Here is a 144,179-nt window from a genome sequence, read left to right as displayed (position 1 = left end):
AAAAGCGACACACCGTCCACGGGTGGACTGGAAACTCCAACCTTTCGGTTAACAGCCGATCGCGCTAGCCAATTGCGCCACGGAGACAGTCGTGCTTCACTCTCACCACCATCAGAACATATCTTCAACGCCATCAGCGCAAAGCAAAAAAAAGCGACACACCGTCCACGGGTGGGCTCGAAACTCCAACCTTTCGGTTAACAGCCCATCGCGCTAGCCAATGGCGCAACGGAGATAGTCGTGCTCCACTTTCACCACCGTCAGAACATTTCTCCAAAGCTTTCAGCGCCAAGAAGAAAAAAGCGACACACCGCTCCTGGGAGGGCTCGAACCTCCAGCCTTTCGGTTAACAGTCGAACGCGCTAGCCAAATGTGCCACGAAGACAGTAGTTCAGCGCTCTCACCACCGTCTGTACATTTCTCAAAAGCTATCAGCGCAATAAAAAAAGCGACACACTGCTCCCGGAAGGGCTCGAACCTCCAACCTTTCAATTACCATACGAACGCGCTAGCCAATTGCGCCACGGAGACAGTCGTGCTCCACTCTCACCACCGTCAGAACATTTCTTGACAGCTATCAGCGCAAAAAAAAAAAAGCGACACACCACTCCCGGGAGGGCTCGAACCTCCAACATTTCGATTAACAGCCGAACGCGCTAGCCAAATGCGCCACGGAGACTGTCGTGCTCCATTCTCACCACTGTCAGAACATAACTTTAAAGCTATCAGCGCAAAGAAAAAAGCAACACACCACTTCCGGGAGGGCACGAACCTCCAACCTTTCGGTTAACAGCCGATTGCGCTAGCCAAATGCGCCACGGAGACAGTCCTGCTCCACTCTTACCCCCATCAGAACATATCTTCAAAGCTATCAGCCCAAAGAAAAAAAAAGCGCCGCACCACCACCGGGTGGACTCGAACCTCCAACCTTTCGGTTAACAGCCGATCACGCTAGCCGATTGCGCCACGGAGATATTCGTGCTCCACTCCCACCACCATCAGAACATATCTTCAAAGCTATCAGCGCAAAGAAAAAGCAACACACCACTCCCTGGAGGGCTCGAACCTCCAAATTTTCGGTTAACAGCCGAACGTGGTAGCCAATTGCGCCACGGAGACAGTCGTGCTCCAATCTCACCAACGTCAGAACATTTCTCCAAAGCTATCAGCACAAAGAAAAGAGCATCACACCACTCCCGGGAGGGCTCGGAACTCCAACCTTTTGGTTAACAGCCGATCGCGCTAGCCAATTGCGCAGCGGAGACAGTCATGCGCAACTCTCACCACCGTGAAAACATTTCTCCAAAGCTATCGGCGCAAAGATAAAAAAAGTGACACACCGCTTCCGGGAGGGCTCGAACCTCCAAACTTTCGGTTAAAAGCCGAACGCGCTAGCCAAATGCGCCACGGAGACAGTCGTGCTCCATTCTCACCACTGTCAGAACATAACTGTAAAGCTATCAGCGCAAATAAAAAAGCAACACACCACTTCCGGGAGGGCACGAACCTCCAACCTTTCGGTTAACAGCCGATCGCGCTAGCCAATTGCGCCACGGAGACAGTCCTGCTCCACTCTCACCACCATCAGAACATATCTTCAAATCTATGAGCCCAAAGAAAAAAAAGCGCCGCACCACCACCGGGTGGGCTCGAACTTCCAACCTTTTGGTTAACAGCTGATCGCGCTAGCCAATTGCGCCACGGAGACAGTCCTGCTCCACTCTCACCACCTTGAGAACATATCTTCAAAGCTATCAGCCCAAAGAAAAAAAGCAACAAACCACTCCCGGGAGGGCTCGAACCTCCAACCTTTCAGTTAACAGCCGATCGCGCTAGCCAATTGCGCCACAGAGACAGTCGTGCTCCACTCTCAACACCATCAGAACATTTCTTCAGAGCTATCAGGCCAAAAGAAAAAAAGCGCCGCACCACCACCGGGTGGGCTCGAACCTCCAACCTTTCGGTTAACAGCCCATCGCGCTAGCCAATAGCGCCACGGAGACAGTCGTGCTCCTCTCTCACCACCGTCAGAACATTTCTTCAGACTATCAGCCCAAAGAAAAAAAAAGCGCCGCACCACCACCGGGTGGGCGCGAACCTCCAACCTTTCGTTTAACAGCCGTTCACGCTAGCCGATTGCGCCCCGGAGACAGTCGTGCTCCACTCTCACCACCATCAGAACATATCTTCAAAGCTATCAGCGCAAAGAAAGAGCAACACACCACTCCCGGGAGGGCTCGAACCTCCAAATTTTCGGTTAACAGCCGAACGTGCTAGCCAATTGCGCCACGGGGACAGTCGTGCTCCAATCTCACCAACGTCAGAACATTTCTCCAAATCTATCAGCACAAAGAAAAGAGCATCACACCACTCCCGGGAGGGCTCGGAACTCAAACCTTTTGGTTAACAGCCGATCGCGCTAGCCAATTGCGCAGCGGAGACAGTCATGCGCAACTCTCACCACCGTGAAAACATTTCTCCAAAGCTATCAGCGCAAAGATAAAAAAAACTGACACATTGCTTCCGGGAGGGCTCGAACCTCCAAATTTCGGTTAACAGCCGAACGCGCTAGCCAGTTGCGCCACGGAGACAGTCCTGCTCTACTCTCACCACCATCAGAACATATCTTCAAAGCTATCAGCCCAAAGAAAAAAGAGCAACACACCACTCTCGGGAGGGCTCGAACCTCCAACCTTTCAGTTAAAAGCCGATCGCGCTAGCCAATTGCGACACGGAGACAGTCGCGCTACACTTTCACCACCGTCAGAACATTTCCTCAGAGCTATCAGCCCAAAGGAAAAAAAGCGCAGCACCACAACCGGGTGGGCTAGAACCTCCAAGCTTTCGGTTAACAGCCCAACGCGCTAGCCAATTGCGCCACGGAGACAGTCGTGGTCCACTCTCACAACCATCAGAACATACCTTCAAAGCTATCAGCGCAAAGAAAAAAGCAACACACCACTCCCGGGAGGGCTCGAACCTCCAACCTCTCGGTCAACAGCCGATCGCGCTAGCCAATTGCGACAGCCACGGAGACAGTCGTTCTCCGCTCTCACCACCATAAGAACATATCTTCAAAGCTATCAGCGCAAAGAAAAAAGCGACACACCGTCCCCTGGTGGGCTCAAACCTCCAACCTTTTGGTTAACAGCCAATCGCGCTAGCCAATTGCGCTACGGAGACAGTCCTGCACCACTCTCACCACCATCAAACATATCTTCAAAGCTATCAGCCCAAAGAAAAAAAAAGCGCCGTACCGCCCCCGGGTGGGCTCGAACCTCCAAACTTTCGGTTAACAGCCGATCGCGCTAGCCAATTGCGCCACGGAGACAGTCGTGCTTCACTCTCACCACCATCAGAACATATTTTCAACGCCATCAGCGCAAAGCAAAAAAAGCGACACACCGTCCACGGGTGGACTGGAAACTCCAACCTTTCGGTTAACAGCCAATCGCGCTAGCCAATTGCGCCACGGAGACAGTCGTGCTTCACTCTCACCACCATCAGAACATATCTTCAACGCCATCAGCGCAAAGCAAAAAAAAGCGACACACCGTCCACGGGTGGGCTCGAAACTCCAACCTTTCGGTTAACAGCCCATCGCGCTAGCCAATGGCGCAACGGAGATAGTCGTGCTCCACTTTCACCACCGTCAGAACATTTCTCCAAAGCTTTCAGCGCCAAGAAGAAAAAAGCGACACACCGCTCCTGGGAGGGCTCGAACCTCCAGCCTTTCGGTTAACAGTCGAACGCGCTAGCCAAATGTGCCACGAAGACAGTAGTTCAGCGCTCTCACCACCGTCTGTACATTTCTCAAAAGCTATCAGCGCAATAAAAAAAGCGACACACTGCTCCCGGAAGGGCTCGAACCTCCAACCTTTCAATTACCATACGAACGCGCTAGCCAATTGCGCCACGGAGACAGTCGTGCTCCACTCTCACCACCGTCAGAACATTTCTTGACAGCTATCAGCGCAAAAAAAAAAAGCGACACACCACTCCCGGGAGGGCTCGAACCTCCAACATTTCGATTAACAGCCGAACGCGCTAGCCAAATGCGCCACGGAGACTGTCGTGCTCCATTCTCACCACTGTCAGAACATAACTTTAAAGCTATCAGCGCAAAGAAAAAAGCAACACACCACTTCCGGGAGGGCACGAACCTCCAACCTTTCGGTTAACAGCCGATTGCGCTAGCCAAATGCGCCACGGAGACAGTCCTGCTCCACTCTTACCCCCATCAGAACATATCTTCAAAGCTATCAGCCCAAAGAAAAAAAAAGCGCCGCACCACCACCGGGTGGACTCGAACCTCCAACCTTTCGGTTAACAGCCGATCACGCTAGCCGATTGCGCCACGGAGATATTCGTGCTCCACTCCCACCACCATCAGAACATATCTTCAAAGCTATCAGCGCAAAGAAAAAGCAACACACCACTCCCTGGAGGGCTCGAACCTCCAAATTTTCGGTTAACAGCCGAACGTGGTAGCCAATTGCGCCACGGAGACAGTCGTGCTCCAATCTCACCAACGTCAGAACATTTCTCCAAAGCTATCAGCACAAAGAAAAGAGCATCACACCACTCCCGGGAGGGCTCGGAACTCCAACCTTTTGGTTAACAGCCGATCGCGCTAGCCAATTGCGCAGCGGAGACAGTCATGCGCAACTCTCACCACCGTGAAAACATTTCTCCAAAGCTATCGGCGCAAAGATAAAAAAAGTGACACACCGCTTCCGGGAGGGCTCGAACCTCCAAACTTTCGGTTAAAAGCCGAACGCGCTAGCCAAATGCGCCACGGAGACAGTCGTGCTCCATTCTCACCACTGTCAGAACATAACTGTAAAGCTATCAGCGCAAATAAAAAAGCAACACACCACTTCCGGGAGGGCACGAACCTCCAACCTTTCGGTTAACAGCCGATCGCGCTAGCCAATTGCGCCACGGAGACAGTCCTGCTCCACTCTCACCACCATCAGAACATATCTTCAAATCTATGAGCCCAAAGAAAAAAAAGCGCCGCACCACCACCGGGTGGGCTCGAACCTCCAACCTTTTGGTTAACAGCTGATCGCGCTAGCCAATTGCGCCACGGAGACAGTCCTGCTCCACTCTCACCACCTTGAGAACATATCTTCAAAGCTATCAGCCCAAAGAAAAAAAGCAACAAACCACTCCCGGGAGGGCTCGAACCTCCAACCTTTCAGTTAACAGCCGATCGCGCTAGCCAATTGCGCCACAGAGACAGTCGTGCTCCACTCTCAACACCATCAGAACATTGCTTCAGAGCTATCAGGCCAAAAGAAAAAAAGCGCCGCACCACCACCGGGTGGGCTCGAACCTCCAACCTTTCGGTTAACAGCCCATCGCGATGGCCAATAGCGCCACGGAGACAGTCGTGCTCCTCTCTCACCACCGTCAGAACATTTCTTCAGACTATCAGCCCAAAGAAAAAAAAGCGCCGCACCACCACCGGGTGGGCGCGAACCTCCAACCTTTCGGTTAACAGCCATTCACGCTAGCCGATTGCGCCCCGGAGACAGTCGTGCTCCACTCTCACCACCATCAGAACATATCTTCAAAGCTATCAGCGCAAAGAAAGAGCAACACACCACTCCCGGGAGGGCTCGAACCTCCAAATTTTCGGTTAACAGCCGAACGTGCTAGCCAATTGCGCCACGGGGACAGTCGTGCTCCAATCTCACCAACGTCAGAACATTTCTCCAAATCTATCAGCACAAAGAAAAGAGCATCACACCACTCCCGGGAGGGCTCGGAACTCAAACCTTTTGGTTAACAGCCGATCGCGCTAGCCAATTGCGCAGCGGAGACAGTCGTTCTCCGCTCTCACCACCATAAGAACATATCTTCAAAGCTATCAGCGCAAAGAAAAAAGCGACACACCGTCCCCTGGTGGGCTCAAACCTCCAACCTTTTGGTTAACAGCCAATCGCGCTAGCCAATTGCGCTACGGAGACAGTCCTGCACCACTCTCACCACCATCAAACATATCTTCAAAGCTATCAGCCCAAAGAAAAAAAAAAGCGCCGTACCGCCCCCGGGTGGGCTCGAACCTCCAAACTTTCGGTTAACAGCTGATCGCGCTAGCCAATTGCGCCACGGAGACAGTCGTGCTTCACTCTCACCACCATCAGAACATATCTTCAACGCCATCAGCGCAAAGCAAAAAAAAGCGACACACCGTCCACGGGTGGGCTCGAAACTCCAACCTTTCGGTTAACAGCCCATCGCGCTAGCCAATGGCGCAACGGAGATAGTCGTGCTCCACTTTCACCACCGTCAGAACATTTCTCCAAAGCTTTCAGCGCCAAGAAGAAAAAAGCGACACACCGCTCCTGGGAGGGCTCGAACCTCCAGCCTTTCGGTTAACAGTCGAACGCGCTAGCCAAATGTGCCACGAAGACAGTAGTTCAGCGCTCTCACCACCGTCTGTACATTTCTCAAAAGCTATCAGCGCAATAAAAAAAGCGACACACTGCTCCCGGAAGGGCTCGAACCTCCAACCTTTCAATTACCATACGAACGCGCTAGCCAATTGCGCCACGGAGACAGTCGTGCTCCACTCTCACCACCGTCAGAACATTTCTTGAAAGCTATCAGCGCAAAGAAAAAAAAAGCGACACACCACTCTCGGGAGGGCTCGAACCTCCAACATTTCGATTAACAGCCGAACGCGCTAGCCAAATGCGCCACGGAGACTGTCGTGCTCCATTCTCACCACTGTCAGAACATAACTTTAAAGCTATCAGCGCAAAGAAAAAAGCAACACACCACTTCCGGGAGGGCACGAACCTCCAACCTTTCGGTTAACAGCCGATTGCGCTAGCCAAATGCGCCACGGAGACAGTCCTTTTCCACTCTCACCACCATGAGAACATAACTTCAAAGCTATCAGCCCACAGAAAAAAAAGCGCCGCAGCACCACCGGGTGGGCTCGAACCTCCAACCTTTCGGTTAACAGCCGGTCGCGCTAGCCAGTTGCGCCACGGAGACAGTCCTGCTCTACTCTCACCACCATCAGAACATATCTTCAAAGCTATCAGCCCAAAGAAAAAAGAGCAACACACCACTCTCGGGAGGGCTCGAACCTCCAACCTTTCAGTTAAAAGCCGATCGCGCTAGCCAATTGCGACACGGAGACAGTCGCGCTACACTTTCACCACCGTCAGAACATTTCCTCAGAGCTATCAGCCCAAAGGAAAAAAAGCGCAGCACCACAACCGGGTGGGCTCGAACCTCCAACCTTTCGGTTAACAGCCCAACGCGCTAGCCAATTGCGCCACGGAGACAGTCGTGGTCCACTCTCACCACCATCAGAACATATCTTCAAAGCTATCAGCGCAAAGAAAAAAGCAACACACCACTCCCGGGAGGGCTCGAACCTCCAACCTCTCGGTCAACAGCCGATCGCGCTAGACAATTGCGACAGCCACGGAGACAGTCGTTCTCCGCTCTCACCACCATCAGAACATATCTTCAAAGCTATCAGCGCAAAGAAAAAAGCGACACACCGTCCCCTGGTGGGCTCAAACCTCCAACCTTTTGGTTAACAGCCAATCGCGCTAGCCAATTGCGCTACGGAGACAGTCCTGCAATACTCTCACCACCATCAGAACATATCTTCAACGCCATCAGCGCAAAGCAAAAAAAGCGACACACCGTCCACGGGTGGGCTCGAAACTCCAACCTTTCGGTTAACAGCCGATCGCGCTAGCCAATTGCGCCACGGAGACAGTCGTGCTTGACTCTCACCACCATCAGAACATATCTTCAACGCCATCAGCGCAAAGCAAAAAAAGCGACACACCGGCCACGGGTGGGCTCGAACTCCAACCTTTCGGTTAACAGCCCATCATGCTAGCCAATGGCGCAACGGAGATAGTCGTGCTCAACTTTCACCACCGTCAGAACATTTCTCCAAAGCTTTCAGCGCCAAGAAGAAAAAAGCGACACACCGCTCCCGGGAGGGCTCGAACCTCCAGCCTTTCGGTTAACAGTCGAACGTGCTAGCCAAATGTGCCACGAAGACAATAGTGCAGCGCTCTCACCACCGTCTGTACATTTCTCCAAAGCTATCAGCGCAATAAAAAAAGCGACACACTGCTCCCGGAAGGGCTGGAACCTCCAACCTTTCGATTACCATACGAACGCGCTAGAATATTGCGCCACGGAGACTTTTTTTTTTCTTGAATGAATGAAATTATCAACAGTAATGTACACAGAGCATACTTCACCAGAAGTCCGGAAAACACGCAAAAGCGTCAAGAAGGAGAGGTGACTCCGGAACAGGGTCAAAAGTGTCGACAACACTGCGCACTTGAGCAGCTGCTTCTCGGAAGACAGATCTAGTCGACCATGGTTGCTCGGCATGCCTATCAATCGTGCGACTTTTCCATAATGAATACAGTCCCAACAAGACAAACAAGTCGTAAGGAGTATTATCAGTCAGACTCTTTTTGAACAGAAGGAACCTAATAACATTACCTGTGATTGGAAGTTCGTGCTGCACTCTCACCGCCATCAGAACATTTCTCCAAAGCCATCAGCGCAAAGAAAAAAAAGCAACACACATCTACCGGGAGGGCTCGAATCTCCAAACTTTCGGTTAACAGCCGAACGCGCTAGCCAATTGCTTCACGGAGACATTTTTGCTGCACTCTCACCACCGTCAGAACATTTCTTCAAAGCTATCAGCGCAAAGAAGAAAAAAGCGCCACACCACCACCGGGTGGGCTCGAACCTCCAACCTTTCGGTTAACAGCCGATCACGCTAGCCAATTGCGCCACGGAGAAAGTCATGCTCCGCTCTCACCACCGTCAGAACATTTCTTCATAGCTATCAGCCCAAAGAAAAAAAAGCGCCGCACCACCACCGGGTGGGCTCGAACCTCCAGCCTTTCGGTTAACGGCCGAACGCGCTAGGCAATAGCGCCACGGAGACTGTCGTGCTCCACTCTCACCACCGTCAGAACATTTCTTCAGAGCTATCAGCGCAAAGAAAAAGGCAACACACCACTCCCGGGAGGGCTCGAAATTCCAACCTTTCGGTTAACAGCCTATCGCGCTAGGCATTTGCGCAACGGAGACAGTACCCTATCGAGAAAAAACGTATGGTGGGCATGGTGGAAACAACCACCCACCATTATAGTGGATTAATGTAGTGGGTGAATGGTGGAAAACGCCCACCAATGTGCATGGTGCGTATGGTGGGTGCTGCAGTGCCGTCAACGCTTCAGCGCGAAATGACGTCAGAATCACCGTGACGAGCTGCCACAAAAAATAAAAAAGAATTCCATAGAAACGGTTTAAAAAACACCTGTCCTGTAAAAAAAAACAAGGCGCCCCGGGTGATCGAACGTGCAACCTGTGGATTTTGATTCGAAGACACTAACGACTGCGCCACACCAACATGACGTTGATGGTGTGTTGAATACTTAGTTGGCATACTAACGTACGGTTCAACTTATGTTTGTCGAGTACACAACATAGACAAGATATACACCTGCTACTAAAAATTGCACATTTAATAAACACAGGCAACTGCGGCCTGTAACGATTGCCACTGTGTTAATGGCACTAGTGCTATTTTTTTACAATTCACAACTTCAAGAAAAAAAAACAAGTGGACTGGGGAGCAGCAACAGTTTACCGGCGGGGTCTGCCAAGTTTAATATCCGTTTCGCGCTCGTTCTAAAGGGCGACATCTGCTCACGCTTTATGACGCTTCTAGGCTCATTCCATAGATTCGCCCGCCTAGTTTATTTGATTGAGTATTGGGATGCTTTTCGCGCAATGTAGAGGGCGGTCGTGCCAGCGCAATGCTGTAGCTCTTTCGCTAAAGCAACAACTACATAACAGCTTGGCCAAAACGAATTCAGTGTGCCGAAAACATTACGCTATCATATTGGTTCACCAAGCATACGAATTGCCACTTCTGAGTTCCCGTGCAAAAGCTAGAGAAGTGCCGGCGAGTGCGACCGGTGGCTGTCGGTGAGAAGACACTGACGTTCTCTGGGAGTGCTTTAATCGCGTCGCATCGATGTTTGTTGCTTCTTGAGCGGACACCATACACAATGAAAAATGCTTCAATTAGGTTAATTGATGCCATGGCTGCGCTGTATTGTCATACTTAATCGTCGAAATCGTGTATTCTGAAACCCGGAAGCACGGATAACACAATTGTACGGGCTCGGTCGGTAGGCCTAACATTTGGTGGAAATCATGGTGGTAGAACATGTAGTATACAGATCCCAGCTTGGTACACTATATAAATTGCCCGCCATTATGAGCCCACCCATCATCTGCTTACTGCTTCCCAGCATTATCGCGATGGTGGGCAGAGCTTCTCAGCTTGGTACACCATGTAGCCCACCATAATAAGCACCACCCAACATATGCTTAGGGCTTCCCAGCATTATCGCAATGGTGGGCCGAGTGTCCCATTATTGCCCACTATCTAGCCTCTGCTTTCCACCATCATTTCCACTTTACCCATCATCTGTACACCATACCACCCAGTATGTCCCGGCATATCCACAATATTTTCCACTACGTCCCACCATATCCATCATAATTTCCACCATGCCCACTATTATTTCCACTACGCCCACCATGTTTTCCAGTATCCACCATGGCAATTTTTCTGGTAGGGTAGTGCAGCACTCCCACCTCCGTCAGAACATTTCTCCAGAGCTATCAGCCCAAAGAAAAAAAAGCGCCCCACCTCCACCGGGTGGGCTCGAACCTCCAGCCTTTCGGTTAACAGCCCATCGCGCTAGCCAATAGCGCCACGGAGACAGTCGTGCTCCACTCTCACCACCATCAGAACATATCTTCAAAGCTATCAGCGCAAAGAAAAAAGCAACACACCACTCTCGGGAGGGCTCGAACCTCCAACTTTTTGGTTAACAGCCGATCGCGCTAGCCAATTGCGCCCCGGAGACTGTCCTTCTATACTCTCACCACCAGCAGAACATATCTTCTAAGCTATCAGCCCAAAGAAAAAAAAAGCGCCGCACCACCACCGGGTGGGCTCGAACCTCCAACCATTCAGTTAACAGCCGATCGCGCTAGCCAATTGGGACACGGAGGCTGTTGTATTTGTCGCATACTGGGAAGCAGCCCCCGCTTCGGGGGAGCGTTAATTGAAAGACTCCGCGGCGAAGAGGGGGAGGAGGGGCAACTCGGAGGGACTCGTTTTCGGGTGGTTCGCGTGACGGGCAATGCGAAAGGAGCGAAGGGCGTCCTTGACATCTGTTTTACCTACAATCCCAGCCGTGAAGGGAAAGGGGGGGTGAGGGCCACAATGACCCTTCTCGAACACGCGGAAAGCGTTTTGTCCATCTGTCCTTGAAGACCGTCGCACGTGCGGGGTGCGGAGGAAACTCTTTGACAATACTTGTACTTCTCTGTTTGCTTTTCCTTTTTTTCTTCCCCTCTCTACGACAGCGGTACATAGCGAACGAATAAAGCAGTCTTCGTGATGCGTTCAAACTGAAAGGACGTGTTTTTTCTCTGTCGTCGTCTCACTAGAAAAAGTCTGCCTCCCTGCTATTCCGCTACAACATTTTTTGGCGCCGAAACCCGGGAATTAGGGACCCAAAGATGGACATCGACAGGATGAAGCGCAAAAGGGCCGTGGTGCGAACGTCAACAACAAAGCTGCTCAATGACATCGCTACCATGGAGGACGACGCGTCACTCGGTGAGCTTGAAGAAAAGATCAACCTTCTCACCCTTAAGGAAGACTCACTCAAAGAGCTAGATCGGGAAATTGAGATTGGCGTAGAAGATGATGCATTAGAAGAGGAAATTGCATGCTCCGAGAACTACAAAGAAAAGATCAACGTAGCAAGGACTAAAGTACAGCTCATGCTACGTGAGCTTAGCTGCACTAACGCCGCATCAGTGAGCGCTTCGCTAGATCGCACCTCAAGTTCCTCAGATCAAAGAGAATCTAGCCGTAACATCCCGCAAGTAACCCCCACAGTAAAGCTGCCAAAACTAGAGATAGCAAAGTTCAACGGCGAGCTTCGACAGTGGCAAGGCTTTTGGAGTCAGTTCGACACGACAATAAACGCTAACCACCACCTGTCAAACGTGGACAAGTTCAAGTACCTGAACAGTTACTTAACAGGAAAAGCAGCGGCTGCCGTTGCGGGTCTTGATTTGTCCGACGGAAACTACGAAGTTGCTCTCTCGCTGTTAAAGGAAAGGTTCGGTCGTAAAGAAGCCATAATCGAGGATCACATGTCCAGACTGCTCAATATCAAGTCAGTGCGTGACTCGCGGAACCTCAGCCAACTTCGGAGCCTCGTTGACGAAGTAGAGAGAGGTGTACGGAGCCTCACTTCTCTTGGCGTCGGTGTCAGCACGTACGGAGCTCTGCTCCTGACAGTAGTAAAGAAGGCGGTGCCTGCGGACCTTCATCTCGAATACTGTCGACGAAAGGGCGCTACTACAGGAGGCAGTGAACTGGAGGCATTTGCGCATTTTTTGAGAGTCGAGGTAGAGGCACGGGAGATTATACAGCGGGCCGAAACACCAAGGGGCATGTGTGTAGAATCGTCTGTCGAAAACCGTAACAGCACCTTTAAAGCGGCGAGAATGTCTTCAGCCGCTGCACTGCATACCATGACCAAGGAGAGAAAAGGGTGTCTGTTTTGTTCGTCAGGGTGCCACGAAAGCGGTGACTGCGATGCAGAGATGTCGGCAGCTGATAAAAGAGAAATGCTGAAGCGTGAGAATAGATGTTTCCGCTGCACAGTAAAGGGGCACACGTCAAGAGAGTGCCGTAAGGCCAAATGGCTCAGGTGTGCCAACTGTAGCGGAAAACACCTCACGGCTATGTGTGATCCTGATTTCAGAGAATACCGTGGCAGTGGTGAACAGAATGCATCCTCTCCACCAGCGACAGGACAAGCCACAGTGCTAAAGTCTTCTCTAGGCTCAGAGGAGAAATTTATGTGCATGGAGGGGCATCAGTTTCTTCTGCAAACAGCACGAGCTTGGACAGTGGGACCGCACAAAAGTACGCTTGTCAGGCTTCTCCTAGATGGTGGCAGTCAAAGGACGTTCATCCATCGCAAGTTGTCTGAAAGACTGCAGTTGAACGTGCTTGGGGAAGAGGAACTTAAAATCTATGCCTTCGGCGACAAGTCCGCTATAACCCGCACTAAAGCGCGTCTGGTCGAGCTGTGGCTGCAAAGCCAGTACGACGGGAAAAGGGCGCGAGTGGAGGCCCTCGAAGTTCCCTGCATCTGCGCAGATATAATGGCTGCGCCTTTAAAGTCAGTTCTTCTGGAACTTTCGAAATTTGGCTTGCCAGTCGCGGACGTCGCGCAGGGTGACGGAAGTGAAAACATTGATCTTCTGATCGGCGCTGATCATTATTGGGAAATTGTCACGGGATCCACTAAGCGCCTAACCTCCAAGCTGATGGCAGTAGAAACTGCATTTGGGTGGACAGTCCAGGGCCAGGTAGGCGCAAAAAGGTCACCAGGAGTCTGTCCATCTGTTGCTGGCGTAATGCGAGTAGCAGTGAGCGAACAAACTAACAAAGAAATATCAGCACAGTTGAGGTCATTCTGGGAGCTCGAACACATTGGTATCAAGGAACACGAACCAGCTCGCCACCAAGACGCAATCCAACAGCACTACAAAGAAACCGTCAAATTTGAGCATGGGCGGTACACAGTGTCTTTCCCCTGGAAGCCTATGGTTGATGAGCTCGACGACAACTACGAGTGCGCCGCGAAGCGTCTTAGAGCCAACACGACGCGCCTTTTGAAGGGAGATTCCTTGATCGTGGAATATGACGCCTGCATCCGAGAATACATCGAAAAGGGCTATGCAGAGCCAGCCAACAAGCATTGCAGCGCTTCGGAAGGTCCGGTGTATTACATGCCACATCAAGCAGTTGTTCGACAAGAAAGCCTGACAACAAAAGTGAGGGTGGTGTTCGACGCATCATCAAGTGCCAAAGATCGCCTCTCACTGAATGATGTTTTGGAAAGTGGTCCAAAACTTAATCCAGAGCTCATTGATTTGTTGATCAACTTCCGCACTTACAACATCGGCATCGTCGCGGATATTGAAAAGGCATTCCTTCAAATATCTCTGTCAGAGGGTGACCGGAACGCTGTGCGGTTTCTCTGGTATGCTGCCACTCCGAAGAAAGGTGAAGAACTTCCAGCGGTGGCGGCCTACCGGATGACGCGCGTTCCGTTCGGTGTTACATCCAGCCCATTCCTATTAGCCGCAACATTACGACACCATCTTGAAGGACTCCCAGAGCAGTATGCTGAGACTGCGAACATCCTGCGCAGCCATCTCTATGTTGACGACCTTGTGACAGGGGTCGACACCCTCGAACAGGGTAAAGTGCTATGCCAGGAATCAAGCGATATATTATCTCAAGCAGGAATGCGGCTCCACAAGTGGATGTCTAACGACCACGATTTAGTCAACTTCATAGAGGATGGGAACGTGGCGAAGAGGAATGCAAATGCCGAACTTCCTGCAGCCACCAAGGTATTGGGAGTAGGTTGGAATGCTCATACAGATAACTTCGAGTACAATCTGACCTCACTTCTTGAATTCCTCACCACAAGAGCCGACAGCAAGAGATTCGTATTGCAAGTCTCAGCCAGAATTTTCGACCCCTTTGGGTTTATCGCTCCTACAACACTGTACGTAAAGACAATGTTCCAAAGGTTGTGGGAGTTGGGAGCGGGTTGGGACGACCCCTTGCCAGAATTGATGCAAGCGGAGTGGAAGTGCTGGTGTGAAGAGCTTCAATGCATCAAGGCGGTGTCCATTCCGAGGATCATCGCAAGGGATTTCCGAGATGAAAAGACAGAGAAGGTGTTGCACATTTTCTGCGATGCCAGCCCAAAGGCCTACGGTGCTGTCGGATACGTTGCATGCAAGTCTGCTCAAGGAATAATCAATATAAGCCTAATTATGGCCAAATCAAGAGTTGCCCCTTTGAAGCGCCTCTCGTTACCCCGACTAGAGCTGATGGGGGCCCTCATTGGTGCTCGACTGTGCCACTACGTTGCCAAGGCCTTGAACCTCCAGAATGCTGCTGCCATCCTTTGGACCGATTCCACAGTGGCTATGCACTGGATTAAAGGAAACGCTGCCAGATGGAAGCCCTTCGTGGCAAACCGAGTATCAGAGGTTCAGGCGCTGACTGATCCCGAGGATTGGAGGCACTGCCCAGGACTAGACAACCCCGCTGACCTAATCACTCGCGGTATCCTCCCATCAGCCTTGTTAGAAAGCGAATTGTGGTGGAGAGGACCACACTGGCTTCACAAGGATAAGACGCATTGGCCAACGACCGGTGAGCAGAGCCCAGGGGCAGTAGAATGTCACCTGGAAGAGCGAAAAGTGACGGTGATGCCCGTAATATCATCGCCGTTCGAGGCAGTGCTGAAAGTAGAGGAGTTCAGCTCATGCAGCAGAGTCGTGCGCTTAACTGCGTGGGTCCGCCGCTTTGTCAACAATTGCCGCCGCGGGAAAGAAAGGAAAGGTGGTCCGCTACGAGCTGAAGAGGTGATCGATGCTGAGAGGTACTGGTTGACAACAACTCAAGGAGAAGCATTCAGTGACGACATTTCCAACTTGAAAGCCCAAAGACCACTGCACAAAGGCTCTCCTGTTCTGCCACTCAGTCCGTACCTTGACGGGGAAGGTCTCATGCGAGTTGGTGGACGCTTGCAATTCACCGACAACCACGAAGAGACTAAACATCCCATCATTCTACCTAGCACTCATCCCTTCACGCTACTGCTCATAAGGAAAGAGCACGTGAGAATGCTACACTCAGGGGTGCGCGACACCTTGGCGTCATTGCGAGAGTCGTATTGGATCATCCGAGGGCGCCAGGCCGTAAAAAAGGTTATCAAGCAGTGCCTCATCTGTCGCAAACAAAGTTGCCCTCAAGCCACGGAACCAGTGGCACCACTTCCAGCTGACAGAGTAACAGAAGGAAATCCGTTCGACACTGTCGGCATCGATTTCGCAGGACCTTTGATTTGTCAAGAGTCGCGCGGTGCCCGAAAATGTTACATCGCAATTTTAACCTGCGCTGTGACACGTGCCGTCCATCTTGAGCTCGTTAGCGACATGTCGACTACAGCCTTTCTCCTGGCTTTCAAGCGCTTCGTGGCTCGCAGGGGAATCTGCTCGACTATTTATTCGGACAACGCGCTAACCTTCAAGAGAGCAGCAAAAGATCTGAATGCAATGTTCACGCTACTAAAATCAGAGGAAATGCAGTCATACTTCGCCGGAAACCAGATCAGGTGGAAGTTTATTGTTGAAAGGGCAGCTTGGTGGGGCGGATTCTGGGAACGGTTGGTGCGATCGGTGAAGGTAGCGTTGCGCAAGGTGTTAGGTCGGAGCAGTTTAAGCTTTGAAGAACTCACAACTGTCTTGTACGAAGTCGAGGCCGTAATAAACTCACGCCCATTGACTTTCACCTACGATGATGCTCAAGAGCCAGAACCACTGTCGCCGGCGCACTTCCTCGTCGGAAGAAAGCTGACAACCCTTCCTCCACACCACCTGCCAGCCGAAATTCCGGGCGGTGACGCGCATATCTCACGACGCTGGAAGTACCGGTCTGCCATGGCTGAAGGATTCTGGAGACGGTGGCGGAGAGAGTACTTATTGGAGCTTCGATCGGCGCATCTGTCCCGGCCAACGACATCGAGTGACCTAAAGATAGACGATTTAGTTCTTTTAAAGGAAGATCATCTCAAACGACACATGTGGAAGATCGCCAGAATCAAGGAAACGTTCAAGGGCAGGGACGGCAGGGTGCGGGCCTGCAGTTTGAAACTAAGCGGGGGAACGGTGGTGAAACGACCAATACAGCTGCTTTATCCGCTAGAAGTCGACCGACAATGAGCTCAAGAGTTCGCTCATCCGGGGGAGGTTGTTGTATTTGTCGCATACTGGGAAGCAGCCCCCGCTTCGGGGGAGCGTTAATTGAAAGACTCCGCGGCGAAGAGGGGGAGGAGGGGCAACTCGGAGGGACTCGTTTTCGGGTGGTTCGCGTGACGGGCAATGCGAAAGGAGCGAAGGGCGTCCTTGACATCTGTTTTACCTACAAGCCCAGCCGTGAAGGGAAAGGGGGGGTGAGGGCCACAATGACCCTTCTCGAACACGCGGAAAGCGTTTTGTCCATCTGTCCTTGAAGACCGTCGCACGTGCGGGGTGCGGAGGAAACTCTTTGACAATACTTGTACTTCTCTGTTTGCTTTTCCTTTTTTTCTTCCCCTCTCTACGACAGCGGTACATAGCGAACGAATAAAGCAGTCTTCGTGATGCGTTCAAACTGAAAGGACGTGTTTTTTCTCTGTCGTCGTCTCACTAGAAAAAGTCTGCCTCCCTGCTATTCCGCTACAACAGAGGCAGTCGTGGTCCACTCTCATCACTGTCAGAACATTACTTCAGAGCTTTCAGCCCAAAGAAAAACGCCGCACCACCCCCGGGTGGGCTCGAACCTCCAACTTCTCGGTCAACAGCCGATCGCGCTAGCCAATTGCGCCAGCCACGGAGACAGTCGTTCTCCCCTTTCACCACCATGAGAACATATCTTCAACGCCATCAGCGCAAAGCAAAAAAGCGACACACCGTCCACGAGTGGGCTCGAAACTCCAACCTTTCGGTTAACAGATGATCGCGCTAGCCAATTACGCCACGGAGACAGTCCTGCTCCACTTTCACCACCATCAGAACATATCTTCAAAGCTATCAGCCCAAAGAAAAAAAAAAGCGCCGCACCACCACCGGGTGGGCTCGAACCTCCAACCTTTCGGTTAACAGCCGATCGCGCTAGCCAATTGTGCCCCGGAGACAGTCCTGCTCCACTCTCACCACCATCAGAACATATCTTCAAAGCTATGAGCCCAAAGAAAAAAAGCGCCACACCACCACCGGGTGGTCTCGAACCTCCAATCTTTCGGTTAACAGCTGATCGCGCTAGCCAATTGCGCCAAGGAGACAGTCCTGCTCCACTCTCACCACCATCAGAACATATTTTCAAAGCTATTAGCCCAAAGAAAAAAAAGCAACAAACCACTCCCGGGAGGGCTCGAACCTCCAACCTTTCAGGTAACAGCCGATCGCGCTAGCAAATTTCGCCACGGAGACAGTAGTGCAGCACTCCCACCTCCGTCAGAACATTTCTTCAGAGCTATCAGCCCAAAGAAAAAAAGCGCCGCACCACTCCCGGGAGGGCTCGAACCTCCAACCTTTCGGTTAACAGCCTATCGCGCTAGCCAATTGCACCACGGAGACAGTCGTGCTCCCCTCTCACCACCATCAGAACATTTCTCCAGAGCTATCAGCCCAAAGAAAAACAGTCATGCCCTTTTGGTCTCTGTAATGAACCGGCCACATTCGAAAGAATGATGGACTCATTGCTTCAAGGGTTTAAACGGTCAACCTGCTTATGTTATTAAGACGATGTTATCGTTTCCTCGCCCACATTCGACTCCCATCTCAAGCGTTTATCGGCGATTCTTGAAGTTTTTCATCGAGCCGGACTTCAACTGAACTCGTCGAAATGCCACTTTGCTCGTCGTCAAATAACCGTACTTGGCCACATCGTCGATGCCGCAAAAGTCCGCCCAGATCCCGAGAAAATTCGCGCCGTCACGGACTTTCCTGTTCCGAAGTCAACAAAGGACGTTCGCAGTTTTGTGGGCTTGTGCTCCTACTTTCGACGGTTTGTTAAGAACTTCGCCATCATTGCACACCCACTCCCAAACCTCCTGAAGAAGGACACCCCGTTTTTCTGGGGCGTTGATCAAGCTTCATCTTTTTCCCAGCTCACGATGCTCCTCAAAACACCGCCGATTTTAGCCCATTTCAATCCATCAGCTCCAACCGAGGTTCGCACTGACGCTAGTGGGCATGGCATCGGGGCAATGCTAATGCAACATCAACGCGGACAAGACAGTGTTAAAGCGTATGCAAGCCGCCTGCTATCTACAGCCAAGCGCAACTATTCAATCACACAACGTGAGTGTCTCGCTCTTGTGTGGGCAGTCGCCAAGTTTCTCCCATACTTATACGGGCGTTCATTCCGGGTAGTCACCGACCACCACGCGCTCTCCTGGCTGGCCTCGCTCAAGAATCCCACAGGACGCCTCCCTCGTTGGTCCCTACAATTACAAGAATACACGTTCACCGTAACGTACAAAACAGGGCGGTCACATCAAGATGCGGATTGTTTATCACACTACCCTGTGGAAGAGGCTGCCCATACTGACACCTTTCCAGACCTCTTGCCTGTGACGCAGCTACTCAACCTTGGCCACGAACAACGCCTGGATGCTTCCCTGCGAACCATCATTGACAAGCTTGAGTCAATGCCTCGCGAGGCATCTCTACAAAGGTTCCTGGTAAAAGACGGCATCCTGTATCGCCGTAACCTCGATCCATATGGCCATGACTTGTTCCCCATCATACCAGCACATCTTCGTGCGACTGTTCTCAACCAGCTTCATGACGCTCCTTTGCCGGGACACTTGGGCGTCTCTCGGCAATACGACCGTGTACGTCGTCGTTTCCTTTGGCCTGGTCTTGCCCGCTCTGTTCGACGCTACGTCGCCGCTTGTGAGCCCTGCCAGCGCCGCAAAAAGCCATCTTCCCTACCAGCTGGATTCCTTCAGCCAATCGACATTCCCATTGAACCTTTTTTTCGAATTGGCCTCGACCTGCTTGGCCCATTCTCGATCTCCAGCTCAGGCAACAATTGGATCACTGTCGCCACTGACTATGCGACACGGTACGCTATCACACGAGCACTTCCAACGAGTTGCACAACCGATGTGGCGAACTTTCTGGTATATGATATTATTTTAGTACACGGAGCTCCACGTCAATTTCTCACTGACCGGGGCCGGACCTTCCTATCAGCTGTCGTTGATGAAATCCTGCGCTCTTGCTCTGCAAAGCACAAGTTTGCCACTTCGTACCATCCGCAAACGAACGGTCTTACGGAGCGCCTCGACCACACCATAACCGACATGCTTTCTAAATACGTAGCGGCCGACCACCAGGACTGGGACGTTCATTTGCCATTTGTGACGTTCGCATATAATTCGTCACGTCACGACACTGCCGGCTATTCACCATTCTATTTTCTATATTTTGAGCATTGCCAGTGGGATGATGCAATAAGTGCGCGTCGCCAGATCACGACGCTGTGGCGCGTGCTCTCGTCTTTCACGCGTACTTTGCCCTGCGAAAGGGGGAATGGACGCTCAGGCGTGTGCGCGCTTATCTTACGGTGGTGAGAATCGTATGCCTTGGTCTTCCACTTGAAATATTTTGTTGTATTTATTGGGTGCACAAAGGTCACTACACTCGCTGCACAGTCTCTACGAAAGCGCCATGCTTTTCAGACACTGGGAAGTAACAATTGAGGTGCTTATTTGCGTTCATCTGTACCTGCGCATACGTTTCGTGCGTCATTTGTATGTGAGCAACGTGGAACACCTTTCGATGTGCTTGCCTAGCGCCTTTTTTCAATGCCTGGGCGAAGGAGCAGATTTCAATGGGAAGCGGCCGTCTTAGTGTGGCATTTTGCTGCCAGGCACCACTACCGGAGTAGGCATATCACCGCGTCGTCTCTCGCGCAAACAACGCCGGGGGTGCGTTCGAAGCTGTATACGGTTCGGCCTTCGGCTGTATTGGCATTGTTTGAGGTATAATAGTTGAGATGTGAAACACTTGTTGTTCTAGACACCTAGCTCGTTTCCTAGGCATGTGTCGTTTTCGACTTCTTCATTGAGGCAATCGCTTGTCCTCTGCTAAGCCGATACCAGATAGCTCATGCCAGGGCAGCAATGCGCCGAAAATAATTTTTTCATTGTTTTGTTTGCTCTTCTGAGAGTTGCTTTTTTGACTTACTGAAAGTTGATTTTTGAGAGTATTAGCTTCTGTGCAAGAGGCCAATTCTAAAGCCTTGGGTGCTTTATGTTCTCTGATGCTTGCTACTGTACAGTGGTGTAGCACATTATATGCAACCACGGAGTTCATGCGCTAAATGGCATGAATTGCCACTGAACTGCTTCCAGGAATATAAGTGATCATCCATTTCCTTCGTAACGCTTTTGAGTATTACATGTGTTTACACTGAGAGAAAGCAAGTGCGAGAAAATGAGAAAATATGCCATTTGAATTCACCATTTGACAGAAAGGTGTTGGTACGAAAAACAAACAAAAACAGCTCCATGTACGGCACGATTCCTGCAACCGTGGCCGATGTTTTGAACAGGCGCGGTCGTTAGTATAAAGTCTGATGCCGATCCACATCTTGAGCCAAGGTGACAGGCGAGAAAAATGCTGGCTGTTGTCAATTCCTGGATTTCGTCTGTGTATTCCTGGACAGATTTATTTGGCTGCTCGGTTCTGTTTCTTTTTTCTTTTCTTCGGCCGTTCAATTCGGTAGCGAGCACAGTAGAGGTTGAATGGCTGTAGACACGGACGCTTTCACCACGGGGGGCACCCTGTTCAGCCTTAGAAGGACGCATTCATTACGACACAGTACATGATAACTGTCGCGTGTTTCGCGTGTAACTCATGTTTTGCCCTAGGGCTCCCATTCAGCTTCGGGGCGTAATGTAAGCGTTGCACTCTGGAGTGATCGCCAGGCAGCGTAGCAACTGATAAGACTCATTCGTTGACTGTTCGGACGTAGCGCAGTGCCGCTTAGTCATACCGATTGCCATGCTTCCAAATGTGAAGTGTAGTCTTGCGCCACCACTTCTTATAATCTGCAAAATATTTGAGTTGTGAATTACGGCTACATATTTGAGTGTAGCACAAATATTGTATTACAAGATCACTTACCTTGCCTGATTACTGCAAGCACCCTCCCTCGTACACCAGTGGCAGCTGCAATTTCGCGGAATGACAGCCATACATTGTATTAAGGCAGAAGCATAAATAACAATAGTATATCCTTTATTTTTCACCAAGACAATGATCGAGGGTGAGATAAAAAGCTGACAAGCAGCTTGACTAGCTCCGCCCTCCCTCCAATTGTACACTTTGGAGCGTTTGCAGTTGCGCTGCACTTATGAAGGAGCAAGAAAAAAAAACTCGCAGCGATATAACATGAGGAGGCAATAATTAACCATGTGAATAAACGGGGCAAATAAACAGCATAAAAAATTCTCACCAAAACAGATGCAAATGCAACAAATTCCTCATGAAAAGCGAAAATGGATCGTTGGCGGCATCCGGCATCTTCTCAAGCCAGCTGCGTTTACACGATATGATGCACCAAATCCTCGTTACATGAAGAAGACGTCATCTTATGACATCACAAATCATAATGTTTTGTGATGAACCCTCCTTTCGCATTCATTTCATTGGCAACACCTGTCTTTGAACGTTAAATTCTTTTAACATTCAGAAAGTTAAATGTTAGCAAGCACACATCGCATGCTTTCATTCTCAGACACACAAAGCTGCATGCTTAACATGTTTTGTGCTAGTGGAGCTCTTGAAAAAGGTCGTTATAGTTATAGTGCGGTACCACTTATAGTGGGGATATTCTTCACTCCCGCGACTTATCTTATAAGCGGTCTATACTGTACCTCCCTTTCTGTTACAATTATTTCTAAGTGGTTGGAGCTGGGATAATAAAAAGACAGAGTCACACATGTGGCGAAGACCATATAGCATCGTTTTGTTGCCACTACAGTCAGAGCCCAGTAGAAACAGCGCGCTGCTATGTTTGTGTTACTTTTCTTCCTCGCTGTACCCGGCGAGTAGCACAAATGCAAAGCCGGTGAGAAGCACAAATTCAAATTAACTCGCTCAAAAACACGAATCCAGGAGCTTCCTTGTACTCGTGGTTGTTCAGCGCCAGCTTCGCGTAGTCTCAGGGAGCTTTTATGCACACACACCTCCCGCCCAGTTTCAGGGTGATGAAATCTGCAACAGTGCAAGCACAAGTAGCCACCGAATTTGACGGGCAACCTAGTTACCATCCATAGCCGCCGCTAAATTGGGCAGGCCGCCATCTTTATTCTCACTTGCGGGTCGGCACCCGTGATATGCCAATAAAAATTTTGGCTAGCATGCAACGCTAGTGTACAGCACTATCGAAAACATGAAGGCTGGAATTTACAGCATCGTGAGCACAGTGCTGTGAGCCTTTGCGGTCTTTTCTCTGGTGATTTATTGCGTATACGTTGGTTATGCATTCGCACATGATGCAGTCGTGTTCTTCGTAAGCTGCTCGCCTTTGCTTTCATGCACGTCCTGCCCAAAAGGTTTGCAGATTTCTGGCTCACAACCATTCTGGGGGATTTATTAGGAAATGGGTAGCTCAGAAAAAAATTTATATATTTAAAGGTTAGCGAATAGAATAATTTCTCGTTTTGTACAATAAAAATATTGCTTTTTTTGTAAATTATTCTTGAGAAAAGGTTAGATGAATTTGTTCATACTGAAATAGAAATAAATGAATAATATAGAAATTTTTTTTCTGTAGCTTATGCACAAGTTAGCTAAGAACTTTTAGAATTGGGGTTATTGTGTTTGTTTTTTTGGTTGTTCAATGAAATTTTTTTCGTCAGCGTGCATCCACGTTACATGCATGATGTCATCGCAGAACGCTTCAGTTCTTCTAAGTGCTGCTATTTGACTGGTCGTGTAAGGAAATATTGCTTCTGTGAAATGCTCAGGATTCTATAGAGCAAAAAGTTTTGGGTAAGGGTTTCTCAATAAAAACCGTGGCTTTCGTTCTGCACAATCCAACTTCACAGATATTTTCAATGCATTGTTTCCACTTGCACAAGACATTTCCGCACGTGCCAGCCGGTGGCCAAATAGGCCAGAGTGTACACAGCCTTGATTACTATACATTATTTTCAACATTACATGTAAACTAAGCGAATGAACCGACTTGGAAATCCAAAGGCAAGTCATTTAATTCAAAAGTAATGAATGGATACATAAACATACATGACAGCTCTGAAATAGCATATTTACAATACCTGAATTCATTTGTGATGCTTTTTTGAAGATTAAGCTTACAAGAGTCATGCCTCATGCATAGGCGTATCTCCTGGGGGGGGGGCAAGGAGACTGCTGCCCCCTCCCACTAAGGAAAGTAAGGGAGGCTGAGCTCCCCCCCCCCCCCCACTTTCGGCAGTGGCCGCTGTCGACTGCACACTGAGAAACGAACTCAGACGAAATTTTCGTTCAGCGCAGCTATCACATAAATATATATAATGATATTTAAAGATACTTTTCGTAGAGTTTTGCTCATAGGGGTTCTTTCCGTGTCTTAATTGTGACCGTGCAATGTAAGCTTTTTGCATTGCAGGCCGCTTATGCAATACTTTCGTGCCTTACGCTCGAACATTGCAAGGGAAGCCACGGCTCAGTCGGAGCTCTGTCTCTTTGAACCACTCTGTCGTGCCTTTATTGGAGTTTGTCTGACCTGAAGTTTACATCGAAGGTGACGTAGGTTCAGGTGGAAAGCAAATAGGAAACACTGTCTGGACTTCCTCCCGCCTGAAAACAACATCATGTGTCTTAGAAAATGAATTCAATCGCTGCTGCTCTATATCGCAGCTGCTGTGAGTCGAAGAGGGCGTATAGAAGTGTGTTTGAAGGGGGCCGAGTCGGAAGAACTAAAAACAGTTCGTATTGTTGTCTCCAGTTTACCAGCCTCACCTATATAACATATTGCCACGTTCCATTTCCCAAGTTTTTGTTATCATCCCAAAACACCACACGATTCTCAGCGCAAACCGCGCCTGCAGTTTTCTAGAAGGTTCCGGACTGTAGTAGATCATTTCGATAAGATCACGCCCACTGTGCGAACGGTACAGATTGTTCTGGAACCTACGCCACCGCCAGCGATAACGCTAGAACATTCGACGGCAAGAGTATAAATGCCGACGCGCTTCGCCGCCTGTCAGTTGATGATCGAAGGCCGACGCTGCGTTCGCCGCTATCAGTCCGAGACTGCTATCTGTGCAAGACTGGTGCTGTAATTAGACTTTCCCTTTACCGGGCACAGGTTCGCCCAAATAAACAGTTAAATCACAACACGAAGTTTCCTGTCTTCGGCCACGTCACGACCTCGTGACATCTGGTGGAGGTGCTGCTTCGTTCATGTACCGGACGCCCCCGTCAAGCAGTGAACCTAGCCCCCGTCGCGGAGAAGACACCGACGCCAACCAAGAGCAGCGAACAAGCCGCCGGCAGCAAGGTCTCCCACCGGAGTACGGCCTTCTACAAGACAAGGTGCGGAAGACCAAGACCATGACCTCGACTGCAGCGACAATGACAACCGGAGCGTCCCAGCCCGCGATCGTCATTCATCAACCTAGGGAACCACCAACGTTCCATGGCTCATCGTTTGAAGACCCGGAAACCTGGCTAGAAACATACGACCACGTGGCCGCCCTCAACCACTGAGACAACGAAGAAAAGCTCCGTCGTGTGTACTTCTACCTGGAAGACACCGCAAAGACCTGGCTAGAGAACCGGGAGTCCACGCTCCGAACGTGGGATGTCTTCTGCGGCGCATTTCTGCAAACGTTCGCGAGCGTCGCTCGCAAAGAGAGGGCCGCTGCTCTACTCGAGACCCGGGTTCAGCTACCAAATGAAAAGGTTGGAATTTTCACAGAGGAGATGACCCGCCTATTCCGTCACGCTGACCCAGACATGCCTGAGGAAAAGAAAGTTCGTTTCCTCATGCGAGGGGTCAAACAGGAGCTCTTCGCAGAGCTAATGAGGAATCCACCGAACACCGTCCAAGAATTTGTACCCGAAGCGACCACCATCGAAAAAACCCTGGACATGCGAACCAGACAGTATATTCGTCGCCTGTCTCCAGAATGCGCTTCTGCTCGAGCCAGTGACTCCGACGACCTGCCTGAAACGATCCGAGCGATCGTGCTGGAAGAGCTGCGCGAACTGTTGCCTTCGGCGCAGCCTCAAGTGGATTCGATCGCAGACATTGTGCGAGAAGAAGTCCGGCAATCGCTTCAAATTCCCCACGCACCGCTGCCCGAGCCGGAAGCTATGAGCTACGCCGCTGCACTGCGCCACAACGCTCCTCCCCGTCCACGCCAAAACGCCGCCCCATCGCACTTCCGTCGACAGACGCCACCGCCGCCACTATCCCCACCGACGTCATACCGTACGCCAGCAGCCCAGCGCAGTGCACCGAGGAAGACTGACGTCTGGCGCACCCCTGACCATCGCCCACTCTGCTACCACTGCGGCGAGGCCGGACACACATACCGCCGTTGCCAGTACCGACAGATGGGACTGCGTGGCTTCGCCGTCAATGCACCGCGTCCACAGCCAGGAGAACGACCACGTGACATCGCCGACTACCTGACAGGAACTCGGTGGACACCACGAAGCCCTTCGCGTTCGCCGTCGCCCAGCCGCCGCACGTCACCGCACCACCAGCAGTACTCTGGCCCAACGCGGGGCCGGTCTCCTAGCCCGTATCCGGGAAACTAAGGGCAGCAACCGGTGGAGGTGCGGTTGCTGTGCGACGAACTACCGAAGATCCTCCTCCGACGACGACGCCGCGACGGAGCTTTCCGAACACAACGCCAAACAGGCAAAGCCCTGACGGCGAAAGCTCACTTACCGAAGATGGCCTGACGACGCAACATGGAAGCAGCGGAACAAGCCGACGCAGCCGTGACCCGACGCCACGCCCTAACTGTGATGCGAGACGGCGAACTAGCGACCTCGACGTTCTTATCGACGGCCACAGTGTGACCGCTCTCGTCGATACTGGAGCCGACTATTCTGTCATCAGTGGGTCGTTCGCCGCGAAGTTAAAGAAAGTTAGGGCAGCTTGGAAAGGCCCTGAAATCCGCACAGCCGGAGGCCATCTCGTAACGCCTGCAGGAATCTGCACAGCGAGAGTCACCATTAACGGCCGTATTTATCCTACAGACTTCGTAGTCCTACAGCGTTGCTCAAGAGATGTCATCCTTGGCATGGACTTCTTATGCCTCCATGGTGCTGTCATCAACCTAAAAACAAAGTCGATAACGTTATCCACAGAAGAAGCACTACCGCCGCGCACGCCGTCAGAACACCATGCCTTGAATGTGCTGGAAGAACAAGTCACCATTCCGCCTCACTCAAGAGTCATTATTTCAGTCGGCGCTCCTAAATCACCTGACTTGGAAGGCGTCGTTGAAGGCAGTCGGCATCTGTTGGTCACCCGAAATATTTGCGTCGCAAGAGGGATTGCAGAGCTGCGGGGAGGCAAAGCAACGGTTATGCTCACGAATTTCAGGAATGAGTACAAACATGTGAACAAAGGAACAACGGTCGCATACATCGAAGACATTGTCGAAGCCACAAGTGCTTTCGCCCTCGCCGATTCTGCGGAACCTGCTCTGAGGAACCAAGCCCCTCCCATAGCTTTCGACGTCAATCCCAGACTTCCGAACGATAAGCAAGAACAGCTCAAGGCCCTGCTCCTGCAATACGAAGATTGCTTTTCGTCGTCATCGAAAATTCGGCAGACCCCAATCACGAAACATCGCATCATAACCGAAGAAAATGCCAGACCACTCCGCCAGAGTCCGTACAGGGTTTCGACGCGAGAACGTGAGGCCATGAAGAGACAAGTTGATGAAATGCTGCGGGATGACATTATCCAGCCGTCCAAGAGTCCATGGGTATCCCCCGTGGTGTTAGTGAAGAAAAAGGATGGGACCCTACGTTTCTGTGTCGATTATCGCCGCCTGAACAAAATCACAAGAAAGGACGTGTATCCTCTCCCACGATAAGACGACGCACTTGATCGGCTCCATAACGCCAAGTACTTTTCGTCAATGGACCTCAAGACTGGCTATTGGCAAATCGAAGTCGACGAAAGAGACCGAGAGAAGACGGCGTTTATAACACCAGACGGCCTCTTCGAGTTTAAGGTGATGCCCTTCGGCCTTTGCTCAGCGCCTGCAACTTTTCAACGCGTTATGGATACAGTACTGGCAGGATTGAAGTGGCAGACTTGCCTTCTTTACTTGGACGACGTCGTTGTATTTTCCTCGAGTTTCGACGAGCATCTTCGGCGCCTTGAATTTGTACTTCAAGCCATCAAGACTTCGGGACTTGCACTGAAGCCAGAAAAGTGGAGATTTGCGTATGAGGAGCTCTTGTTTCTGGGGCACGTTATCAGCAAGTCTGGAGTTCGTCCCTATCCACGGAAAACAGCCGCCATCGCCTACTTCCCGCCGCCCACTGACAAGAAAGCCGTGCGCCGATTTCTGGGCCTGTGCGCCTATTATAGGCGGTTCGTGAAAAACTTCGCCCGCATCGCCCATCCTCTCACTAACCTTACCAAGGCCGACGTGGAGTTTAAGTGGGAAACGCCGCAGGAACACGCTTTCCAGGAGCTTAAACATCGCCTCCAGACGCCTCCGTTACTTGCCCATTTCGACGAATTAGCCGAGACAGAAATACATACTGACGCAAGCAGCGTAGCTCTTGGCGCCGTTCTTGTGCAGAGGACTGACGGACTTGAAAGGGTTATTAGTTACGCCAGCCGATCGCTATCCAAAGCAGAAGCAAATTATTCCACAACAGAAAAGGAGTGCCTCGCCATCATCTGGGCTACGTCGAAATTTCGTCCCTACCTCTACGGCAGACCCTTCAAAGTTGTGAGCGACCACCATGCATTGTGTTGGCTAGCCACCTTGAAGGACCCTTCAGGTCGCCTCGCACGATGGAGCCTGAGACTTCAAGAATATGACATTACTGTCATTTACAAGTCCGGCAAAAAACACTCCGACGCCGACTGTCTCTCTCGTGCGCCTGTCGACCAACCGCTACCCGACGACCCGGATGACGACTACTTCTTAGGAACGATAACTACCGACGACTTCGCTGAACGACAGAGGGCCGACCCGGAACTTAAGACCCTAATAGAATACCTCGAAGGCAGGACCGCCGAAGTCCCGAAGGTATTCAAGCGCGCACTTGCGTCGTTCTCTCTACGAAACGGTCTTCTACAAAAGAAAAACTTTTCTTCGAGCTAAGTACCTCCTTGTGGTGCCTTCAGCTCTGCGACCAGAACTCCTGCAGGCCCTGCATGACGATCCGACGGCAGGGCACCTCGGTGTTTCTCGCACGCTCGCGAGGATACAAGAAAGGTACTACTGGCCACGTCTTACCACCGACGTCACTTGTTATGTGAGAATATGCCGGGACTGTCAGCGACGCAAGACACCGCCGACAAGGCCAGCGGGACTTCTGCAGCCAATTGATCCACCTTGCCGACATTTCCAGCAGATTGGTATGGACCTACTGGGGCCGTTCCCGACGTCGGTTTTCGGAAACAAGTGGATCGTGGTAGCTACCGACTACCTCACCCGCTACGCCGAGACAAAAGCCTTGCCAAAAGGCAGTGCGTCCGAGGTAGCTAAGTTCTTCGTCGAAAATATCGTCCTACGTCACGGCGCCCCGGAGGTCCTTATCACCGACAGAGGAACGGCATTCACTGCCGACTTAACTCAAGCGATCTTGGCATACAGCCAAACAAACCACCGCCGGACGACAGCGTACCACCCACAGACCAACGGCCTCACCGAGCGCCTTAACAAGACGATCGCCGACATGCTGTCAATGTACGTCGATGTCAAACACAAAACGTGGGACGCCATTCTTCCGTATGTGACCTTCGCATACAACACGGCGGTGCAGGAGACGACGCAGATATCTCCATACAAATTGGTCTACGGAAGGAGCCCGGCAACGACGCTCGATGCCATGTTACCCAACGTCACCGACGAAGAAAACCTCGATGTGAGCGAGTACCTTCAACGCGCCGAAGAAGCCCGACAACTTGCGCGTCTCCGTATCAAGAATCAACAGACGACCGACAACCACCGTTACAACCTTCGACGACGCTTCGTGGAATACCAGCCCGGTGAACGTGTTTGGGTGTGGACGCCGATACGCCGACGTGGACTAAGTGAAAAGCTTCTGCGACGGTACTTCGGACCGTACAGGGTGGTTCGACGGCTCGGCCCACTTGATTACGAGGTTGTCCCCGACGGCGTCACGAACTCTCAACGACGCCGATCGCGACCTGAAGTCGTCCATGTCGCGCGCCTCAAGCCGTTTCATGCGCGTTAACAAACTGAACCAGTTTTTTTGTATTATTGTTGTATCGTAATTTATTCATTGTACTTTCTTGCATTATTATTGTACTTTCATCTTTAGTTAAAGCATCGGGACGATGCCTTTTTTTTGAGAGGGGGGCAATGCCACGTTCCATTTCCCAAGTTTTTGTTATCATCCCACAACACCACACGATTCTCAGCGCAAACCGCGCCTGCAGTTTTCTAGAAGGTTCCGGACTGTAGTAGATCATTTCGATAAGATCAGGCCCACTGTGCGAACGGTACAGATTGTTCTGGAACCTACGCCACCGCCAGCGATAACGCTAGAACATTCAACGGCAAGAGTATAAATGCCGACGCGCTTTGCCGCCTGTCAGTTGTTGATCGAAGGCCGACGCTGCGTTCGCCGCTATCAGTCCGAGACTGCTATCTGTGCAAGACTGGTGCTGTAATTAGACTTTCCCTTTACCGGGCACAGGTTCGCCCAAATAAACAGGTAAATCACAACACGAAGTTTCCTGTCTTCGGCACGTCACGACCTCGTGACAATATGTATAACTGTTGCACTCGCAGTCGTTTGCAACAGTACGATACGTAAGGCATTTGACTCGAGCACAGAGGGAAGCCCAGCTTAGAGGCTTGCCCCGCAACTTGATCAATCGACCTTAGCAGGGAGGTGGCTAGAGTACACACTTTTTTGGACTAAGAAGAGTGCCCGCCTGCAAATGCTCCCAACTTTTCTAATAAAGTTTATTTCTCCCCATCTGCAAATATTTCCCAGAGAACAGTAGAAGCGTATAAATGGCTCAGCATCGTTATATTACTGAAAATATTAATTAAACGCACATGAATTCATGTTGCCTACTGTTATAGAAGCTGCCGTCAAACTGACCAACGGTCATCTTTTTTAAATTATGCTCCAAAGGAGATACTGTCCGTCAATGCCGAGAAATATCACCTCAGCAATGCACTGGTTATTGTGCACACATAATTTTAACGCAATGAGTTTTCACAGATTTGCGATGTCGCATATCATGCAGGTGATTTTACGGAACGCAAACATTATTTGCAATCAGGGAAATATCATCTAAGTGAGGTGGTGTGCAAAACAACAACAAATGAGGAACTAACGTGAAATTGGCGCAAACTATCAACTCAGAATTTATTGAAAAGATAACCGAAACATACTAAAATAGATATGCCGGGTTAGATGAATGCAAAAAGACACGAGCAACCAAAGATGATTTGGATGGCGCGCTTCCGAGAAGTCCAAATGTGTGGCAAGTAGTGAGACCGTGGATCTCGCGACGAGAGAATCACCTGCTCTGTAAACGGGATACGCTTGTTCAGTTTCTTGCACTACAATATCCTTCATCCTAGATTGCAATGCCGTGTAAGCAGATAAGAATGAACAGCCGTATTCTCCTCAGTGCAAAGCTTGGAACACGGCTATTTTTTAGCAAAGCTAGAGGGTACTTGAACAGGAGAATAATGCTTGGAACGGCCGCAGCACTATTGTACAGAAAGTCAAGTCCAAACACGGCCAAGCCGCTTGAGGCGCCATGACTGGTAGTCTGCATTGTGTAATAGTTTTAAGAGTTACGCACGGCTCAATTGAAATAGTGGAGAGGTAGACAGGCCACTAAAGGCCCGGGTTCGAATATCCGCTGTGCATATTTAGTTTGAATTTTTTAGTGGAACTTCTTGAAGCTGTGTTTCTTTTATTTGTTTGTTAAGATCACTTTAAGTTGGTACGTGTGGCTACAAAATCTAACTTGAAATGTGATGTATAATTTAAGAAATCAGAAGTTTAGCTTATTTGAAGTGCCGTCGCATGGCCTTAAATGAAAAGGTAAAATATGGTTCCTGGAATTTTTCGTATTCCCAAATGGAGTTGTACTTTATGTTTGTCTCGCACGCCTTACTCACCCTTGCCTCGCTCATCTCCTTCGACCGTCTTCTTTTCAAAGTAACGCAGGCACAAAGAATTATCAAAACAGCGAAAACAAGGAAGCAAGCGCGAAACAGAAAAGAAGAGGTAGGCTATAAGTAGGAAGAAAAATGAGAGCAAGAAAGAGAAATACATAAAGAGGAGAAGAAATAAATAAAAATAGGTACAGAAAAACGGCAAAAAAAGGAGAAAAAGAAAGAATTAGAGAAGAAAAGATGCAAGGAAGGTTGTAGTTCGCACTTTTTTGAGGCTTTGCTCCCTAGTACAAGGCTACCTTTTATTTTTCTTGCATAAGAACACCGCAAAAGCCTCAATTTTCGTCATTTGGGACATCGTTCACTATGTGCATATGGCTCCCGATCTCCGTGAGTCAATCCAAAGTGTCCTCTGATCCAATACCTTGTTACTTACCGACAACGCTATTGTGGGTGGTGACTGCGCCTCTCCGAAAGTGTGCACTGATTTCGGCTGTGCCCGAATGACGTTTTCCTACCTTTGCGTCGTACATTTCGAGTGCATCATGCTTGGTGCCCTAAGAGGAATATAGTAACCGAGTTGTGGCCAAATTTCACGTAATCAATGCAGGTTTCGGTACCTTAAATAAGCTGGCTGGGTGAGAGAATAGGCCTGAATTATCCAATTTTTCGAAATAGCGGGGGTCGAATTAACAAGCTTTTGTTATATGAGAACTCTTATGCAGTTAAATATGAGTACACTGCCTATTATTAAGAGTCCTCCGAAATAGTTAGCTTTGTGAACTATCTGATTTATTTAGAAAGTGAAATTCAAGGTGATGGAGAAATAAGGCATTCTCCGTATACGGTCATCCTTTTTACAATGGTGAAATGAGACTCTAGTTTGCACATGGAATGGTCAGTCCAAAAAGAGCTTAAATCTGGCATACTTCGAGGAAGCATTTTGGCAGCCTTTTCTGATTGGAATTGGGGGAATCGAAACACTGATAAATTGGCTTAATTTACAATTATTTTAGATGATAACAACTTATCTTTTGTGGAAAAAGTTAATAAAAACTTGACAAGAAGAGCTCATGTAAACCAAATTGGTATAATTTGCGTGAATTAAAACCTCCTCAAGTACCATGCCAAAACTTGGGTGGTATTGTTTCAGCTTGAATTGACTTGTATAGGGCAAAGTACAACTCAGATAGCAAATGTGCATACAGCGGAGGCTCTCGACTAAGAGTGTATTGAGCACAATAATAATGTGCACGCTCACGCAATTGCAGTTATGTATGTCCCTCTGAATTATGATGACATCTTTATCAGACAAAGTAGAAGGTGCGTCGATGGGAGATTATGAAGGCGTAAAAAAACGAACGTAATGATCGATTATCGAACCTGGGAGCACACCAGATAAAGCATCAATTCAAGCAACAATTTCATAATTGTTCCAGTAACCCAGTTATAGAAAGCCAGTGCTCTACTCCTTTAAACAATTTTTTTTATAAACATGTTCTCGTCAACTACAAATGTTACTCTGCCTGTATGACGGAGTGTATATATATATATATATATATATATATATATATATATATATATACATAATATATTGTGAAGAAGAAGATGTGCCTGCAGCGAGCAGCATCGCCAACGGCCAGTCTCTCTCGGCTCGTGCTTCGATTCGCTGCTGTGCTGCTCTGTGCTGGACGGTTCATCACGCTGTCTTGCCGTTGTCGCTAATGACTAATAAACCTCATCACATTTGGTGGAGGGTGCTGTTTATCCCCGTCGCTACACCCTGGAGCTGCGAAGCAGCACGCTACCGCCAGTCATGACTGACAACGGCAACCCATCGGTGTCATCGCCCCAGTTCAACATTCCCGGCCATCCTAGGCTGCGGGACTCGAAGGTCTTCAGCAGTGCGGATGGGACCGACGTGAAAGACTGGCTCGAGCACTGCGAGCTGGTGAGCACCAATAACAAGTGGGATGAAGCCGACAAGCAGGGCAACGTCATCTTTTATCTCACTGGCGACGCAGAATTGTGGTTTACCAACCACAAACACAACATTCCCACATGGAGCGTCTTCAAGACGTCATGTGCCGAAGTGTTCGGTTGGCTGGCTGTCCGCAAGCAGCGGGCAGAACAGCGCTTGCGCGTCCGCTCTCAGCAGACTGGAGAAAATTTTACCAGCTATATTGAGGATGTCGTCGACCTTTGTCGAGGCGCGAATGACACCATGCCCGAGTCGAACAAGGTCAAACACACCGTGAAGGACATTGACGATGGCGCTTTTCAAATGCTCTTGGCTAGGAATCCAAGTACAGTTTCTGAAACCACCAGCTTGTGTCAGAGCTACGACGAGTTGAAGAAGCAACGCACTCTGACTCGGCAGCCTCAACCTGGTGGTGAGTCACTGTCCAGTTTCGACTCCATGCCTGACAATCTACCATTGCTTCAGCAAGTCCGAGCCTTCGTTCGTGAGGAAGTCGCCCGCCAACTTTCCCTAGTGCCCTTTACTCACGAGACCACCACCCGTCTACCTGCCCCGCTTCGCACCGCTATATCGGATGAGGTTGCACAAGCTGTTCCCCTTGTGCACTACGAGCCACCTCTATCTACCCGCGGTCACTGCCCGGGTGTCGCACAACCGGTAGGTGCTCCTGTCACCTATCCGCCAGCCGTTCAGCTTGTGGCCGCACCCCTAACCTATGCAGCGCAGCCTGTGGCTCTTCCTGTCGCCTTTTCGCAAGAGATGCAGCCCGTAGCCATGCCGCTCTCATATGCAGACGCTGTACGTAGGCTCCCGCAATCACCCTACACCACGCGCTCACAGCCTGCACACCCGGCTGCTTATACTGCACCTTGGGCGGCCGCACCAGTCGCCAATCCTTGGAGGACGCCCGATAACCGACCGACTTGCTACGCCTGCTTCATTCCGGACACGTTGCCACCTACTGCCGCCGTCGACCTCAGACGTTCGGCAACTATTCCCGGTTGTCGCGACCCGGCAGCCAACCCTTCGCCCGATACGGGCCGGTCTTGTCACCTCGCTATGCCCCTACTGACCACCTTGACTTCCAGCCGCAACGCGCACCCTCTTCTCGTCGGCGATCGCCCTCCCCGATGCGTCGCCAGCCCGGACCTTCCGACCAGGAAAACTAAGCACTGCAGTTCAAGAGGCAAGAACTGCGCCGTTTTCGAACTGTCTGAGCCCTCGCTCCTCTCCTGCTAACGCGGTTGCAGTAACTGTTGAAGGTTATTGTACTTTCGCCCTTGTGGACACCGGTGCCGCCGTTTCTGTCATTGCCGCTAATCTCTGCCGTTTATTCGCAAAGTGAAGATGCCGCTTTAGGGCTGGTCGCTTCACACCGCAAGCACGCAGCAAGTAACGCCTCTCGCAGCCGGCACTGCAAGAGTGTCCATCGAAGTCATTCTTTACATCAGGAAGTTTATTGTTCTCGCTGTCTGTTCGCATGACGTCATCCTCAGGTGGGACTTCCTATCCCGCTATTGTGACGTCCCCGCAAACACGGACTAAACCCCGCTCCTTTCAAGATGTTTTCGTTCGTTTCTCAAACTCACGCATAAAAAAAGGAAAAGAAAACCTTCGGTGTAACAAATGGGCATTCCGGAGTGAAGTACCAGAAGGATTATTTCTACTATTCTCACGGGCTCCCCCGCGCAAACACGAGGACCGGGCGGCGCCTTGTCGTCTACAGACCGTGTGACAGTGTACGGTGGAGATAATCGGCGCGCACCCTTCAGATTTGTGGCATGGGGGAGCAGCAGAGCACCTTTTGTTGGTTCGGGGAATGCGACGTTGCCGCGGCGCTTGTGCCGGGTTCAGTTTGACTTTCCGTCAGCCTCCGGGGCTCCAGGGCTCATTACTACGTTCTGCGCGGATGGCCGCCCGCGGCGGTGAATGACGAAGAAGCGGCGGCTACGGAGCATTTCGCGGGAGACAGCGAGCTACATGGAAACGTTGAGACTTGGTCTGGACATCGGCTCACCAAGTACCAGAAGCATCTGGATCATTGTTCGCCCGTAATTAAAGACTCTTAAGACGGCTCGCCCATCACTCTCCCTGAGGCTTGAGTTTGTACATTGTTACTTGCTCGGCTTTGTTTGGGAGAGGGTTGTCTACTGGTGCGGGCCGCGGGAGCGGCCGTCGGAGATGACACACACCGACTGACAGAGAACTATGCCGCGTGGATAGTGGCGATTGGTTTGGTGCCCCGGTAGGGCGGAGTCGGGTCCTATAAAAAGGGAGTCCGAGATACGATGTGAAGGGTCAGAGAGACGATGCAATGAGCTCGAGATGGTAGAGAAGTTAGGATGGAAATCACTGAGAGGCACGACGTAGGCGACGATGACGAAGACGACGAAGACGCTGACGAACTGGACAGATCAGACCTTGATGCCAAGAACCAACCTTCGGCCCCGACTCAAGCAGCCAACTCCGAGGCTCCGACTACATGGACATTCTGTGAGACGAACTTCACCTCCTTTACTTAAACGAGCTTTGCGGGAAGAGATGCGGCATATTGAGACATTGCGCGGTTTTATTAATTTATCACTTTATCATTTGTGTCGTCGTATGTTTACTCTGTATTGAGGCACCGTTGTATTGTCACCGTTACTCGCTTCTGTATCCTGTTTTGCGTGTCGCGAGTATTTGCTGATGTGTTACCATTTCGTGTAACAGAGTTGTCGTTCACGGACAACATGTGTGTACGCCATTTGCACTTGTTATTCAACTAAATGCGTCCATGATTAAGAAAAGATCGTGATGTCTCTTACTTCCCGGCCCCAGCACGAATCCCTGTATGTGACAAGTGTTTGAGACACGTATCCAAGAGGGAACCGGATAAAAAGGGGTTGAGTGGTCTTCCCTCTCTTTGGTAATCCGTGGCGTAGCGGGGGACGTCTCAAGTGGTGGCAGCGGTGGGATTACTGCTGGGGCAACGGTGGGAGATTTCACCCTCGTACAAGGGAAGGAGAGGCGGCAAAATGAACGAGCAGGCTACCAAGATGACCGACAGGGACGACCCACTAGAAATGAGTGCGTTAATGTGAGCGGACATGATTCCGTCGTTTACGGGAGGTGATACGGGTCCGGATGTTGGTGTCTTTAAAATTTTGGAGCAGGTTGGTCGCTTGGGTAGTTGGCGGGATAGTGAGCTGCTCTGCATAGCACGATGCAAGATGGTAGGCGCGGCGCACGATTTTGCGTGGTGGGATGATGGCGTCGCTGCGGCTACAACTTTTTCTGAGTTCAAATATTTGGCCCTCCAAAGGTTCGATATGGAGCGACTTATCTTCAAAATGGAAAGGTTTTTAAACGCGAGGCAGAAGGCAGATGAGGAAGTGCGGTCATTGGCAAGTCGCTTGCGCATCCTCGGGACCGCCACCCTTGCGAGCTCCGATAGTAAGGATCCGGTGAAAGCTTCACTGCGCCACGAAATTCTAGATGGACAATTGCTCTCCCAATTTTTATTAGGCCTGAGGGATCCGGTCCGCAGATTTGTTCTCAGTCAGGACTCGAAAATGTTTGACGAGGCCATTGCCATAGCGGCGAAGGAGGAACAGAATGAGAAAGTGTCCTGGAGCCCTTCGTTACCCGTTCGATGTGTAGAAGAGGACATGGATATTCATGAGATGCATTGCCGCCTTGACCGCCTCGAAAAACTTGTGGAGAGCTTGGCAGTACACAATAAGGTGAAACAAAATTGGCAGGAATTCCCTAAGCAGCTTCCTTATTCCGGCAGGTGCTATAACTGTGGCAGAGTTGGTCACTTTTGGCGAGAATGCTATCGGTAGCGGCGACGAAAGTGGAATTCGACGGGTGGCAGCCGCATTCACAAAGACAAGGAGATGGTGACAAAATCCGAATCGGGAAACCTAGACGCAACTCCTCCTCATGACGTTGACGCGCAGAGGTAAATCGCAGTCGTAAATATTCGCGAGGAAACAAGCTCCGTAAAAATGAGTCGCGGTTCACCGTGTGCGGAAGTGGTTAATGTAAGTTTCGTGATCGAGAAGGATGTTCCGCCATTGAGCGAGTGTGTGTTTGGGGGGAACGCTCCCACGCCGGTGCCACTGGGTGAAACAAAACCTGTTGAGGTTGCTGGAGCGGATACAGACGGTTTAGCTGCGGTTTCTACCACGAAGGTCCCACGAGACGATGAGGCATATCCAGTAGGAGTAGCAGATATGGAGTTGGATGAGAATGGGTTTTCTGAGCATGCAGCTGTTGGAGTCTTGGTCGACACGGTTGTAGACCGAACGTTAGAGGGAGAAGATGAGATTGAGAACTGCCTAGATCGAAACGGGGTGGTTTTGTGGGGCCAAAGTGGAACTGCAGCACACTCGATGTACACCGCACCAAACCCGGGCAAGCGCAGCAGTGGCTTTATAAGATAGCTTTGCACATGCCCCAGTCCGCGACTGAGTTGAGTAGGTTGAAGTTCGGACCATCTAATGAGGGTCCGGTACTCGGAGTCGGGGAAGAGGTCTGCATACGGGTAGACGCTGAGCGCTCGGGGATCGGCTAGGGTCATAGGAGTCCGCAATGTTATATGCCATTTTATGTTTTATAATTTCTACTTGGTCATTGTGCATGTTACTTTAGTAAGGACTTTCTGTCGAAGTTTAAGTTTTTTATGTTGTTTTGCTTTGGCTTGTACACTTGTTTTATATTGTTGATTGTGTTTTGAAATGAGGCCAGGCAGGAGATGGTACGCGAGGGTAATTCAGTGTTGCTGCCTGTATGACCTATGTTCTCCCGCCATCCCGCTTTTCGTTTGGTTGGAAATGTTCGATAAGATCTTAAAATTTTGTGCATGTGTGGAATGAAAGCGTAATGAAATGTGTGTATACTCTGCTTGTTTGTGCCGAGAGTGGACAGTGCAGGCGAAGTGTGTGTTGTGCTCGCATGGTAGTGAACCTTTTGCACTCATGACTGAACGCTGCGTGCTAAACCATCCGACGAGCAGCTGTGAGCAGTGTGCGTTTTGTTCACTCGTCATCCACGAGTTTCTGCAGTGATTCTGAAGGTTTCATGTGTGTTGTGCGCAGTAGAAATACGGAATCAAACTGCTTCGTGGTGGGTGATGATTCAGCGACAATCACAGATTGGTTCCTCTCAGCGACGCGCTACCGCCAGGGCTGAATCACAAGTGTGCTGTGTTCGCATATCGTATTCCTAAGACTGCCACAATGTCTCAAATTCGCTGCGCAACCCAAAGGCGTTATGCGCCCGGAATTCTCATGTTTGAATTTCCCCGCTGGGAAAATTATTCTGCAAGATGAAGGGATTGTGACGTCCCCGCAAACACGGACTGAACCCCGCTCCTTTCAAGATGTTTTCGTTCGTTTCTCAAATCCAAGCAAAAAAAGGAAAAGAAAACCTTCAGTGTAACAAATGAGCATTCCGGAGTGAGGTACCAGAAGGATTATTTCTATTATTCTCACGGGCTCCCCGGCGCAAACACGAGGACCGAGCGGCGCCTCGTCGTCTACAGACCGTGTGACAGTGTACGGTGGAGATAATCAGCGCGCACCCTTCAGATTTGTGGCATGGGGGAGCAGCAGAGCACCTTTTGTTGGTTCGGGGAATGCGACGTTGCCGCGGCGCTTGTGCCGGGTTCAGTTTGACTTTCCGTCAGCCTCCGGGGCTCCAGGGCTCATTACTACGTTCTGCGCGGATGGCCGCCCGCGGCGGTGAATGACGAAGAAGCGGCGGCTACGGAGCATTTCGCGGGAGACAGCGAGCTACATGGAAACGTTGAGACTTGGTCTGGACATCGGCTCACCAAGTACCAGAAGCATCTGGATCATTGTTCGCCCGTAATTAAAGAGTCTTAAGACGGCTCGCCCATCACTCTCCCTGAGGCTTGAGTTTGTACATTGTTACTTGCTCGGCTTTGTTTGGGAGAGGGTTGTCTACTGGTGCGGGCCGCGGGAGCGGCCATCGGAGATGACACACACCGACTGACAGAGAACTATGCCGCGTGGATAGTGGCGATTGGTTTGGTGCCCCGGTAGGGCGGAGTCGGGTCCTATAAAAGGGAGTCCGAGATACGATGTGAAGGGTCAGAGAGACGATGCAATGAGCTCGAGATGGTAGAGAAGTTAGGATGGAAATCACTGAGAGGCACGACGTAGGCGACGATGACGAAGACGACGAAGACGCTGACGAACTGGACAGATCAGACCTCGACGCCAAGAACCAACCTTCGGCCCCGACTCGAGCAGCCAACTCCGAGGCTCCGACTACATGGACATTTTGTGAGACGAACTTCACCTCCTTTACTTAAACGAGCTTTGCGGGAAGGGATGCGGCCAGGGATGCGGCATATTGAGACATTGCGTGGTTTTATTAATTTATCACTTTATCATTTGTGTCGTCGTATGTTTACTCCGTATTGAGGCACCGTTGTATTGTCACCGTTACTCGCTTCTGTATCCTGTTTTGCGTGTCGCGAGTATTTGCTGATGTGTTACCATTTCGTGTAACAGAGATGTCGTTCACGGACAATATGTGTGTACGCCATTTGCACTTGTTATTCAATTAAATGCGTCTATGATTAAGAAAAGATCGTGACGTCTCTTACTTCCCGGCCCCAGCATGAATCCCTGTATTTGACAAGTGTTTGAGACACGTATCCAAGAGGGAACCGGATAAAAAGGGGTTGAGTGTTGATGAACTCGGTAATCGAGTCCCAAAAGATCACTGTGCTTCATTACTGAATGAAACGTTCGCTTCTTCTTTCTCCGACTTCATCATTACCAATCGTCCATGCATGCAGAATCTAGGCGTTCTTCCTATGGATCCCATTACCTTTAAGACAACCGGCATTGCGACACTTATTGATAAGCTAAAGCGATCATCATCATGTGGAGATGACTCAATTAACTCTAAATTTCTTAAGAATACTAAGGAATACAGTTTAATTATCTTAGGCTGCCCCGCCGCGGTGGTCTAGTGGCTTAGGTACTCGGCTGCTGACCCGCAGGGCGCGGGTTAGAATCCCGGCGGCGGCGGCTGCATTTCCGATGGAGGCGGAAGTGTTGTAGGCCCGTGTACTCAGATTTGGGTGCACGTTAAAGAACCCCAGCTGGTCTAAATTTCTGGAGCCCTCCACTACGGCGTCTCTCATAATCATATAGTGGTTTTGGGACGTTAAACCCCACATATCAATCAATCCAAACTCTTAGGCTGCCTCTTTACTAAATTGCTCCAAGATAACTGTCTACCTAAAGACTGAAAAACCGCTAAGGTGATCCCACTCCATAAGTCTGGTGAAAGACATAACCCCCGTAATATCGTCCTATTTCTCTCACATCGGTCCCTTGCAAACTAATGGAGCACATAATTTACTCAAACCTCGTTGAACATTTAGAATCAAACAACCTGTTTCATAACTCTCAGCATCGTTTCCGCAAATTTTTCTCTTGCGAAACACAACTAATACTATTTACTAATGATCTCCACGCTGCACTTGAATCAGGTGCGACTAATAATTGTATTTTCCTTGATTTCGCCAAAGCTTTTGACAAGGTTAACCATGAACTGCTCCTACTAAAATTACATTGCTTGCGCATAGACCCTTTATTACTTGACTGGATAAAAGAATTTCTTTCTAACCACACACAGTTTGTTTGCACTAACAATATTAATTCCTCTGAAGTGCCCGTACGTTCAGGCATACCTCAAGGTTCTGTTTTAGACCCACTACTATTTTTAATTTATATTATTGACTTGCCTAATAACATATTCTCCCCTATTTGCCTCTTCGCTGACGATTGTGTTATTTACCGTACAATTACTGACCATAACGACAGCGAAACCTTACAAGCACACCTAAACAACATTTTACATTGGTGTAACTTTTGGAAAATGGAACTTAACATTTCTAAAAGTAAAGCAATGAGAGTTTCACGTAACCACACATCTATCGATAACTATTCCTACAGCCTGAACGCAACCCCTCTTGAATATATCCGGTCGTATAAGTATCTTGGTGTTCACATTACTAACTCGCTATCATGGACCACAATAATCACGTCACATCCAAGTCTAATCGCATGCTCGGTTACTTAAAACGAAACTTTCCTGTTGCGCCGACTTTTTTAAAGAAACAGCTGTACATCATTTACATCCGTCCTCTACTGGAGTACGCCGCATGTGTATGGGATCCCGGCCACATAACACTCGTTAACAAATCAGAGGCAATACAAAACCGGTCGTCACGTTTCATTCTTTGCAGCTATAATCGAACATCTAGTGTAACTGCCATGAAGGTCAGGCTTAATCTCTCTCTGCTTGTCATGCGTAGAAAAATCGCTCGCCTTTGCGCGTTTCAATAAATATACTATCACAATCACGTTCTAAAATCGCGCTTAATACAGCCTGCATCTTTCATATCATCCCACATAGATCACCCCCACAAAGTGCATATTACTCGAAGTAACACCGTCACCTTTTCCCGAACTTTCCTTCCTAACACATGTCGCGACTGGAATCTTCTGTCAGCATCAACCGCCAGTATTACTGAACCTGACGCGTTCCGTCAGGCCTTCACATGTTGAATTCATTGACGAATTAAATTTCATGTTGCGCACGCGATAATTCCTCATCGTTTTCGTAACTTGTATTTCACACCGCATTCTCTCTTTTTTTTCTTCTCGTTTTCTTATTATTGAATCTTTTGCATCTTTTTTGCGTTGCCTAGCTTATTACGTGTATGTTTTGCTTTTTGCCCATTTCGCTTTTGCCCGTTTCGCTTTTGCTCGTTTTCTTATTATTGAATGTTTTGTAGTTTTTGTGCGTTGGCTGACTTATTACGTGTATGTTTTGCTTTTTGCCCCTCCCTTTTACAATGCTGTAAATTCCTGAGGGTAAAATAAATAAATAAATAAATAAATAAAGACGAGTGGTCTTCCATCTCTTCGGTAATCGGTGGCGTAGCTGGGGACGTCTCACTCTAAGGCCGTCATAGACTGCGCACGTGCCGAAGTTGAGATTTCACCCTTGTGTGATGTCCCATTATTCGACACTCTTCATCAGCCGCCGAAGTTGCTAGTTCATTAAGATACCGATATTCAGTTTGAAAATTTTGCACTTGTTCCCGTTTCATGCAACGCCTTCGCTGACGCTACAGTCCTTTTTATGCCTTCCGATATCTTCAAATGTCGTCGAGCTTTGCCGCTGCCTTTCGCAACAATTGAGCTTGTCGCCGGAAGAAGCAACATGTTCGTAAGCAATCCGCTTTCCACACCTGTCACTTTGCTTGCGGGGGAATGTCTCGGCTGCGTGCAGGATCTTGACCCTTCGTCTTTGGTTGATGTCCCAGATAACTACTGCGACCACCCAAAAGCACTGTCCGCAATCGGGGAGTCGTCTAATGATACATTTTCCGGTGCCATCGCCGACACTCTCACTCCCACCGAACATGCCGACCTGCTGGATCTTCTGCATGAGTTTAGGAGTTCTTTCGATGTGTCGCAACCTTAACTGGGCCGGACGTCACAAGTCAAACATCATGTTGACACCGGCCTACACCAGCCACTGCGTCAAAGACCATACCGTGTCTCCGCTGAAAAGCCCCGCGTGATTAATGATCAAGTCGAAGATATGCTTTGTGGAGACGTCATTCTACTATCTCACAGTCCCTGGGCATCTCCAGTCGTCCTGGTGCGTAAGAAAGACGGATATATCTGATTTTGCGTGGACTATCGTCGTTTGAATAAGATAACCCGCAAGGACGTCTATCCTTTGCTGCGCATCGATGACGCCATTGACACCCTTCACGGAGCGGAATTCTTCTCGTCACTAGATTTGCGGTCTGGCTACTGGCAGGTCCCAATGGCTGAAGCTGATCGCCAAAAAAACGTCATTTATTACACTAGACGAACTATACGAATTTAACGTCATGCCCTAAGGGTTTTGTAACGCGCCTGCCACGTTTGAACGTCTTATGAATAATACGCTACGTGGCCTCAAATGGAATATGTGCCTCTGTTACCTCGACGATGTCGTGGTATTCTCCCATGACTTTCCTACCCACCTCCTTCGCCTCAGATACGTTTTGACTTGTCTGACCAACGCTGGCCTGCAGCTTAACCTGAAAAAATGCCGCTTTGCTGCACGCGAGCTCGTTATCCTAGGCTACATCGTGTCCAAGCACGGCGTGTACCTGACCCAGCAAAACTTCGAGTAGTCGGAGAATTTTCCAAGCCGACGACCATGAAAAAACTTCTCAGTTTTGTAGGCCTATGCTCCTATTTCTGGCCCTTTGTTCGCAATTTTGCATCTATCATGTCACCGTTAACCGAGCTTCTTCGCGGTGACGTGAACCTCTCCTCCTGGTCCCGTGCATGTGAGGCTGCCTTCACAACTCTGCGCCGTCTGCTCACCTCCGCACCTATTCTTCGCCACTTCGACCCGACAGCTCCTACCGAAGTGCACACCGACGCCAGCGGCGTCAGGCTAGGCGCTGTCCTCGCTAAACGAAAGCCCGGCTATTCAGAATACGTTGTAGCCTACGCTAGCCGCACTCTGACGAATGCCGAAACTAATTACAGCGTGACAGAAAGGGTGTTTGGCTCTGGTGTGGGCGCTTGGAAAGTTCCAGCCGTACTTATCAGCCGCCCGTTCGATCTAGTAACTGACCACCACGCACTTTGCTGGCTCTCCACGTTGAAAGACCATTCTGACCGCCTTGCGCGATGGGCATCCACATCCAGGAGTGCGACTTTCGCGTCGTGTATACCGCTGTGGACGCAAACACTCTGATGCTAATGCCCTGTCCCGCTCACCTTTACCACCAGATCCGACGTGCGGAAACACTTGCCTCCAGATCTTGTCATCGCTAAATCTCGACTCGAATGCCACCAAACAACATCCTGACCCATGGATCGCCTCTCTTATCGAATATTTATCTGGCACGCCCAACCTTCCAATATCTCGATCCCTTTGACAGTTTTCCATTTCGCCATCTGCGATCAACTTCTTCATCGACGCAACTACGCTCCCGATGGCCGCCGGTGGCTACTGGTCATTCCATGCACTTTACGATCACAAGTATGTGCCTCTCTTCACGAGGATCCGCAACGTGGTCACGCCGGGGTGTTCAAAACATATGAACGCTTTCGCCATCGCTATTACTGGCGCGGCATGTACAATTTTGTTCGCAAATACGTGCAGTGCTGTCCTGACTGCCAGCGACGCAAATCAACACCGCCACGTGTGACTGGCGCATTGCAGCCACTTCCATGCCCTGCCAAGCCATTTGATCGCTTCGGCGTTGACCTCTACGGCCCCCTTTCATTGACATAAGATGGTAATCGGTGGATTATAGTGGCGCTTGACCATCTGACACGCTACGCCGAAACAGCCGCTTTGCCGAGTGCTACAGCTCAGAATGTCGCCTCTTTCATTTTACAACGCTTTATCCTTCGACAGGGTGCACTTCGAAAACTCCTTAGTGACAGAGGCCACGCTTTCCTCTCCGAGGTCGTCGAAACTCTGATTTCGGAATGCCACATCATTCATCGGAAAACGACAGCATACCACCCGCAGACTAACGGGCTAACGGAACGGTCCAACCGCACGCTGGGTGATATGCTTTCAACGTACGTGGCATTTGATCATAGCAATTGGGACCATCTTCTCCCATACGTCACATTTGCATATAACACCGCAATACAAACCATCACGGGATTCTCACCTTTCTTTCTTCTTTACGGACGCGAGCCTTCCCATACAGTTGATACCCTACTTCCCTACCGTCCTGATGCTTCCGAGTGTCCACCTATCTCCGATGCTGCTCGACAAGCCGAAGAGTGCCGCCAGCTCGCCCGTGCGTTCACTTCGGAAGAGCAACAACGCCAGAAAGAAAACCGTAGCACCTCTCTTCCACATCCCAACTATGCCCCAGGGTCTCTGGTGTGGCTTGCCATCCCATACCAAACTCCCGGACTCTCCTCAAAACTTGTCCCCCGGCACGAGGGGCCTTACACCGTTTTGGAGAAAACCTCTCCGGTTAATTTTCTAATTGAACCAGGTTCCCGATCAAACGACATACGTCGGCATGCACGTGACATCGTTCTTGTTTCCTGACTGAAACCGTACTATGAGCGTCTGCCTGAAACTTCTTAAGTCGCCAGGATGGCTCCTTTTCAGCGGGGGCGATTGTGAAGAAGAAGATGTGCCTGCAGCGAGCAGCATCGCCAACGCCAGTCTCTCGGCTCGTGCTTTGGTTCGCTGCTGTGCCGGTCTCTGCTGGACGGTTCATCTCCGCTGGACGGTTGCCGGTTTCGTTAATGAATAATAAACCTCATCACAATATATAAATATATATATATATATATATACATATATATACATATATATATATATATATATAATTCGAAAAGTAGTTCTTTGGGTCACGTGCACATATAATTAAGAAATAAAGGAGTACACTTAAGAAAATTGGATACTTTTTTACTTTACGTTTTCGCCGTAGAGTAACAAATGGGGCAGCTGTGTCATTGCTCAATCTCCAAGATTATAAGACGAACTTTTCACATATCAAGTTACTACCTTCGCACCTCGTTCTACAGAATTACTCGGAGCAAGTTATAAAAAATCATGGCTATTTCAAGGCAACAGTCTCGCACAAAGGCAACTGTGCCACGATTCCCTTCTCTGTCACCGACAAAAGAAACTCGCTCCTGGGATTAGTTGCCATCCGAGCTCTAAAAATAATCATCAGAGGTGAGACCCTCACTTGTTCTCTCGTCGACTCCTCGGCGGTTCTGGCGAATGCGCCACCGAAGTATCACCACCTGTTTTCGTCGGACATGGGCACCGTTCGGAATTACGTTCATCGTGCGTAACGTCGACCTCGTGTGCAGCCAGTGGCAGCCAAACTGGGTCGTCTTCCCTTCTTGCTAAGGCAACAAGTTTTGGACTAGCTGTAACGACAAGAGTCAACTGGCATCATTGAGAGGGTAGATGCTTCAGACTGGGTGTCTCCCTTGCTCGGTGTCTGCAACAAGGACAATTACATCCGACTGTGTGTCGATCTCTGTGAGCTGATCTGCGTGAGCCGAACTTGGCCATTGTGGTGTACTGGTTCCCTCTACCTCACATCGAGGAACATTTACAACAGTTAACAGGTGCTAAAATTTTTTTCTAACTTGATCTTGCGTCCGCATACCACCAAGTTGAGTTAGCGGAGGACAGTCGTTATCTTACTGCTTTAGTAACACATCAAGGGCTTTACAGATTTCGCATAGTGTGCTTCGGGCTGGCATCTGCGCCAGGGATTTTCAAAAAAATTATGAGCGATGTACTGAAGGGGTGTCCAGGTGTTGTCTGTTACTTGAAGGACAATATAGTTTGGGGCCGTAATTGGGAAGAGCATGATGTGCACTTGAAAGGTGTCTTGTCTAAAGTAGATTCCTGTGGCATGAAGCTTAATGACAAGTGTGTATTTGCTACTACTGAAATTACATTCTTAGGTCATAACATAAGTGCTCACGGGTTATTGCCGGTTGAGTTTAAGGTCGCTGTCATACTTGATGTCCCTGCTCCCACTGATGTTAAAGCAATCCAATCCCTCTTGGGTTTGTTGGATATTATGCAAAGTTTCCACCGCATTATGATGACGTTATTGAGCCTCTGCGCCGCATCTCCGGCAAGGTCTAAGTTTTAACTGGTCCGCTGAGGCCAATGCCAGTTTCAACCAGGTTAAAAAACTCTTGCTGACCGCCCGGTCATAAATATTTTTGATAACAATCTTCCAATGGTGGTTACCACCGATGCAACCAATGTCGGCATTAAAGCAGTGCTCCAACAACAAAGAGGAGATCAGCTGCTAGCTGTTGCTTTTGCATCTAAAACATTGTCCCCGGCGGAATGCCGGTATTCAGCAGGAGAGCATGAAGCTCTTGTTTATTTGTTTGCGGTGAAAAAATGGCTTGTTTATCCTTGTGGTCGGCATTTTAGATTACAAACTGACCACTAGGCTTTAACTACTTTGCTGTCAGCTGGCGCGGTGGGGTGACGCCCCTTGCGAGTTTTTTGATGGTGCGCCCGGCTGTTATATTAAAACTTTTCTGTACAATATTACAAAGGTGCCGATAATGTTGTAGCAGACGCGTTATCTCGGCTGCCAGCCCACCTTTCGCCAGCACAGGCGCCAGAAGAAGAGACAATTGCTTCAGTTGCTGCATGCTTAAATAAGGACGAGTTACAGGCAGCCACTGCTAATGATGGTACTTTCCAGCAGCTTATTCAATACATTGCTGAGGATTGGCCTCGAAAGAAGCCTTTGACTTCAGTACTTGTACCTTACTTTGCAGTGAAAGGCGAACTGTCTTATGCCGATGGGCTCATTTTCTGCAGGGAACATGTTACAGTTCCAGAGTCTTGCAGGGGGCAATTGATTCAGTTAGCCCATGAGAATCATCCAGGCATAATTCGTACAAAGCAGCTGCTTCGTGACAGGTATTGGTGGCTGTGCCTTGACAAACAAGTAAAAAGTGCGGTTCGGAACTGTTGCATCTGTTAGGCTGCCAACGAATCGGCGAAACCTGTCTTTGCACCCCTACAACCAATTTCTTTTCCTGACAAACTGTTAGGCAGTTAGGCATGGACATTAATGGTCCTCTTTCAAATATTTCTTCAGATTGTCTCTTTGCAGTCAGTTTGACGATTACTCCAAATGGCCTGATGTTTGTTTTGTTCGAGACGATACGTCTGATGCAGTCATCACCTTCTTGACTTCAGTCTTTTGCCGTGAAGGCTTTCCAGCATACTTAGTGATAAACAACAGTCCCCAGTTTAGGTCTCGTCAGTTTGAAATCTTTCTTTGCGAAGGAGGTATTCAACACATCTGTTCTTCCAAGTACTATCTTTAAGCCAATGGGCAGGTTGTGCCGTTCAACAGGGTCCTGAAAGAGTACATTCAACTAGCCCAACTATAACAACATCCTCTAAAGAAGGCAATTACAGAGTACTTAGGCGCTTACCGTTTTTCTGCTCAGGCAACTACGGAATCGTCTGCCGCAATCTTGCTTCATAAGCGTCAACCTCGCACAGCGGTTGATGTGATTGATCTGCCGTTGCCTTCTACTTTGCAGTCAGTTTTGGACAATATCTTAAGGATGCGAGATTTTCATAAACGGGAGTACATAAACAACTGTGTGGATTAGAAGCGAGGAGCCAAACCTCCAGTCATTCAGGTTGGCCAAGAGTCAAAGTACGTGTTCCAGGTAAAAAACACAATATTGAGGTTCGTTTACCGTTACGTCGGGAGTGGGATCCCAGGCATTTATGCTCAGTGATGGATCGATTCGGAATGCTTCTAAACTTGTAATCGTCCGTTCCGAACGGGAACCATCTTTACACTTGCACTCTTCAACACCTTTGCAGAACCAGTCGCAATACTCTGCCTCGATTCCACCATTGGTTTCTATACCTATTCCTGCAGCATCACCATCTGTCCCTGGAAGAAACGGTATTCAGGCACCGGTTTCAAATCCAGCTGTGGTGCCCAGCCACCATATTTTACCGTGCACTGAGCACGCTTCAGAGCCCTCAGGTATTCAGGCACCGGTTTCAAATCCGGTTGTGGTGCCGAGCCACCATATTTTATTGTGTACTGAGCACGCTTCAGAGTCCTCGGGTATTCAGGCACCAATTTCAAATTCGGCTGTGGTGCCCAGTCACCATGAAGTTTTACCGTACACCGAGCATGCTTCAGAATCCTCGGACTCTTCGCAGGCTTCGTATCAATACTTGACTGACGAGCCTAGTTCCCATGCCAGTATCCTCCCTAAGACTGATGAACATGCTTCCGAACCTTCAGGTTCTCATGTTTTGCATCAGGGTTCTTCGTCCATAGCTACAGCTGAGGGAGGCTTAAGCGAATCATCAGACTCTTCAATGCTCTCAGAAGTGCCTGAGCAGCGCGTAAGCGAGCCAGTAGGCTCATCCTCACATACCGAACTTGCTGCTCGGCCAGGGAGTACTTCAGAGCGCAATGAGCTTCGGCGTTCGAAGCGTTCGCATAAGAAACCGTCCAGGTTTAAGGACTTCGTGTCCTAAATTCGTTCTTACTCGTATGTTGGAATCTCTACCATACGTGTGCATCGTTGTGTGTTGGCTGTAGATTTATTTATTGTATAAAGTTATAAGGGATACGCTGTTATGCCATGATTTTTTGTTGTATGTTGACTGTGTAAGTGCGTTCAGCTATGGTGGACTGTGTACATAGTTATGTTTTTTTCTCCTTCTCATGCCGCTTCTCTGTTTTTCAATTGGTTACTTTAGGACAAAAGGAGGGGGGATGTTGAGGTTTTAAATACAGTTCTATGTGTCAATACATTGTCCTAAAATTGTATAAGGTTATAAAAGTTACTCAGGTTTTGTTAATCATTGTATAAAGATCTTAGAGCCATATTTCCTGTTCTTTCTTGGGGGGATGGTGTGGTGTTTCAGTTCTGATTTCTTAGTTGCCAGATTCAGTTTCATGTGAAGTGTTTTCGCCCTCAGGGCGTGCTACCCTGTGTGTATATGTGCGGCATTGTACAGAATAAATCATTTCCTGTTTGGCTACCGGCTGCAGCGTACCTCGTGTCGGCCGGTGCTTCACTGTCGTGCCCTGTGTGTTCCGTGCGGCGAGTCGGCCTCACGGTACAACATATTCCAACATGAAAACTAGAGTTGAACAGAGGTAAAAGTTTCTTTCAAAATAGCATTGTAGGTCCGGTGAGTTGGAACTAGTCCACGTTATGATTGCACACGCAAAAGTCCACATTCGTGTTCACCCATGCTTGCGACAGCCCCCCCCCCCACCCCCCTCCAGCCCTTGTTTTTTTTTTATCCGTCTAATGGTAATCTACTTTGATTGATGCACAGCAGCTTGCAGTACGTCAATCGTATAGTGTACAAATCACATCCATATGTAACTGTGGCACAGACAGCATTGCAAAACACAGTACTCACCATGCATACATGTGACGATGGCGTCACCACCAACCAGTCTCGCTTGATTTGGGTCAGCCAACTTTTCTTTCGCGTTGAGCTCGACAGGAAGCGAAGCATTCTCACTCTGTTCTGAGTGTTGTTTGAAAATTGTGGAACACAACAGCCTGTTATGCTTTGTTCGCTGTGAGCAACCGTTGATGCAGTGCTAGCGAACATTGACGCGCACCACAAAGAACGTAGAATTTGCGGCATCAAGTTCCTATCAAATAAAACCTTGTTGAAACGCACAGGTAGGGCACGTGTAACCACTGTTTCCAATGTCGTCACAGTGCTACATAACTAACACCGTGTGCGTGGAGACAACCTGTAACCACCTGAACATTGACTGCACTGACGTTGACCACGTTGAACCGGTTGAGTTGAAAAACAAAATGGCAACAAAAGAAGTTGGCAACAACGGCGACCATCAAAACTTGGGGGCGTCGGCATGTACGCTTTGAAAGGCTGACATCACCCTAAAACCGGGTGGAAGGCGTGTGCGTAGTTTACTCGAGCAGCGCTTCCATGTGGCAACGGGGAGTGGAGGGAAAGCGTGCTGGACGGCCTGAAGAAAGCGTTTGCCCAGGCCTGAAAAAAATAGGCAGGGCGCTGGCTTGTCATTCACAGTGGGATATTCCAATTTGTTGCTATTGCATTCATTGCTTCACCTTTGTGACAAAAGTGTGACGTCTTTTTTATTTTTAAATTTAATGTCAAACTTAGGTTTTTGTGGTCCTCCTGAGACGACTATTACAAATGTTGACTAAAGAGTAGGAACGAGCAGGGGTACGCTATCTAGCGGCTGTTCAGACCCTTTCTTGCTCGGTTGCGGAAAGGCTCAAGTGGCTACTCTTTATGAAAGAATATTTCTCTATGACTGTATCACGTAAGAGCGGGAACACAGCGGGTGCAGAAGAAGGCGATACTCAACAGTGGAGCAAGCGAGTTCTAGCCGGGGCGTCATTTTGCCCCAACCAACGTTTTTAGGCCCCAACTGCCATGCCGCCAGTGGTCATTCTCGGAGCTATACTGTACATTATGTAGTGATGATAAGCATACGTACAATTGTTATATGCACAGATATGTATGTTGAACATTCGCACATGTTTTATATGACTACATGTTTGCAGTTGCATATTGATGCCAAGGGCGACATGTGTATCACCGACACCTGAAGCGGTAAGCTAAAATGCAGCGCTTGTGCTTGCGAGGATGGTAGCCCTTCATAGTGCTATGTAGACTAACTTCGGTGTTTGGTGCCTAAGTTCAATTGACACAAGCCCGACGTGACCCCTGTAAGATTGGAGACCATATGTATATGTTTTGAAAATTTGAAAATTAGGTGGGCAGCAGTGCAACCACGATTGATGTTTCCCAAACAATACGCCAGCATAGGGTCTTTTTTCACGACCTGCTATTGCTTGCCTCTCTATTAGAATACTGTGGTAGAACTCTTGGTCGCCATGGGTTCCATTGCTGCTGTGACCGTAACAAATATTATTTTTATTCGTCGCATCAGTGGTGCCAATGTCAGTTTTTTCTTAGCGCCATTGCATTTAAATTGCCAAGGTCTGTTCTTGCCATTCCTCAGTAGATATAAACTGCCAAACACCTGTGGTGCATACCCTCATAACATGACTCGTGATGTAAGCATATGGGTCTGGAGGAAGGGGTTTGACATCGTACATGACATAATTTTATCATTATTTTTGTTTTGACCATATATTTCATAATTGTCAAACCCTCTCACCCTAACATCATAATTTGGATCCACACCAAGTTAAGGGGGAAGAACAATGAGAGTACCCAGATGAAAACGGCTAAATATATAGACAGACACACATGCTTAGTGTCTAAAGTTCCCAGAGAAATGCTTTGCATTTAAAAGAAGTAATAATCATCTCCGATGAACCATACGTCACCCTTACAAAGCCTATATTTGAAGATCTTGGAATAACGTCATTGCCAATCTTGTTCAAAATACTTCTAATAAAATTATATCATGCCTACCGCAGATTGATTGACGGACTGTTTTTAAAAAGCTTGCCACTCCCCACATGCTAGAACATACACTACACAACGCAGTCACACGTGGAACTTTCTATACACTCGTACAAACAATGGCCACCGAGTGCTGATGTACTTGCAGCCACAGGCTCTCCATGCTTAGACTAATATGTTAATCTAAGCAACTAAATAGCCTTGAAGTAATAATGTATGCACTCAAATTAACAGAGAGGCCTCTTAAACTAAAGTAACTTCATTATAACCAGAAGTTTGTTGTAAAGGTCTATTCCTAACACGATTTCTATTGCAAGACTATTCTTCAGTTACTTCGTTATAACCGATATTTAGCGAAATTCAGGGCAATGAGATCTAGGTTTGAGTGTAAGTACGATTCTGCCTTTACCATTTTCAGTCTTGTCATCTAAATGGACTTCGATTCTTATTTAAAATTGTCACCAAATTTACAGGCCTTTTTTTGCAGTTATTTCTTGTCCGTTGCTGTTTTGATTGTATAGTATTGTGTGTGACATGCTGGCCCTTTTCATGCTGTTAGACGCTTTTTGCTAGCACCCTGTCGCATCACGAGCTTGGCATTCCTTCTTAGTGAAATTTGCTATGTTATTATTATTATAATCATTAATATTATTATTATTATTATTATTATTATTATTATTATTATTATTATTATTATTATGAATATTATTATTATTATTATTATTATTATTATTATTATTATTATTATTATTAGGAAATGTGCTTGCTTGGTACATTAACACTGGCAGAAAACAGACACACATTAAATTTCACAGTCAAGGTATCAGACTTCTTTTGTGACAATGCTACTAAGGGGGCGTTACACACATATCCTGAAACTTGGCTATCACCTGAGCCTCCTGTAAGTTGACGATGCTTGCCAGTCTCACTGCTATTTTAGTACATTGGTTCACAAGGTTCACAGACGCATGCGTATGCTCACTGTTGCGCAATGTGGCACACGCAGCCACTTGTAGCCGTGTGGCCTAACATTGTGACGCTGTAACAGGAGATATAAAGGAGGCACATGGGATATCGAAGTTGTCGGATATGTGTATAAGCTCACCCACAGTATCACTGCCCCCACTCTCCCCCACAAAATCAAATACCTTCACGGTGAAATATGATGCATATCTGTTTATTGCCAGCACTTATGTTACATCCAAGCATGTTTCTTGCATGTTTCTTCTGGCCGTCAGTGGTATAAAAAAGCTTGCTGCTGTCAAAATATCAGTTGTCATGCTTGTGTGTGCCAGGTTTTGAGTAAGCTAGGATTATCGGCAAAAGCAGGAACCAGACTGTAAGGGAACTGCTAGAGGAGTATTATACTTAAAGTAATGAGTGGGCTTGTGCCCACTCATTACTTCAGTCTGAGTTGTCTTCATTCATTCTATCAATCTGAGTTGTCCTTGTTTAATCGAATGCTCACGTGACGAGATGTTTGTGGTAACTATTTCACTCCAGTGTACGTGGGTGGAAATTTGCCCGTTTTTCAGCCTTTACCGGCAATAAGCAGTTGGTAGTTTGGTGCCTGTCTGTCTCTTTCCTCACCACTTTTTCTCATGTTCCTGGTATAGCGCCTGTCACGAAATGTTCAGCAAATCAGTTGTCACTCGGTGCTCCAGGTGTGTTGTGTGCCGTTTTTTTTCTGCTTTCGTCTCATGCTGTAATCATGGAAGTGGGCTAAACCTGTCTCGGTTTGCGTAAATTTCTCACTACATATGAATGTGTGCAGGTGTGCCTGCAAGACGCACTGTTTGCCTTCCTGCCACGCATGATTTTCGGCCTGTACTACAACTTGCTTTCGGTGAGTTTTCCTCAGCTACTGTGGCCCAAGTTGCCACCTTGTCAACTGTGATAAGCTTTCAATCATTAGCGAAAAATAGCACATATTTTATAAGTAGGCATAAGGCCATGTTGATGTTTCTATGCCATGTAACATTGTAAACAAGTCATGGGAAAATATGAATCTGTTTACCGCTGTATGGTCTGAGGGACATGCATCTATAATTAGGGGCCTAGGCTTACTCAAGAGATTAGAAGCCAAAAATATTTACAAGAAATGTTATTTGATGCTATCTTTATTTTACAAGCTACTGTTTATAAAGTAATTATGCAGATGTGTTTTCTATGCAATTTTTATGACCATTTCGCTTGACTTCATAGAACTAATGATTATATAAGGGATGAGAGCATGCTGAATGTGTTGAACAATCTTTTCTGATTTAAGTGCACGCTGTGCTGCATTCAAGATTTTCAGTGGTAGAGCTGCTGGGCATTGACATTTTCAATGATCACTGTTTTTACTGATGCTTTATAGTGACACACTAGCATGTTGCGCACTACTCTCGGTCCATTCTTTTTAGGTAGCAGTGTTGTGAACATGCAGGCATCTTCATAGAAGAGACTTGTGTGATTCTGGCAGCCATTAAACACTTCAAAGAATAGAAATTATCAGATACATCTTTATATAAAAGGACTCCTCAAGTGTCATAAACGTTTTAAAAGCTCCAAGGAACCACATAGATCATGTTATCGTGTTGCTGCACTCATTCCTATTCACTATTTATGCATTAAAGCATATGCTAATAAGGGTAAAGGAAACAACCGCCCTTTTATCGCATGGAGCCGGATTTCTCAGAAAGAAAAGCCTCTTAGCAAAAGTTTGTTCTAGTTTGGGGTTCGCACCCAGAATCAACACTTTTTTGGGGCGGTCCCTCTGCCAATTGAGCTAACCAGAAAACTAGCAATTGACAGGGCCAGGGCGAAGTCATTGAAAACTTGAAGCACAAGGACATAACTATCGTAAATCAGTTCTGTGGGAATCTACATGTGGCAGAAGGTTCAAGAAAGGGACAGACAACCACCATTTTGCAGCACGAAGCCACACAGAAATTCGTACGATTTCTCAGAAAGAAAAGCCTGTTAGGTGTTGAAAAATTCGTGCTGGATGTTCGAACCCGAGACCAACGCTTTTCCATGGTAGTTGCTCTGCCTTGAACGTTTCTCGGACGAAACAAGAAAACTTCTGGAGTACTTGCACGCGCCCAGTTCGCATCGAATACATGCTAAGTCGCAGTCGAAGCCTTCTGGCTTGCTGCGAATTCTTCGGGCCCTCTTTATTATATTATTAAAGAAAAGGCCACAGACTGTTCGTGGCTGAGAGAATTGACTGACGCGAAATGAAGATAACGCCCACTATTTGTGTCTTTCCTAGGAATTTTGAATACCAGACGTTGTTGGTCCCGCTGTACCACTACTTTAAAAAACGTAGACGTCCAGAGCTCTTCTCTTTCAAGGGGTTCTTATAGCTTTCTCAATGGTATTCAAGTGGTTGGTGAATGCGGCCAGGGTGCTTTTTAAGATGCAAAAGCGATCATCAACATATCGGAAGAATACTTTCAGAGAAGGGTCGAAGGAAGCCAGAGCCTGGCTTTCCACTGACTCCATAGCCAGGTTTGCCACCGTTACTGAGATCGAGGCGCCCAGAAAGGCTCCATGCAGCTGCTGTAAATCACATCACGTAAAGTAAAGTAGGTATTGTTCAAACAGAAATCCAGTTGTCTTAACATGGTGCGTTTGCCCAGTTTTTCATCAGCCTACAGGGCAGCTTTACAGGCACTTACAGCAAGTGGCACAGGAACACAGGTAAAAATGGAATTGACGTCGAATGTCATTATGATTTTATTATCGTCCACAGTGAGATGACGCACTTTGTCAATGATGTCTTGCGAGCCACGGATGATTGTGGGGCCACTTTTGAGCAGCGGAGCATGCATAGTGAAGGTGGCTCGAAAGCCTGCAGAGAGGCGAACGCGTGACAATCACGATGGGCCGTATTGGCGTGCCAAACATGAATTTCGAATAAGCTGTACAGTGCCGGCGCAGAGCCGTTGTGGCAAAGAAGCGAAAACTGAAAATCCTTGTGTTCCGGATTCACGTATCAGAAAAAGTCTACCAGAAGATCCTGCAGTTCCTATTTGAACTTGAGTGTGGGATCACGTTCAAAGACGGCATAGGTGCTGCTATCCCAGACGATGTCTGACGTCTTACTGATGTGGTCAGTTGTGTTCATAATAACAGTGATATTCCGTTTGTCAGCTGGCAGTATCACTATACCATAATTCTTGGGAAGATTCCTCATTGAGTTGGGCGGTTCGGGCAATAGGGCAGTGTGCTTTTTATGCGCGAACTTGGTGAGAATTCTGATCGCACAAGTACAGGCCTTGTCTCGTTCGACGTCATCCATCTGATCAATGGCATGCTCTACGGTGCATATCAGTTTCTTTGGTTCAAGTGGGCCACTCATGCTAAAGTTCAGTCCAAATTCGAGCACACTCATCTTGAGCTGACTAGGAGCTTACGAGGACAAATTTCATACCACTAACCTTGCTTGGTATAACGTGTTATTTTTACGACAAGGCTGTAGGTGATTCAGTTTGTTCTGATGCGTGTGTTCACAGAGAAATAACTGTAGCTGAGCCTTGCAGTTTGCGTAAAGCTCAATACTGGTGAAAACAAACGGGCACTTGTATTTAAGGTAATGGTGAGCAAAGGAGAGCTGTAATTAAGGTGACGGTGAGCAAAGGAGAGCTGATTCTGGAAGTCCAGAACTGCTCTGCAGTTCATGACTCAAGTTTTAAGTAACTGCCACTTAGCTTTCGATACTACCAGGTGTCCGAAAGCCATGTGCACCAGTCTCAGCATGCACAATGACTTCAGAATCAAGCCTTGGCCTTTGCAGAACAGGTTGAAGTTCAGGTGACCTTTGAACAAAGAGGTTCGAAATAAACTGGGAGACTTGGGTAATCTTTGGTTGGCCATATACGCCTGGCGTAGATAAACGAAGTCAAGAATTGGACGAAATTTCATGCTTCGGCCTCCCAGCATAGTGAACAAGGATACCGTCTGGAAGTACAAACATCTTTTTTGTTATATTTTCGACACCCTCTTGATTGGCGTCCTTTTTTTTTCTGCAGTGTCATTACATCTCGACCGGACGAGATTGACAAGGATATTTTAACAACACTCGTTGATGAGTTGGTTGGTGCTTTGCTTTAAAAAAGATTCCAGCCAATAAAATGATGAACACAGAAAACGAAGCAGGAGACAGGAAAGCAGCTCGACTACCAACTGTTTATTCAAGTACGCGTGGCTCAAGTATATGTACCCATGTGGTCCCGTGGTGATGCTACAAGCTTCTAACAGAAATCGCATAATACAATAAACTGACGCCCAATCACTCTATGCCTTCTTCGTCCTACTAATCACTCAAGATTACAAAAAAGATTCCAGGAAAGTTTTTTCCTTCCTGTGCAACGCAATGCAGCTATCACTACAAGATGCTTCGCCAAGAATTCTTTGGAATGTGAAAAGATTAAAGTACAGTCGAATCTCGATAATTTGAACTCGAAGGGGCCCGCAAATTTGTTCAAATTAAAAGAAGTTCAAACTAATGAAAGCTAAATAAACCGAGGGCTCTCCATGCAGTGGTGCATGTGCATTGAGCTAACACACGTGGGGGAAGTTTCAGAAGACTTACATTTATTTACAAATCACAGGACATCCATTATTATTTCAAGTATTCGGTGATGCGCGTCTGCATGCGTTTGCCTTGCAGCAAGTCAATCAATTCCGCACGCAGCTTGCAAAGCATTTCTACTTCGGCTTCAGCATTCTCCTGGCAAGAGAAGTTGCACGCGGAAATGTCCAGCACCGACACTTTCTAAAGACGACGACAACAACGGCTGCGTAGTCTCTCCGCTGCGCAGCCGTAGCATGGCTAGCACATGACGAGAAAGGAGGAGCATCTCCGTCCAGGCGGAGAGAAGCAGACGGCATTTGAGAGAAAACCATCACTCCACGGCAGCTTTTTTTTTCACTCTTTTCGCGCGCGTCGTTGAAAGGAGAAGGGTTATGTGGCAGGGACAGGAAAGAAGGGGGACGCGTGGCATGGGCGCGTGAAAGACCCCCCCTCCTTCCTTCAAGGCGCAGAGCCGTGCTTCCGCAAGGGGCAAAGGCCGCAGAAGATAGTGCCTTTTTCCTTTCCTTCAACCACACATTCATTCAACCCAGCAACAGCCTTTTTTTTCCTCTCTCTCTTCGCAAACGGCGTTGGAAGGAGAAGGGTCTTTATGTGGCAGGGACGGAAAAGGGAGAACCGTGACAAGGGCACGTCGCAGATAGGCATTAGAGAGTGAGCAAACATTCCACCATAGCCTTTTCTTGCCTTTTCATTTCCTTTTCGGGCAGCGCTTAGGTGTCGCAGGTGCCGCCATGGGATTGGGCAGGGTGCTGAGAGCATTTTCGGAGCACGGTATGTTCAAAATAACCGTCGCAAGTGTCTGCACGTTCGAATTACCGGGTGTTTTTGTCCATTGGAATACACATAGCTTTGAAGAGACCTTATCATGAGTTCGAACTGACCAGAAGTTTGAATTAAGCGTGTTCGAATTAATGAGATTCAACTGTATTTCATGTGCCATTTTTTCATGGCTTCTGCCCAAAATCCTGAGTTTGTTCAGCATTGGCTTACATTTGCACTATTTACAATGAAGGGCTAATTTGGAGCCTGTTCCTTTCTCTAATAATTTAAAATGTTTCCATGCTCTAAAATTCACACAACACCTGTTTGGCTTATGTACACCATCCGGAAAGTCAGTGGAACTTCATATACCACACCAACAACACAATTCACACAAATTTGCCCTTGCTTCACTTCGTACTGTGGCTTCTTTTTTTTTGCCGATGTGTGCACATAAGCCATTCAGTTTCCTTGGCGCGGAAAACACCACAGACTCATTGTACCTGGAGGCAACTTTTTTCAGGCCATGCCCAACATGGTGCGCATAAGGCACCACCTGTAGTCTTCTCTGCTCTGGACAGGTCTGTGTGTTTTTCCTCTTTCCTGTCATTTTTCGTAGCAAATATTTAGCTACAGCAGATAAAACAAATTTATTTACTTATTTATTTTATTTTCCTCAAGGGTCCCTAACAGAAGGTAGATTACATGAGGGGTGGGCATACAAGACATGGGTAAAGGCAAAGTTGGATGTGCAACAAAACATAAAACAGAAATTTCAGGCCATATCTGAAGTGGCAGAAACAAACAAAACAAGAAAAAAAAGGGGGGGGGGGGTAACAAGTACATTTGTTTGTGGACTCTAGATAAAAACATTTTACAGTGACAAAATATACCACTTATAGGGTGCAAATCATTGCCAAGTACACAAAATATACATACACGCCATACTAGGAAGATGACACTAGAAACCATTACACAAGAATTAGCATGGCAAGTCACACGAAAAAAAATTATTATGGTTCAGTGATGGTTAACAGGGAATTTTGAAAGGCTTCTGCATCCTGAATGCTAACAATGGTATCCTGTAGGGCGTTCCATTCCTCAGCTGTCCGAATGAAGAAAGATTCGGCCAATGCGGTAGTTCTGGGACGAGGGTAATATACTCGCATAGTGTTGCAACATCTATCACAGAAATAGGGGTGTTGCGTGACGCAAATGCTGGATGGGGATGCGTGATGGAATTTGTGAAATAATACGAACCGCGCAGTTTTTTGGCTTTGACTAAGAGAAATTAATACGGCACGCTTCTTTAAGTCTGCTACACTGGTGAACGATGAGTAATTGGGAAAGGTGAATCTGGCAGCGCACTTTTAGATGGCTTCTAGGTTTTGGATGAAATAATGCTGGTGTGGGTTCCAAATTGTGCGGCATATTTTAATTTGGGGCGTATTATTGTGGTGAAAGCTACTATTTTTAAGTGGCTGGGAGCAAACTTCAGGCTTCTTTGGATATAACCTTCAGATCTACTCGCTGTTGAAATGACGTGATTGATCTGGAGGGTCCATGATAGGTCACTTGAGATATGTATTTCAAGGTATTTATACGAGCTAGTCGGTTATAGAAAACTGTTATATAGGGCGTAGTTGTACTTTAACTAATTAGTACGTCTGTGAAAAGACACTGATCTACATTCAGAAATGTTTAAACTCATATGTCACTTGTGGCACCAATTTTGAACGGCTGTTAGGTGTGCTTGTAAAGCTATTTGATCTTCATGACTAGTGATTTTTGCGTAAATAATGCAATCGTCGACGAATAATCTTATGTTGTTAGTAATACAGTGTGGAAGGTTGATGATGTAAATTCGGAAAAGCAGGGGGCCAAGTACTGTTCCCTGGGGAACACCGGAGAGGACGGGAGAGATTTGAGACCTAGCTCTATTTATGACGACAAACTGTTTTCTGTCAGTGAGAAAGTTATTAATCCAGGGCAAGAGGAATGGGTCGAGATTAGGCAAAGAAGGTTTGGTCAAAAGGCGTTGGTGAGGAACTTTATCAAAAGCCTTTTCAAAGTCAAGAAATAAAGCATCAGTTTGGATGTTCCGGTCAAGATTTGTGTGCAAGTCAGGGATGAAGGCAGCAAGTTGCGTTTCACACTACAGGCCTTTTCAAAAACAATTTAGGGAAGGGTGAATGAAGTTGTGCTGTTAGAGGTGATTAACGATGTTGGTAAATAAAATGTGCTCCATAGTTTTGGATGGGACACTTGTAAGCGATATGGGCCGGTAGTTATATGGGAATGCTTTGTTGCCATTTTTGTATAGTGGAGTGATTTCACCGAGTTTCCAATCACTTGTCACCTGTCCCTGTGAAAGTGATTCAGAGAAGAGCAGCTGAATTTCTGTGCTAATTATCAATTGTGTGTTCATTAATATTTTGCCGTTGATGTTTTCCACTTGCAGATGACAGTTTCATTTTTCTAATTGCGTTATTTATTCTATTTGCAGATATTTCAATAGGTGACATTAGCTCACTTATATAGGCTCAAGGTTCTCTCCGGAGTTCGCAAAAAAGCTATCTTCACGCGTGAAAACAGAACAAAAGGCATTGTTTAGGGCATTGGCCGAATCTACGTCACTTAGCGATTTGTTATTAGTACCAAGAGAGTTATCGGCGAGATGTTTCATGGGTTTTTTGTTTGCCAGAATTTCTTAGGGTTATTTTTGAGCATGTCTGGTAGTGTTGATCGAAAAAAATTGCGTTTCGCGTTTTGAATGTTAATTGAGAGGCATCGCACAGAGTCGAAATATTCTTTTCATAGAGACGGTCGGTTTTGTTGTTTGGCACGTCTGAACAGGTGTTTTTTCCGGCTCATCAGTTTTTAATCGCGTTGTTAAACCAAGGGGCGGATGTTTTGTTTTTAATTTTTATGCTCTGTATACATGCATCAGTTAGTTGATTGAGTTTTTCGACTAATAACTTCCAATTGTTTTCTATGGTGCGCTTGTTCAATCCCTGGTGGTATGAATTGTAAAATTGTTCAAGTTCGGTGTTAATATTTTCATAATTGCCACGACCGTAGAGCTTTATCTGCTTTGGTGTAAGCTTATTTTCTGGAAAAGTAAAACTGAGAGAGGCAAAAATAATTTTGTGATCACTTATTTCTTTAAGGTAATGGAGAGAATGCAGGCTACTTGGATCCGACATTAGTATAAGGTCTATTATAATAGAGCTGCGTAATGTTTCTCTGGTGGCATGGGTTATAACTTGTGTTAGTTGGTAGTTTTCTAAACAGGCTAGGAAATCGCCGCATTCACCGCTGCGAAGGGAAACATTGTTTGATCATTTTCTGGATGGATAATTGAAGCCCCACAAATTATAAACTTTCTACGGGGATACATTTTGTGTAGTTTGTCGAAGGTGTCGTTAAAGCTGATGTTAAAGTTGGGCTCTGATTTGGCGGAGGGGGGGGGGGTGGCGGTAACAGACACCTAGTATGACCAGCCCATGGGAACTTTCGCAAGTTACCCAAAGAGCTTCCAGTGGACTGGTAATGCTAATAATGAAGTGAAGGATTGTATGTTTAACAGCGATGAGCACGCCACCACCTCGACCGGATAAACGGTCCTGGCGATGCAATGTGAAATTGATTAGGTATGAAAGAACTTCAGAATCTTTGATGGAAGGTAAAAGCCATGTTTCTGTCAGCATCCCGACGTCACAATCAGATGATTCAATTATGGTACATATTTTGTCGTGTTTCGGCATGATGCTTTTTATGTTTGTGTAGAGAATAGAAAAGGTGACATTATTTGCATGTTTAGAGGGGTGATTCTGGATATGGCGAGAGGGTGAGGTAACTGGCGATGCATTTACTGGGTTGCGAAATTGTTAGCACGCGGAAAAATTCCTTCGACTACTTTTCGGGTTGCATTATAGTGGCACGATTTTTTCCCAATAACTACCTTCTTGTAACGAAGGTTGAAAGGGTCGCTGTGCTCACATGCAAAGCGTAGAAGCTCTCTTTAGGCAGTGCGGGTAGCGAAACAATAATCCGGAGCTATACTGTACGGCGTATCTTTCAGTTTGAAACCGTTAGATAGGATTGCTTCTTTTATTTTGAACTGGGAGAAGTTAACAATTACCGGGCGTGGTTTTTCCGGTTGACCTTTTGCGATTCTGTGCGCTCTTTTTATATCGTTTGGCACAAGATTAATTTTGATGTGCTTCTTGCAAATGTTACCAACAAACCCTTCACTGTCTGCCCAAGTTTCTTCTTTTTTGTGTGTGCAATGTGTATAGGCTAAAGCTGTCTCAACTGGCGTCTGACACTGAGCGCTGTCTAGCGAGGCGAGGAGGAATCACAATGGGAGTGGCGGCGGGTGCTGCCATCTATCGGGGGGTACGCGAGATGGGCACTGCGGTATGGCTGACAACTCATGTGCCACCCCCTGCTTGACGACAAAGTCCAGGGGTCGAGAAGTTCAGCGCTAAAGATGTCTTGCCACGCGTACGCATAGCTAAGAACATAATGAAATGGCTTGCATTGGCTTGAATGTACATCTGTTGAAGATGGGCTGGCAGGCTGAGAGGTAGATTCACGAACCACAAAGGTCTGTTCGTTTACAAACTTTAACTTAGTGTTCTTGGGTTTGGTGGCCTGAGGCTTGACAATCTTCTTGAAAGGCTTACCATTTTCACTTTGCAGAGATGACTCCCTGTCATCCTTCTAGAGTTTAGCCGGTGTCGCATTTGGTGAAGCAATAGGCAGAGCGGCAGCACTACTTGACATCAGTGCCATCACCTTTGTCTGCTCAGGTTCGTCGGAACTGACTGAGCTTAAAGACTCGTCCCACTTCACAGCAGCTTTCTTGGCTGACGCAGCATTTTAAGCCTTTTGTGTCTACTTTGCGGTTGCTTGCTTCTTGGCAGGAGGCGATTTCGGCGCACTGTCCTCAGGATAGTTGGAAAAGGTGTCCTGTTGCTTCGATTGTTGGGGCTTCATGGTAGCTGCCTTGAGCACAGGCTTCTTACTCAGTGGTGCCACGGCTTTGAAGTATGGGCTGTCGGATGCGTTGGTCTGAGGCTTTGCTCGCTTGCTAGGGGCTCTCGAACGAACAGCTCCCTGTTCTCGTAAAGAAGCTGATGTCTTTCGTTTCAATGTTTCATCTCCGTAAAAATAGGAGTTGAGATCCGAGTCCTTGCTGTGTCGCTCTGGTGCTCTGGGCTTAGCATTTTGATGTGAGGCGGGTGTTTGGGCGTTTATCTTGGCATTCATGTTGCATTTCGGCATTGCCGAGTTTATCGGCTTTGCCGGCTTGGCCTCTTCATTGGTGAAATATTCACTGAGTGGCACTTTACGAAGGATGAAACATATTTTATGGACCTCGAGGTCCGCTGGTGTGAGGATTCGAGAAAAAACGACAACGACGAAGGTGCGGGACAAGGCACGTGCGATTACGAGTGTGAGGATTCGAGAAAAAACGACAACGACGAAAGTGCGGGTCAAGGCACGTGCGATTACGAGGCAACTGTGCGCCAATCAGCTGATGACTAGCGGTGGCCCACAGAGGTGGCGTGCCACGATTGGGCCACGTGCGACGATTACGTGGCAGCAGGCTTTGTGGCTGGGGACGAGCCGAAGCAGCGGCAGACGGAAGACAGCGGGATGAAGCGTCGGACGCAGGCGATCCAGGTTCCGGCCAGGGAACGCGGCCGTCCACGCTTCTGCCGTCCAACCACCAGCTGGGGCGGCATTGCCGGCACGAGTACTGCATCTCGGGGCGTGGCCTGGCCTGCTGTTCTCTTCCTTGCCGAGGGCATCGCAGATCTCGGCGAGGCGTGTCAACCGTCAGCCGTTCGGCACAGCGATGGACGTGGCCTGGCTAATGGTCACGGTTGCGCCGGGCATCGCGTCTCGACGCAAGCTGTTCGCTGGACGGGCTGGCCATTCCCCGCATGGAGCATCGCGTCTCCGATGCGGGCTGACTGCTCCGTAGCCGCACTCATGCCATCAAGTGCCGGCGTCACCAGCGTCGCACATCGACAACAGAACAAGGAACGTGCGGAGAAGAGAGCTCGAAGGTTGAGGCCACGAAGGCAGAGGAAGCGGTGCGCCGCTCGAGAAGACGAGTTCCTGGCAGCGTTCCTGAGCCGGACGTGGGACCCGTACGTGTCGGCCAGGTCGAGCTCCGGTGTGTCTGTTTGAGGTCGAATCCGTCAGCCTGTACAAGGTCCATGGACGGGGCCTGCTGAACGGCTCCTGCCTGGGTGCAGTGGCCGGGAGCAGGTTCGTGGGCGAGGCCTACCGGGTGTGGTCCTCGTGAGCCGTGGCCAGATCCTGGACCTCCGGAGTTGCGACCCTGACTGCTGGGTTGGCCGCGACGTCCGACTCAAAGGCGCTGCACACGGTAGCGTATCCATGCACCATCAGCCGTTCCACCCGTGCCATCAAATAAATTGTTCATGTTAATCCTTTCTCGTCCGCCATCAACAACATAGTGACGAACGTCCCTTAATCATTACAGCTGGCTACCTGGCTGTTGTGCAAGAACGAGAGACGGCTCGTCCAAAAGAAACACTCTTTAATGGAACAATAATAATACTAAAAAAAACTGATGGCTTCGAGCCCTCGAGCGAGCGGCAGCTCGTGAGGAGCACTGGTGATAATGACGAATGGCGTCTGCTCTGTGGAGAAGACGAAGGCATGGTCGCTACAATGACGGGAACTGAAAAAATTAAGCACATTCTGAAAGGGATTTACAACGACACTTTTCAAATGCTCTTGGCGAAGAGCCCAACCACGGTTAACGACGTCATTAGCTTGTGCCAAAGCTACAAAGAATCGCGGAAGCAGCGAGTTCTGACAAGACGTCCTCCAGCGCACGATTTGGCATGACTGTCCAGCGTGACTAACGGTCATGACCAAGCGTCGCTAATAGCCGAAATAAAAACCTTTTTCGGCGATGAAGTCGCACGACAGTTTTATTTGGTACCTTCACCCTGAATCCTACCACAACTCTACCATCGTTTCTCCATGGTGTCATTCAAGGAGAGCTCGCGCAGGCGCTTGCAGCTGCCTGTGAGCATAATTTTCTAACTGCTTTACTCACTTACGCTGCAGCTGCAGCCATGCCAACTCTCAAGTGCCTGCACCTCCATTCCAGTATCCTGCGAGCTATCCCCCACTTACTGTCTCTTGGAGTGGCACTAACACCTCCAATCCAATGCGCAGCTTTCACAGTCGCCTGATATGTTTGGTATGTTGATACCCCGGACCCGTCGCAAGGTATTGCCGCCGCCGGACGTACATCATCGATGAAAACTGCCGAGAGCCCTTCTTTCTACTTGACTCCAACGCGCGTTACGGTTACTACACTCTAACGCAAGCTCGCTATCAGGATAACCACCGCCCTCGGTTGGGACATCTTTGCTCGCCCTCTCCGCACCGCCGCTCACCTTGTCCTATGCGTTGACAGCCTGTGCCTAACGAACAAAGAAACTAGATGCAGTTTATGAGTCAAGAACTGTGCAAGTTTTGGTTTGCCCAAGTCCTCATTCGTCACCTGTTTATGTTATTATAGTTTGCATAGAAAATGTCGCTGCAATCGCTTTTGTAGATATTGGTGCAGCTGTTACTGTTATCCATGCTGGATATTGCCGCTCAGTTCGTAAGGTCATGACGCCTTTCTTCAGATTGTCGTTTTGCACAGCCAGTGCTCAACCTCTTCAACCGATCGTAGTCTGTACAGCCCGTGTGACAATTGAGGACGTTCTGTATACAATATAGTGCATCATTCTTTCATCGTGATCCCATACCATTGTCTTGGTAAGAGACTTTTTGTCGCGTCACAACGCTGTAATCGAGTGTGCTTGGGCTGAGGTTCAATTCTGCGCACTGAATGACCGAGCCTCCGTCGACATCCAGTCTACCTCTAAACTAGTCGTTAATGACAACACCGAAATCCCTCCATGCTCTTTCGTATTCGTACCAGTTTCATGCAGTGCCATATTCGATGACACAGTCTTCTTCACACCATCTCAAATATTAGTTCCCCGAAGAGCCTTCCGCTGCCTTTTGCGTCTCTCGACCTTGTCGAAGGCTCTACCACTATGCCAATATATGATCATCAGTCATCACCTTTATCCCTGTTTTATCACGGATGCCTTGGCCAGGTCGAGACGATCAACTCCACCAGAATTATATTCGTCCTTGATGAGGCGCCTTCCACCACTATCTGTGAAGTGGCTGTCATCTCTGTGCCTGACCCAACATCAGCGGACATATCTGGACCGTTCATTGCTGAAGATTTAACACCTTCGCAGTGTTCTCAGCTCCTCACCAACCATCGAAAGAAAAGTGCTACCGCTTTTTTTCAACATTGCACAAACATCTCTCGGCCGTGCCATAGCAGTCAAGCACCGCATCAACATTGGGTCCCACTCACCGCTGCGACAATGACAATATTGCGTGTCCGCTACAGAATACCGCACCATTGCTAAGCAAGTAGAGTATGCATGCTCCGCAGAAGCGTTATCACAGAGCTTATGGGCGTCTCTGATGGTCCTGGTCAAACAGAAAGATGATTCCATACGTTTCTGTCTTTATTTCCCGTGATTGAACAAGATCACGCTAATAGATGTCTATCCACTGCCACGCATTGTCGATGCTTTGGACTGTTTAGAGAGGGCTGAGTTTTTCTCCTCGTTATACTTGTGGTCAGGCTAAAGGCAGGTGCTATGGAGGAGGCCACTCGCCTCAAAACCACTTTTTGTCATGTCAGACAGCTTATATGGATTCGTCGTCATGCCTTTTCGACATTGCGATGCACCTGCAACGTTCGAATGAATGGTGGACAGCATTCTGCGTGGCCATAAATGGAACATCTGTTTGCGTTACCTCGATGGTGGCATGGTCTTCGCCCCAAACTTCGACACAAACTTAAAGCTCTGCTGCATGCTCGATGCTGCTGCCCCTGTGCCAGAGTACTTCTTCTTCTTTTATATATATATATATATATATATATATATATATATATATTGCCACGTTCCATTTCCCAAGCTTTTGTTATCGTCCCAAAACACCACACGATTCTCAGCGCAAACCGCGCCTGCAGTTTTCGAGAGGGTTCCGGACTGTAGTAGATCATTTCGATAAGATCACGCCCACTGTGCGAATGGTACAGATTGTTCTGGAACGTACGCCGCCGCCAGCGGTAGCGCTAGAACATTCGACGGCGGGAGTATAAATGCCGACGCGCTTCGCCGCTTGTCAGTTGTTGATCGAAGGCCGACGCTCCGTTCGCCGCTATCAGTCCGAGACTGCTATCTGTGCGAGACTGCTGCTGTAATTGGATTTTCCGTTTACCGGGCACAGGTTCCTCTCCCACGAATAGACGACGCACTTGATCGGCTCCATAACGCCAAGTACTTTTCGTCAATGGACCTCAAGACTGGCTATTGGCAAATCGAAGTCGACGAAAGAGACCGAGAGAAGACGGCGTTTATAACACCGGACGGCCTCTTCGAGTTTAAGGTGATGCCCTTCGGCCTTTGCTCAGCGCCTGCAACTTTTCAACGCGTTATGGATACAGTACTCGCAGGATTGAAATGGCAGACTTGCCTTGTGTACTTGGACGACGTCGTCGTGTTTTCCTCGAGTTTCGACGAGCATCTTCGGCGCCTTGAAGCTTTACTTCAAGCCATCAAGACTTCCGGACTCACACTGAAGCCAGAAAAGTGCAGATTTGCGTATGAAGAGCTCTTGTTTCTGGGGCACGTTATCAGCAAGTCTGGAGTTCGTCCTGATCCACGGAAAACAGCCGCCATCGCCGAATTCCCGCTGCCCACTGACAAGAAAGCCGTGCGCCGATTTCTGGGCCTGTGCGCCTATTATAGGCGGTTCGTGAAAAACTTCGCCCGCATCGCCGATCCTCTCACTAACCTTACCAAGGCCGACGTGGAGTTCAAGTGGGAAACCCCACAGGAACACGCTTTCCAGGAGCTTAAACATCGCCTCCAGACGCCTCCGTTACTTGCCCATTTCGACGAATTCGCCGAGACAGAAATACATACTGACGCAAGCAGCGTAGGTCTTGGCGCCGTTCTTGTGCAGAGGGCTGACGGACTTGAAAGGGTTATTAGTTACGCCAGCCGATCGCTATCCAAAGCAGAAGCAAATTATTCCACAACAGAAAAGGAGTGCCTCGCCATCATCTGGGCTACGTCGAAATTTCGCCCCTACCTCTACGGCAGGCCCTTCAAAGTTGTGAGCGACCACCACGCCTTGTGTTGGCTAGCCACCTTGAAGGACCCTTCAGGTCGCCTCGCACGATGGAGCCTGAGACTTCAAGAATATGACATTACTGTCATTTACAAGTCCGGCAAAAAACACTCCGACGCCGACTGTCTCTCTCGTGCGCCTGTCGACCAACCGCTACCCGACGACCCGGATGACGACTACTTCTTGGGAACGATAACTACCGACGACTTCGCTGAACGACAGCGGGCCGACCCGGAACTTAAGGCCCTAATAGAATACCTCGAAGGCAGGACCGCCGAAGTCCCGAAGGTGTTCAAGCGCGCACTTGCGTCGTTTTTTCTACGAAACGGTCTGCTACAAAAGAAAAACTTTTCACCGCTTCGGGCTAAGTACCTCCTTGTGGTGCCTTCAGCTCTGCGACCAGAACTCCTGCAGGCCCTGCACGACGATCCGACGGCAGGGCACCTCGGTGTTTCTCGCACGCTCGCGAGGATACAAGAAAGGTACTACTGGCCGCGTCTTACCACTGACGTCACTCGTTATGTGAGGACATGCCGGGACTGTCAGCGACGCAAAACACCGCCGACAAGGCCAGCGGGACTTCTGCAGCCAATAGATCCACCTTGCCGACCTTTCCAGCAGATTGGTATGGACCTACTGGGGCCGTTCCCGACGTCGGCTTTCGGAAACAAGTGGATCGTGGTAGCTACCGACTACCTCACCCACTACGCCGAGACAAAAGCCCTGCCAAAAGGCAGTGCATCCGAGGTAGCTAAGTTCTTCGTCGAAAATATCGTCCTACGTCACGGCGCCCCGGAGGTCCTTATCGCCGACAGAGGAACGGCATTCACTGCCGACTTAACTCAAGCGATCTTGGCATACAGCCAAACAAACCACCGCCGGACGACAGCGTACCACCCACAGACCAACGGCCTCACCGAGCGGCTTAACAAGACGATCGCCGATATGCTGTCAATGTACCTCGATGTCGAACACAAAACGTGGGACGCCATTCTTCCGTATGTGACCTTCGCATACAACACGGCGGTGCAGGAGACGACGCAGATATCTCCATACAAATTGGTCTACGGAAGGAGCCCGAGAACGACGCTCGATGCCATGTTACCCAACGTCACCGACGAAGAAAACCTCGATGTGAGCGAGTACCTTCAACGCGCCGAAGAAGCCCGACAACTTGCGCGTCTCCGTATCAAGAATCAACAGACGACCGACAGCCACCGTTACAACCTTCGACGACGCTTCGTGGAATACCAGCCCGGTGAACGTGTTTGGGTGTGGACGCCGATACGCCGACGTGGACTAAGTGAAAAGCTTCTGCGACGGTACTTCGGACCGTACAGGGTGGTTCGACGTCTCGGCCCACTTGATTACGAGGTTGTCCCCGACGGCATCACGAACTCTCAACGACGCCGATCGCGACCTGAACTCGTCCATGTCGCACGCCTAAAGCCGTTTCATGCGCGTTAACAAACTGAAACAGTGCTTTTTTTGTATTATTGTTGTATTGTAATTTATTCATTGTACTTTCTTGCATTATTATTGTACCTTCATCTTTAGTTAAAGCATCGAGACGATGCCTTTTTCAGAGGGGGGCAATGCCACGTTCCATTTCCCAAGCTTTTGTTATCGTCCCAAAACACCACACGATTCTCAGCGCAAACCGCGCCTGCAGTTTTCGAGAGGGTTCCGGACTGTAGTAGATCATTTCGATAAGATCACGCCCACTGTGCGAATGGTACAGATTGTTCTGGAACGTACGCCGCCGCCAGCGGTAGAGCTAGAACATTCGACGGCGGGAGTATAAATGCCGACGCGCTTCGCCGCTTGTCAGTTGTTGATCGAAGGCCGACGCTCCGTTCGCCGCTATCAGTCCGAGACTGCTATCTGTGCGAGACTGCTGCTGTAATTGGATTTTCCGTTTACCGGGCACAGGTTCGCCCAAATAAACAGTTAAAATCCCAACACGAAGTCTCCTGTCTTCGGCCACGTCACGACCCCGTGACAATATATATATATATATATATATATATATATATATATATGTGTGTGTGTGTGTGTTGAGATTTAGAAAGGGCTGTTATCGTTATTGACAGGACACTGCACATTTTTCTAAGTTACTCATGAGTTTGTACGCCGCAAAATTCTGAGTACTAGTATAATAACTGACATCTAAATGAGCTACTGGCAATCATGTGGAATGGTGTATGACATTTTCGCCACCCTTACTCCTCAGTTTTACGAATCTCTCAAATTTCAAAGTTGCGAGTTTGGCAGATCTATATTTAATATCGCAGAGTCTGTCAAAATATTTGACAGGTGCAGCAAATCCTAATATGAACTTCATCACTGTTCGCTCAGTGGGGTAGTTCATCATACTGCGTTCATTGAAATAGCAGGGCTCTATTCACACTGGATAATTTAAAGGATGCTGAATGGTATATACTTCTTTTTCAATATCTAAGCTTTATTTATACTGCTCCAAGTTTAATACAGTTAAATCTCGATATAACGAAACTGATAAAGTCTCGAAAAAATTTGTTATAAAGAGGATTTCATCATATGCTGGTTTGGTACAAAAATTCGGAAAATAAACGCGCAAATTAAACAAAAGGGGTACTTAAGGAGAGCTAACTGAAAACACTTATTTTACAGTAAAAAAAACTGCATTAATATTGCAATATCAATTACATGGACACACTCGGAGAGTTTTTGCATCGCCGCTATGTTACGTAACAAGTCCAAATTGATAAGATGCCCCCGCGCATCGTAATTTCACGAGGGAGTAAAGGCGCGCGAGCGCTGCTGAAGCAGAGATCAAACCAGTCTGCTCTTTCCTATCACCTGGAAAGAGCATAAGATAACATGCATAAGATAACTGCCGTCGAATGCTCAAACAGAAAGTAAACCACCCTTCTTGAACTAGCGTGAAACAATGTGGGGGTTAGGGGGTGGGGGAGGGGGGAGGGGATCGCTTGAGTGGCAATAATTAACTTGGATTTTAAGGGTGGTTGCATGGCTGGTGCGCTTGCTATCTCGGCGAGTATCAGTGCCGTTTCAGCGCGAAGAGACCAACACCACCTAGACTTTAGGTGGTGTTGGAAGAGACCGTGTGGAAAGAGCACTTCCCCTTGGAGAGGCCATATTTGCTCACACCAGCATTTTGTTAGAGTTACGTGATATCCGATCCAAAAGAGTTGGTGCAGCTTTACTTATTATACCATTACAATTTTTTACTATCGCGTTCATTGCATTGCGCTGTCGTGTTGCTAGAACTAATCAGCTAATCGCAAAAGCTACCAGCCTGCGAACTGGCGGCGCTGAGCAAGACGGGAAAGCAAGTGACCAGTCGACCTGCGAAGAGCCGTCGTCACCGTGGTCTCGGAGAGTTTCCATGAACGTGTCATCTGACATCCCCTCGGTGTGGTCGACACGGTTGTCCGAAAGTAGGAAAAGTCACAGTTTCGCCGCAAGGGCGAAGCAATAAATGACTGCAATAGCAACAACTTTCAATGTAACGCTAAGAACAGCAAGCAGATTGAAACGTGAAACGCGCTGCTCTGGCACGAATGACGCACGAGAACAATTAACAGGACGAAGCAAACTAACAATGTTTACGGCTCGACACTTAACACGCTGTTTAAAACGAGGCACGAAACGTAATCACGGGTACAGATTGAGTGCCAACTAACAGGTACCCCAGTTGTTACTTCACTGTTTTTGAAAGGCGCACTCTTTTCGCGAACGGCGCCTTTCCAGCGAGCCAAGTAATCTTTGTGCGCCCGGCAACTAAACGCAATCGTTCCGGTAAAACTCGAAGGTGCTATTTCACCTGTCGAAGGATAAGCGCGCGTGCACAGGCATGTGTCACATATACGTGGGCTGCGCTGCATATGGAAGGCGCTTTATCGAATAGTTTTTCGTGGTTTTCCTCATCTGTGTCTTTGTCCTTCGCTTTTCGTTTTCGACGCCGTGCGCCCGTGCATAGTTTCACTGCGCGTTCATGGTGTGGCCCCTGACGACGTCTTTGTTTTTCTTTTTGTATTGCCATAGCATTTATGCGGAGAGTCCCGACTGATTTATTGCCGTCGCTGCCGCAGCCGTGCTTCACCGTATATGTACGTATCCAATATAAAAACTCAAGAAAGGAAGAAAAAAAAGCCGCCCGCGCTCGGCACCCAGCTTGTCACGATGCGCCGCCGCACGCTCATCTCACACGCGCACTTTACCGCGCGAATAATGAGGAGGAGGGGGGGGGGACATTAAGATCTCCATTTCGGCTGTTGAGAGACTCGTGGGAGGGTTATGAAGAAGACCCGCACGTAGTCAGCTACATTTTAGATCTGTTAGAAAGACTATCTAAAACCAGAGAGCTCGTTGAGGAAAACATGAAGGCGGCTCAGAATTTAGCAAAGACACTACGATAAGTTGTCCCGGAAGCGCATTATTGTGGCACTGCGAACGCGCAAAGGTTTTTTTTTCCTATTTTATTTTTTTGGAGTGTGTGTGTGGGGGGGGAGGGGGGGGCACTATTGCGTATGCGCTTGCGGCGGCGAGAACGGCAGCAACGCCAGCTCGTGGGGTGTAGCCGCCTCGCGCTCACCTGCGCGCAATAACGAGCGCTTGCCCTCGCCTGATGCGCGCGCGCCCCTTCGTGCTTTGTCGGCAGAGGGGCAGCCGCGGAAGATGCATGCTTGTAACAAAATGCAGAGCGAAATTCCTAGATTGTCCGTCGGGAAAATTCGTTATATCAAGGTTGTCTACCACTGTTACTTTGTTGCATAGAGGTCACAAATACATGTGCTTCTATGGAGTAACGGCGGGGAATAGAAAAACTTAGTTATACCGAGGAATTTGTTATATCAAGGTTTGTTATAAGCAGGTTTAAATGTATTTCATGATAAAAAGATGTGTGAATTTGTTTCCCTAACCTGCTCCAAATTTGGATTTTAGTGCTCCAGATGTAACATTTTGCTGCGCCAAAAATTGTTTCAAATTGTATTTAAGCTGTTGCACCCTTGTGCACGTTGCTGTACCGCCAACAGCGTCCTGTTTCTGTTTCTCTTCTTGTTAGAGCCTAGTTTTGGAATAGCCAGATTCCTGACTGGCACTTGTACCGGTTCGACGTTCAAACATCTCTCTGCTGGTGACTGGCGCTCTCCGTTCGCTGGGTGATGTCGTATGCCTTGGCGAAGCTGAGACTCGTCTCTGCGAACAGGTGTTGTTGTAGGTCTTCGTCCCGCAGTCCGCACAAAAAGCGGTCACGCAACATTACATTCAAAGTGAATGTATTGGTGTTAGTAGGTTGGCACTTGATCCTCTCTTCTGCGCAGTAGCTGAAGTTGCTGAAGTCGACGTCCCGAAATTGCCGTCAGTCACCACGTAGTTGCTTACTTTTTCGCCTTCCAGTTGGTCTCGACGCTGGAAGCGGGCTAAGCTGTAGACCTCTGATGGCCTTGGGTCATAGCATCTTTGTAGCGCAGTTAAAATGTCGTCGTAGTCTATGATTGCTGGAATGGCTGACTGAATCAGGGCACAGACTTTGTCGTACGTCTGCTTCCCGCACAGCATTAGCAGGTTGGCTCTCTTAATTGCTGCATCAGTAATGTTGTTACCCACGAAGTAAAGCTGTAGGCATCCAAACCGCGATGACCATGATGAGTCGTTGAATTCGGGTATCTAATATTAAAGGCAGTGCGTAGCGCAGGTCTAAATCCACTTCCTCATCGCCACTGTTATGTCCGGGGTTGTCGTCGTCCCAAGGATGTACAGAGCTGTCCACTTCTACCCTGAACACCGTGCCGTGTGGCTGGCGCTCCATGGAGCACCTCTGCCGGCTGCTTCGGAAACTGGTGCGCAAGCTCAAAGACAGCTGTAGGCGGGGCTTTCGCCGCATCGTCTGCTGGAGTGCGGTCGCTCGACAAAATTGGTGCTGCTTTGCGGTGAAGCAAGCATTACTCTTGTTACGTACGCATGCAAATTGAGCAGTTTGTGCGGTTCGCAAGAAGCGCAGACACTGTGGCTTTTTTTTCAAGCCATCGTGCAAGTAATAAACCGTGGCCCTTACACGAGCAAAACTTCGCGCTGGCACTGCCAGAGCTGAGCTGCTCAGTGTAACAGAAATAATATTCTGCAGCTCACACGACTGCTTTTGTTCAGGGCTCGCCGCGGTGGTCCAGTGGCTAAGGCACTCGACTGCTAACCCGCAGGTTGCGGGTTCGAATCCCGGCTGCGGCGGCTGCATTTCTGATGGAGGTGGAAATGTTGTAGGCCCATGTGCTCAGATTTGGGTGCACGTTAAAGAACCCCAGGTTGTCGAAATTTCCGGAGTCCTCCACTACGGCGTCTCTCATAGTCATATGGTGGTTTTGAGACGTTGAACCCCACATATCAATCAATCAATCAATGCTTTTGATCAGCCCAAAGCTTAACATCGCAAAATTGGTGATTAATATATCATGTGAGGCCTGATATAACAGCTTGCAATGTTTGAAAATTTTGTTTATTTACTAACCTGTAAACAAGAGATAGTGAGTAGTTCGTTAATCTTATGGAACTGATATAACATTGGTGTGTTACCAATTCCGCTGCTCTCACGTGCTCCAGAATTTAAATCACCAATATTCTACCCTTATTCACAGCTTACTAGCAGCTGTGTTTCTTCGTACCACTCAGGCAGACAAATTAAGAAACATTCTAATCAAATTTTCAGTGGAACTTGTATGGGGTAATCAGTGCACCAAACAAGCACCGATGACAAATTTTTACTGCTGTGAGCAGTTGCAGATTAAAGCTTCATACTTTTTGTCTCTAAGAAAAAAAGGCGCGCTTATCGTTTTATATCTTTTTAGGCTTACAACATTAGTCCACTACAGTAATTTGTTATGACCCATTAATTCGTAGTGCCATCAAAGGTTCCTTTTTTTTATCGCCGCATGATAAAAGGACTGCATACGTTCGATATTACTTCATTCCAGTATTGTCTCCTAATTGAAGGGCCATGCCGAAAGTGCCGGAAGGAGAAAGACGATGTATTGTAGGTTTACGCCTGCGAGAATATTCTCCACGTGCTATATTAGCGATGAAAAACCGTCCTTTTGCAATTGTCAACCGGATCATTCAAGTGTACAGGAATGATGGACGCATTGGAGATGCCTCTCAGCAGCCTCGTTGCCGGCTGACTACAATGGACAAATATCTGCAAATTGTGGCAGCCGTAGCAGAACAGCTGAAAAGTGCAGTCGGAGAAGTACAAACTGAGCACGGACTTGACCAGGTTTTTTCTACAACCATGAAACGCCTCCTCTACGTAGCAGGACTTTGAAGCCGAACCGCTGTCAGGAAGCCGCTCATGCGATCCGAGAACAAGGCGAAGCGGCTCTAGTTTGCTGAATATCGCGCCCACTGGTCTGCATCTCACTGGAAACGCTTGGTAATCATGGACGAGTGCACGTTCAGGATTCGTTGGGATCAGAGAACACAAGTTTGGCGCCCCATGAACATGCAGTTTGTAAAGCAGTGAAATTCACAAAAACACGACTGCTTCTTCAAAGCTTAAAATCTTTCAAGAAGCAGTCGTGTTTTTGCGAACTTCAGCCGCTACTTTCAGCAGCGCTAGTTATCCGTGATATCACTGTGCAGTTCGTGGTTATACTTTATTGATTCTAAGTTAGCAGCTAAATATTGCCAAAATCTTTTTTCATTTAGGTAATGAAAGGTGTGAAAGATATCTAACGGGAAGGTAATTCATTGGAGTTTATAAGACCCTGAGAACTAACCTCTAACTTTCGGTGTTATCTAGAACACTAAACAATCTTTTCTAAAACACTTGAAGGGGCCCTGAAACACTTTTTCAAGTAACCATGGAATGAATTCACTGGAATAGCTTATTGCCTCACGAACTCAATGCCGCAAAATTTTAAGAATTCGTTTAGTGCGAGTTGAGTTACAAAGGTATGTCGCATGCTGCAATCGCATTCTCTCATCCCGACGAAAGCACTAGAAGCTAAGCAGGAAGGGGTGGGAGGGGGCACACAAAACACGTCATGCGCGCCTCGTGACCTTGAGCACTTTTTCCTTTTTGTTCTTCGAATGCACGGCTTTTTCAGTGTGATTACACGCGCACGCGTGGACAAGTAGCGACCTCCCACGCCGATCTCTGTAACAAGCGAGCTTTCCATGTTCAATTCAGCCAATGGCTGATAGATGGGCTTACTACATGTGACTTTCGAGCATATTGCGTGGTATGTCGAGAGATAAGGAAGCACTTTTTAGCTGACTTTGATAGTTTATTGTGAATTCTAGGCCGCATGCTGTGCTATTATGTTTGGCTCGCGTGTTTTCGGGAACCTCTACTACCGATCGGCAGCATTTTCTGACCATGCTCCAAAAAGTGTTGCAGGGTCCTTTTAACTGCCTTTTTCTTTGGTGCGCCTGATGAAAATTATGTCTATTAAGCAAGTTTATATCAAAAATTCTTCGTAAATCTATTTCATCTCATGAGGTAACTTGTGAAGGCGACTTTCAATTTTAAAGTTCATGCACGCGTTACTCAGATTTCGGGAAGCACGCCCGAAAAACTCAGTAGACTCAGGTCACCGACCGTAAAATTAGTCACCGACCAATTGGCCCGCAGGCCAATTGGTCGGTGACTATGGCATCTCAGGCCTAGTCTGCTAAAGGTCACCGTCTCTATTTTTATAGGAACCTCATTTTGCTCTTGGAATCTCTTTCATAATGCCCATGACACAATAAAGTATATGAGTAGCTACTACAAGCATTTGGCCCCAGCGCCTAAAGTCACCAAGGCAACCACACACAAAAAAAAGCCTATCATTGGCTCCGTCAGTACCTTATCACGCTACTGTTTTCCACACGTAAATGTTGCAGTATCATAAGGCCATTTTTCTGTTAATAAACTGTGCTTGTTCATTTGCTGCAGATATATGCCGCGATACACACGTCGAGTAGCTGCCAGTGGCCTAAGTTCACTGACTGTCTGGGGGTGATCACAAAGTATGACCTCAGCCCTCTCTTCAGGGTACACGGCTGAGAGCTACTGCTCCAATCTAGACGTTGTGGCATTGCCATTCCTTTTGGAAGGAAATGTTCCCAGATAGAGAAATCATTGGCCTCAGTGCGAGAATGGCCTCGGTGCCATTCTTGCTCATCGCAAGAATGGCTGCAACGAGTATGTTGTCGCCTACGCCAGTCATACCCTAACGAAGGCAGAGTCTAACTATTCCGTCACGGAAAAGGAGTACTTGGCTATCATTTGGGCTATAGGAAAATTTTGCACTTATCTTTACGGATGCCAATTCCATGTTGTCACAGATCACCATGCCTTATGCTGACTAGCGTCCATGAAAGATCCTACTGGCCGCCTCGCTCGTTGGGTTTTACGCCTTCAGGAATACGACATCCGTGTTATTTATCTCTCAGGACGCAGCCATTCAGACGCCGATGCACTATCCCGTTCTCCACTGCCTCCTGACCTTGCCTGATTACCAACTGCCATCTGCGATTCGTCATCGTTGAGCATCACTGGCATGCCATCCGAGCAGCGCAAAGATCCCTGGATCAATTCTTTGCTCGACGTCCTCTCTCACAGCTCGTCAGAAACTACTTCACGCTCCCTCTCTCGTCAAGCAAGACACTTTGCTGTCCGTGAAGGCTTGTTGTATCGCCGCAATTACGTGACGGATGGCCGTAGGTGGCTCCTTGTCATCCCTCGTCATTTGCGTTCGGACATCGGCGCTGCCTTTCACGATGACCCCCAGTGTGGCCACGCTGGAGTATTCAAGACTTACTCTCGCCTTTGTCTAAAATACTACTGGCGCGGCATGTATCGGCACGTTCGCCAGTACGTTCGGTCATGCACCATGTGTCAACGACGCAAGACGCCTTCTCACAGCACTGCTGGCCCTTTGCAACCCTTAACCTGCCCAGTAAGACCGATCGCGTCGGAATTGATATTTATGGTTCTCTACTCAACACTCTTAGAGGCAACCGGTGGATTATCGTCGCCATTGATCATTTGACACGTTACGCTGAAACATCTGCGCTGCCTGCTACCACTATGAAAGACGTTGCGTCCTTGCTTCTTCACGTTCTCATTTTGCTACATGGTGCACCTTGTGAATTACTGAGCGACCTTGGACGTGTGTTTCTCTCGAACGCCATCGACGAGCTGCTGAAGGCATGTCGCACTGTCCATAGGAAAACCTCGGCATACCATCATCAAACCAATGGCATGACAGAACGCTTTAATCGTACTCTTGGAAATATGCTTGCCATGTTTGCCTCTGAGGACCACACTAATTTGGACCAAGTGCTCCCTTTTGTCCCGTACGCGTACAACTTTGCGGCACAAACAATCACTGGCTTTTCTCCTCTCTTTCTCCTGTACGGACGTGAGCCATCATGCTCCATGGACACCATTCTCCCTTACAGGCCTGATGTTTCTAAAGCGACGCCTGTTTCTGAAGCAGCTGCTTATGCTGAAGAGTGTCGTCAACTCTCTCGTTCATTTACTGCACAAGACAAATGGCACCAGAAAACTGACCACGATGCCTCTGCGTCTAGTGCCCACTATAACCCAGGAATGTTGGTTTGGCTCTGGGTCCCGTCTACCCCTCCCGGTCTTTCCCCGAAGCTTTCGTCGAAATACCATGGCCCCTACTGTGTGGTGCGACAAACATCTCCTGTCAACTATGAAGTTGAGCCCATTGAGCCACCTTCGGACCATTGCTGCCATGGGCGTGAAACACTACACATATCAGGCTTCAAACCGTGCTATGACCCCCTTGTCGTATCATTTCTCTAGGTCGCCAGGTTGGCTCTTTTCTGCGCGGGGAGTAATTGTACCGGAACATAGTGGCGCCAGCTCTGTGCCAGTGTGAAAGAAGATATTTACATCCATGTGTAGCTTGTGCTTGCCGGGTTCCTGCCTGTACCAGCTTGTTGCGGCTAATGCTTCTCGAATAATAACCTGTGTTTTTATGTAACCTCGCTTGTTGCAGTTTATTTGCATTATAGAAGAAAGATAGGAAGTGTACAGAGATCCATAAGATCCCGCGTTATGTGCAACAGAGATTCAGTTCATGATTCCGCACATGACTCTGTGCAGGTTTCGGCATTATTTACAAAAATGCTTTGGCTTTTATAGCCCGCCGTCACTGCCGTACGAAGAAGGTGGTTATCACTCTTGCCACAAAGCAAGGGACGAAGTCTTTGTGGTCCACCCTCCAGAAAGGGTGCAGATATTGCACCACTCGGCTGGGCGAAACGGTCAAATGTTAACAGGAACGCACCATTTACTTTCCTCCTCCTCTACTAGCTTAAACACTAGCTAAGGAGGAAAGATGTTTGAGGTTCGGAATGGGTCCCCTCGATGACTCGAGTGCACGGTAGCTGCGCGAAGGAAGGGCCGTAGTCCGGTGAAGAGACGCTTTATTGCAGCCTCAGGCGACTGCCCGAGTCCAAGCCCGAACCTCCGCCCACATTTCAAATTCAAACATCCTCTTTTCAACCCTTGGTCGAACAAAGAGTCTTCACAAAAACCAATCACGTGTTGGGACTCGCATCATCACAACCAATCACAGAAACACTTTCATAAAAGGCACTACATTTGTAAAAACCTCGTCACCAAATAAAACACGCAAAGGGATAGGTTCTCCGCATGTGACACTCTCTCCCATGCCAGGTCGTGCTGCCCAACATTACTAGTGCTGCCTCCATCGGATGACTTGCGTGAGCGGCTGTTCTCACGCTCGAGCCCCGTCAGTTCTCTCATTAATTGTTGCTTCCTAGAAGCCTCCTTAAGAGCGGTGGGTACACCGTTGGGCTCCGTGCGCTTACCAGGTGTGCATGCGACAGCGAGGCGCCCCGACATCCCAACAACAGTGGGGCAGATTATGGTTGTTTTCCTGCCGCCACTATGTCTCTGTCAGCCAAGTGCTCGCGTCTCCATGTCATTCTCAATGACACGCGTGCCTGCCAACAATGGCTTAAACTCAGACGGTGGCGCCTGACCTGCCTCATGCCAGACGCTTTTCTGAGTAAGCTTTCCTCTTCTAATCCCGAACGGGGCGACCTTGACTGCTCTGCTTGTGAACCGTGAGAACGAAGAAGTCTATTTTCTTTCCCGCGCTTGGGTCTTCCGCGTTCGCCTTCGCAGAACCGATCAGCTTCCTTAGTTGACGGGTTGGGAACTGGCTATGCGCTCTACATTAGCCGCATTAATTGCGCTGCACCCCACATGCTGGTAATTGGTGCGTCATACTATCTGCACCACACAAAGATGCACCCGGCCCACGACTTGAAGGCACCACAGGGCGAGGAGGTGGAGTCCGGAGAGGGAAAGTTGAGCTCATCCGGGGAGAAGGCCACTAACCCGAACGTCAGCAGCAGTCCATGCTGCTTTCAGCTTCAGGCCATCCAAACGCTCGATCCCCATGAACGGCTTCTTCGACGCGTTCCCACGCTTCCGGGCTGTCGGTATGTTGATATGGCCTCGCGTAGATGACAAAAGCTGAGTCAAGAGGTTGACAATGAGACCCGCCACAGTGGCGCCGTTCCCCTGCTGTTCGAGCCCGTTCAACAAAAGGCTTGTTTCGCGAAGCTTTCGTGGAGACCCGACTGCTTCCTGGAACGTCTACCGGACAGCGTCTTGCAGACTAAGCGCCGATGGGGTCGAAAGCCTTCCTAGTAGACCCGCTTACGCACATTGGCGTCGGCCCAGGTGAATTGCCAGGCCAAACGTAACGGTGTGTGTGCGTTTGTGTGTGTAGATAGAGAGAGAGAAAGGACAGAACAAATAGTTTAGGGATTACACTAAATTCGCAAGCTTCCAATGTGCGATGAGAGAGGCATAATGTGGCGTAATAAAAATGCATACAGAAATAAAGAAAGTTAGGCCCAAGAACAAATGCGCGTTCGTATCATTTCATTTCCTGTGTGTTCCTTCCATCGCGTTGGTTAAGTACGCCACCAAGCTACCAAGCCAAACAAACAACCAGTACTGTTTCAATGATTACCAGTAATGTTCAAATGGCACCTAATTTTGTTTGAATAAAAAATAAGAGCTAAGAATAGTGTAAAATATAACTTCCATTGGCCACATCGGAATGATCAGTTTACGTTTATGCGTACTGCAGGATGAATTATCCCCAAATCGCTCTTCCTCGCAATGGCCTCATAATTTCTTGATTATGTAGCTGCCTTTTACCCATCACTGCTCACAGCCAGATTAGCGATATCTTGGTATGCATTCCGGCACTCCAATAAACATAGTTTGTCCTTCGCATTATATAACTTGTCCCGATTATAAAATGTTGTAGTGTGTGGCAAAGCCAATTATGAGCTTTAGTGACGAACACTGAATTTCATTGCGCTGTAAAATATTCTTTATTATGTTCCTGTTTTTTCTTTCGTCTTGTTTACAATAAAGTTATTCCACCTGGGCAAAGCACTTATTCTACAAACTTGTACATAGCAAAGTATAAGCACTTCAAACACGGCTCAAGCAAACCACGGAAGTAATTCTTTATTCACGAATACTATCGGCGAATACCAATATTAATGATTATTCTACCTTCCAAGGATTGTCTTTTTTACTGCAAGAACTGCATTTCAATTGCACTGCCATTTTTACACCCCGTATTCTGCTTTTTGTTCATGGATTGAACTGATTGGCACCTGAATTAAAGTCATTGGCAATTGTAATAAACACGGTGGCACTTGGAATAAACTCACTGGTATGCAGCCTGATTGATTCGGGCCTTGGAATAAATGTTTGCCACAAAGAATAAATAGCTCGATGCTCAGATTATTTCAATGTTCACAGTATATTTAAGCTGGCACTTGAATTAAAGTGAGCGGTAAAACCTGTAGTTCATGCTAGCATAGGATGTGTTTGTTCTTCAGCACAGTATAAGCTTCATGTGTCCGCCTTACTTTGTTGATCTCTATTAGATCCCCAGGAACACCCTCTAATTCCCCCAACAGACAGCTAGACTAGCCTCACTAGATAGTCTAGCATTAAAGGAAGCTAATATCTGATAAAAGCCTATACACAAAGCGAAAATTTCATTCCCCTAGGCAATGAAATTTAAAGCAACTTTTTGTTTGTTTTTTCAAATCGCATCTCTCCTTAATATTTAAGTTTCGATTCAAAAGGCATGCTATAATGTTTTAAATATAACAAGGTTCACAGTAAGTAATGAAACGTGGTTAAAAGTTAATTTTGCGTGAGGCTGTGTTTTGATACTCCAGTTACAGAATTAAGGCTATGTGAGACCATTGACGTGCCACCTGCATGGAGTTAACTGTTTTGAACACCCATCGCAAGGAGCTTGAATAATGGTTTTGATAGAAGTGTTTCAGTTGTGTATACATGTTCTCCTTCAGGTACCCGGTTGCCGTTCAAGTGGGCTTTTCAAAGCTTTCAATCGCCATGTCTTGCACAAGCTCAATGTTAAAGTGCTTTCACCGGTAAGTTACCTTCAGTTACTATTAGTGGTAAGGCTAGTGTTTGTTAATAAAATTGGTAAGGCTAGGTTTCTTCATAGTCATAATAAGACGTAAAGTATGTCTACAGAAGCAAGGGCACCCATCCTGTTTATGTGTTCCTTTTGAGGTCGGGTTTTTGCTACTCAGCGTGTTAATGTAAACTACATACAATCGAGCCCGCTTATAACGAACCTGAGCGTGACGCGGCATTCGTTCGCTGTATCCCGAAGTTCGTAGTAAATTAAACACAGCTTTTAAAAAAAGTTGTGAGTGAAAACACAAACTCTTTATGCCCCAAAAAGTCCGTGATGTACGTGTTTCGAATTTCAGAAGTGATAAGGGCGGTCTTGAGTTTATTTAAAACGGCAGGGTACTTGTTCGTCGAGACCTGTGGCATAAGCTGCATCAGGCACTGACTCCAAAGTTTCGTCGTTCTCGCAATCCGATTCCTCCAAACTGCGCTCGCTACGTACTTCATTCACAATGCCCTAATCCGTGCAAGGTTCCGCAGTGTCGGCATCATCTTCGGCTGTAATTAAACCATCGCAACAAATGTCTCGCTCTTCTAGGTCGGAGTCGGTGATGCGCTGCCACAAATCGTCACCGCAGGGGTCCTGTTCGGAAGCTTCAGGCTTGGCATCGGGCTCGACGGCAACGAAGTCAGTCTCACGAAAACAGTTTTAGGTGCATGTAGCCATCACCACCGCCCAGGAAATATTCACTTTCTCCACAGATGAATACCGGGTTGCCTGAAGCGGCGAAGTGGCTGCCAGATGGCCAACAGCTATGAGCAAGTGCTCTGCAACGCGGCACCTAACGCGCGGATTACGCTCAAACCAAGCGGTCACACTTTTGACGTTTTCTTGAGCGGCAGGAAAAAAAAGCGTGCTAGTCCTTCCGTCAGCCATTATAAACACACACGCACACCAAGAGCGAGCAAGACGCACACACGCGACACACATGCCAGAACGTGTGGAACAGCTCTGGGCTTGTTTCCAGTCAGAAAACGAAACTAATTCGAGCCAGCGTGGCGGGCGTCGAGTAGTGGGGGAGACGGGCTAAGGGGTTGTGATCAAGAGAAAAGAGTAGACTTGTGAAAGAAGGGCAAAAAGTTGCGATAAAGAGAGGGGAGGATGCGGTGGGAGGGCGACTTTGAAAACCAAAACACACGGGAAGGAGGCAGGTTGGGTAGCTTGCTTGAAAGGTCCGCGAAACTCGCACATAGAAAAACTTGAAAAGAGTGCATGGCCGCCTGAATTGGTGCGCTCGGCGGTGTTCGAAGAATCGGCGGCGGCGGTCAAAAAATCGTTTCGTTGCACCTGCGGGTTTGCGTGGCCTCACGGACTTCGATATTTTGTGATTCGTTCTGCGCAAATTAACAGCGATTTTCGCGATTCCGCACGCGCGCGGAATGCACGCTGAGTTGAGTGCGAAGTGAGCGAGAACAAGTCCTAAACACGAAACGAATTGCAAATGATCAAAGTCGGTGTGGTAGCGTACGCGCATGCACTTGACGCAGACTATCGGACACAGTTGGTTGCCGATGATGTTGCCAAATGGTCTGGTCACTCCAGGCCGCTGACGTGAACGACAGTACCAGCGATCAAAAACGGGGTAGATGGTCGACTGGTCTTCGAAAGGTCGGCGGCAGTGTAAAAACACGTGCCTCGTCTGGTGATGCGGAATGCTCAGACTAGCTGGGGAGACAAAGGATGGAGGGATGCTTAACAAAAGCGGTCGGGGAGAGCGGTAACTAGAGGGGCGTGGAGGCAGGGTCGGTGCTTAGCAATAAGAATGTATGGGCATCTTGCCGATGCTTGATCGGTGGTCGAAATTGGTTTACCAGGAAGTCGGCAGACCGCTGATTCAGTTCGCTGTAACCGATCAGCGGCGCTCGGAGACGTTCGTTCTAAGTGCGATTTTGTGCCATTGAACCAATGTATATTTTCACGGTAACGCGGATATTGTTCGTTTTAAGTGGGGCCGTTATATGTGGGCTTGACTGTAGACAATGCTGCGCACATTGATTGAGTCAAAGTTTTTTTCAAGACAATTTAAAAGGACTGTCTACGACTCAGAAAAATTTTTGGAATTGATGAGAAGATAGTTCATCACATCGGCAGGGACAAACAGGCTTTTGTCCGTAAAAAAGAAGTTATAGTTTTAACTTGATAATGAAAGTCGGCAAAAAATTACTGCCAGCGTCACCCAACAGCAATGTGGTCACCCTACTGGTAGAAGGAGAAATCCTTGCAGGTGCATTTAATTAGCTTGAAGACATAGATGTATAACTTGAAATTATATTTTACACACTCAAAGCAGCTTTACGTCTTACCAGAAACTAATTTTTGCCTTTTTTCTTCCCTTGCGTTCGAACAGACACCCGGTGGCACTGCGAATGGTGTGTTCGCTTGCCTGCATGCCTGCCTGCTAACGACGCAGCAACATGAGCGCGGCGTCCGCCGCCGCTCTTAAGAACAGGAAAAAAGTGTGCATTTTATACAAGACCTATAAGGCATTTGTTCTATTAAAGAACTAAGCTTGGTGAAGCCTGCAAAAACCGTAAGCTGTTGCAATTCTCGACTTTCGTCATCAGCAGAATCGTCATTCCCTCCACCGACCAGTGTTGTGGATATTCATGCAACCGGTGGAAAGAGACCAAACGCGGATCGAAAAATGTGATTGATGCCTTTGATATAGGAATCGGTATAACACACCAAAGTGAAACGGGTCTTCACAGAAGCAGCTCAATGTTCATTGCACATCGATATATAGTGTCTATTGCTGTTTAGTGAGTACAGTACGCTTAGATACTTATGCACCCTTGTTCATACTTCTTGGCACATCTTCTCCAGCACAACAATGAACAAGTCACGACCAGTATACACTTTCAGTAGACAGTGCACTCACCGGAGCATCGCGCTAATCACACTTAAACTACAACGGTTGCAAACAGTGCAAGGGAAATCGAGCGGGTTTTCGCTCAATTGCTTTTTAACTCACAGTGTGCTGATGCAAACAAGTATGACTTGCGGGTTAACGATTGTCCTATGGATATGTGCTTGGCATGCAGCGTTGTGTTGGTGAGCAGTGTCCTGCTTATAGGTCGCTTCGGTGAAAATACGATCATTTCGGTCCTGCATCGTTGTCTGTATAGCAGCCAGTTGGGTCACGATGCGCTCAACTTCACAAACGCGTGAGACAGAGTTCTCAGTTTGTGCCGTCAATACGCGAAGGCCTCCCGCTCTCCCCTGAAATGTCCATCGCTGCACCGAACTCACTTGCGCGACATTCGCCAGTCGAGGTCGTTGTCTTGAAGCAGTGCCCAATGCAAACAGTTCTCATGGTCAGTACCATCGCAATAATATCGGCAGATGGCAAAGATACGCCATGGTTGCATATGGAAGCTAGACCAAACTGCACACGCAAGCACAACGCGAAAGATGAAGCACGTCAAAAATACAGTCAAAAAGGTGAAGCATGTAACTGAGCTGTCACCAAGTCAAATGAACGCATAGAGTGCGTAGCACTTAAAGACAGTGGTTGTGGCCTGCAAAATCAGCCCCAGAAAACTTGTCAGGGAAGATATCGTAGTCAACCCGAAGTGGCACTGGTGGCAGTTGTGACAAAAGCCGGTGTTACGCAGCCTCTGCAGATTTGTATCGAGATTTTGTAGATGTTGTTTTTTTTTGTTTTCCCGATGACTATAATGTCGTCGAGATAAACAATGTATGCACAGTCTCTCCGTGTGCCCAACACTGTGTTCATAGCACGCTGAAATGTGCTTGGGGCAGTTGGCAGACCGAACCGCATTCGGTTAAACACGTACAGGCTAGATGATGTTCAGAACACTGTCTTAAACTTATCTTCTTCGACCACGTTGATCTGTAAATACCCTGCTTTCAAGTCTAGTGAGGGAAAAACCCTCACGTTTTGTACAGCGCCAATAGCATCGTCAATTGGTGTCAGGGGGTACGAGTCTGGTATACCGTGCTTTTTCAGCTTTCGGAAGTTGACACAAAATCAGATATTGCTGTCCTTTTTCGGACCAGGACAACAGATGCTGCCCATGGGCTATAAGATTGTCTGATAATGTTTGCGGCAGGCATTTCCTGCGCCTGCTAGTCAATTACAATCCGCTCTCATTCGGCATATTCACGTAACAGTATGGACAGCGGCAGGTCATTGTCGGTAGTAATATGATGCCAGCACGCTAGTTTCGAAAAGCTGATAAGTAGTATCAGCGAAGAGCGATGCGTGCCACTTGAGTACAGCCGTATGTGCAAGTAGCGTCGTCAGCTCACCTTGAGGTTGAGTGGGAGGCACACTTAAAGCCACAGAATGGAGGTTGATGCTGCTTCTTTCAACCGTGAGCAGCACTTCGCCGGAGAGAATGTAGTTGGCCCCTAAGACCATGTCTCTGGGCAGGTCGTCGAAGATGGGCACCGAGTACAAGAACTTGCATCGGGCCTCGATGTCAGCCACAGGTTCAGGGCACCGACCTGGTAGTACGTTGCCACAAAGGCCCCGCAGTGGTGGCTCAGTCCAGGGATGAAGGTGTTCTGGGGTGTGGCGATGAAGCAATGATTTATGCTGCGCTCGACGACAGCCGTCAGTGCACAAATGCTGTCAGTGTGAACCATGAGGGTGAGCAGTGGGCGTGCTTTAGATTGCATGACTTGAGGTTGGCTTTGTGTGCAGCTTTTATACCCATGCCTGATGCTCCCACACACATAGCATCCACGTCCAGGTGAAGGCGACTTCGTTGGACAAACTGTAGCTGCTCGGCGATGAGACGTGTCCCGCAACCCGATTGTCTGGCGTACGAAAGGGAAGGTTTCGAATGGGTGGGTGTAGGATGACAAGACGGCTGTGTGCGTCGAGTCATGGATCCCGTCGCTGATGTACTGCAGGCTGCAGAGGAGGTTCATTGTATATTGCAGGGGTGTGGAAGTACCAGCGTGTCGTAGATGTGAGTCGCGACATTCTTAGTTGCACCTTGCCGGCTTGACCGCAAACGTTGACATCAGCGTCGCGCTCTATGTTGCCCATGTAGCGTATGCGCTGCTTTGAAAATGATGACATGCTTAGGCAGATCCTCGCAAACGTTCTTCAGCGATGGACTTCTAGATCGTGTCACTCCACAAGTATTTAATGGCAACCGAGTTATCACGCTTACCCAGCTGGTAGGGTCATCTTTAAATACGTGAAAACATGTAATCTAGGTCTTGTTGAACGATCCAAGGGAGGCGTCGCCAAACCCAGATGTCTTGATTTCTTGAGCGATCAAGGAGAAGCTTCGGGTAATGGCCTCACTGCAGTCGTAGTGCGGAGCGGACGTGGAAGCTTGTTTGTACGCGGTCCGTGGTTGAAGGCGAGCCGGAGAGCAGTTGTCCACTTCGAAGTGTAGTAAACGCAGGAATGTCCATGTCAGTAGTTCGCAAGTGCGCTATTGTTAGGGAGAAATGAGACACAATGCTCGAACCCATTTTGGTGGATTGGCCATGAATGCGAGGTTGAGACTTTTAATTTTAGGTATAATAGGAGAATAAAAAATTTTAAAAATGGCAATAGTATGTAATATATTTATTTTAAACTACAAGTATCATGCTTTTGAGCTTGTATTTCATACTGTCGTACTAATTTATTGGAAACAATTTTTGAAAACTTAGGTACTACCTCATTGAAATTTCGAAGAATTCTAAATACCGGATTAAAATGGTACTTGTTGAGTAGTTATAATGAAATTACACATGGTATCAAAGGCATCCCTGTGGCAGTATCCCAAGCCTGAGGCACTGAAGCTTCAAAATATTTTCCTCCGATGAGGTTAAGCCTAATTTAAAAAAGAGTAATGAGAAGTCGTCTTGGAATACGAGAGTATCTTGAACATCGCAAAAAGTAATGCGTAATATTTTCCAGTTCTCCGCAGAATCGGCTGAGGGATGATATCGTCAGAGGAGCCCTGTACAGCTAAAAGTTTGATAGGGGGATGGGGCATCAAAATCTGTGGATCGTCACTTCTGATTGTCGACAATTGCTTCGCTGCAACATCCATGGATATTTTAGATGATTCTATTTCGTACACTTGCTTCCATCCTATCTGTGTGAATAACTAATCTTCTGTACTTGATTGTAGTGAAGTATTCTACCACCGGGGAAACCTGAACTATTGAGAGGTCTAGCCTTAAGCGGGCTAAAGCGCCGGCCATTTAATTTAATGTTAATCCTCAGTGATGTGGGACCCATACTAACTTCAGGCACTTCAGATGAGACGGAACCAAAGATCGTAACATCATTATAGCACGAGAGTTATGAGAAGTTGTAAGAGTTGTGCATACCGAAAACGAATCAGTAATTATTACCGCCTTGTTCTCATTCATCGGAAGTTTTCGCATTGCCATGATGACAGCTCAGCTTCAAAAGCCAGAGCGAAACCGGGTAGCCTCAAGGCAAATTACCAGCCAAGTGGTTGGGAGACTATTCCTATGCCTGCCCTTTTCTCATGCCCGCCTGCCATAAAGCCTCGGTTGTGACCACGTTATTTCGGAGAGCCAAGAACATAAGCTCTAATGACACAGAGCGAAAGAAAGTAGAGGCCCGCGTAATGCGGACTTCAGAAAAATTGGATACCCAAAAAGCTTCCTTCGAGCTGCCACGCAGAGCAACAGAGCATACGAAAAACCCAATCAGCCAGCCCTCCGAAACGCATACCTGTCCCATACGTCCAGGGAACCAGCGAGATGTTGGCACGGGTATTCAAAAAAAAAAGGGGGGGGGGGTTCGCATCGCACACTTCATGTATGCTGGGCCGCCTCCTTCCCCGCCCAAAGGACCTGCCAACGATGGACAGGATCCCCGGTGTAATTTACGAATTTCCGTGTGCTGAGCGCCCTTTTTTGTATATAAGCGATACAAAAAAACCTACCGGAACGACTCGAACAACACGCCAACGACGTGCGGAAACTCTACAAAAAGCGCAGTGCTGTCGCCAAGCATGCGAAGACGTTGGACACCCGATAAATTTCGACACAATGACCATCCTTGAAAGCGAGACTAACGGGAGGAGAAGGTTACTGCTTGAGTCATAGCATATACAGCGAACTTCCCATAACATCAACCGCTCTCTTGGAACCCTTCCCCCAGTGTATACACACGGACTGCGCTCCACGGCAAAACGGGAGATTGAGAGAGGGGTCATGAACCGCCCCGCGAGTGCTTTGAAGACACCGCTGCTACGTAGGCACAGTCGCCTTTGAGGAAGGAACCAAGTCGGTGCCGAAATGTCGTGTTTCTTTACATACTTTTGCTTGGAGTTTAAATTATTTTCCAGTTTTCATACCCAAGCAGACAGACATCTGTCAAATGTTTACATTCACCCCTGGCTCTGCACGCGGTTCGCCAGAAAGCCCTGCCGAGCTTTTTCCGGGTCACAACTAATCACTTGATAGAGTTGAGCTCCAGGTTTCATCTAGCCACCTTACCAGCACTGTGCGCAAGCAAGATCTTGTTAACTGCTGCCATCGCACAAATTCTTGAGGCCAGCTCACCTGAGACCCGCCGTGCGCTCTAGCATTCTCTCACGGAGCTATCGGAGCAACTGGGCTGCTTGGCGTGGGCACACTTGGGAATTTCAACCGCCGTCCTGCCATCGCCGGCTCCACGCATTTTAACATTGACTGATTGATTTGATTGATTTGTAGTGTTTACCTTCCCAAAACCACCATATGATTATGAGAGACTCCGTAGTGGAGGGCTCCGGAAATTTTGACCACCTGGGGTTCTTTAACGTGCACCCAAATCTGAGCACACGGGCCTATAACATTTACGCCTCCATCGGAAATGCAGCCGCCGCAGCCGGGATTCGAACCCGCGACCTGCGGGTCAGCAGCCGAGTACCTTAGCCACTAGACCACCGCGGCAGGGCGCATTTTAACATTGTACTTCAGAATCCAGGAGGACGTCTTTGGGTGGCTCGAGACAGTGGATGCACTTGGCACTCTCCATGCCTGGCTGGAATATCGGAAATAGGCAGTTGCCATCGACAGCCTTCGCAGAGCTGCCAAGGCCTGGCATGGCTACCAGGTTGTGAGGCAGCGATCTTGGTCAGAATAGTGCGCTATAAGTTGACCAGTCTGTTTCGCCCACTTTTCACTAACTGCAACTACGCCTTCACTAACTCATTGTCAATTGCGGACACCAGCTGTGAGATGCACAGCATAGACAGTAGCACTAAGGCCTCTACCACACTTCTCTCCCTCGTTGACAAAGATTGGGCGCATCCCGACGCTACAGCTGCACCATGCACCAGCGTTCTGTCTCACAGATACAGAGTTCCTGAGGGGCAGTGCCATGACTGTACATCTGTGTCTAGTCAACACCTTCGAGTAAGCTTCCCGGAACACCCCACGACAAACACCGAAAAAGGCCGAAAGGCGGGTTTCGCTGCAGAGGACCCAAACTCTCCTTTGTGTCCCACTTTCGAACTTACACTGACCAAATCTGTCTCCAAGTCACAACAGTTGGTGAGCCTGCGTCCAAGCAGGCCAGTGCGAGAGTGCTTGAACGCATCGGCCGACAGTGTGATGGCGTCAGCTCCCTCGCAATAAGCTGGACCGTCACCACAGTCATTGGCCGGGCGTGGGAAGGCTGTCCACATGCAAAGTTACATTTTACCTGACGACAATGTGATCCACAACAAGGCCGCCTCAACAATAGCTTCATATTCAACAATCCCCACATCTTTGCAGTGACCATCCGTCTTGTTCAAGAATTGCTCATTGATGAATGCTGAAAAGATAGTAACATTGCTGCTGACATCGAAGATATATTATGTGCATTTGATGGCAAAGTAGTGTCCATTGAGGATGCAGCCGGGCGGAAGCTTGATTGTCCACCATGGCACTGGCAATGCTGTCCGCCAGGAACCATTCCGCTAACAATGCCTTTTCGGGATACTCAGCATGTGGCCCTGCTAAGACCCTGTCGCTGATACCGACCGCAGTGCTACAGCTAGTGTCACCATTCAGAAAGCTTTTCATCAGGAGGCCATCCAGCATGCAAACGCCAAAGCTGACTGCTTGAGGCATGGTTCGCAGTTAAGTGTGACCAGCCTCCTTGAGGCAGCCAATGTCGCCTGCTAGAGGCATTTCTTCTATCTTTGGTAGTTCAGAGCTCAAGACCTCTGAATGATGCCATCTTTGAAGCGATGGTCAACGCCACCAGAGAGTCAATTTCGGTCGGATTGCATGCTCGCAGCGGAGCCGAGTGTAAGGAAGACTGAGCGGGGCTCGGGCACGGGCTCACGCTCAGCTAGCATGTAGAGAAAAAAGACAAAGAGCAGAATAAGAACAGCCGGCCTACTGAACAGGCGTTGTCTCTTATTGCTCTTCATGAATATATATATATATATATATATATATATATATATATATATATATATATATATATATATATACATATATATATATATGAAAGTAGATGCGCTTTCACATAACAACTGTTTATTGTGCCGACGTTTTGACGAGAACCCCGTCTTTTTCAAGGTATAATACGCACGCAAAAGACGGGGTTCTCGTCGAAACGTCGGCACAATAAACAGTTGTTATGTGAAAGCGCACCTACTTTCATATTTATAACCTTGCGGCAACCGAAGTTATTCTTCTGTATATATATATATATATATTTATATATATATATATATATATATATATATATATATATATATATATATATATATATACATATATTACTACGTGTAGGCTGCCAGAATGCATACTGTCGAGACGCGGGCGTGCGCCCGACGAGAGGGAGGAAGGTGCCTTGGTGCTCGAGCTAGGAGCCACTCTGGCCAGCGCTGCAACTGCTCTTGCAATTATATTTTGTGAATACCACGCACCTCCACCAAATTCGTTACGTGAGTAACGAGTCACTTTTGTTGCAGGCCATTCACAAAATATATTTCAAGAAAGGTTGCAGCGCAGCCAGTCCGGCTCCGAGCTCGAGAAGCAAGCGACTTTTGTCCTCTTTGTCATGTGCACACGCAGGTGCGCGACGACGATATGCATTCCAGCAGCCTGCATGTAGCATGTAGCATGTAACCGCTCTAGCAAATACATTTCGTGAATAGCCTGCAGTGTTAGCCACTCGTTTCTCGCGTATAATATAGCAATGAACTCTAATATCGCTAAGCGTAAGCCATGTACCTCCCTTCCTGGCTTCACTCTTGGCACTTTACAGATGGATGGACGCAAAACTTGATGGTAAGCCCTGAGGTGCATGACTCAACAGGAGAAGGAAAAATAGACTTTATTATTCTGAAAGGGGGAGAAATGGAGAAACCAAGTCTGACGAAGGCTAGGTTGGGGCCCAAGAAGCCGCAACATTACCAGACCAGTCTGCCAGCTTGTCCAGGGTGGCTCAGTGGTTAATTCCTCACTTTCACGACTCTACAGACTTTGGTTGCATTGACATAGTAGCACCCTTGTTAAGATCGTCTCACCTCAAACTACCACCCCCACCTTTTTTCAATACTGTCCCTCTGTCTAGACACGTGGGCGCATTTGCCAGGAAATCGGTCGGCGAAGGTCTGTGAGTGGCCTCTTCTAAGTTCAGTAAACTGCGAGTGGCTGCTGATGCCTTATACTTCGTTTCACAATCTGTTGCCAGGGGAGCCAAAGGTACAGCTCTCTCGTCCAATCAGGACTGTAGAGGCACAGCAAATAGTCCCTAAAATATTTTAGCTGTCCAGTTCTATTTTGCAAGCTATACCCACAGAAGTTAGAAACATCGTTAGGAGTGTTTTTTTAAAAGTGTGTAGAGTGTTTTAATCAACAGAGACTATTAAACCGAAAGCCTGCATTAAGGCATCTTTGCGATGGTTGTTGTGTCGGGGTGATGCGCTGCCTATCAGAAACAAGACGTCATCAGAGTTGGTTGTGTCTGTGCAAGATGTCTGACCATTGAGCCATCCTTCGAATGGGCTTCGTTTTTCTAAGCTGGCAATGCAGGTAGCTTTCAGTGTTTTTGAAGGGCTTTGCGTCAAGTGCGGAGATAGTGCAAGTGTGCATGCACTCATTAAGAGAACTGCAAACTGACCAGAATGAGTGAGCAAATGCTGTATCAGTGGAAAACACAGACGTGGGACGCCAGCAAAGTCCTCCCAGCAAAGAAGCGTTCTAGTGGGAAATGTCGTGATCGGATGAAAAAGTTGTATGATTTTGGCCTCCACCTGTTGCTAAGAGTGGTGCATGGCTTTTCTGAGAAAAGCTAAATGTTTGCTATCGCCAAAGTGGTGCAGTGTTTCAAAGAGGATGAGACGCTACCGACTCTGTCCAGGATGATAGTGCAGATGGTCTGAAAAAAGCTTGCCTTCACAAACCAGAAACGCTCTTGGAACGCCCTTCTAACAGAAGCGACGCAGATTGTCCAGAGTCGCCACCAATATCTGCGCCAAATAGAGGAGCTGTGACGCCAGAGCAGGCCAATCTTTTTCTTTTCCACCGACGAAACGTGGGTCAAGGCCGGTCATACGCATATAGTCGAGTGTGGACTGATGGCACTGTCCTGTCTACGCACAAAGCCCGTTGACCTGGTTTGTCGGCTGGTCCTCGAAACCCCATCTGCAGTGGCACTTATAAAGTGTGGAGTGCATTGCTGAGGTTGCTGATCACCTCGTGTGCATTTACCTCCCAACCACTGCCAGATGGACTCCCGTAAAGCTTGTTTGCAGCTATGTGGAGGACTTCGTAGCAGCAAAAAACAGGACGTTTAAGCTTGAAGATATTGATGCTCTGGTATGGCTAGGAATGAAGCAAGCGACCACTGAGAAGTGAAAATAAAGCTTCTGATTGTTTGAGCCAATCAATCCTTCGTTTGTTGATTCAATGCCTGAATTAGATGTTCGTATGCAAACTGCATAAACAAGTAAAAAAGTGGAACGTGACAAGAACTCACAGGAACCGGTTAGGATAATAAATAGAAGAGAATGTGCCACTTTCATTGCAATGCTGGTCCTTTATTTATTGATATTGTGGGGTTTAACGTCCCAAAACCGCCATATGATTGTGAGAGACGCCATAGTGGAGGGCTCTGGAAATTTCAATCACCTGGGGTTTTTCAACATGCACCTCAATATGAGCACACAGATATAGAGCATTTTTGCCTCCAATGAAAATGCAGCCGCCACAGCCGGGATTCGATCCCGGGACCTGCGAGTCAGCAGTAGAGCACCTTAGCCTCTAAACCACTGTGGTAGGGCAACCCTGGTCATCCGATCTGACAATAAGAAAAACGTATCAAAAAGGTACCAAGTGCCATCTGCCACAAAAATCAAAACGTAATTAGAATAGTACACCCACTGCCACACAGATGGGGCCACCAGTCGAATTAACGGACACAATATGTGCATAGGAACACACTTGTGTAGTGCGCTCTGCCATGATTAGCAGAGAGCGCCCGTACCTTCCACAACACTGCCAAAAGTTTGTGAAACAGAGTATAGCTCGGGAGATCAGGTGTTCCTTAGTCTCGAGCTGAGAGCTGATCAGCCTGCATTTCCACTGCTTCAGGATAGGATCATTTAATTGTTGTCTCTATTCTTCTAAATACAAATGCATATTTTAGTCGGGGATGTCAGGCGTCTGTTGGTGTCTGCACCGTGAGGTCTTATTTCTCTGCTCTCATTTCCTGACCTGTAGCCATAGCTGTGGGTGCTTATGCCTATCCTCGCCCCCCAGAAACCGGAGCAAATGATGCAGATGGAGTAGCAGAGAGTGAGTGGAAAAAACTGCACTCATGCGTGTGAGGGTGCTCGCATCGCGAGAGCTCAGCGGAGCTCCTGGGTGTGGGGAGAGAATGTAGGAGAGGGTAGGTGCAGTGCTTCGCTGCTCCTTCTACCGCAGTTTGCTTTCTCTCCTCTCTGCATCCCAATCTCCCGTTCGCTTGCTCGTACATATTTATAGATGGAGTGAAGTGCATACCTGGTTCTCGAACATTCGCTGGCTGATAAATGTGTAAATAAGTGGTTACGGTACAAATCCTCGTCTCGTCACTAATTTTTCACGCCATAAAAATACTACACTGTGTACTCTCAACGCAAGCACGATTCTCTTCGGCGAGGTGGGGGCAGTTTGTTTTCTTTGCATCTTTTATTCCCTCCGTTGGTCTAACTTGGTGCATACTCGTGCTACTTCTCAAATATAAATCTCAACTTAGTCATGCAAGCCCGAGTACATGTTTTTTACGCATTCTCTCTCCACCTTTTGTTATCCCGAGCCACGGGAAGGTGTGGTTAAAAAAGGCAAATGATCTGCCCACGTGTAAAAATAAAACCGAGGCAAAAGTAAGTGTACAAACGAATGCAATATTAGAGTGGATACTGAAGAGAAATAAACTATTCCTGCTGGTTAATTCCCACTAATATGTAGTAGTGTGTAGCCCATCCTCTGTAATGGCTTATGGTACTGAGGGTACTGTGATAAATACAAAATTTTTATACCTGTGCAGAACGCGCAGCACACTCACAGCAAAAGCTAGAAGAGCGGCCTTTCAGAGCCTTTTCTAAACTCTCTTTGGGATGCTACTGCTGGGTACCCACTATGCCATAAAAATCATAAATTTTGTGTAGTAGGCCAGCACTCACTATGCTATCATTTGTCATTTTTTAGAGAAAAGTGGTATCTGCTACACAGTTGTTAAGAATTCTGGGCAATTTGTTTTATGCATTGGCTAACGAGGATGAAGAAATACACCTTATGTGGGTATGCGCCACAGTTAATAGGTGATCAAGAACAAGTTTTCGGATGGGTTGAAGCATTGGACGGCCCACTAGTTATGCAATTCGTACTCTGTGATGCCTGCCTGTTTCTTTGATGTTCTAAAGCACTTTATTATTCATATTAACAAGATTTTTTTTCTGGCATCAAGCATGCTTAAGGCCAGTTTTAAAACGAGTTCTAAGCACTGGCATTGCTTTGTGGGAGAATACTGGGCTGGCACGCAGTGGACCCGGGTTCGAATGATATTTTGTCATTCGTGTTTTTTATTTACTGCATTTTTTTCGTTTGATACTGATAACGGACACCGGCGGCGGCAGACAACTACAGCGCCGCGTGTGACTCGCATTCTGATCTCATAACAGCTTTCGCTGTAATAAATAAGCACTCTATGCACAGCCTGATCTTTATCTCATGAGCAGCATCATATCTGACACACATAAATACCTTTTAGGGGCAAAGACCCTTCTTGCGGGGGTCTGTCCATCCCTTGTATGTATGTATGTATGTATGTATGTATGTATGTAGGTATGTATGTATGTATGTATGTATGTATGTATGTATGTATGTATGTATGTATGTATGTATGTATGTATGTATGTATGTATGTATGTATGTATGTATGTATTGTGGGAATCGAGAGCGCCCTCCAACCTAGCGCCTCGTTCCCCAGCTGCCGCGCGCGCGCCGACGGCGTAGCCCGGGCGCGCATCAACACCGGCATCCGCCAAGATGGCCGCCAGGGCGCCTCTTGGTCTGGGCCAGTTAATCATGGGCTCCTTCCTGCGCTGGCATGTCTGGGCACGCTACGCTGGCATGCTGCGCGGGTCTACGTCACGACGCAGCGCCATTTCCCTTTGGGCGCGCGTGACATCCTCCTCTCCTACGTGCTTTGTTGCGCCGGACGATTCGCTCGTCGCGGCAGATGCTCTTAGGCCTTCACGAGGGGCTGATGCGCTGCTCAGCAGGCGGCTTCTCGTTCGTGCGTTCGACTTCGGCCCTTGTGCTGGAGTTGTCGCGCCCTAGGCAAGCGTACTTGCTCGGTCTTGCGGAGTTCCCTGTACGGCCTGCAAGCCCGCGAGTGTCGCACTGTGTTGCATCTTGGGTTAATAAACCCGTTGTTCTTGTTTTCCTGCTTCGTGCGTGGTTTCTGCGCCGTGCCGGAGAAATCGACGAACTCGGCCGCAGCGCCTTCACACGCAGTGGCAGTGGAGGACGTCGCATCCCTACACGGTTGCGCTTAGTAGGTAAGCCTAGTGCAAACCTATCTCCACATAACTGGCCAACTTGGTTTTGGCATGGCTTCAGAGCAGAGCCCTTCGAGGCGCTAGTTCCTGCTCGATCCTGTGGCGACGGACTTGATCTCGTTCGAGGCGGACGGCTGCGACAGCACGGGGTACGGCCCGTGCTGTGAGCGTGCAGTACAGCGCCGTGCAGTACAGCGGCATGGCCCTCTCGGCGACCCTCGGCTTTCGTTCACCGGGAGAGATCCCTTTTTCGGGGCCCTCTACAGTGATGTGAGCCACTTGAACGAGGACCACAGTCCTAGCCAAGCCAGTAACGGGCTGTATCAGCTGTTAGAAACTCACGCGCTTACGAACCTGTCCCCGCCACAGTCTCCGCTCGCTGGCCTTTCCCCGTCAGCAGCACGGTTGACAGCTCAAATCGCCGCACCCAGTCCTTCCTACCGGGGCCACTCAGGTGTTGGCGAAAACGCGCTTACTGACCCATCGTGGTCGCAAGGGCGAAGGGTTGACGAAGTTGTTTGCGAGCCTGCTCGCTTAACCGACAACGTCGCCGCGTTCACCGACACTCGCTGGCCTGAGACTCGCGTGGGCGATGCTTTCGAGGGACGTGGGCCACCGTGCTCCGCTGTCGACCCGTTTGCCAGTCGCGTGAAGCCTCAAGCACCAGTAAGAGCGCAAACCCTACCCTCCTCCATGTCGTGTACTGGCCCTTTTCAGTCGGACGCGCATGTTGGGGAACAGGCGCACGCACCTGTTACGGCCGCTCCCGCGCCGGAGCAGTCACCGCTGCACGCAATTGCGGCACAGCTCCTAAACGTTCTGTTGGAAGCGGTGCGCTCACAGTCTTGTGCTTTAAAGGGAGACCCCTAGTCACCTTAGCCAAGCGTTCCGAGTAGCTTAAGGGTACCTCTGCCTGAGTACAGCGGTTATTCGGACCGCATCAGTGCCACAGAGTACCTCGAGGTGCTGCACCGCTATCAGCAGGCTACGCGGCTGAGCGACAGCGTTATGCTAGGCTCCGTTTTGCCCGTGTCGCTGAGAGCCCAAGCGGCGAGGTGGTACCGGCTCGTCGGCCACCAAGCTCGCTCAATAGAGGAGTTTAGGGCGCTCTGCCGTACCGAATTCCTTCCTCCTGAATACGAGCGCCACATGCATCACGAGTTAGAGCTTCGTACACAGCATCCCGACGAATCTATTCTCGAGTACGTTCGGGCTTTACCTCCTTGCCGATCTTATGGCATCAGACTCTGAGAAGGTGGAGCGAGCCATACGCCAGGCTCATCCAACCTTCGCCGCTTACCTTCGGAGCGCCCGTTCTCGTGACCTAAACAAGCTGGCATCCGATGCGAAGCGTATTCAGGGCGACATACTGGCGGCGTGAGCCTATCGCCCGCCACCACCGCCATCTGCGTCTCTCGAGCCTCGTTGCGCGTGGGCTGATCGTGACTCGTCACACTGGGGTTCCCCGAACCGTGAGGTGGCCTCTGCCGCGAGAGACCGAGACGCGCTCGATGTGTCGGACCGCGCTCTGGACCCGTACTTGTACGCCCGGGCGGCCACCGTTGCCCGGCAGCGTGAACAAGAACGGAAACCCCGTCCCGTGCTTCAGTGCACGAGGGGATATCTGATCGTGGAGCCCCCAGTGTGGCTAGCCAAGAAACACGTCGTTGCTCTAAAGGATCGCCAAAATCCCCCCCTGTTGGAGGAAAAGGCGTGGTCTGCTTTCGTTGCCGTGAGCGTGGTCACACCGCGCGTGAGTGCAACGCGCCCCTACCAACACAAGGGCTTGCTTGCCCGTCGGGAAGCGGGGTGAGCCGTCGGTGAGCTCCCCCTTGCTGGCGGCTGCAGTAGTAAAAGAGCACGGGAGTGTAACACAACCTCTGGCACCGATGGCGTGTCGCGCTGGGCATGACATTCCAGCCACGCCGGCGCCATTCATCGCCCTTACGATCGCTGGTCGAGAGTTTGCGGCGTTGGATAGTGGGGCTTCTATCTCGCTGTTCGGCGAAGAGGTTAGGGCTCATTTGCGCGACTGCTCTGTCCGCATTCGAGCTTGCGACACTGCCTTCCACCTCGCCAGCAGGTACCGCCACCTCGTGCAACGCTGCCCGGTTGGTTGTGCGTTGGGAGAATCCTGCACGCTGACAGCGCTTTGTGCATCTCCCTGGTCTTTCCGTGCCTATGATTCTCGGTCGCGACTTTCTCTGTCACCTACAGGTATCGCGATTGACGTCGCAAGCGGAGGCTACAGGGACGGCCCTTTGGCGCCCTACAGTCTTTCGCTGCACCTCCCGTGGTCTCGGCTGCCAGTAAGTCGTCGGATGCCACGAGGAAGAAGAAGGAAAGGAGACCAAGCGTTGCCACCGCGGCCCGCGTCTCCTCCTCCGACGCCAAGACTGGTCCTTTGGCCAGCGCGGCAGAAAACGGTCCGTGCGTACAGCTTTCCCTCGAGCATAATGCTAGCGCGGTGAATGAGGTCTCAGCTATGCTGGTGACCTCCCCGCTAAGCAGCAACTCGAATGGCTCGCTGCCGCCTTTGCCGGACAGCTTGTCGAAACGTGAGAAAGCACGCCTGTCGTCGCTGTTGACACGTTTCAGCGATACGTTCACGGAACGCCCGGGTTGCACCTCTCTGGTGAGGCACCGGATTGAAACAGGTGACGCACAACCGTAGAAATGCAATCCTCGCCCTGTTAGTGCGTGCGGCAAAGAGGAAAGCAATTGACCAGGCACTGGATGAGTTGATGGAAACCAGAGTTGTTCAATGCTCAAACAGTCGTTGGGATTCACGGGTGGTAATGGTCCCCAAAAGAGACGGCTCTCACCGGCTCTGCGTGGACTACTGCCGGCTGAACGAGGTCACGAGAAAGGATGCTTATCCTATGCGTAACGTTGACTCGATTGTGGTTGCTCTAGGTGGTGCTTGCTACTTAAGCACCTTGGATGCTAGCCGCGGTTACCTACAGGTTCAGATTGAGCAGACTGACGCGCAGAAAACTGCGTTCACCTCTCACAGAGATTTGTATGAGTTTACCCACATGCCGTTTGGCTGTTCTGGAACTGCAGCTACGTTCCAGAGATTGATAGACCGCGTTCTAGGGGACGCTAAATGGCAACACGCCATGGCGTACCTCGACGACATCGTCTTCTCACGAACGTTCGAGGAACACCTTCACCACTTGGGGGATGTCCTTGGGAGGTTGCGTGCCGCCGGGTTGACTTTTAACCCGAAGAAAGCTCAAATAGCTGAGACTCGCATCTCACTATTAGGCTTTACCATTCAGAGCGGTCGTGTTCTGCCGTGCGAGGAGAAGGTACGTGCCATTGTGGACTACCCGACGCCGGCAAACATTCAGGGCCTGAAGCGCTTTTTGGGCATGGTGAACTACTATCGACATTTCATCTCAAACTGTGTGGCCCTCCAAGCGCCCTCGACTGCACTCTTGAAAACGTCGGCACGATGGAGCTGGGGGCCAGAACAAGAGCGAGCCTTCAAGGCGCTTTCGGAAGCTGTAGTGGCTACAGCCGAGTTAAAGCTGCCGACCTGAACAGGGAGTTCGTTGTCCAAGCTGACGCGAGCGACCTGGGTCTCTTCAGCACGACGGCGTCCTCCAGCCAGTGGTATTTGCGAGCCGGTCACTTAACGCCGCCGAGCGCAACTATAGCGTCACAGAAAAGGAATGTCTCGCTATAGTTTTTGCTCTCCGGAAGTTCGACTGCTATGTCAACAGCGTGCCATTCATGGTGGAAACAGACCACATGGCACTCACCTGGCTTAAACGCTTGCGCGAGCCCTCGGACCGCCTCACGCCCTGGGCATTGACCTTGCAGCGGTACAACTTTGTTTTGCGCTACCGGAAAAGAAGTTTGAATGTCGTTTCTGACGCTTTGTCGCGTGCCCCCGTTTTGGTGTCTGGCACTCGAGTCTGCCACTCTCGAGAGCAGTCGCATCAAGTAGACACCGGGCCCTCTGGCTCCTAAGGGTCGAAAGGCGCGAACCCCGATGACAAAGTGACTTTCGTGTCAACAGCCTCGGGTGAGGACGCATACCTGGTAGACCCTGTCACGTCCACCGGTATCGTCTTTAGCAGAGAGGAGCTGCTGAAGGCACAGCAGGACAATCCGTTTTGTCAACACATCGTTGATGAGCTCAAAGAGCTGAGCTCTCAAGCGGAGCGGGGCGGCCAAGCCGCCGGGCGCGAACAGACAGCTGGTATTGCTGTCGGCGCCGAGCGCAGTACGCAGGCTGGTATTGCTGCGGGCACATTGGACTCGTACCTGCTTGATGCCGATGGCGTTCTTTTGCGCTACGTCTCATCTGAAGAAGCTCCCCAGGAGTCTTTCAAAGTGCTGATACCCCGCAGTCTAAGGAAAACCATCTTAGGTTATTTCCACGACTCGCGGTTGGCCGTACAACCGAGTGGCCTTAAGACTTTTCAAAAGTTGTATCGCTCCACTACCTCGCCTGGCATGAAGCGCGATGCCCTTCACTACGCCCGCTCATGCCGCATGTGCCAATGCGTGAAGCCTCGCGGGGGCAAGCCTCCCGGGCTCATGCAACCGATCGACAGGCAACAACCTTGGCAGGTCGAGGCCTGTGACATTATGGAACCTTTCCCAAGAAGCCGGAGAGGCCATGTTTTTCTCTTGTCGGCCACAGATCACTTCACGAAGTGGGCCGAACTGTTTCCCTTTCGGAAGTTAACGGCACGCGTAATCTGGGACAAGTTGATTGAGGTCTTTACCCGCTTTGTTTTTCCGGCGGAGTTGATCACGGACAATGCGTCCTATTTCACGGCAAAGGTGTTTGTGGATGCGTGTGCTGCCTTTGGCATTAAGCACCATAAAACAACCATGTATCACCCACAGGCCAACCCGACCGAGCGGATCAACCGGAACCTCAAGCCCTTGCTGACAGCCTTTGCGCAGCAACACAGGAATTGGGAGGCTTGCCTTAACGAGATCGACATCTCCTTGCGGTCTACGGTCAATCGCTCGACAGGGTACACGCCCGCTTTCCTCAACTTGGGTAAAGAGCTGCCTAACCCCATGGACTGCGTCCCTAGGGGCGGCGGCGGGGCAAGTGCCGCGAAGGTCAGTCCGTCTGGCTACGGGGCGAAACTGCGCTCACGGGTGGACGCGGCCCTCGACCTGGCGCGTTCCAACCTACCAAAGCGCAAGCTGGTCAGAAGGCTCAATATGACCGGTCGCATCGGGATGTCCGTTACGATGTCGGCGATCTCGTGCTCAGGTGCAATCACGTCTTGAGTGACGCCGCCAAAGGCATCTCGGCCTCCTTTTCGGCCAAGTGGTTGGGCCCATACCTAGTGCGCACCAAAGTGTCGCCCCTGGTATACAAGCTGGCTGACTCCCAAGAGGAACCAGTTGGCGGTCCAGTTAACGTCTCCGACCTCAAACCTTTCGTTGCCCGCAGCAACGACTGCGGGGAGAGGGAGGCGGTCACCCAACCGCAGGGAAACCGGGATAAGGCTGGTTCTAAACCACGCCACCGGTACAACTTGCGAAAACTCACTTAGGCTGATTTTCGCCTCCGGCATGTAGTGGGACGTTATCCCCTCCATGTAAGGGAGCGTAGGTTTATAGCTGCTGTGCGAGAGCCTATCCAGCAGCAACAGTAACGGCTACCTGGTGAGCTTTCTCCCTGGGAACATCATTACACGCGCTGGGCACGGAATAACCACCCAGTTAGTTCCCAGCGCTCCCGGCTGCTCGAGAGAGAAAAACCCTTTCCCCGGTGGCCCACCCTCTCACTGAGTATCTTCTGCGTAGTCGGCGGGAGAAGGGAAGCGTGCGCCCTATTGGCTGACGGAACCTTCAATCTGACGGAGTAGGCTCCCTTTATTGGGCCAGCCTGTCGCGCCTCCGAGGCCTCCTTTTTAGTTGCGTTTCGGCTTTTCACCGACACCCCAGCTATCGTTATGTCCTCCTCGATGACCCGTTCTTCCAACAAAAAGCCCGGGAGACCAGCTGCGTGCTCGGTTGTTCCGCTGGCACCGGCCGCATCTCTGCCACCTTCGTCGAATGCTCCCCCGGCCCCGGCCAACAAGACACCGCCTCGTCGTGAAGTCGCTACGTGGAGATTTCAACAAGGCACTGAGGCCCCAGTCGCCTTCCTGTCGACTCGACGCTGGTCCAAGCAGCGCAAAGTCTGGGTGAGGGTAGACCCCGAGTGCGTCCCGCGTCCTTTCTGCGGACGCACCCTTTCGGACCTGCTCGACGCTTCCGGAGGTGCCCCAATGCCGCCTGCTTCTGAGGCCTCCTACTGCGACGCTTGTGGTGTCGTGCTGGTGCACGAGGCTACCCACCTCCGTTCGCGGGTTCACCGAGCGAAGTCTGGCAGTGTCTCTGCGATCCTGTCCGCTCCGGCAGTGCCACCAGGCCCTGGCCTTCAACCTGCCCAGTCGACCTACTCCGTTCAGGCGATCGTGGTGGCGCTCACCACGGACTTTTCATTCAAGTCAGCCATCGCTGCTGCGGTGTCTGCCGCCCTCCCGCGGCCCCAGGTTTCTGCTGACACGCCGCCGAACGAAGAAACCGGGGCCCCCGTCGATCTCGTGGACGGCACTGAGTGGCACTGAGCTTTCAGGCCTCCACGAGGGTATGAAGCGTGGAAGCTTGGGCAAGTTGGTAGGACATAACTGAATGCAGAAACAGCGCAACCTAGAAGTAGTTACTTCCTAACTACGGAAGCGAAAAAAAACAAGGACAGAAAAGAGCGCTGCCCTTGTTTCTGTCCTTTTTTTGCTTCCGTAATTACGAAGTAACTACTTCTAGGTTGCGCTGTTCGTGCATCAGTTATCTCCACGAGGGGTTGAAGCGCTGCTCAGCAGGCGGCTTCTCGTTCGTGCGCTCGACTTGGGCCCTTATGCGGGAGTCGTCGCGCCCTAGGCAAGCGTACTTGCTCGGTCTTGCGGAGTTTCCTATACGGCCTGCAAGCCCGTGAGTGTCGCACTGTGCTGCATCTTGGTTTAATAAACTCGTTTTTCTTCTTTTCCTGCCTCTTGGGTGGTTTCTGCGCCGTGCCGAAGAAATCGACGAACCCGGCCGCAGCGTCTTCGCACACAGCGGCAGTGGAGGACGTTGCATCCCTACAAGGTTGCGCTTAGTAGGTAAGCCTAGTGCAAACCTATCTCCACAGTATGTATGTATGTATGTATGTATGTATGTATGTATGTATGTACGTATGTATGTATGTATGTATGTATGTATGTATGTATGTATGCATGCATGCATGTAAGTAGCCACTCACCTAAGGCACATACCCGCTCTAGAGCAGGTACACGCCACAGGGGTTGCAGGATCGGAGATGAGGGTACTGGGAGTGTTCACTAGATCGACGCACGAACGGACGGACAGACAGACTAGCAGACCGAAAGACGGATGAATGGACGTGCGGACGTATGGGCCGATGGACGCACGAGCAAACAGATCGACAGACTCACACAGACAGACGGAAACAGGAACGAACGGATGTACGGAAGAATGGAGAATGGACAGGCGGACGGATGCTTTGCCCCACTCATCATCATTCACTCCGTGAATATGCTGTGATTTTTCGCACAAGGAAAGCAGTGCATAGCTATGCTCAAGTAAGCAAACACAGATCATTCTCACCCCACCCATGCTTGCGAGATGCAATTTACAAGCGTGAATGCTGAGAACCAGTGCGTCCCAGTGTTCTGTATTAAATGCAGATGCAGAAGGTGCTCGAGTGCTGCACTATTTCTCGTAATACCAGTAAATCTAGAGAACTTTGTTCCCCTTTAACCGAATTTTAGTTGTCTCCATGTTCACGGCCACTCCAGACGTGCGGCAAAACTGCTTTATCTTCTTGAAAACTACATTTGTGGGCATGAAAATGAGTTATGTTGTCATTTTAACATTAACATATTTCAGCATAAACAAAATAAAAAAATGGCATCATTCGTTCAAACTTGCGCACCTTGTAAATACTATAAGTAACGAGAGAACGGCCTTTGTGGAAATTGGTATGCTTCTGCGCAAAATATGTCACCAAGCTATATATTAGCCATCAACCTTGGTAACGTGTCTTGCGTAATTTCTCACTTCTTATCATCTGTAACATTAGCTTTTTGGTGCATTCATTCTTAACCCGATAATATCATGATGCCTTTTCTACATTGGAGAATTACAGGAATAGAATTGAACTATCTGGCCATTCCTGGAGTTGGAGTGGACTGTTCTTTTTTTCATTCCGAAGAATTGAAAGAAGTTGAATTGTTCCAAGTTCTCATTCCCTGGAATCAAGTTGAAATGAAATTAAGGCACTCATTCTGCAATACTGCACCACAGTACCCTGCACTGTCGATGCTGATGCTGTAAGCGTAGCGCCACTTGAGCCTGTCTAAAAAATCCTCCTACTTGTGAGCCCCGTTCTTCCTGCCCCTTCACAGCACTTATCAGCGATGACTTAACGGCTACGCAGGCCCAGTAACTGCATTGCTCTCTCAACACTACACGGTCCTTTTGACGCCTGCTCCCGGACGTTGAGCCAGACTACCACTGCAGTGCATCGCTTTCAGACAGAAAGAACATCTGTTGTGCCCATACCGCATGTCTATTGCTGAGCAAAAAATTATACATGAAGACATCGCTGGCATGCTCCAGTGAGGGGTAATTCGTCGATCAGCTAGCCCTAGGTCATGGCCTGTTGTTTTGGTACGAAAAAGCATGGTTTCATGCGCTTTTGCGTCGATTACCGGGCACTTAACAAAATCACACGTAAGGACATGTACCCCATTCAACGCGTCGGCAATGCCCTTGATTCCCTACAAGGCGCCGAATACTTGTTGAGCCGTGATTTAGGTTGGGGATATTGACAAATTTTAATGCACGATGACGATAAAGAAAATATGTCATCTGCAACTCCCGCCAGACTATAAGAATTTAACGTGATGCCTTTCGGGCTCTGCAATGCACCCGCGACCTTTGAGAGCATGATTGACACCGGGCTTATAGCCTTGGAAGGAAGATCTGCCTCTAGTACCTTGATCACATTATTATCTTTCCATGAACACTTTCTCAACACCTGCAACGCCTCGATGAAGTCCTAACATGCCTCACCGACATGGGTCTGCCATTCAGCGCCAAGAAATGCCGTTTCGCCAGCAAATCCATCAAAGTGATCGGCCATGTCGTGAGCAAAGATGGAATTGGCCCTGACCCCGACATTATTGCTGCTGTCCTTCGCTTCACATGTCCAGAAGGCCGAGGAATTCGCGAAATTTTTGTGGACTCACATCCTATCTTCGTCATTTGATACCGTACTTCGCTTCAGTACGTGCGCCGCCACACCAGCTAGTTTCTTCTGGCATACCCTTTGTGTAATCCGAAGTATGTCAATCGGTATTTGACCTGTTGAAGGAAAGCCGTCCTGTCAGAGCTTGTACTGAGACTGCCCTGACACTCCTGCATAGACACCAGCGGCTGTGGTGTAGGTGTTGGTCTGCAACGGAATGACTTCACAGGAGAGATTCGTTGCATACGCTGGTCGAGTGCTCACCGCTACTGAGAAGAACTGCACGATCGCTGAGCAGGAGTGCCTCGCTGTGGTTTGGTGAGTAGAGAAGTTTCGTTTTTATATCTGTGTGGCCGTCAATTCACAATCGTGACGGAGCACCATTCCCTATGCTGGCTTTCTACTCTGAAAAACCTGTACGGACACACTGGTCGATAGATTTTACGCCTGCAAGTTTAACAGTTCGAGAATATCGTTGCAGGTGTATTTACTACTTTCTTGTAGAAAAATAGTCCGGCAGCCAAGGTGGCAGCTGTTGTATCTTTCGAACACCAACATGTCGTTGTCCTCATCTTTGCACAACCCCACGTAAAGATAGCCGCAACCCCGCAACATCGACCTCCGGCGGCAAGATCGCTGACCCGGCGGTGTGTTTGTCAACCCTATGCTGGAGAACACGTGAGAGAGAGGGGAGACGCCCATGTTGTCTGCTACGGCAGCCAAGGCCGCAGCGGTCTCGCTGGTAGCGCCGGTACTGAGAGCAGCTGTGTGTGGTGTGGTGTGTTTTAATTGTGAATAAGGTGGCTTTTCGGTTGTTTCCGAGCTACTGAAACTTTATGTGAACAGTCTCGGGCAAACTGCGTCAGGGGTGTACTTAGAGCAGCTGTGTGGTGTGGCGTGTTTTATGAATCAGATGGCTTTTGGATTGTTTCTGAACTACTGAAACCGTAAGTAAACAGTCTCGGGCAAATCACTAAGACAGACTGCACACAAGACGCATTTTTTTGCCGCAGCGTTGCTTGCATCAGGGCTCGCATTTGCCCATAGATCCCACAGCATGTTCGTCACGTCTGTTAAACGCATGTCAAGTTTTGATCTGGATGGCTTATTACGCTGTTGCAGGGACGGTTGTATATCACTGTTCATGCTTTGAGAAATCTCGAGGCTACCGACAGTCTTGCCAACACGATCAGTGTACAGCCGAAATCCACAATAACGAAACCCCGCGAGTACGAAATCCCCGCGGCAACGAAATATTTCCGAATCTCCGGCGAACGTTCATAGAAGCCCATGTATTACGTATCTCGCGACAACGAAATGTTTTTGGACAGCGATCCCGCTATAATGAATTTTCCACCACGGTGCTTCGCGATAGCGGGGCCGGGAGCCGGCATCTTGGGCTCATCGGAAAGAGCATTTCTCCGTGTTTAACTTTCCCGCCTCAGCTGGCTCCTCCCTTTAAAAACAAGCGCACAAAAAGCAAATGTTTGAAGGTCGTTTTGAGGCTCTTGATTGGCTGTGGCCGCCATGTTGCCTCAGCTCGCCTCGCCATTGGCCCGATGCTCACTCCGGGAGATCATCTTCTGCTGCTTGTGCGTCGCGAATGAATTAATGAATGCAAAACATTATTATAAATAGTTTTTTTTCCGGTGAAGGTGGAGCCCTCAGTCCAGGGCCCCTGTCGCCTTTGCCATCTTGCAAGCTCTGTCGTTCAGCTTGAGCTGTTCTTCAGTCTTAGAGCAAGACAGCGCAGCCTCCCTTTGCTCCAATGTTGGTGTACAGTTTCTTGGCACTACCTGTGTGAGTTGGCAGGCCCATGTCACGTGGTAAAGTGTGGAGTGTTCTCTGCATAGCCGGCGTTGATGTATATTCCCGGATAGATTTTACTCAGAAGACTGAGATTGGGGCACGTATTAGTCTGCAGCTGTCTCTAGGCAACCGACTGCTGTCTGTTGAGGTCTTTGTGGGGAGGGGATATATCCTCCTCAGGGCTCTCTGGTGTTCTAAAATTGCTCCATAGCGTCTAGTAACTGTGGCTGGTTTCTCATCATTGTGCGCCCCCCGGTCGGCGTATTCTCGGGCAATGTCGTCGGCATGCTGGTTCCTTGTCACAGTTTCATGGCCTGGTGTCCACGTAATGGAGCAGCTTGAGAAGTTCATTTTTCTTCCCTTGAGTATGCAGATGGCAGCACTGGATATGCGTCCACTGCTGTACTATCGACACGCTTTTTGCGAGTCAGTTACTATTTCTGTAGTAGACTCTTCGCTCTGGTGTGTGATGGCGAGCGCGATCGCTACTTCCTCAGCCTCGAGGATGTTGTTGCTTTTGATCGAAGCGCTGTTGACTTCCCTAAGTTGTTGATCAACAACGCTTACAACTGTCCCGGAGTGCTCTTTGTATGTGGTCGGGACAATGTACAAAATGTCGGTTCTCGCCTTTAAATTTTTTCTTGTGCTTCTGATCTGGCTTTTCTTCGGGCCTTATGGATTTCTGGATGCATGTTTTGAGGTATTGGGCTGACTTCAATGATCTGGTGAATGTTCTTTGGTATGTTCGCCGTGTTATTGATTTCTCCGCAAGCATCCCTCATGCCCAATGTCTGCGACGTGTACCTGCCCGTAGAAGTCAACAGTAATCTCATTTTCTGCGCAATAAAATGCGCCTCTATGTGTTCTTGCACTGTGTTGTTTATCCCGAGTTTAAGGAATTTCTCTGTCGAGGTGCTGACAGGTAGACCAAGGGCGCACTTGTAGGCTTTTCTAAGGATTGCCTCTAATTGTTCTTTTTCCTATGGGAGTGGTGTTTGGTATGGGACACTATATACAATCCTACTGACCACGAGGGCCTGTACAAGCCTGCAAGTGTCCTCCTCCTTCATACCCCGTCTTTTGTTAGAGATTCTGGTGATCATCTTCGTGATTTGCGCTGTAGTGTTAGACAGCTGTCTGATGGTGTGTGTGGTCTCTACAACATTTGCTTTGTATCCACGTGCCGAGAATCTTAATTCGGGACACTTCTGGAATCTTCTTCCCCCATTATATAGACATCTATGGAGTTTTGCAGATGGTATCCTTATGTGTAGACTCTCAGGATTTCTGATTTCTCCGGAGAGCAGACGAGGCCACATTGACGCACGTAGTCATGAACTGTATCAGCTGCGTGTTGCAGAAGATCTTTTTTGGCCTAGAGATCCTCTTGTCACCCAGATTGAAACATCGCCTGCGTAGATGGCATGTCTGAGTCCTTCAATGTTTTCGAGGTTCTGAGCTAAGCCGATCATACTGATGTTGAACAGCATCGGTGATATCACAAAACCTTGGGGCGTTTCTTCTGTGGGCGTATGAAACGTATCAGTCCGGATGCCTCCTATACCAATTGTGGCGGTTCTGTTACTGAGAAAAGCTTTGATGTAGTTGTGTATTCACTTTCCACAACCTAATTTGCTAAGCCTCTCTAGCACAGCCTTATGACTGACATTGTCGAAAGCAGCCTCGAGATCCAGTGCAAGTAGTACGTTTTCGCCATATTTTGGGACATCGGTAAGCACCTCTTCCTTGATTTGTAGAAGGACATCCTGCATTGAGAGGCATTTTCGGAAGCCCAACATGGTGTGCGGCATGAGTTCGTTGTCTTCCAGGTAGGTTTCCAGCCTCTGAAGCACGATTCTCTCGTATACCTTTCCCAAACAGGAAATCAACGAAATGGGTCTTACGTTTTCCAAGCTTGGAGCCTTTCCAGACTTTGGAATCATTATTGTTTCCACATGTTTCCAGTCGTTTGGAACGGTACCCTCTTCCCAATGTTTGTTGACAAATTCTGTAAACCTTGTGATAGATTTGTCATCGAGGTTCCATATCATAGCGTTGCTGACGCCATCCTTTCCTGGCGTAGTGTTCTTTGTTGCCGACAGCAAAGCATGTCGAACTTTTTCTGTGGTAATGGGTTCGCCCAGAGCGGGATTTGCTACACCAGTGTATGCCGGGTTGCAGTCAGTATTTGTTGTATCGCCAGTATAGCGCAGCTTTATGTGTTCTAGCAGTTCCCGATCTGTGCCTTTGAACCAGTGTGCAATTGTTTGAGTCACCTTACAAGTTTCAGTTTTGGTCGTGGTTGGGTCTATAAGGGCCCTCAGCAAGGCCCATGTTCTTTTCCAACCTAGTGTACCTTGTAGCTGCTTGCATTTTTGGTCCCAGTTGCGCCTTGACAGCTCTGTCGCATACTCTTCAGCTTTCCTGGTGACTGCGGCGATCCTAAGTCTCAGTTTGCGATTGTGTTTCTGCCGCTTCCATCTTCTTAATGGGCCCCGGCGGGCGTCCCAGAGGTGTAGGAGATGCTTGCCCACCTCGGGCGTGTTTGTAGATAGGGTAACTTCTCGAGTTAATTGTTTCCAGTCTGCCTTGATTCCCGAGACCCAACTCTGAATGTCCGCAATTTCTTTATCCCCGAATTCTGCCCTAGTTTTTCTAAAATCTTCCCAGTCTGTAAGTCCAGCCAGGCCATGTCGTTTCTTAACAGGGAGGGTTTCTATCTGGATACGCAAAATGCATTGGTCACTGCCAAGGGTTTCCCCGCCGTTTTCCCATCGGGCCTCTCTGACACCTTTAACAAACGCCAAGTCCGGGCACGTATCTCGGTTGATACTATTCCCCACTCACGTTGGTTGAGTGTGGTCTGTAATGAGGCTTAGCCTTCTGCGATAAGCTTCTCTGGCCAAATCCCTGCCTTTCTGAGTTTCCTTGACATATCCCTAGCTCTTGTGCCACGCATTGAAGTCTCCAAGGATGACAAGACCCTTTTCGCCTGCTGCTTGTTCTGTCTTTGCAGAATGTGCGTCGCGAGGACATGGCTCTCGAAAATTGCTACTTCTTGACGTGTTCGCGGCTCGATGATGACTTAAGATATAATTACGCTTTAGTTAGGAGCAGTAAGCGGATGCGCGATCAGGTAACTATGAGCGCGGCGTGTCATCGCAGTCGTCTTTAGCCCTCACTCCGCCAACAGCGAGACTGTAGGCAGGAATGACGCGCTAGCGCACTCGTAGTGACGTGCTTCGTCGCATGCAACGAAGCTGTAAGCGGCGGCTTGGTCAGATTACTACGAGTGGCCGCACTAGATGCACAGTCAGATTACTACGAGCGGGCGCGCGGTCTACGAGCGGGGCGTGTAACCGGAGTCGGCCTTAGCCCTAGCTTCGCTGACAGCGAGACTGCGGGCAGGAACAACGCGCTAGCGCATCCGAAAAAACCGGCGCGTTGTTTTGGATCCGCAAGACACCCTTCGCTCCTTCGGCCTACATGATGACGACGTAGCAATGGACCACTTTTTCCAGTGCGAAAGCAGAGCTTTGAAGTTGTTGCATGGCAAGGGCCGGCAAAGTAAGTTGACTGACATCTTTCAATAAATTTTCGTCCTGCTGGTCGTATCACTGTTTTTATGTCTCATACTCGCGGCAACAAAATTCCCGCGAAAATGAATTTTAGCGGTTTTTACGGCGATTTCGTTATTACGGGTTTCGACTGTATATCGTTAGTAATTGCGAGTTCAAACTATCAAATTAAGTGCTCATAATATGCTACGATCGGTGTTTGACCTGCAGCGAGAGCGACGTAAGAACGTGAAACAGTTGTTGATTCCCTGAGTATGTCCTGTTTAAAAATAGACCAGCTGCCTGTTACTTGACATTGCAGTGTCGGTTCGTGATGCCTGCAGCAGTTTTGGGAACTTTGTGTAACAGTGATGCTCCAAAATACTGCACGTGTATAACTTGCAGGTGACTGTTGGCAACATTTGAAGCAAAATCAGGGAGATATGGGGTAGTTGTAGTGCGAAACAAAAACCAGACTTGACAACGTGTGCATGGCTCCCAACTGTATCACTGTGAAGGTACTGAGTAGCCTACTGCAATGACGAATAGAAAAAAAGATCCATCACAGGCAGATGGTGCAAAAGAAAACTTAATGATGGTTAAGGGAGACCTTAGTTTTTGATAAATTTCTGCAAGAGTATGTTTGTTTATGCTGGATATTTCATTTGTATTACTTCCAAGGCCTTAGGGCATCACAGGAGAGACTAGAAAATTCAATGCACACAAAGTAAGCATTAGTAATTTCTAATTTTACTGTGGTTCAGGTGTTTATTGTAAGGATCAGGCGTTTTAATGTAAGTAAGCAAGTACTCATGGACCGAGAAAGTAAAAATCCTGTGAATAATTTCATCAGCTTCCACCTGTTTCAGGACTTTGTTTCTTTAATTTTTCATTGCAGCCGATTCACTTCATTATTTCTACGCTTCCACATTAAGCCTTCACTGTGAGTTACTCTTCCTGCTTTCATGTGGAGGGCTTCAGACAAGCAACATGCATTTTCACAATAAGCTCCCAGCAGTTTCTCAGAACTCTGGGACCTGCTAATGGGATATTTTTGCAATATAGCTCTTCCATAACTGTTTTAATAACCTTGCCATATATTGACTTGAGCATGTAAGCTGCGCTCAAGTGTAAACAGTGTTTTCAGAAACAGAATGAAGAAAGTTCACCTGCCTTAGCGAACTGAACCAGGCCGGTTGGTAAGTACATTACAAAATGTTGAATTTAGACAAGTCTGTACCGATCTGTTTAAAACTCGCAAGTACAAGCAAGCACTGGAAACTGCTCAAAACATGAACAGCAGCATACGACCATTAGAATGGGAATTAAAACTACTACTATGGGGAATTAAAATTTAGGAATTAGTTAAAGACGCGTGGCGAAAAACAAGCTCCCCACACTATGGAACCCCGCGGCCACGGCTGTACGTCTCGCTCCAACGCGTAAATCTTGTTCGTCTGCTACTTGTCGTAACGCCACGAGTGTGCAGATGCCGCCTGTTTACGCAGTCAGCCCTCACTGTTTACTTTCAGCTTCAGTAGTTCGGAAACAACCCCGAACCAGTCGTGTCACAACGCAGCACCGCAATCAGCCACTCCTCACCCCGGGAGCGCGGCCGCGGCGGTAACAGAGCCGAGGACAGACGAGGGCATCAGGCATTGCGCGGAATTGACATTTGCAGCAGTGGTAGCCAATTAGAGCTGTGGCAGACGACATGGGCGTTTCCCCTCTCTTGCATGCGTTCTCCAGCAAATGGTTGTCAAACAAGCGACCCGGCGCTTGTTAGCAGGTGTTGTACGAGAGGTATGGCTTCAGGCGAGCGACGCGGACGATGTAGGAAGATGTGGAGGGCATCAAAAGGTTTACAAGGGCTATTTTATATGTGACATTACCTGCTGTAGCACACGGTAAGGACCGGAATACTTGGGTAGAAGCTTTTTGGCCGGGCCACCGTGCCGTGGTGGAGCCCACAGAAGAATGAGGTCAGCCGTGTTAAAGAGGATGTTCCAGTAGTGGCTGTTGCAACTATGTTTCTGATGGAGCTGCGAGTCTGAAAGGCATCGATGGGCAGTCTGACGGGCATTCTTGGCTGTGCGAATAGCGCGGCGAGCATATGCTGTGGACAGGTGGGCAACGTTGGTTACAAGCATGTGGAACTGCAATGTCGGGTATTTTCCATACAGAATTTGTATGGCACTACGAGTAGTAGTTCCTGTCCCACGAGGTGCATATAGCGGCGGTACAAGATGCCATCTATGACGACTAAGATTCGAAGCGAACTGTCTGTAGAGCCAGTATTCCGGTGGTCGATTAGATCTCGTAAGGACACGTCGCGCCGTTGCTCACTTCCTATGTTGCCGAAAGCGGAGAGCGAGGAAATACAGATGGACGCGCAGTCCGTTACATAGGGAAAATCGTTCTGGAAAAAAGGCTGACGTTTTGCCCGCGAGACCAGCCTTCGTCGGAGTAATGCACACAGGCGACAATAGCGTTATGTAAGGCAATTAATGACATAGTGTTGCACTGTTACTGGCTGACAATCTATTGTTAGAAGCACATAGGGAAACAATACGTGCAATAGGACAAGAAAAGGAGAATTCGCGTATGCGCACTTGCACAAGAAAAAAGAGTGAAAGAATGAAGTTGCAATACATGGGTCATCGGCACAAACAATAACGAATCATAGGTTTTATTGTGAGCAGATTATTAATGAACATCGGCGTGTGCACAGCATCCTGTTTTCACTGGTCCCTTTATTTAGGGAGGCAATCGCCGGTCTGATTCCAAGGGCGCACATATCGGCCCCCAGAAATGCATCACGAAGCATGGACAATTGGAATTGATCCCTTTTGCGCACCAGCGAACGCTGGCTGTGGTCGGAAGAACGAGACAGAGCCTAGAATTGATCAAAACAAAAATATAGTCTCAAATACGGCAGAACAAACAACACACAAACACGCACACTCGGCGAAAATCATATACAATACGTCAACAATCATAAGTTACCCAGAACAACTGGTTACACCACACCAGATACACTCAATACAACAGGCTCAAACAACAACACGCACTACAATGCAATCTCATGCATTATAGTAACCAAGACACTTATAGTCTAAAATGTTCGTCAAACATATTCAGTCTAAAGTTCGTGGAAGAAAGCTTGAATGCTTCTCTTCAAGGCAAGACTCACTCAAAGTCCAGCATTGGTTGTCAACCCACCGCGTGCGAGGTTTCTTTTCCAGGAAGCTTTCACGTTGTCAACTGATTGCACTTCAATAACTAAATCCCTTCACCAGTAACACGTCGGTTACTCACATGCTGGGACTGCAAAACACGTCTTGGCCAATGGGTGGTAGACACACATTCTTCTCTTGCTTGTGAGACAAGCTTTTATCTGCAGGTGGAAAACTCTCTTCTTCTCCTGGTGTGACTTCCCCCGCGGCTGGATTATATACTCTAGCTGCTGGGTTCTTGAAATTTCTAGGTGTTTGGTCGGCGCGCCACACAGTTATGGCTGTAGAAAGGGCGAGACCGCTCTCGTAACGTGACGCCACTCTACATCATTTTGCCCCTATCCTTTGAGAGTTTTCCAGCAATCGCCCAGGGATAGATGTGGTGAGGTGGGTCGGTGTAGTAGCGGTGCCTTTGAGGGGGAAAGAAAGCACGCATGTGGCGTCGTTTAATATTTGTTTCTACGTTGCGCCAGCCTCGGTCGTGTCCGATTGGCACCTGGTATTGTCACCGCTGCTAGAATTCGAAGAGCCGCGCTTTTTTGAGTGCTCATTTTGACACCTGTAATCATTCGACAAGAAAAATAAAATTAAACATGGACCTAATTTATCTGCTTGCAAGAGTAGCAGTAAATGAATAGCGGGGAAGATTGGGAGCAGCTAAATGGGTAGAAGGGAAAGTTTGCCAGTACTTTTTTTCATAGCACAAGTAACAGCTTTAAGGGGGCACTAGTGTTTTAAAACAGCACAAAATTGTAAAGAATGGTGACTGAAAAATTGCTATTTTAAGTACTTATAGTTGAAAGTATGTTTTGAAATATTTTTATATAATGGCAAAATACCATTTATCTTCGTTAAAAGTTTTATATATGAAGTCACAAATTTTTTAAAACTGGAAATGCAATTTTCTTGGCATTGTTACTTTTGTGAAGTGAATCTGCCTTATGGAAGTTTTGACCAAGTTTCTGTGAAGTTATCTGAACAAACTTAGTACCATTCTTTTTCGCAGGACTTCCACTCAACTTTAAGGGAATTATGATTATATGATAAAGACCAGCTAATTACTGGAAACTCATTTTTTCCTTCCAAAATTAAAAATTATTTCTGATCAAAGAAATAGCCATTTTGTCATCTAGTTTGCTTCAGCATGTGGAAAGAACATTTGAGAGGAAACTTGTAGTTTTGAAAGCTAACTTCTTTATTGCGAGTTACCATACCGCCCGGTAAGAAATTTTTTAATTTAAATGTGGAAACCTGTCATTACTTCTTTTTATAAATAAAAAATTTGAAATATGTTTGCAGATTTGAAATCTCCATTCAATGGTATGCATGCATGGTAATTTTCATGACAGTAGGATAATAAACAAAGAACTTCTTTTAAGACCCTCGTCCCCCCTTCAGTTTATGGATTAAATATGATTTTCAAAGCTCTTTTCATGGTGGGAACGAAAACCAGATTGACGATTGTAGCTTTTATTGAATTAGTGGCCCGGAATTCGCACGTGTTTTGATATTGAAAGGTTGAGAATATTGGCAGCATGACACTTGTGGTTGTTAAATCAGTATCTGAAGGGCGTTTCGCTTTGTCCAGAATACTGTAATTTACAGATGGAACACTCGAACAAATAGATGCGGTTGTGTCAAGCATGAAACTACTTTTAATCTTACAGAAGAAATTGGTAGGAGTGCCTTTAGCGATCTCTGACGTCATATGCGCTCAAATATTGCATCGCAGCTGCTTGCAAGGTCAACAACCGACATTAACGGAAACCCTTAGCCCTCGTCTGGCTCTTCCTTGTTCTGTTTTTTTTGTGCACTCTTAAAAAAGTTATTTTATGTATACATACCAACTCGCCCAGCTTTTATGGAAACTCTTGTTTTAGATGAAGTTAGGATGTCATGCAGATTACGAGACCGTCTGAAGACTATCCGAGGTGGCACAGGAAAGACTACTTCACGAAGAGAGCACTGCGCTAGTATGTTGAAATGTTTTTTAAGAAATGAAGAAACATTTGGAATCGACGCTGAATGTGCTAGTCCCAGACTAATTTGTGCCTGAACTGACGGTTGCTTTTCAGTATGGATTAACTTCTTTCGATTTAGTGCATTGGCTCTTTTAACTGCATCCTCAACAATGCGGGGTAAGTATTCCTACTGCATTAAAGCTTTGTGGAGTTGTCGACACTTTTTATTAAAGTCTGACTGTTGCGAGCAAATTCTCTTGAAGCGGAGTGCCTGACTATAAGGTATACTTGTTTTTCAGTGTTTTATATGCCAACTTTTAAAATGAAGATAGCAGTGCCTGTCAGTAGGTCTCCTGTAAAGTTTAGTGATTAGCTTGTGAGTTATGGAAACTGTGACGTCATGAAAGTTAACGGTAAAACGAAATTCATGAGAAAACGAAATGGACTGGTGAACAGTGTTGAAATCGGCAATAAAGGATAAAAGTTCAGTTCCTCTATAGGACCAGATAAAAAAAAATGTCATCTATAAACTGCGTATAATAAAGAGGCTTTATTGCCAGATTGGGTGCTTTGCTGCTGACCCGCAGGTCGGGGTATCGTATCCCAACTTCGGCGGCTGCATATTCAATGGAGGCGAAAATACTGTAGGCCCATGTGTTCAGATTTGGGTGCACGTTAAAAAACCCCAGGTGTTCGAAATTTTCGGAGCCCTCCAGTACGGCCTCTCTCATAATTATATGGTGGTTTTGGGACATCAAACCCTTCATATCAATCAATGAATTAATGCACAATTTCTAATAAAGTCATCGTCCAGAACAGACGTAAAGTAACTAGTTAAATTAGGTCCAGTGCAAGTGCCCATTGATGTTCCACTTACTTGAAGATGAGAAATCAGAATTCAAAATTTCTAAGCTGTAAGAATAATTTCAATAATGGAGCTAACGTGTTACTTACAATGGAAGTAACCTCAATTTTTGTGCTTGCATTTCACTTGACAGGAGAATGTCAGTCTGACATGAATGTCACACAATGTTTGAAAAAGAGTCTTTCTGTGGATCCTTCAAAACTGTGTAATGGCTTGACTGTCACGAATCTATCAACATATTAGGCTGCTAATGTTTTCTTCATTTCAGAAACATGATGTACGTGTCACGCTTCTGTCTAGAACAACTAGACACCGTCGAATTTTAAATGAAGACGAGGTATGTGAAATACGCGCTTTTTTACCAGCGCAAATATTTTATCATTAGCTGAAGTGTGCATTTTTTTATGTGTGAGCTTGGTAGTTGGGGTAATGTTGGATGTGTTTTATGTAATTTGCCTAGCGGACATGTGACATTGCATGAGCAGCAGCACAGTGGTGAATTGTGCCCATTTACCGTTGTACGGGCAAATAAGTTTTTTACGTAGAGCAGCCAAACTCTGTGAATAAAAGTGTATGCAACTCTGGAAACATGCTACAATCTTTCATAAAAGTTCTCGTTGCTTAAGCAGCATTTAAGTCTTGTGTCTTAGTTCTACTGACATAGCGATGCTGCATAACACGTCTCCTGAAAGTCTTTCAGAATTTTTCTTTCCAGATGATTGAGATCATGTTGCGAATGCTCATTTCAGCAGAACACTCTAAGCCAAAACGGAGCAACAGGGGTATAGGGGTTGCTCCTTTCAGGGAGCAATTGCATTGCCACTCCCATTACTCTCCTAAAAGGAGTAACTGCAGAGGGAGGAACCGTTGCTCTCCTTTCAGTTCCTCCTTCGGGGGTTGAACAGTTACTCCCTCCAGTTCCTCCCTGCAGACCAACAGTTACTCCCACCAGTTGCTCCCTGCCGACCAACCATTACTCCCACCAGTTGCTCTTCTAAGAGCAACAGTTACTCTTTACCGTTCCTCCCACGTGTTCGCAGTTACTCTCTGAAAACCAACTGCACATGCTTCCAGTTACTCCTTGGGGAAATGAGTATTTATCTCGAGTATGCTTGTCACACGCTTAACACATGGCGAGAGCTCCTTGGAAGAGCACTGCTTGGGTGCTTCTAACGCAAAAAGTGGACAATATTGAAAGGAAAATAAATGCTTTAATGTTCTTTTTATGAGGCGACGTGTGACCACACGTAAAAGTATACTTCGCCACACCACAGCCAGCACTAAACAAACACCATAATACATCAAAGGTTTTCTGCGTCATCCGTGGAAAAACAATCTTGAATTTCTAGCATAGGGCAGTCTGTGTCATCATTGGTGAGAGAAGGGCAACTTCTCCAATTCTGAAGAACTCAAGTGTCGCAGCTGGTGTTTCCATCAGGCTAGCGCAGCAGAACGTCACCGCAGGCATATGTGAAGCATCTCATTTCTGCAAGAAAAAAAAAAATAGAAGTGTGAGGTTAAACATGCCAGAATCAATTCATAACAATGAGTCACACACACTGCAGCAGTGCTTACATTCTAGGATGTCTACTGCCAAACGAAATGTGAAAAAAAGGAAGGTTTGGCCAAACGTAACTTGGCAAGCCATATAAATGCTGATGTGGTAGACGCTCTTCACATGATGTCTCAGACAGCAATATTCTGGAAGAAAATGTGCAGCACCTCAACAAGGCATATTTGTAGCAGTTAAAGATACCCTTAGGTACAGTTAACTTGTTTCCTATACACAGCTGAGTGACATTTCTATAAGCCCATTCACCAATGGGCATTCTAAATGAGGTCTTGTGTGTGGCAAATAACACGTACTGTCCGCTCATGTTAAAATACTTATTTAGCTCGTGCACATAGTTGCTCTCGATTCTACTGTTCTATCATACGCTGCTGCGTCTTGAATTGTGCAATACCTGTAGGCACAAGCCAAGCATGCAAAGCCTGCTTGAAAGCAACCATTTGCAGAGGCTACATGATAATCTTCAGTATATTTCTTTGTACCTGACGCAAACGGCTGGACAAAACTATAGACAAATAAATGTAGACCGTGCTACCTTCAAAAAATGCTTTAAATTTAGAAAACTAGGGTGCATTCGTTCACTCGGTTGATGAGTAACAGCCACGAGATATGTAAACGAAGCAATATATCTTAAGGCATGCACAGATATTCTGATTCTTTGTTTGACAGTGTCACAGATAGCTTGCCAATACATATATATTTGAGAGCAACAAGATGTGAAGCTTTCATTAGTTCAACGTCTTGTTGGTTCACAGCCAAACAGGTTACTGCTTGTTAGACAAATTGGAATAAGCACACCATCGTTTCCAAAAAAAAAAAGCATTATTAGAAGTTAGCTCCTGGTGTGAATGTCTGCCTATTTATTTTTGTACTGCCTTCTACATGTGCCACAAAGACATTTGTTGAATATGTGCTACCAGTCAAGCCAAGATCGCATACTTGGTCAATGTGATGGAAATACAAACATTAGAAGCACTGCCACCTCTAGTAAGAGCATAACACTTCAGTATCTTGGACTAGCAAAGAGGTGCACAAGAAAGTTAAGCCCACTCTTGCGGAACTTTGAACGCGAATATTTCAGAGTGTGGGAGGTCAACATGCTGTGGCACTTTTAAACCCACGAAACATCTGCAGAAAACAGGGTAAAGGCAAGTCAAGAAACGCTGTTATGAAGGCCTGCGCATGGACAGCTTTGTGAATCTAGGCCGAAGTGTTATGCTTTGTGCAAGCCAAATTCCATGTAAATAGGGAAAGCATACTTTTAGGAGTACCAGCATAAACAAATCTTGGCAGTTGGCTTTTTAGTACAAACAGCAATCCCTGCAATGAAAACATAAACATTTTATCTTAACGGTAACAGTGTGAGCACACACACGGGCCAGCGGAGCCATGTCGAATTGTCAGTGCCAGTGTAACCATGTGGCATAATGAACTATTCTCTGGCCAACACATGCACAGTTTGCCCCTAAAAAGCGATGCTTTCATATACGTAGTACAAAAAGTCTGCACTTACCAAAATTCACTTGCTTTCTGTACTTTAGCATCGTTGGGAACATCTTTATCTGCAGTATAACCAAATTTGTGTCATATCCCTGAAAAAAAAGTAAAAAACATGCATCAAATATTGTTTCATTTGGTAGCAGTGAAGTCAGGTTAAGAACAGCCAAGTGGGAATCAGCCTAATTATGTGCATGCGGCAAATCCCAAACGGCGTTATTGAGGTTGTCGAAATTTTCGTCGATTGGTATTAACGTCGATATGTGACTTCAACGGCATGCCAAGTTTTCACAGCGCATAAAGATTTCATGATGCAGAATAATGACAGCGCTAACGAGAACATACAGCATTTATGATTGTCTTTTACAATATTCAGTTTTGCTAAGGTTTTGTATCACTAAAGAAATCTGAAAGATTTGGGTCATTCCTCCTCCAATTGTTCTGTCAACATGTAAACTGCTCGCTTGATGGTGCGCTTATAAAATAGTACGTTCAGCGCAGAGGTGAAGCAAGTGACGCAGTGATGTGGGCAGATTTTTTTTTTTTTTTAGGCGTGCGGGGAGGGGGGGGGGGGGGGGTCCGCTTATCTGAATAGGCCGGGCAAGCGAATATGGTCGTCAATTTGGGCTCCCTACGCCCGGCCTAAAAAAATTCTGTGCGCAACCGCCTGGCTATGCCAGTGAAGTGATGCGACAATGATTTGTTCACTTACTGATTTACATACACTTTACATCTCTAAAAAATGCGGCCCAAGGCCCCAACACTCAGCCGTTAACATTACATAAAGCCAATGGTAGAAAAGTGCCAGTATGAATGCAGCTACAACCCCGCCCCAATGTTTTTTTCAAGCGAGGTAGTGTTGCGGAAATGAACCTTTAACTGCAAAAGTACACTGGCACTGCAGTGGTGACAGGGGAAGCAAGAGGGTATGCGGGCGGTAATAGAGGTAATTTAGTCCGATACGGCTAGCAATGGATACGGTGAATAAGAGCAAATCATTTCTCTTTCAATAGCGCAACCACTCAACAATGTATTGTAAGAGCATTAAATGTTGCTGGAAATGCCACTCACCTGCACGCTGATGCATGCACAGTCCTTTGTCCGACGAGCGAACAGGCTTGCAGATAGCTGAAGACGTGTTTACGATGTGTTTGTTCCACTCAGCAGCAAAATCCACAACTACTTCGCGCTCCATAAAGATAAATATACACTAACCTTCATCACGAATAAGTAGAAACGCAAATCTGCGACACACACACACGATCAAAACATAGCTCACAAGTTCACACGTCCATGTGCTCGCCAACCACAGACCATATGAAAATGAGTAAGTAGTGCGAACGCGAACCTAGTTGCGCCGAGAAAAAAAAAACGTCGAGCAGTGGCAGCTCAGGCGTCAGCGCAATAATTTCAGTGTGTTTTCCTAATACAATTATAATAAAAAAACTGAGGTACACTAAAACTCATAAATAAATATAAAAAGTTGAGTGTAATTTTTATTTAGTGCTAGTCAACATAAACACTGAATAAAAATTACTTTGTAACTTACATCGTTTGCTACGCTAGCGCCACACTTTTCGTGCGGGCGCAGATGGCGCAGATTTGTCATTCTGCCCTCAAACTACACGGTGAAGCGTGCTACTAAGTGTATGGCTGATGAGAAGCGCGTCTGGGTCCGCTTTTTTTTTTCTTCTCCGATATATCTGGGCGGGGGCTCCTTATGCACGTGTTTCGGTGCTTGATCGACTTTGACGCCCTTACTTCGCGGACGAACGGCGTGTCTAGGCTTTCTTTATTGTTGTTTTGCACGTGTTTCGGCGTTCGGTCCGCTTTGACGTGCCAACTCTCCATTCTGCTGCTGCGTGTGTTAGGTATTTGCCGTACTGTATTCTCAGGCCTTCTGTGTTCAGCCAGCGCTGCTATCTTATTATCTACGGATGCTAAAATAAATCACTGTTTTGGTTTGGTGAAGCTTGGCACACAGAACAAACAATAATCTGGCCCATGAATATCAATGTGGGCGGCATGCATATTTGTGTGCGGTGTCCTGCCGGGGAGTAACCGTTGCGTGACGAGAGCATTTACAGCGGTTCCTCCTTCCGTTGCTCCCTTACAAACTTAAGATGAATACAGTTGCTCCCCCATTCTCGAACAAGTCGGCCATCTTGTTCCGCTTGGTCTTTTCGGAGAGTAACAGTCGGTCTGAAGGAGTAAAAACAGCCGTTGCTCCCATTTTGGCCATTTTTGGCTTAGAGTGAACCTGTTACATGGCCGCAATAGTGATGCATGATTTCTATGATTATTGAAAAAATGGCCTAAAACTTTCGAGTATGAAAGCTTCATGTAAGAACGCTTGCATTTTTACAATAGCATCTTTTGTTCATTTAAGTTTGCTCACATCCAGGGGTGCAACAGCTGCGCCGATTGCGCCAATTCTCCATTTTTGCGCTGAACTATGCCACAACCACGAAATATGCCTAAATTGTGCCAAAATGCCCGACCAGCCTCAAAGTTTTTTTAATTTGTGCTAATTTCAGGGGGAAACGGCGGCCATCTTGGTTATCTGCAGTTTGCAATGTCAATCAATCCAAGTGCGCAAACCCTAACGCTAAACCATGGTGTAAAATATAATCCTGTTAGGTCAGGGCACTCGCAGCTCGTGTTTTACCAGATAAACTAACAAAGCCGTGCACCATCAGTCCGCTGACTGCTGCGGATACATATCGGCGGGACGATGCAACTTGAAGACAAAAAGATTGGCAGATTGGCACAAAACGAGACAAAAAGACTGGCAGGCAGGCAGGCGGGTGGGCCGGGCGTGCGGGGCAGGGCGGGCAGGGCAGGTCAGGGCAGGGCAGGGCAGGGCTCAAAGTCACCGAAGTTCGCTAAGAAATGCTTCGCATTTAAAATTGTTAGAAAAATTATGTTTACATATGTACAAAGACTACAACGTACACAGACACACCAAAATTTGTTACAAAAAGATATGTTTACATAAGTTTTACGTCATGGTAAACAAAGAACACACAAATGAAACGTAAAGGTTCGTACCTTCAGGAAACCTCATCTGTAAAACTTTGCCTCTTGTGCCAGAAGATTGCACTACCTAATGGCAGGCAGAGTGGACAATGGGGTACCAACTAGCCCAAACAAGCACCTTGCTAACGCATATATCCTCAAATTAACCTAGAAGTGGTAGTCAGCACCACTGATACCCATGACAGCGAGGAACAAATGGAAAAGTACTAGCTTCGAAAATGTTGAATAAATTGAACTTGTGGCTTATTTGTTTTAAGCTATTGCAGCCAGGCTCTTGCCTTCTTGTGCAAGCAAAGTGCCGCAGGTGGTATGCAGAATGCTGTGACATGCGTTTTTCAGATAGCATAGGTACTGATTATTTTTTGCAATGCTGTTGCAGCTGCTTGCAGCAGCCAGGAAACTTCCAGGTTTGTCCGTGCGGCGAGTTCACTTCAGTCATGCAACAGAATTTCGTCACCAAATTGTGGTTAGTTCACCAAGGTTATTTAAAAAGCTGATCTCTTTTATTTAGATTTCCGACATCCCATTATGAATGGTTGAGGGTATAGAAACCCAGACAACTAACCAAATGTTAAACATTTCTTGCCACTACCATCTTGAAAAGTTCAGAAACATTGTTACAAATATTGAACATAAAATATTAGTGCGTTATAGGTTGTGTGAGATGATAAAACCTACTGTAATTTACCTTGTCCTCATGATGCATGAGGTTGAGCTCAGCACGAAAAGGATATTCCATGGTCGTCTATTATGAGGGCAAGTGAAAAGGGTTTATCACATCTTAGTTAAAATAATGTACATACTACCTTGCTGTGTACTTGCTAATCTCATAAGGGCCATTCATGATCTCATGGTGTGGGCAGTCCTTTTGTGTGGTATAGCTTGAATTTTAAATGTGGAGCAATTATTAGTCGCATGACGTCGCGCTTCGGCATCGGCGGTGGTGCTGCCTACACACCCCCTCTGTGAATTATAGCATATCGTGTCTCGTGCCCGCCCAGGAAGACACCTGCAGAACTGCTGCTCGCTCCCCCTCTCTCACCTCGCAAGGCCGACGCAGGCAGCGTCTGCTAGTAAAAAAACTACTGCTCGCGCTGCACAACCGTTGTGCAGGTTGTGCAGTGCGGAGAGTCGCGACACAATTTAGCCACTCACACCCAGACGACCTGCCACGGTGTAACCCGGTGAGAGCGCGCGCACGTGTCGCTGCTGTGCTTTATTTTGGAACGGACAGCTCGAAAAGGCATTGCACAAGTAATGCTGCACTGTGGTTTAGGAAAACAACTTTGTCCAAAGGCTACTCTCACCTACAAAGCACTAAAAAAACGGAAAGAAGCCTGCAAAGTGGCCTGCGTCCATGCACATGGCATTGAAAGTACAGTACTGTGCGGTGATGGCAACTCCCTCATCCTGATTTTTTGGTTGCGTGCTCTGTTTTGTGTTAAAGCTAGTGCAGGCTGACATGCTCCCAGTGATAAGCGAGGATACCACACTGCCCACATCTGTAGTAAAACAAAACAAAACAAACAGAAACAGAGTAAGTGGTAGCTGCATCAATTTTTTTTCTAGCATCGTATGTACGCCCTGTCAGTGGTATGTATGCACGGAGACGTTGCTCGAGCAAACCACCGTGGCAGCATAGCACTTGTATCCCGCTACTATGCTGAGGGCGCGCGATAGGTTACCGACCACGGCAGCCGCACTTCAATGGAGGTGAAATACAAAGAACACACGTGAAGCAAGATATATCTGTGCATTGGAGAACCCCAACAATCACAATTAATCCTGATACCCGCACTACAGCGTGCCTCAAATTGATATCTTTTTTGGCACATGAAAGCCTAGCAATTATCAATGTTGAACAGACACCATTACTTTAAGCACTGGCAAGCGGACAAACAGAAACTGTGCATTAAGCGAAATAAAGGACAAATAAAAATCGAAGACATTTTATAATTCTCTCGCAAGGCATGAATTCTGATGTTACTTAGCCACGGCAGCCACTGAAAAAGAGGCTTACCGCATCGGCTGACTCTTGAAAGCTAAACTAAGAGTAGTCCGCTATCTTGTTCGTAATTAGAATCCTGTCTTCAGCGTAAATTAAGTTAAACAGAGGCATCTCAGCATCGGGTATTCACTGCGATAGTATCTTTTATAACAACTTAGGGGCGTAGGCAAACGTGCCCCCACAGAAATCTTGTGGACAAGGCAGCTGTCCTTTATATGCCTAACTGTTTACAAATAATGTAGACAACCTGCCCATCGTGTCAATCACTTCACGTGCTGGCATCAAATGGAGCTTTTAGTGACAATGGTTAGATGGATGAATATATGAGAAACTTTGTTTGTCCTGAGGTGCACGACTCAACATTCAGCGGTACAGAGAAAAAATTACATATGCTATATGCTGCATAACATTCTCATTTTATTTCCAGCAAAATGCCGTTTAAATTCGATCGCTTGGCTCTGGTTTTTACTGGCAGCCGTCTGCACTTTTGAATAAATATAGCAGACACGTGTCGTTCGGTTAAGAAACCAGCCCAATATTACTATAGACAGGAGAGCGAAAACAGAGCATATTTTGCTCGCCTGACCGCTTGAATGCAATGCTGCCTGCTCTCTTATTGATATGATTAAAAAAGAAAAATTGTAGACGGATACGTCCTCCCTGTTTCTACATATTGTTGTACTTGAATACGCAGCAGTACTGCAAACGCCCTTTGGTTTCGTTAGTGCGATGCCAGCTGCCACTCTCTTCTGCGGCAGCGGCTGAGAAGTGCGCGCTTTGACCGCCAGAGAGGCCGTGGAAGCTCTAGCTCTGGTTCCCTTTATGTAGGCACTGGATAGCACTTTAGGAATTCAATCAAGAGTGTGTTTAATATTGGCTTTCGCTTGACGTTAAAGGCAACACATTTTCTTCATTCAGTAAATAATAATAATGAAGAAGAAATACCAAATAAGCATCCCACACCATACACAATTATGCAATATTCACGCGGTACCCCCACCACTCTGCAACGCGAATACTTGAGTGTCTCCCCCTCCCCGTGGGGAGATTCGGGCGGCATTTTTCGTCTTTATTCTAGCGGTCCATATACCAAAGTTGTCAGTTTTGTTGATAATAAGCGGATGGGGTTTCTTTTCTTGCCAAGTGACTTTTAGATTTTTTCAGTCAGTTGTACTTTTGAATTATTTGTATTGTTGCAGCAAAAATAGCTATTTGAGTGATCATCACGTTCAGCAATAACACATTTGCGATTACTTTGGGTGGTTAAATTTTGATGTCAAACTTTTCTCTAATCAACAAGTAACTTTATTCATGTACTGAAAAATGTGCATTCAAGTAAATGAAGATAACCTTGGAGACAGTGTTAAAGGAGTGCAAAAACAAAAATTTTGCATGCTCTTTTATTTGCAATAAGTAGCTAAGGACCAACTTAACACCACTGACAAAGTTCTTTGCTCGAGAACGTGACAATTAATTTAGAGATGCTTTTGTCGTGCCAATGCCCAGTTTCGGTTCAGAGAGTGCCAAGTGACGCTTTACTGAGAGTGGTTTTTGTGTAAACATGTGTGGCTACATGAGCACACAAAACTGTGTCAGGGATGCAACAGCTGTGCCAATTTGACGCTATTTCCCAATTTTGCGCCGAGCTGTGCCAAAACCATGAAATTGCCCCACGCTGCGCTAAAATGCCCAACCAGCCTCAAAATTTTTTCAGTTGCGCTAAATTCAGCGAGAAATAGAGGCCACGTTGTTGCCCACCTCCAGTTTGAGTTGTCAATCAATCCAAGTGCAGGCCCTAACCTTAAACCACGGTAACCTAACCATGCTAACCTTAATCCCATTAGGTCAGGACACTCGCGAGATGCGATTGACCATATAAATTAACCAAGCCGTGCACCCATCGGTCCGCCTACTGCAACGGATACATATTAGTGGGACAACACAACTTCAAGACAAAAATGCGTTGCTGTAACCACGAATGCTTCGCCGGAAATATGAACTTCCTAGTCAGTAAAAGCAGCTGTGGCATGTCAGTAACTAGAGCTGGGAGTGCATACCGTGTTTTCTGTGTGTGAACAGTCGACTTGCTGAGGATGCTGAGGTTGCCGGCTACCATGTTGGTCGCCATAGCAACGACACGTAAAACATTTTTCTCTCTTGAAGTTGTGTTAGTTGCTTTGTCTCGGCGATAGATATGCGGTGTTGTCGCCGGACCAATGGGCGTGCGCCGCTGCTACTCTATCTGGTAGAACGCGCCTTGCAAACGAGCCGAGATATGCCCTAAACCTAACCCCCATAGTAAAAAAAGGAGGGGGGTGGGGATGTAGCAGTGTTCGAAATTTTATTGGCCTTGTTCTAACCTGTGCATAACGCTGCTTAAACCACCTTCGCCGCAGTACATTGGTGTCCTGCAGAAAAGAGTAATATGATTTGGAAGGGGCTGTTAGCACTTCCCACGGAACAGCAAATTTCGTTCAATTACTCATGTGTGTATACTAGAGCATAATTTTGAGTACTATTATGATCGCCGACGTCTGAAAAAGTTACTGGCAATCATTTGGAGCGGTGTATGACAATTATGCTGCCCTAAAATAACAAAAGGAAACTGCGCTAGTTTTTTTTTTTTGCCATCCATGTTCCTCAGTTCCACGACAGCTTGGCAGATGGACATTTTAATTCACGGATTCTGTCAAAGGATTTGACAGACACGGCAAGTGCTAATGTGGACATTATCATTGTTTGCTAAGTGGGGTAGATCCAAATACTAGTTTTATTGTTGAAACAGCTATGGTCATGTTAACTCTGCATGACTTAGGTGATGTTGAATTTCTTGAACATACTATTTTATTCTAAATGCAAGCCTTTCTTCCTCGAAATTTTGTCTTTTGTGATAAAAAATAAAGGTTTTATTTTCCATAACCTGCTCTAAATTTGCATTTTAGTGCTCTGAAACTAATATTCTGCTCCTCCAAAGATTGCTCCAAATTCTATTTCGGCTTTTGCACTTCTGCCGTGTGCATATGTGAGCAAACATTGACAACTCCTTTCAACAAAGGCACCCTCCCAGACGTAAACATGCGTCTTCCCCCAAATATGCACTGCCGAGCAAAGACATAAGCCTTTGTACCCCCATTCAAGCTTGCACCCTCTTTGTGCTGAAACATCTGTTGACGAAGAGTACTCTTAAAAATCGCGGCAGCCAACAGAAATTTGTGATAAAGGTAACGGCTGCTGTTCTTAAAGCAAATAAAAGATGTGCTTGTACATGTTGCCATGACATATGCATTAAAATTCAATATAAAAATGTTGTAGGCTGATATTTCTTAGATGATGCACGTGCATCCACACAAGGTTCCTCGCCTTCAGTGTTTTATGTCGTTATGCCTTTAAAGTGTAAATATGTGCTGTCGTTCATAGCTGTGCATATACATTTTTGCTGTGAAAAAGAATTGAAGAGATCTTTCTCAACTATTCTTCGTATTTGGGTGATAATTTTGTTAAAATAAAAATATGTAAAGAAATTGTGAATACACTCTATTCACGCTTCTTTTTGGTTGCATCGCGAAAGTTGCGTCACTTTTCTACCTTCTTTTGTGATGATTCATTGCTTGATAGCTCGGTATCATCTGGCAACTATATACTGACTAGCATGATCAAATGCTAGATGCATTATGCAAATGGTAGTGCTATATCAAGTGCAACGGAAATACTTTTCACATGTCTCAAGTATATATTTTTATTAGGACTTGTTCAGACTTTAATTTAAGCTGTTATACTTTTAAGCGTGCATTAGATAAGGTTGACATTGTTGCCACTCAAATCACTTATTGTAATTGTACGAATTTTTCGTGCTCATGATTGGTTTTCATTGATGTGAGCATTGGGCATGAAAACTGAAACAGGCGACTGCCAAAGAGTAGTGTTGCTTAGCAATGCTTTTCATTCGGCTTCACGCCACCATTTATGGCCAGGTGAGCCCATCGGTAATGACAGCAGTGATTGGCTCAAGGTAGTCATCACGAAGTTCTGCCATTTCAGGGCAGCACTCACGATGCTGCTATAGTCTTGCCGTTAACAGCTCTTGTGTTGCTGAGGACATGTTAGTCATAACACAGTACATCATTAGCAGCAGCGTGCAACAGATGATAATTTACAGGCTCCTCATTGCCAACCAGTCTCAGTTTTGTGGTGACATCACGGAAGTAGGGGGGGGGTCACCGTGGGGTCAATATTTATTAAATGTAAAATACCTTCCAAGCTATATTCATTGTTGATATTTTGCAGATGATATACGAATATTCATGCATATTGATCCTGCAGGCTATCTTTGCCGCGAAATTTATTTTCAGTGCCTTCTTAATTATTCTTTTGCTCTTGTTTGTATGCTTGTCCTTAGTCTGTGGGCACTTAGTGCCTTTTATAGGGATTCCGTATGGCACATTTTGCATAACTAAATAGATCGTATCTTAGGCTGTACTGTGCTATGTTTGCATGCTTTTTATCGCAACAATGTCTATATTGTCTTATGGTTGTGCAAGGGCACAGCGAAAATATGAGTTAATCAGCGAATGCACATTACAGGTAATGGCAAACACTGACGCCCTCATCGGAATGCATGGTGCTGGGTTGACTCATGTGCTCTTTCAACCAGATTGGGCTGTCCTTTTTGAGATATGAGTGCAAAGACAAACTTACTACTCTATCTATGTGTGCAAATAAATTGCAGTGTGGTGCGAATACTTGCTAGATGTTATTCACACAAGAGTCACGCAAGAATGGAATTTTCACTGATAGATTTAGTGTGTCCGGAGGGGTGCAGCCCGTAAGCACAAGAGCGGCACCAACTAATTGCATCTGGGACTAAATAAAAGGTCGTATTCACACACTCTGCAATGTTCTCCAAAGGTGGCATAACCGGACTGCTTGTATATTGGTGCAGGCTTGCATGCAGCTGCCTTTGAGGAGGAAATGTTGCACACTTCTCAAGTTGCAACCCATTTCAGTGCACTATAGTGCTTCAGTCAAGGTCTATGTCAGCATCTTGTCAGTGTCTTTCGTAGTGAGAGAAAAATCACCACCTTATTCATTACCAAAAAATCGACAAGCATGCAAATAAAATAAATAATGACAATATTTGATCTGAGTGAGAATCGAACCTAGGCTGTCCGCGTGGCAAGCAGCTGTCCTACAACCGAGCCACAGTATTGCTTCAAACTGCTTTGGAAAAAAAACACTCCATGTCATGTAGTGGAAAGAGTCTCCTTAAGGCATGTAGTACCTAATATAGCATGGAAGGAGCGTAAAATCATGCCAAGAGTCAAATATGGCAATGGCAGAGAATGGTAATTTTAAAGGCCTGCCCATTACAAAGCACTCAGACGCAGTTATCATCAGCTGCAAAAGCATCAGTAAGAGAAACAGCTGAAAGTCGGCACTCTTTTCTGTCCTTGTTTATTGCTTCTGTAGCTACGCTGTAACTACTTCTAGGTTGCACTGTTCGTATATTCAGCTGCGTAGGTTCGCGTGCTGCCGTATGGACGCATAGTGGGCCTTTTGCTGATTTGTGTGACGAATAATTATAACCAATTGCGCAACTGTAGTTGCAGTAGGCACTCTTGAATGACATGAAACATCCAATCTTACACACACTATAGTTCGTTTCCTTATGACACCGTTGAGGCATGCACCGAGAAATAAGGCCAGGCCAGCTCAGAAGGCGATATGCACAAGGCCGACTTACGCTGTCACTCTTGATCGCAAAGGTCAAGTGTCCACAAGTTTTTGAAGTCCTGTCAGCATACTGTCTGCACTGCAGCCATTTGTCTTGCGTCAGACATTTCTGGCTTTGCAGTTGTGTTTTACGAAAAAAATCATATCAACACAAAGGAGTGGTGTCTTGGGCTGGTTAGTATTGCATTTCGAAAGAAAAAGAAATATGTATTCTTTTTTAGTGTTCAGAGAACATTTCGTAAAGAAGGCAGATAGCACAGAGCACACATCGTGAACTCTGTGATTTCCTATATGTCTTCTTTTTTAAACGTTCTCTGCGTACTAAGAAAGTATATTCCTTCCAAAAACCTCATCACCATGTGATAGGCGCTGAAGGACAGTGATGGAAGGTCAGTATGGAACACCATTGTCGGCCCCGGTGGAACAGTGGCTAAAGTGCTCGGCTGCTTAACCGAAGCTCGCAGGTCCGATACCGGCCGTGGGGTCGCATTTCGATGGCGGCACAATAGTTGAGACCCGTGTACTCTGCGATGTCTGTACACGTTAAAAAGCACCAAATGGTCAAAATTTCCGGAGCCCTCCAGAAGGCCGTCACTCATAGTCATATAGGCGCATAGTCGTGACGTTGACGAAGGCAACATTTGGCGTGTCAAAGAATTTATTGGGCTGTACTTGTAGCCGGGAAACTGAAGTTCAGATTACAGTGATACACACTGGCACTGATAGTAGTGAACAAAGCATCGGCCCTCAATGAATTCACAAACAGTGATGCGCATCGGCATTTATGCATGTGCCGTAGAATATCCCAGAGTTATTGCTTGTGGCCTTGTAAGTTCCAATAAGAATCTGTAATGTTCGCGTCTTGCGCGAAATCTGAACAGAATACTCTACTACAGTCCTGAAGCATCTCGAACACCGCAAGCACGGTTTGCGCTGAGCATTACTGACAGCCTTAAGGAGACACAGCAGAAGTGAAATAAGGCACACCTGTGAAAAAAGCTTAAAACAAAATACGGACAGGAATTGCTTGCAAAGAAATCCTAATGTTAAAGCAGGAAAGTACAATGAACTATCAGTGCAAACTAGAAAGTATAACTAATAAAGTACTGTCGTCAGGTCCACTGACACATGTAAAATGGCTTGACGCACACGACATGGATGACTTCATGACACACTCAGCGCTGTTGAGAGTTCATAATGCATAATGCCGGCCATGATAACCTCGTAATTAAAAGCGATGAGACGTCAAAGCACTTTACATGGACTGAAGTATCGCCGAAGAAGGTTTTCACCAAGTCCATGTCGGCAGATAGATGTCGACATCCAAACCCAATCACCGGGTTGGTATTTCAAGGAGCATTGTCGAAGGTCCTTTCGATGGCTCTTTGTCATCTGCTGATTCTCAATGCACAAGCGAATGAGTTGACAAGCTTTTTCAGCACAGTGATGTTAGCCAAGTACGTCGAGGTTTTCTTCATAGGCGGCGTTGGGCAGCATGGCATCAAACGTCGGTCCTGGACTCCTTCAGTAGGCTAACTTTAGTGGTGTCATGTGCGTCATTTTCTGCACTGCGATATTGTTTGGTCACGTACGGAAGAATGACATCCCTCATCTTGTATTTGACAACGATGTACTCAGCCAGCATGTCGGCGATAATCTTGTTTAGATGGTCAGTGAGGCCATCGGTCGGTGGCCGGTAGGCAGCGGTCCTCTGGGGACTGGTCTGGCCGTATATCAGGATCCCCTGAGTTAGCTCCGCAGTAAACGTCGTACCTGTGTTGGTAATGTGAACCTCGGGGGTGCCATGACGCAGGACAATGTGCTTTATGCAGAACTTTGCTGCCACAATGTGGTACGTAGTAGCGCCAACTTTGGAAAACACAGATCAGAGAAAAGAAATATGAGGGAGGAGAAAGGTCGGGCGCTGCCTTTGGCCAGCGCCTTTGTCTTGACGTAGCGGATGAGGTATTCAGTAGCTACGACGATCCATTTATTCCCGGAATTCGACAACGGGAATGGCCCGGTAGGTCCTAGCCGATTTGCTGCTCAATGGGTAGCTCAATGGGATGCAAAAGTCTAGCTAACCTAGTTGGTGGTGTCTCCCGTCGCTGACAGCCTTGGCAGGTTTTGAAATAGTGGGTGGCAACGGCAGTAAGACGTAGCCAAATGTACTTTTTTGTATCTTCGCTAGTGTAGGGGAAAATCCAAGGTGTCCAGCTGTCGGGCCGTCATGCAGAGGATTGAGAACTTGTGGACGTAACGCCAAAGGTACTACAAATAGGTAGTTGGCCCGATGTGGCCAGAAGGTTTGCTTAACGAGGATGCCATTATGGAAGAAAAACGACGTCAGTTCTCGCTTGAGTACCTTGGAACAATGGCAGCCTTGTTCTCGAGGTATCCTACAAGGACCTTGATCTCAGCGTCGGTTGGCCGTCATTATGCAATGTCGTCAACGCTTAAGGTTCCTAAGAAGCATTTGCCGTCATCGTCCTGAGGCGGTAGGTCAACAAGGGCGCGGGTCAGTAGTAGATGTTAGAGTGCCTTCATCCAGACTGTTGAGGAACGAGAGATGAGACGATGGCAATGGGGCCGTGCTGTAGTCGCAGCTTTATTTAGGGACATGGGCATGGAAGTGGTCGCAGCTGCAGCGTCCAGCCAGGTCAGAAGCTAGGCTGTTGTCTGTTTCTCATGGCTCGTGCATCACGAGTGGTGCATCATGAGCCACACGGCTCTCTTTAACATGGCAGCTGGCCACGATTGACGCTACGCTTCATTCCTTAGCGCTTTGCGCGATTTCCGACGTATAGAAAAGAAAAAGCAGGAGGGACGGACACTATGTACATGAGCGGAAGTCCATGGTGTGTCCGAGGGAAAGACGAGTTGTTACCGTGAAAAATGTTGGGTATCAGAGAGTTCTGGCAGGTGACACTGGGAGCTGCGGATTAGGCGAGGTGCGCATCGAGCAGTTGTTGTAGGCAGTGGATGCAATCTAGCGAGGCCCTTGTGGCAACTGGCATCAGCGGCACCAGCGATCACCACGCAGAGAACGGGTCAGGGCGGATGGTGCAGAGTGTGGGGATGATTCGTGTGGGCAGGCGCCAAAATTGGTGTGTGATCGGAATAGGCGTGAGTTTTGGTGAGAACTCGACGCTTGCTGCATGTGGTGCAAGCATGAGCATGCAGGCCAATGGTCACCAAAATGCCCTGCCAGAAAAAATGCTTTGCGACGCACACTGTGATTTCCAAAGGGCTGTAGAGGTGGCAGCAGGCGCATTGAACAAAGATGAGCTGGTGGCACTAGCACAAGGTGTGCATGGATGCCACCAACGTTGGCACATCTCTGTCGCGTGCTGAAAAAAGGCAGCAGACTCGAGTAGCACTGATCAAAACCGCTGCTTCATCGAATGTCGCGTGGGAAGGGCTCATCAGGTTCAAGCTCTTCAGCGTTGTCTCCGGCAATGTTTGGCAGCAAGTCGGGATCTGCAGGAGACTTGGACTCTGCCAGACCTTGTGACGCCACGTATGTTGCTTCGTCACCACCTATGGCAGCTGGCACAGGAGATCTTGGTAGATGGATGGCACGCTGGCCATATGCTTGCGTGACCCATGGGTCATATTCGGGCCTCTCTATTACGGGCATAACTGGAGCATCACCTGCAGTCATTGCCATGCTGGCGGTGGATTTGCTGCTGGTGTGAGAGATGGCAGCTGATTCAGTTAGATTGCTGCCCATGGTGTCAACGAACACTTGAGTGGTGGTGCCGGTTTGGTTGTCGCACACAGAGTCAGTAGCACTCAAGTCGTCATGATCACCGATGTGTCCATACGTGTCGACCGCTTAACCAAAGGCCGATCTTTGGATGGCTTATGCTGCGACACGTCAGTGGAGTTGTTTGTCGTAGGAAGGTTGTTGTTGTGGCATAGCGCTGGACAAGATGCGACCAAGGGGAACCGCAAGGAAAGCTTGATCGGCGTAGATGAAGAAGCGGCTTTCATGTGGTTGGTCCTTTGTCGGATGCAGTATTCAGTGCCGCAGAACCATAGAACAGCGTCTCGAAGTTCGTCATATGGGTGGGGGCTCCAGGAAAAATAGGTTAGGCGTCGTTTGATGTCAAGTGGGAGAACATACTTCAGTACCTCAAACATGAATACGTGGAGCCAGATGCTGTTGAGCTCCAAGGCTGCCTCGATCTCTGGGAACCATGACTCGATGCAGGCTGTCCGGAATGGTGGTAGAAGTGAGTCAAAGTGCGGCTGCAAGGCTTGGGCTGGCCACGAAACTCAGTGGAACCGCTGCTGCGCCGGTCGCTTGTCTGTTGATCTGTGGTCACCAAATTGGCGGGGCAGCTGGCCAAGACTGGCACGACGCTACAGGACTTATGAATGGCAGTGATGTCGAATTCCTAAAGTGATGACAACTTTGAAAGGCTTCCCGTAGGCGTAGGGTTGAAACTTGGGTGTAGACCAAATGATGGCAAGGCACTCTTTTTCAGTTGTGCAATACTTGGCTCTTGCCTTTGATAGCAACCGGCTAGCATACGTGATAACACTTTCCAGCCCATCAGTCTTGTGCACAAGGATGGCCCCAAGTCCTACGCTGCTTGCGTCTGTGTCTAGTTCTCTGTTTAGGTGTATTTGTCGAAATGTGCAGTATTATTGGTGTCACCAGGCATCATGTAAGTTCCTGAAATGCTTCGTCTTGGGGTGTTTCCCACTGTAATTCGCTGTTAGTCTTCGTGAGTTGTGCTAGCAGCTTGGTGATAAATTTTTTGACGAAACGCCTGTAATAGGCGCACAGTTCGGGAAATTGGCATACTGTCTTCATGTCGGTGGGCGGCTATGTCGGCGATGGCTGGCAGTCGGTGATGGCGGCTGTTTTCTGCAGGTTGAAACAAACTTCAGACGTGCTAATAATGTGTGCCAGGAAAAAGAGCTGCTCGCACATGAAGCCACGCTTTTCTGACCTCAGGGTGAGTCTGGAGATCTTGGTAGCTTGAAGTACAGCTTGTAGATGCCAGAGGTGCTCATTCAAGCTTGAGGAAAGCATGACACCATGGTCTAAGTACACGAGGCAAATCTCATCCGGTTCATCCGGTGAAAGGGGCACGGGGCATACGTCCGTGCATCTTATCTTTTTCTATGCGAGTTTACGGGTTGATCATCCTCCCGCAGCCATCTTGGATTGCACGGCGCTCCACCTATAGACAAGAGCACGCCTATCTCGCACCCAGGCGTCTTCAGCGCTATACGCTCACTCCCAGAGACGCCATAATTTGTTTGGAACTGCCAAGGCGCGCCTCGCTCATGGCATGCACTGGTTCTGGGAGTTTAAAATGTGAAAAAGCGCCTGTTCACGCTGCGCCCGCTTATGAAATGTCATCTGGGTACCACTGCGCTGTCATTTTATGCGGCAAAAATTAGCGGAAGAGGAAGAGATTACTGAGCACTGCCTGTGAAGTTCACAGCGCATCGCAGGAATTATGCCGGTCCTGTGTTTCGTGATTGCACAGATTTTCAAAAAACGAAAAATGCTGAGCTCCGCCGCCTTAGGATATAATCGCAATCAGCAGGAAAAACTACCAGCCCAGTGAAGTGAACGAAAAAGTGTACTTACTGCATTTATTCAAGCGCGACCCCAGCTGTTCCAATTTACAGCGGCGGTTTGCATGCAGTATGTCTGTGGTATGCGGCACAAAACTACTTCCGTGGTGTTTTGCAGGCTGCATGTCAATAATATGATATAGGTATTACGACTCACATGTGGATGCTCGCACCGCGCATGATTAGTACAACTATAACGACCTACTATCGCGATGCAAAGAGATGTGAATGGCGAGGAAAGTATGGCTTTCGACTCAGTCGAACTGCCACATGCCTTGACTGTCACTAGGCACTTTTCTACATGTGCTTTTGGTCGGCGTCACCATAGCATTTTAAGGTCTCTTTCTGGCAGGCACTTTTGCACCACCTGTGTTTTCCGAGTGATCGGCAGGACTGGCAATTGATACACATGTGGTGCATAAGTTCGAGCCAGATTCTAGCGCTACGTTGACGCCGGCTTACAGCACAAATTCTGCCTTGTCACAGCCAAGGTATGCAGCAGTTAACGCTTTCCGCTGTTCCCGTTTCTTTCAGTCAGATAATACGTACCTGATGAAGTTGCTTCCTCAGTCTGTATTGCACGTGCTGCAGACATTTTGGACTGCTGAGGAAGGTCTTCTCATTGTTTCACACGAAATCGGCATAAAGTTCCAGCAAAGGAATAGCGTGAAACAGGATTACAACCGGCCTCTGGTTGTGAAGTTTCGCGTTTAATTTGCAGAGCGTCTGCTCGCGTGGCAGTTGAAGGAGTTGCTTTGCTGTGCTTGCAACAGATGGCGGCACGCGCTTTTCAATATGGCAGCAAGCACTGGGCTCGCTGTGTTCTGGTGTATGGCCCGTGGGCACTGCGAATAGTCAGCTCTAGTGTTGTCGAGAGCGGTGACGTTGTGGCCCTCTAATGTTACGTCGAGGTCGCCAGTTCATCGTCGCGCACTGCACTTGGATCATGGCATTGGCTACGTTGTTTTGCTTCGCTGCTTTTACGTCATCGTCAGGTATTCTTCCAGCCGTGGAGTTTCGACTTCATAGCTCTGTCTGGCTTGCGGCGTGTTTAGGCTTTGTCACAACTTTGTTAGTGGTGGTGGAGGGTGTTCAATAGTTCGTCGTACAGAAATCGCACCTGCATCAGTTGCTGCTTTCTGTTCTCTCAATATGGGCTAGGCAATCAGTGCCTAGTTGAACCAGTGCATGTCAAGCAGTGAGGCGGCAGGTAGCGGATTGGTGATGGTGAACAGCAAGACAGGATAGAAAGGTGGTCTAGTTGGTTGTTCACAATTGCTCAGCGAACTGGGAGTGTGGGGGAACACACACAAGAAGCAAAGAAACACATTGCACGAGGGCTCACTATCAGTGGGCCTTTCGTAATAATAAATTGCTGTGTGCCTCTTTGCTTTTTGTGTGTGTTCCCTCGCGCTCCCAGTTAGCTGAACGATTATAAATGGCAAGATCCTCAGGGTGTCCACTGCACTTCTGCTGGGTAGTCGGCGGTGTCACGTAATTTTTCAGCCCACTGTGGGCGTGGCGCGTCGATGGCGAAACCACGCATTCCCATCGGGCGGTACTGGCAGTGGCGGTAGCTGTGTCCAGCTTCCCTGCTATGGTCGCAGGGACGTCGATGGTCGGGGCATGCCACGCGTCAGTTTGCACGTAACATATCGTTGGCTGGCGTATGGACGGTAAAGCGTCTGTGGCGGTGGAACTGCGACGATGCGGACTCTTGACGTTGGCGTGGAGGGGAGCATAGTGTCTGGCTGCAGCAGCATAGCTCATGGCTTGCTGCTGAGGCTGTCGCGGTTCACAGGAGGCAAGTGAAGGTATTTGTATCTGCGATCTGCAAACGGTATCTGCGATCGAGTCCAATCGAGTTTGTGGTGAGGGCAACAGCTTGTGCAGTTTCTCTTTTACGATTGCTCAGATCGTTTCGCCCAAATAGTCGGAGCAAGGGCATGTATGCAGCTGCGCTGTATGGAGTTAGGTGACAATTGTACTGTCAGATGCGCATTTCTAGCGTGTCCTCAAAAAAAATCGTCGTTTCCGACACAAATTCTTCGACACTGTTTCATGGATTCCGCCTTAGTCCCGCAAAGAGTTCTCACTTCACTCATAAGGAAATGAACTTTCCTGTCTTTGGGCATGCCTGAATCGGCGTGGTGGATGAGCCTTCTCATTTCCTCTGTGAATAGCGCCATGATTCCATCTGGCAGCTGTACGCGGATTTCAAGCATGGCCTTGGCCCTCTCCTTGTGGACAACTTTGGTGAGTCTTGCAAGGAACTTGATGCAAAAAGTGTGCCATCTTGTTAGGGCTCGCTCTTGGCTTTCGAACCATGTCCTGGCTGCGTCTTCAAGGGTAAAATAGGCATCTCGCAGCATGTCTTCACTGCTGCAGACGTTGGAAGCGGCCACGCGGTCGTACGGTTTGAGCCAGCTAACCAGATTCTCAAGTGATCAACCATGGAAAGTTGGCAGTTCCCTGGGTGGCCAGAGCAGGATAGCTGCAGGCAGCACAGGATCTGTTGTCGTCCCTGTGGCTAAGGTGAGGGTCGTGATCTGCCGGGTCTTTCGAGGTAGAGACATGAACACTGGCGGTAGACCTTGCTGCATCCGTCTTGCTCGCTGCTCGGAGTTGCAGTCGGTGTCTTCTTTGGCACTTGAGCTGAGTTCTTGGCTGGATAGAGGCATTTGGAACATGAAAGAAGCAGCACCTCCACCAGATGCCACGTACTGGTGACGTCGACAAATGCAGCAGTCGGCGTGTCGAAGGAACGCGTTGAATAAACTGAAAGTCAGATTACAGTGACACACACTGGCACTGATAGAGGCAAACAGTGTCGGCCATCAGTTACAAACGGTGGTGCGTGTCGGCATTTGTATGCATGGGCGGTTGAATATTCCAGTGTTATCGCCACCGGCCACTTACGTTCCAGAAAAATCTAATGTTCGCTTTTTACAAAATGAAATTTCTCGAACACTGCAGATGCTGTTTGCGTACAGTTTTTGTATGTGGTAGCCGAATCAAATAGAGCAGAAGTGAAATACGCATGGAAATATCATTGTTTTGGGGCGATGAAACCAAGATATTCCTATTGTTAACACCATTCCACATTGCTCAGGAGCAGGTCATTTCTATCGCACCTGGGTTATGTGGAACCTTGAACCGTGATTTCCTCTGTTAAAAAAACACTGCGAGGTTTCTGCAGCTATTCGTGTCAACTTACTAATTCAATTGTCTTTAGTGTTTGTAGATGGGCAGATGCTTCCGAAAGGCGCTAAATTATTTCTTCGCATTTGCATTACATGGTATCTTCTACCAGATAGTATGAGTTGCTTCAAGTGGCAGAGAAGAGTGTCCAACATGCTGGTTAGATAAAAAACATTTAGCATATCAGGCAAAACATGTTGGTATGGCGGTGACAGTATCAATTTCGAAAATTGAGAGACAATTCGTCATGTGGTGGTGTCTACCACACAAACTAGAATCAAAGCAATAAAAAAGATGCAAAATTAAGAAGCTCTTGTCATTTTTGTAGATATTTCTGTAGGTCTGGTAATTATACATCCATTTCAGTTGTAACGTAAATATGCTCAGATCTTGACTAAGGTCTATTTTGCAGCTACAACTGCGACGATCCTGTGTGCTACAAAGACTTGGCTCGGCTTCGTGGCATCAAGTGCTTCACATGGGAGGACAACACAAAGCTTCAAGCTGAAGATGAAGTAAGGGCATTGATGATTCATAACAGATTACTTCGTACTCAGGGCTGTCCACCGTGGTGTGCTGTTCAAGGGAACCCCTAACAAGTGGTAACGCTGACAAGAATGTGCTTTATTATAAAAAATAAATGTACTTACATCTGTATTAGGCTTGCATATTTACATTCGAGATGTGTTATCTTGCCATATTCAAGCGGTAGTTGATTATTTAGTACTAAAGGAATTTTATGTTAAAAAGTGGATCATTGGCGTATTAGTGAAGCAGCAAATTGGACTAGTTGGAACATTATCATCACGATCAGTGCACAAAAAGAAAACTCAAGAAAGCGCTTGTGAGGCGCATTTGCTTGTGTTTTTTTGTCCTTTTGTGCACTAATCGTGATGAGGATGGCGTATTGGTGTCAGCTGATAGCCCTTCCAAGGCTGAATGTCCTTCCAAGGCTTCCAAAGCTTCCAAGGCTTCCAAGGCTTAACCAGCGCCCGACAGATGGCAGCGCTTCACCGGCGACTTCTCCACTTTGACTGCTGTTCTAGAACACCATACTGTGGCCTCGTCTGCTAGCTGGAGCGGGAGCCATAGCCAGTGCCAACGGCGAGCCCGCAACTCATGAGTGTGTGTAGCGCTGTCAGGCGCAAATGGAATATGCCTTAGTCACTAATAAAGTTTGTTATCTGCCGTGCCCCTGCCGTCGACCTCGCCCCAGCCCAGCACTCACAGTAGTACAGACAGAAAAAGAAGCCCTTTTAATGTTTAAGCCGCTAGTCCCATGTGGAAATGCAAAGCTGTGAGCATAAAATTGAACACATAAAGTTGCTCGTAAAAGCGCTTTTATAAATGACATGTTCCTATTTACAAAGGACTTGGGAGTTTCTATGTTTACACGTCGTGGTTTCAAGGGCACTTATGTTTAAATGTTTCTAATCATCCTCATATAACTAACAACCTTTCTATCTTGTTGTACTTATGGTGTTCATATTTGGCTGCATATGAAAAGTGTGCAGATAAAGTGACAAGGTCCTGTCATGCACTAGCTA

General features: G+C 48.0%; 3 long non-coding RNA genes and 3 other non-coding genes across 6 annotated transcripts; 2 read left to right on the top strand and 4 right to left on the bottom strand.

The window, feature by feature from the left end:
• Positions 1-1,340: 1,340 nt before the first annotated feature.
• On the bottom strand, positions 1,341-1,414 carry TRNAK-UUU (transfer RNA lysine (anticodon UUU)). The gene has a single exon. It is a non-coding gene; the product is annotated as a tRNA-Lys (tRNA).
• A 1,104-nt stretch (positions 1,415-2,518) lies between these two features.
• Positions 2,519-2,591, bottom strand: TRNAN-GUU (transfer RNA asparagine (anticodon GUU)). The gene has a single exon. It is a non-coding gene; the product is annotated as a tRNA-Asn (tRNA).
• Positions 2,592-4,731: 2,140 nt separating this feature from the next.
• On the bottom strand, positions 4,732-4,805 carry TRNAK-UUU (transfer RNA lysine (anticodon UUU)). The gene has a single exon. It is a non-coding gene; the product is annotated as a tRNA-Lys (tRNA).
• Positions 4,806-54,902: 50,097 nt separating this feature from the next.
• On the top strand, positions 54,903-58,405 carry LOC142787072 (uncharacterized). Its single transcript, XR_012889243.1, has 2 exons — positions 54,903-54,970; positions 58,143-58,405. It is a non-coding gene; the product is annotated as an uncharacterized LOC142787072 (long non-coding RNA).
• A 1,007-nt stretch (positions 58,406-59,412) lies between these two features.
• Positions 59,413-126,560, top strand: LOC142787074 (uncharacterized). Its single transcript, XR_012889245.1, has 4 exons — positions 59,413-59,479; positions 84,155-84,238; positions 120,255-120,323; positions 126,472-126,560. It is a non-coding gene; the product is annotated as an uncharacterized LOC142787074 (long non-coding RNA).
• On the bottom strand, positions 116,598-117,701 carry LOC142787073 (uncharacterized). Its single transcript, XR_012889244.1, has 2 exons — positions 117,243-117,701; positions 116,598-116,820 (listed from the first exon to the last, which is right to left on the bottom strand). It is a non-coding gene; the product is annotated as an uncharacterized LOC142787073 (long non-coding RNA).
• Positions 126,561-144,179: the final 17,619 nt, after the last annotated feature.

The sequence above is a fragment of the Rhipicephalus microplus genome, unplaced genomic scaffold (genome assembly GCF_043290135.1).
Source record: "Rhipicephalus microplus isolate Deutch F79 unplaced genomic scaffold, USDA_Rmic scaffold_44, whole genome shotgun sequence".
NCBI classification, from domain to species: domain Eukaryota; kingdom Metazoa; phylum Arthropoda; class Arachnida; order Ixodida; family Ixodidae; genus Rhipicephalus; species Rhipicephalus microplus.
This window is presented reverse-complemented; position numbering and strand designations above follow the sequence as displayed.